The 144,179-nt window shown below is 42.5% G+C and overlaps 3 protein-coding genes and 1 pseudogene across 5 annotated transcripts; 2 read left to right on the top strand and 2 right to left on the bottom strand.

Annotated features, from left to right (window-relative positions):
- Positions 1 to 44,815: 44,815 nt before the first annotated feature.
- Positions 44,816 to 79,787, top strand: si:dkey-9i23.8 (visual pigment-like receptor peropsin). Its single transcript, XM_034224488.1, has 8 exons — positions 44,816 to 44,954; positions 45,864 to 46,003; positions 46,154 to 46,217; positions 46,368 to 46,493; positions 78,350 to 78,488; positions 78,552 to 78,719; positions 79,238 to 79,322; positions 79,450 to 79,787. The coding sequence occupies exons 1-8, from the start codon at positions 44,816 to 44,818 to the stop codon at positions 79,660 to 79,662; spliced, it is 1,074 nt and encodes a 357-aa protein (XP_034080379.1). The 3' UTR covers positions 79,663 to 79,787.
- A 4,902-nt stretch (positions 79,788 to 84,689) lies between these two features.
- Positions 84,690 to 86,646, top strand: LOC117551575 (annotated as a pseudogene).
- A 1,643-nt stretch (positions 86,647 to 88,289) lies between these two features.
- On the bottom strand, positions 88,290 to 95,178 carry saraf (store-operated calcium entry-associated regulatory factor). 3 transcript variants are annotated; one of them, XR_004569812.1, is made up of 7 exons: positions 94,826 to 95,178; positions 93,387 to 93,565; positions 92,241 to 92,433; positions 91,849 to 92,154; positions 90,594 to 90,747; positions 90,379 to 90,501; positions 88,290 to 88,638 (listed from the first exon to the last, which is right to left on the bottom strand). XR_004569812.1 is itself a non-coding variant. In XM_034224468.1 (7 exons), exons 1-7 carry the CDS (start codon positions 94,911 to 94,913, stop codon positions 88,613 to 88,615), a joined length of 1,041 nt encoding a protein of 346 aa, XP_034080359.1. In that variant the 5' UTR covers positions 94,914 to 95,178; the 3' UTR covers positions 88,290 to 88,612. The 3 variants fall into 3 exon arrangements, 2 of the variants coding, with proteins under 2 accessions (XP_034080359.1, XP_034080358.1); XM_034224468.1 differs by having other exon boundaries at positions 90,379 to 90,473; XM_034224467.1 differs by having other exon boundaries at positions 90,379 to 90,476; positions 94,826 to 95,174.
- A 292-nt stretch (positions 95,179 to 95,470) lies between these two features.
- On the bottom strand, positions 95,471 to 118,815 carry galnt7 (UDP-N-acetyl-alpha-D-galactosamine: polypeptide N-acetylgalactosaminyltransferase 7). Its single transcript, XM_034224466.1, is given in 17 exon segments — positions 95,471 to 96,996; positions 97,758 to 97,788; positions 97,985 to 98,113; positions 98,346 to 98,444; positions 98,551 to 98,653; positions 99,652 to 99,767; positions 100,903 to 101,025; positions 102,327 to 102,444; positions 104,109 to 104,291; positions 105,961 to 106,040; positions 106,186 to 106,316; positions 106,982 to 107,148; positions 111,462 to 111,613; positions 111,615 to 111,781; positions 115,891 to 115,982; positions 115,984 to 116,000; positions 118,165 to 118,815. Coding segments are annotated over 17 exon segments (1,938 nt in total). The 5' UTR covers positions 118,288 to 118,815; the 3' UTR covers positions 95,471 to 96,889.
- Between the last annotated feature and the right edge of the window lie 25,364 nt (positions 118,816 to 144,179).

Below are 144,179 nucleotides of genomic sequence, written 5' to 3'. Positions count from 1 at the left end.
TGTAGCCTCATACCCCTCTATTTCAGCCCTGTTACTAAAGGGCTGATTCTGTGTCTGGCCCTTTAAATGTAACGCACTTATTGTAAGTCGCTTTGGATAAAAGCGTCAGCTAAATGCAATGTAATGTAATGTAATGTAACTGAGCTGCTGCTGACCACACCCCTTCGGAGCTGCTGCATGCAAGCAGTGAACTCTGTGAAGAGAAGGCTGTCCACCAGCAGAAACTCAGCTAAACGATGCCGTGATTAAACGCCATATTATGTTCCAAACCACATCAAGGATTATTTCTGAAACAGTATGGAGCTCAAACGGTTTGTCTCTCGAGGGTTTACCACAAGAACAGTACCTTTTTATATTGTGGTGACACATTATTTGTACATAATTCACCGTGTGATTAGTGTGTGTTGCAACCCGGACCCGTTAGTGAGGGTACCGGGGTTTGTTGTCATTCATGCTAGCTTATCATACAGAGCAGCACATGTACTGGTGTTTTGATTAACGGATAATAAAGTGTGGAAGTCCATTCTGAATACACCGCCTCTGACTCCCTTTCATCGGCTCTACAATATCCTGCTTCTTTACACATAATTTCTCTCCAGTATAGCGTTAGCTCTGAGTGTTACTTAGCGATGCTTACGGAAAGGGTACTCCTTTAGGGCAGGGGTGGGGAACTTCCGGGCCGTAGGCTATACGGTCCGCGAGACCATTTGATACGGCCCTCAAGGTAATTTGTAAACACGCAAACAAATTTAAGAAATCTAGACCGCAATATAATGAAACACGCGACTGCCTGTTTTTCCAGACCAAGGAGAGTTTCCATGAACACAACACGAGCGTAACGTGTCATCACGTGGTGTAGTGTTGGCGGAGCGCACCCGAATGCCGCTCCAGCACTTCAAAAATGCAGTACATAAGGAGCTGTACGCATGCCACAGTTTTTGCGTGACTGTGTGTTTAGTTGTAAGCCCAGTGGAATCTGTTCTAGGGCTGTCAGTCGATTACAATATTTAATCGCATGATTGTCCATAGTTAATCGCGATTAATCGCACATTTTTGATCTGTTCTAAATGTACCTTCAAGTTTTTAATACTCTTATCAACATATGAGTGGACAAATATGCTTTATGCTAATGTTTATTATTATTTGAACAATGACAAATATTCTCATGAATATTAAACACAACAACCTCTGAACATTACAAATATTTGCCTCAATTCAACCTGGAACCTCTCTCATACACTGAACAAAAATATAAACGCAACACTTTTGTTTTTGCTCCCATTTTTCATGAGATGAACTCAAAGATCTAAAACATTTTCTATATACACAAAATAACCATTTCTCTCAAATATTGTTCACAAATCTGAAAACATCTGTGATAGTGAGCACTTCTCCTTTGCCGAGATAATCCATCCTACCTCACAGGTGTGGCATATCAAGATGCTGATTAGACAGCATGATTATTGCACAGGTGTGCCTTAGGCTGGCCACAATAAAAGGCCACTCTGAAACGTGCATTTTTGCTTTATTGGGGGGTCTGGGGGGGTCCGAAAACCAGTCAGTATCTGGTGTGAGGGGTAGGGTTAGGGTAATGTTGTGAATCGAGTGGCCCATGGTGGTGGTGAGGTTATGGTATGGGCAGGCGTATGTTATGGACGACGAACACAGGCCACTCGATTCACAACATTACTCTAACCCCAGTGACGTGCGGTGAGGTTCATGGCTGGTGAGGCACTGACTCTTTCAGAGTCAGATTTACAAATATTATATTTTGACCTTAATCGAAATGTTCGGTTATTTTCAAAAGCTTTTTTAATCTGATGCTTTGATTCATTTTAAACAGACTGTTCAACAAAAGGATACCCACAATCTAAATATTGGATTGTTCTTTCTTAGTAAGATCCCATGTTCATTACAATTGTGGTCTTACCTTGACTTGAAGATGAAGTCCATGCTATCCTTCTGGACAACAATCTCCATTACTTTTTTGTAAAAGTCCTCCTTATCTTCCTCTAGTTTCAAAAGTCTAGTTTGTTGTTTGTGTCTACTACCGTCTCTGCGTAGAATAACAGTAGCAACAAGAACCTGTGGGCTCACGTGCGCCCCCTTCAGTGCGGCAGAGGTTATGGCTGCCTCTCCTGATGCTTTTTTCATTGCCGTTGTATGATGAGACCAGCGAGCCTAAATATCATATATACGTGAAATAAGTTATTTAGAGACTATGGATGGCGAGGATAAATGTAATAAAGGGATCTACAAACATTACATCGGTGACCGACAGTGAGATGGTGCAGGCATGCGCTTAGGGCCCGCTTTCCAGCCAGTTTCTGTGGGGTGACGCATTCTGAGCTGAGGCAGAGCTCATCTGTGCCTCACCTCACCACACAGTAACTGGCTTGAGCGCGCTCACAAAATAAGTGCCCGCGCTACATTAGTGCCCGCGCTCCAGCCAGTTACTGTGGGTTTACGAGAGGCAGAGCTCGTCCCTGCCTCACTCCTCATCGCTCCCATGTAGTTGTAGCGGAGCTCGGCCAATTTGCTGATTTTGACTATAAAAAGCGATTGGAATCATACAGAAATCACACTTACAACACAGATCAGTGGAGACATGTTATTATTATTACTATTTAGTTTTTCTTTAGTTGTTTTTCCGTTACATTGGAGTATGACAGGTGAGGCTCTGCCTCCCCTGACTGCACGTCGCTGCCTAACCCTAACCCTAACCCTACCCCTCACACCAGATACTGACTGGTTTTCGGACCCCCCCAGACCCCCCCAATAAAGCAAAAATGCACGTTTCAGAGTGGCCTTTTATTGTGGCCAGCCTAAGGCACACCTGTGCAATAATCATGCTGTCTAATCAGCATCTTGATATGCTACACCTGTGAGGTGGGATGGATTATCTCGGCAAAGGAGAAGTGCTCACTATCACAGATTTTTTCAGATTTGTGAACAATATTTGAGAGAAATGGTTATTTTGTGTATATAGAAAATATTTTAGATCTTTGAGTTCACCTCATGAAAAATGGGAGCAAAAACAAAAGTGTTGCGTTTATATTTTTGTTCAGTGTACAATAATACAATACAAATGGTGTGTGTGTGTGTGTGTGTGTGTGTGTGTGTGTGTGTGTGTGTGTGTGTGTGTGTGTGTGTGTGTGTGTGTGTGTGTGTGTGTGATGGATCGTGGAGCTATGTGCAACTCAAGGCATATGCTCGAATGGGAGCTGCCTGGACGCTGCAATCATGTTGCGCGCACTATCCGTACTGAGTGTGCTGACTTTTCGTGTCCCACTGTCTGGCTTCCTGCATAAAGTCAAGTGCTCGGCGCAGTTGTCGGCGAAATGTCGCTCCTCTGCTTTCATTTAAACAGCTCCTTATATCCGTTAGCGCAGCTAGCTAGCACCAGATGCTAACAGCAACAATACACGTAAGGTCTCTCTCTCTCGCGCCACACATATACACACCCTCCCGGTCCTCCCGATGGCCAGTCGGTGCCTGCCGGTGAGCGTGGAAGTGTGGTCGGCCACAAGCGGGCGGCAGGAGCGGGGCTGTCAGCATCAGCTTGTAGATGGTATTTTAAACTCGATGCGCTCTGAAACTACGGGGCGGCCGAGGAGAAAAAAATACACATGCGTTTAGTGGCGTTAATTTTTTTTTGCGTTATCAACGCGTTGACATCCCTAATCTGTTCATCTGACATACTGATCATACAATAATGCCATTGAAATAATATGCTACATTACAGTACAACTACTTCTGGTTCTTTGTGTGTCACTCAAGCTCGGCTCTGTGTGTGTGGCGAGCGCATTTTGTGTGAGCGAGCGAGAGAGAGAGAGTGGTACCGTACCGGGGATTGTTGTTATTATTAGCATCTGGTTAGCTAGCTATGCTAACGGACAGAGGCGGCCGGCCCATAGGGGCGCCGCCCCCCCTCTTCCCACATGTTTGATTGTCATTAAAAATAAAATGTAAAATATATTAAAAAAAATATTATTTTTATTTTGAATGAACAAGGTAAATATTATATAGTTGGTATGAGTCAAATGTATAATCTAAAATAAAATCTCGTTTAAAATTGTGTTACGATGTCTAAAGTTACTGATAAGTCACATGTTTCCTTCCTGGCCGCAGCGTGTATCCAGTGGCGTTTTTATATGTACAAAAGTGGTGGGGCATAACAAACTTAGATGTCTATAAGCTTCTGCAGAGAGGTTCATGGCTGGTGAGGCACTGGCACTGACTCTTCGGGTTTACAAATATTATATTTTGACCTAAATCAAAATATAATATTATTTTCAAAAGCTTTTTTTGTCTGATGCTTCAATTAATTTTAAACAGACAGTTCAACAAAAGGATACCCAAAAAATGTAATTTTATCATTTAAATATTGAATTGTTCTCTCTTAGTAAGATCCAATTTTCAATAAAATTGCAGTCTTACCTTGACTTGAAGATGAAGTCCATTTGCCTATCCTTCTGGACAAAAATCTCTATTACTTTTTTGTAAAAGTCCTCCTTATCTTCTTGTAGTTTCAAAAGTCTATCATAAATCTAATCTAATCAATAGATTTATTATTCGAAAATTATAAAAGTAGGGTAGACATGTGGATATTATCCGGCTGAACAAAACGTGCATTTATCTAACAGGTTTGTTTCCCACAGATCTTATTTGGAGCTATTTTCTAAAATCCTATGGAGAAATCTCATTGCTTTTTTGTCGAGGGAAGCCATGCGCAGCTTACTTCCGGGTTTTAGGATGCGTCACTGCAGCTCTCTCGTCTCCTCTTCACACACCACACTTTTCGCGGCACACGTACTTACAGCCAATCAGCTCTGAATGATGTGAGATGACGTATGGTGGGGATGGCAGCTCTATGCCCTTATGGTCATTATTTTTTTGCCACACACATTACATAGGACAATACTCTGAGCATGCGCAGTGTAGTTTTTACAGTCACCGTTCGCTTAGACAGTGAGAGGGAGGGGCAGGATCGGGTTTTGTCCCACATGGCTCTAAACAGCTCAATAGGCACACACTGTAGACACTAATTAGAAGAACACAGACTAAAACAGCAATGTACAGACGAATCAGATGATTAAACATGATCTTAAAATATATTTAATATATTTTTAAAATTTTTTATTGCATTTTTTTGTAATCATTATTTTTAATACTTTCTGCTGACACTAGGTGGGGCTGTGCCAGAGCAGCAGCAGCCAACACATTGCTGACTGTTGCTATCTGTAAACAATGCCGGCGAAACATAATTTCAGCCAATCAGCGTCGTCAGATCTGATGCTCAAAGGAGCGGCAATTTCAGCGCCCGATGCAGTCTGTGGCCGTTTCTCAATCGCGAGGATTCTGGCTTCCAAGCCAATATTTCAAGGATGCTACGTCATCGAGTGCCGCCGAAGTACTGTTCCAATCTCCAGCATACTTGGAATTCCACCGAGGCCGCGTCCTTGGTTTGGGGGAAATTTCGAGGCTGCACATGGGTAGACTTCGCATCCTTAAAATCCCCACAATGCTTTGCGCACGGACCAATTTCACAAACCCTTGCGGAGAATGGCTGAACCGACGCAGCACACATTTAAATGTAATTATGTAGTGGCGTAGAACATGTGTTGGTAAATATGTTACTTTGTTACATTTGTTATCACCAAAAATGTGTTCCGTGAAAGTAAAGCAAGTTCATAATTAGATAGACATCGTGAGGTATTTATTTTCGGTACAGTTTATGTTGAAACCGTTAGAGAGAGTGGCACACTTAGCCTGTTCCATTCTTCTTCGTTTTCCGAAGCCGTGGCTTGGAAGCATACTTGCTTCGTTTCTGAAGGAAGTGACTTGGAAGTACGCGACTACCAAGCCAGCATCCTCGAGATTGAGAAACGGCCTGTGATACCTCATTCACACCAACGCAACTCCGGTTCAAGCTCCGTGCTAGAGCTTTTCAGGTTCATAACCGGTTCTTCGGTTTAGCTCCGGCTCTTTTCACACTGCCCAGAGTCCGACTGGTGCTGCGTCACTGCGTCATTGTTTGCGTCATGACGTAACCGTTTGCGTGCCTGCTTCATAAAGCCAAACTGCGCGGAAACCCCTCACTGCTCACACCGACAACAACAACAACAATGGCCGATTGTGCTCCAGCTTCCTCTGTACCTCTTCGGAAGACCAGATTCCCAGCAGGTAGCTGGTCTCTTCAGTGGACCACTGCTGCTTGTTATGTTTCTCCATCGTTGTGTACAAACTGGATACAACGCTGGCTTCTTGTTGTTGTTCAGGAGTTGATCCCGCCCCTGCCCCTGCCCCGCCTCGACGTAAGCGTGACGTATGCGGTGCTTTTGCTCTAGCCGGACAATTTGTTGGTGCTTGAAACGAACCGGATTCCGGAGCTAAGAGGCTGCTCCGCTGCGATGTGAACAGGAAAACCCGGGGCTTTTCAAGCTCCAGCTCCGAACCAGCCCTGAAACACAGTTGGTGTGAATGAGGTATGAGTTGGTTATTGCTAGAAAGGATCCGTCTTGTGTAAAACTCTCGCGAGAGTTTGCGAGTCACGTGGCTGAGTGTTTACGTTTGACAGGCATCCTTTCAGTTGCGATCGTTAACATCAGTGGGCCACAGCAAATGATGGTGAGAAGCTAAACTATCTATTAAGCAACCTTACATTTTTATGCGGACGATACCGTGATGTACTGTGCAGGTCCCTCCATTAAGGAGGCTGGTGTTAAATTACAGGATGTTTTTAACATTATTCAGACTCAGCTCTCTGAACTAAATCTTCTTTTAAATGTTGAGAAAACCAAGGTAATAATCTTTTCTAAAGCTAAAAAGACACCAGAGCCTATTTTAGATATTGTAACTACGCAAGGAATAAAACTTGAAGTGGTTACCTGTTACAAATACCTTGGTATCTGGCTTGATGATTTTCTCACTTTTAAACTTCATGTCAATAACCTGCTTAAAAAGCTGAGGGTTAGGCTAGGTTTCTTCTACAGGAATAAGTCCTGTTTCTCGCTTGAAGCCAGGAAAAGGCTAGTCACTGTGACCTTTTTACCTGTGCTGGACTATGGTGATTTGATGTATATGAATGCACCTGCCAATTACCTGGTCAAGTTAGATGCTGCGTATCACAGTGCACTGAGATTTGTGACAAACTGTAAAGCATTAACCCATCACTGTACCCTGTATGCAAGGGCTGGTTTGCTTTCACTAACTGTACGGAGGCTCAGTCACTGGTACATTTTTATATACAAAGCCATGTTAGGGAAACTTCCATCCTATATCTGCTCCCTGATCTCACGGAAAAGTGTAAGTGGCTACTGCCTGAGATCGAATGCTGTGGTTTTATTAAATGTGCCAACTGCTAGGACTGTCTTAGGGAAGACAGCTTTTAGATGCGCAGCTCCTCTGTCTTGGAATAGTCTGCAAATTAAATGGAAACTGAACAATCTGGTGCCACTAAATGTTTTTAAAGCTCGGTTGGATGCTACTCAATCGGAAGCTGTTGGTACCTGCACATGTGGATAGTTATTGTAAATTGTAATCCCTGTAATGATGCTGTATGATGTCCTTTTGTTGTTCTGTTTATGTTTTTATGTTTCATGTGGAACCTACTTGAGCAGGTCTCCCTTGAAAAAGAGATCAATGATCTCAATGGGATACACCTGGGTAAATAAAGGTTTGAAATGAAATTTAATTATGTCAATTACAGGGAGTGTGATTGTAACTGTGTGTGTGACTAGCTAGATGCAAACAGGTAAACGCTGTCTTTTGTTTCCCATGCTTGCTCTTCAAACAGCCGGGGACAGATACTATGTGCCCGTGATAAACACACACACACACACACACACACACACACACACACACACACACACACACACACACACACACACACACACACACACACACACACACACACACACACACACACACACACACACACACACACACACACACACACACACACACACACACACACACACACACACACACATATATATTATTGTATAGTTGAGTTTTGACAGCATCCATCAAACTAGATTTTTTGCCTTAATGGTATGTTTTCTAATATTTCTGTGTTTCTGAACCACGTCTGTGTCTGCATATAATGTTCGTATTTAGTCTCCTCATTTTGAGTGTTCCCAAAGAACCGGTGTTCTGCAGTATGTGTGGGCCTACTGTACTGTTGCACAGTTTACTGTAGAAACTATGTCCAGGACAAGGTGTTTGGAAGTTTTGGAAGATTCATAGCTAACCACACTGAAGATTATGGAGGTATTGATCAGTCTTTTCATATCTCTAACATCACCAGAAGTCATCATTTAAGGGTTCATTTCTCAAAATTGTCCCTCTGTGGTTTATTCACCATTATAATAGCCCCACCTAAAATAATTTCCACCAGCCGCCACTGCTAACGGATATAAAGAGCTTTTACAACCAGGTGGAAGAGATCCCTCTCCTGTCAGACTGAGAGGCTGATAATCTCATCTCAGTGAGGTAAAGGCACCTTTATATGATCATTATATTTATAAAAAATAAGAGAATAAATGAAAAACAGGTATGAAATACTATATGACAGTAAAAAAATGTTGTTATTAATAATATTTAATATATATTTTTATATTTAATCGCGATTAATCCCATGATGTCCATAGTTCATCGCAAATTAATCGCACATTTTTTATCTGTTCTAAATGTACCTTAGAGGAATATTTTTCAAGTTTTTAATACACTTATCAACATATGAGTGGACAAATATGCTTTATGCAAATGTTTGTTTATTATCATTGGAACAATGACAAATATTCTCCTGAATATTCTCAACACAACAACCTGGAACCTCTCTCTCTCTCACTCTCTCACACTCTCTCCCAACCCTGTGTACTTCTCTGCACTGAGCCAGTTGCTCAAACAGACAAGCCTGTTTACAGTTGTCGGCGAAATGCCGCTCCTCTGTCTTCATAACAGTCAAAGCATGAGACTGAAGTTCCCACTGTGGGTCAGAACAATGCGCTGTGATGTGCAGTCGACACGTTGGATGTAATCTGAATTATCTAACGCAGCCCGTCGTCCTCCAAAATGTTAAGCTGTAGCCCCCCATTTAGCTATCGCTGTTGTTGTCCAGGCGTCTCTCCAGCAAACATTCAAGCGCTCCTGCCGCAAGCGAGCGGCAGGAACGGGGCTGTCAGCATCAGCTGTGTGCTTGGCTTGCTGTTTAAAACACCTTTTTTGTATCCATATCTCTCGCTAGAATCTCCCTCCATCCAACTACAACAACAACGTCAAGCCTTTGGGCTCTGAAACTACGGGGCGGGCCTAGGACAAATACACATGCGTTAATCGCACGTTAAAATAATTTGTTATTTTAACAATTTAAAATGGGAGTGATTTGTAAAATATCCATAAAGAAAAAGAAAATCTGTTTACAGTTCTGTTTCATATGGGTGTTGAGAGATGTATCCATAGATCTCTTAATTTTGCTCTCAAAGTGCACCAGATTGATGCTTTTAAAGGTCCCATGTCATGCTTTTCCAGTTATTACCCGTCCCCTTGTGTGTTATGAAGGTTTTTCTGCATGTAAACAGTGTGCAGAGTCACAAACCCTCAAAGTACACCCTGTAGCGAGTACAACTCTTAACACAGAAAATACGTCATTGTGCATTGTTTACTTCCTGGGTATCGTGACGTAGGAATGGCCAGTAGCCGCGCCCAGAGCTATGACGCGATACGGTCATGCGTTACCCGGAACCAAATGGACCAATCCGTGGAGCCGTTACGTTACGTCCACGGAGCCGTTACGTTAAGCCCCCGCTGATTGGTCCAAATTGATCAATCAACGGACTTCCTCACACACTCACTCAGTGCAGGCAGCTCTGCTGATTTCTCCTCCCTGGCTGCAGGCTGATAACAGACAGTTGGGATCGCGGCGAAATTCTCTCTGCAGACCCATTCTCTCTGCAGACCCGTTCTCTCTGCAGACCCGTTCTCTCTGCAGACCCGTTCTCTCTGCAGACCCGTTCTCTCTGCAGACCCATTCTCTCTGCAGACCCGTTCTCTCTGCAGACCCATTCTCTCTACAGACCCATTCTCTCTACAGACCCATTCTCTCTGCAGACCCATTCTCTCTGCAGACCCATTCTCTCTGCAGACCCATTCTCTCTACAGACCCATTCTCTCTGCAGACCCGTTCTCTCTACAGACCCATTCTCTCTGCAGACCCATTCTCTCTACAGACCCATTCTCTCTACAGACCCATTCTCTCTGCAGACCCATTCTCTCTACAGACCCATTCTCTCTACAGACCCATTCTCTCTGCAGACCCATTCTCTCTACAGACCCATTCTCTCTACAGACCCATTCTCTCTGCAGACCCGTTCTCTCTGCAGACCCGTTCTCTCTGCAGACCCGTTCTCTCTGCAGACCCATTCTCTCTGCAGACCCGTTCTCTCTACAGACCCGTTCTCTCTGCAGACCCGTTCTCTCTGCAGACCCGTTCTCTCTGCAGACCCGTTCTCTCTGCAGACCCGTTCTCTCTGCAGACCCGTTCTCTCTGCAGACCCGTTCTCTCTGCAGACCCGTTTTCTCTGCAGACCCGTTCTCTCTGCAGACCCGTTCTCTCTGCAGACCCGTTCTCTCTGCAGACCCATTCTCTCTGCAGACCCATTCTCTCTGCAGACCCGTTCTCTCTGCAGACCCGTTCTCTCTGCAGACCCATTCTCTCTGCAGACCCGTTCTCTCTGCAGACCCATTCTCTCTGCAGACCCATTCTCTCTGCAGACCCATTCTCTCTGCAGACCCATTCTCTCTGTAGACCCATTCTCTCTGTAGACCCATTCTCTCTACAGACCCATTCTCTCTGTAGACCCATTCTCACAGCGTTTATCAACCTTTTTCTTACTCAATATCAAGCCACACTTATTGTTTTTACTTCGGCTGTGACTTTGTGTGTGCTCAGGATGAGTTTGGCTGTGTTTCGCTGTGTATCGCTAAACAAGGAAATCACACCTCCACGGAGCTCAGCGCGATTCACAACGTCCCGACCAATCAGAGCACACTGTGCTCACAGGGAGGGTGGGGCTGGAGCTATTGGAGCTACAACGAGCCGTTAAAGGCAGAGAGTGAAATTCAGTGAATACACGTAGTTTACAGAGATGCTGTTTGAGGAACCAATGTGAGTTTGGAAAATTGCACAATGTAAATCTATTCTAGTAGACCTCAACAATGGAATTATGATCAGTGGAAATGGCCATGACATGGGACCTTTAACTTCAACATTAAAAATCTTCCCAGGGGAGCATGCCCCCGGACCCCCCTAAAGCATGTTAGGTCCACCCCCCACTTAAATCATGTTCACATGGATAGTATTAGCTTTGTTCGTTATTCTCGCGTCCTGGAGAGAAGCTTTAAAAGTAAGGAGACCAATGGAGTCTCTGAGAAGGTTCAAATGGGTACTTAAAATGGCGCGGTAATGTTACAAGCAGAAGATATTGTCCGGTGAGAGGAAACAGCTGTGTTCTCGGGCTCTCGAGAGCTAAGGAAAGGGCAGAGAAAACACACATCCGCCGTTTAAATATCCTCCTATAGCTCCTCCTTGTATGCCGGTTGGCGCTGTAGGGGGTCCTCCCTCCTCCGATCTTCAATGTTCATTGTTGCGCATAACAGAGGATTCAGACATTGTTCATTCAATATATAACTAAACATGCCTTTCCTCCTCATATTGTCTTTCATGACTTTTCATTTATTGCATTTTAAACGCTGTAATCAATACTTTAAAAATCCTGGAAATACTTCACAGCAGTTATCATTTCCGGTAGTTCCGGATGTTGTCATATGCTACCCACGTCTGTAAACAAAACGTATTAAAATAGACTGTACCTTCATTTAAAATTCAGCAATAATAATATCTCGACGTCTATAGTTGTAGTGTTGAAATCAGTAGGTTTCGGTGTGCAACACTCCGTGTCATTTCGCTACTAAATTCACCTCTATAGGAAAAGGAATATTAGCCACATGCTAAATGCTAACCGGAGATGAAGGATTTTCAGAATAAAAGCTTGACAACAGACATTGTGCGCGAGAACTTCTGGTTTTTCAGTATAAAACAGCATTTAAACTGACGGTATGTTTAAACTAAATTATGCCATAAAACATTGATTTTAAAATAGCAGCAATGGCTTGGTATCAGAACATTTCTTTCTCCCTCCTTTCACAGAAACCGTTCTCATACCACGCTCAGTATTAAAGGTGGGGTAGGTAATTTTGGAGAAACCAGCTCGAGTGCGCTAGAATTTGAAAATACACAACCGGAACAAATCTGCCACTTCCTTACACAGCCCCTCCTCCAACACACACGAACGCGCACATGACCAATGAGGGCACGAGATAAGTTTGTGCACAGATGGAAGGCTGACAGGCAGGTAGGCCATCCAGTTACTTTAGCCGGGCCGGCTAAGACGATTGGTCGTGCTTTTTTACAGTACTACGGCTTCCACAGATGACATTTTGTTATGTATTTTTTGTCAAAGCACTTCAGATATTCATTGCTATCGGGATGTTAAGATCATTCCATGGAATATAACAAAAAGTGTTTCTCCAGCCGGTTTCTCAAACTTACCTACCCCACCTTTAAGGCACTTGTTTTTACAAAGTGTAAAAGAAACAAACCATTTTAGAATAGTACACGATTTATAAAACACGAAATTTACTATGATAGAATAGTATACAATAATAAAGAATACAAATAAACTATCTTGGAATAGTGTAAAGTAAATTGAAATAAAAATAAACTATTTTGGAATAGTGTAAAGTAAATTGAAATGGAAATAAACTATTTTAGCATTTTAGTTTGTTCACTCTTGACTTGATTCCATCATTTAAAGTATCACATCATTTGGACAATCTCATATTTTACATCCATCTCTGTATATGGGGGTGGGTCGTCTTGTTCTGCTAGCATTTGTAACTGTCTCCTCATGAGAAATTGACCCTCCCTCCTTTCATACCATTTAAGGTATGAAAGTAATATGTTCTCTAGAAGAGGCCGTCGTGATCAATCGGTACGTTAGGACATGGAATGCAACATCTAGGCCTCCCCTGGGCCCCCCTATGCTATCCTTGTACACTGTGGAGCCTAAACTCCCCCTGGGACTGGTCTCTTAGCCCTACTGGCTTTCGGGTGTTTCGCCATGTTGATTAACTGCATAAAAAACATCACTGGCTGTGCTAGTGCACAGGTCCCAGCCCAATCCTGTGGCAAGACTGAGTACAAGGTTTTAGTTCCACGATACCACCAAACATCTACTCTGGGATACGGCATTCTAGACTGTCATTTCTGGGAGAAGATTTTGGTCAGTTACAACAGTTGTAGAATTACATCACTTAAAAGTTCCTACTTGGTGGCTTTGGGTGGTCTGTTCTAATGATGTGATAAAGTCCCTAAAATGGTGTGAAAACCGGTGGAATATCAATAACGCATTACACTAATTTATTTTCAATTCTGGTCTACTTAAAGAACTATGCTAACCCCTTTAACAGTGTGTGGAACCTTGGGTGCCCGAGCATGTGATAATTACTCCCTCCTTTAACAAGGACTTTAAAAACATAAGTCATTTCATTAATGGTTTGTAGTTCAATTCAGGAATTTTCACTTATGGCAGATATGTTTCTCCTTTAAATAACATCTCTAAATGTCAGGTCATCACTGATTAAATGGATGAGCATTAGGAGGTGGTGGCACTTGTCTTTTAAAACTCATACTCTGGTGCCCTTGGTGTGCACATCATGCACCATTAAAGTTACATTGTAGTGTGATTACAAAGCCTGTACTTTTTAAAGTAAAATGTTGTATCAGTACTACTACTCTACTTTTACCAAATTATTTTTTTACACAAGTATCTGTACTTCTACTTAAGTAAAGAGTGTGTACTTTTGCCACCTCTGATGGTGTGTGTTGTGCATGAAAGAGGACCATATTGATCATTTTGATAGCGACCTGTTTAGATCTTCATACAGCTGTGTTTTTCATTCTAGAAACCTTTCAGTCAATACATCCTGGACCGTGGAAAGAGACGACTGGTTTGGAAATAGAGGTAATACTATACCATTTGTATCATTTATATTCAACAGAAATGTCAAACCATAACAAAACAACTAAATGCTTTCTGACATGCTAGGGTTTCTCCAGGCAACTGTATGGGAATGACTGTGGCATCTTCATGTTGATGGTAGGCTACATTATTGGTCTGATTGAATTCTCTGTTGTTTTTAAGATAATAACATCAAATAATATATTTTCTATAGTATGCCCTTTACACCATACTAGATGCACCCTATGATTTCACTATTGTAAGTTGATCTGGTCATTCAAAGTAACCTCAAAATCCCATTATGACATTTAATCAGACATACAGTGATAATATATTTCTTTCCTTTTTTAGACTGACATGCCAGCTTTGCGAAAATGGTGGTGTGTCATGCTAATGGAGGTTTCGACCTCGGAAGGTGAGACCACTAAAATGTTGACGTTAGATTAACTTTGAAATGGTTAAAAAACACAATGTTATACCAACAGTACCTGTATATTTGTTTCTTTGTTTAACCCTTTTTATTTGAGTCATGGCAAAATGTTTGCCCACTGGACGGAGACATCTAAAGCCCTCCTGCGAGGTGAGGTGCCTCCAGTGTTCAGAGTGAGGAAGAGGAAGGTGGATGACATCACTGAGGTCAGATTTGCATTGCAATCTATTTCATTTAAGTTGTCTTTGTATCTACTCTCACACTAAAGCTTCAATTTCATTATTTGTTTCACCACTCTGTCTTTACAAATATATGTATTTTGTCAATATTTACTGCATTTATTCTTCCTCGTGGAATCAGTATTTAGGACGATGTTGGAGGACAGTCCTTAAACTAAAGAATATGTTGAAAATATCATACTTTACTAAAAGTATGGTGGTTCCTGGCAATAGTCTCTTGTATTTTGAACATTCAAAGTTTTTTAGTTTTTTAGAAAGAGGAGCAACTTCAGCCTCATCCAGCTGATGTCTCAGTTGGGAAAGATGTGGAGAAAACAATGGAAGTGTACTGTAGGCTTGTTTACTAGTTCTATGCATCATATCCAAGGAGGACGCCCTTTCCTTGGGTTAGTCTGCCAAAAAGCTACTTAATGCTTAATATGTATCAGTGGGCATGATATATTTTCTCTCTCTTTTCCGTAGCCAACATCTAAGATCGTGCAGGACTGCAAGAAGGCAGCGGAATGGGTGGTGGCACAACTAACATTTGTGCACCAGGTGCATTTGCCCGATGCGGTGAGCATGGGGGAAGCACAACTAACAGAGGCTCTCAAGCTTTGGGAGGAAAAACCTGACGAATGTAACGAGGATGAGATGGAGGCAATCTTGGAGCCATTCAAGTTTAGGTTTGAACATATGGAAGACATGTGGACCTTCTTAAACGAGATCAGAGACAAAAGAGGGTATCTGGCATTCTGCGAATGCATTTCTGTTGTTTGAATAAAGGGCAACAGGAAGTTGGAACACTTTGTCAGTTTTTGTGTGTTTTGCTTTGTTTTTCAATGAAGCATTTGATAATTCACCTTGATTATACCATGAACACCACAGAGGAATGTTGGTTTACTTTAAGATAAGCCTTTTATTGTCTCCCGCATCACACCACAAGGGCAATTTAGGAGTCCATCAAGGGGATCTAGCAGAAAAAATAACTACCAAATATGAAAATAATTGAAATTTTAATACACAATGGAATCTAAAATGGATATCATTTCTAGCAAATTGTTTAATATGCAGATTCTTAATCCAATAGTGCAGTAAAGGGAGAAATAAAGTATGTAGGAGTGAAGTGAAACAGTCTATTGTAATAGCAAACAGTAATTAGACTATAGAGCTGTAAGTAACATAATTATACATAACATTTTCAGGCTTATGACATAAATAAGAGGCTAATAATTTTAAGAAAATAAATATGGTTTTAACTAACTTCTACTGCCCTCTTAAGTGGTGTCATGCTGACATAGTTAAAATATGTATCATACAAGTAGACAAATCATCTTGTTATATCAAATACCCACAGCTGTCGGTTAATCATATCATCTGTAGTATATCGTCTTTATTTTTATGTTATTATTCAAAGATAAATAAGGAAGTGTGTGTTATATGGCAGAGAGGTTTCAGCTCCGATTATTACATCAAAGAAGCTTAATGTTTTCTATTATTTTTATTTCAGTATAGCTATGTGGACGGTGTCAAGGTCTAATTTTGACCGAATTAATCAATAGCGGGTGTAACTAAAATACAAGATGTCGTCTTGTATTTTACAAGATATATATATATATATATATTAGGGCTGTCAAGTTAACGCGTTAATAATAATAAATAATTAAAAAAATTAACGCCACTAATTATTTTAACGCGATTAACGCATGTGTATTTTTTTTCCTCGGCTGACCCGTAGTTTCAGAGCGCATCGAGTTTAAAATACCATCTACAAGCTGATGCTGACAGCCCCGCTCCTGCCGCCCGCTTGTGGCAGACCACACTTCCACGCTCACCGGCAGGCACCGACTGGCTATTGGGAGGACCGGGAGGGTGTGTGTATGTGTGGCCCGAGCGAGCGAGAGAGAGACCTTACGTGCATTGTTGTTGTTAGCATCTGGTGCTAGCTAGCTGCGCTAACGGATATAAGGAGCTGTTTAAATGAAAACAGAGGAGCGACATTTCGCCACAACTGCGCCGAGCACTTGACTTTATGCAGGAAGCCAGACAGTGGGACATTGTACGAAAAGTCAGCACACTCAGCACGGATAGTGCGCAACATGTTTGCTGCGTCCAGGCAGCTCCCGTTCGAGCATATGCCTTGAGTTGCACACACACACACACACACACACACACACACACACACACACACACACACACACACACAGGTTGTTGTGTTTAATATTCATGAGAATATTTGTCATTGTTCAAATGATAATAAACATTAGCATAAAGCATATTTGTCCACTCATATGTTGATAAGAGTATTAAAAACTTGAAAAATATTCCTCTAAGGTACATTTAGAACAGATAAAAAATGTGCGATTAATTTGCCAATCGACTGACAGCCTTAATATATATACGATTTTATTTCGTATTTGCGTGCATTTCCTGTTTCGGAACTGTTACTGTACTGATATTAACTACAATACAAGGTGTCCCTATATATATATATATATATATATATATATATATATACTTCTATATATATTTATTTATATATATACATGCGGCGGAGGTTCCAGCTGGGAACCTTCACCCCGCTGCGGGACCCGTGGGACCCCTGTACGGTGCGTCTTGGTCACGCTTCATATCGGCCGGCCCGGGAAGGAAGAGACACGCAGAGTAATAATAATAATAATAATAATGGGTTCCATTTATAAAGCACTTCATATTTGATTTCAAATCCCGAAGTGCTACAAGTAGTGAGCATGAACAGTATAAATAAACATTACACAACACGGTAGAATTAATAAAAAGCAATAAAAAAAAATAAAAGGGTGATAAAAAAGTCTAGGCAAAGGCTCTTTTGAAGAGATGGGTTTTGAGGCCTTTTTTAAAAGCCTCCACGGTCTGTGGTGCTCTCATTTGGTCGGGGAGAGCATTCCACAGACTGGGAGCAGCCGAGCAGAAGGCCCGGTCTCCCATAGTACGGAGTTTAGTCCTGGGGGGTTTGAGGAAGTTGGAGTTGCTGGAGCGGGTGGTCCGCAAGGAGGTATGGGGGGTGAGGAGTTCCTTGAGGTAGGGAGGGGCAGTTCCATGGACACACTGGTGGGTGAGGACGGAGACCTTGAATTCGATCCTCAGTTCCATGGGTAGCCAGTGTAGTGCTTTAAGGATGGGGGTGATGTGATCATATTTGCGCACCCTCATCAGGATCCTAGCAGTGCTGTTCTGTATGTACTGGAGCTTCTGGATGCTTTTGTTAGGGATCTCGATGAGGAGTGCATTGCAGTAGTCCAGCCTGGAGGAGACAAAGGCGTGGACCAGCTTTTCGGCGTCAGACAGAGTGAGTATGGAGCGGAGTTTGGCGATGTTCCTGAGGTGGTAAAAGGAGTTCTTGCACAGCTGTTTAATGTGGGCTTCAAAGGTCAGATGGGCGTCAATTTTAACACCCAGATTGGTGACTATTGAGGAGAGGGTAATGTCCTGGCCGGAGAAGGTGATGGTGGTGATGGTGGATGACCGAACCTGGTGTTGGGTGCCAACTATAATGGCTTCGGTCTTGGAGCTGTTGAGTTTCAGGAAGTTTTGCTTCATCCATGCCTGTATCTCCTCCAGGCAGGCAGTGAGTGTGGGTGAAGGCAGGGCTGCAGAGGAGGTAGGGTTGATCCTGTGGTACAGTTGGGTGTCATCAGCGTAGCAATGAAATGATACTCCATGTCAGCTGATGATAGAGCCAAGGGGGAGCATGTAGAGTGTGAAGAGGGTGGGGCCGAGAACTGATCCTTGAGGGACACCACAGGTGACGTTGTGGGTACCCGACTCTGCCTCGCCCAAGGAGACTTACTCTGTTCTCCCGGTGAGGTATGATCTGAACCAGTCAAGGGGAGAGTCAGAGAGTCCGATGGTGGAGTGCAGACGATGGAGGAGGATGCCGTGATCGACGGTGTCGAAAGCTGCAGTGAGATCGAGGAGGATGAGGAGAGAGGGAGAGCCAGCATCAGCCGTCATCAGCAGGTCGTTGGTGACCCTGACCAGGGCAGTTTCTGTGCTGTGGCCTGAGCGGAAACCAGACTGGAACTTCTCAAATAAGTTGTTGGAGTTTAGGTGGTCCTGGAGCTGAGCAGCAACTAGTTTTTCCAGCACCTTTGATAGAAAAGGAAGGTTGGAAATGGGGGAAGTTCCCCACTCCAACGCAGCACACCCTCCCGGCCATCAGAGTCGAACCTGCAGTTCGGAGGAACCGACCGCCAGAGCACCGGCACTAGGCCGGGCCGGCGCGGAGGCCCTCCGACAGTGGGTCGCGTTTGCCATTCGATCAGTGAGAGGAGAGGAGAAAAATGTAACAAAAAATGGTCAAAATCCGTTAATATATGGATGAGTGGGGGGGGGCTGGACACAGGCCGTGGGGGGACACCCGAGACCGGGCAATGTCCCCGGTAGAACCCGGGTGAAATAGCCAAAAAAAATAAAAATAATAAAACCGAAAATAGGCACTCGTGAGGCGGGCAGAGTCCCCTGTCAACTCCCGTTACATTCCTTCATGGTGTAATTTGAGCGAAAAACTTTTACGAGAACCAGGCTGGGGTTGTCAAAAGGGCTTGACCAAGGCCGACCCAAAGTGCACGGTGGGCAGACTCATCACCTCCGTGATGAGTCTCCATTGTGATTTGAAAAATTCCATCGAACGAGTCCTTCAGTGGGCGGGGAAAAAAACGTGTTAGTCAGAATCGTCACTTCCTGTACTGACAGTGGAGGTGTCCTGAGAGTGCAGCCTGCACCGGAACTGTCCTGAGAGTGGAGGTCTGCAGGCAGGCTCCCATGAAACTGACCTCTATTTAACAAGAAGAAGCTTATTTTCCTTAAAAATATCTTAAAAATGGGAAGAAAATTACAATATGGTTAAACAATACAGCACATAACCGCCAAAACACATTTGCAAACAGCAATATTTCAAAAACTGCCAATACACATTTGCCAGCAGAAATACTTCAAAAATCTGATTGGATTTTTTAGAAAATACAATAATCCTTCCCTTCAATATCCAAGACCTGATTTAGCTTTCTAGTTCCAACTGTGACAAGAAGTATGATTCGTTCTTCACAAGAGATTTATTTTCATGAGTCACAGTCTTTAAGAAAATAGAAGTGTTACACAGTGACTGACATTCTACCAGTTGTAACGTTTTCAGACACCAAACTGTATCTAAAAGTATCTTGGTAACACAAGAAAAGAGAAAAAAGCATTGATGTTAACAAAAACTTGATCGTTCCACTGAAATAGCGTTAAAATAAAAAAATGCCTTTTAAAGAAAATGTATTCAGACAAAGTATTTTATTTTCAAACATGTTTAAGGTTTTGCATACATAAAAAGTGTATCTTACACTTACAGTTCTTTTGTGAGAGAATTACACTCAAATCTGCCGAGTGTCAGTAAAAAGTGTTAAAATCACAAAACTTGCCTTTTAGAGAAACAGTCTTTTAAAAAAAAGACATGATCAAGGGGGCATTAAGATCTTTAAACTATTAATCTTTTTTAAAAAATCTAATCAGACAGTGTACTTCATTTCTAGTTTTGAGGTTTTGCATACCTCAAAGTGTGTCTAAACGTATCTTGGCAAGAGAAAAAAGCCAAAATCTGCCTAGGCCATTAAAAAGAAACCGAATTCTTTACAAAGTACTTCATATTCTGCTAGTTGTTAAGTGTTGCATACATCAAAGTGTGTCTAAAAGTATCTTAGTAACACAGGAAAAGAGAAAAAAAGCCACAATCTGCCTAGTGTCAGTAAATAAGTGTTAAAATCACAAACTTGCCTTTTAGAGTCACAGTCTTTAAGAAAATAAAAGTTTTACACAGTGACTGACATTCTGTATGGGGGTTTCACACCTGAGCGGCTGCAGGGGGGCGTTGAAAAGGGAATGAGTATGTCTGGCTCTCGGGGGGATGGTGTGTTAAGAGTCACAGTCTTAACCTCTTAAGCCCCAAGCCTGTTTTTCAGGTTTCAGGCTCAAAAATTACATGCCCAAAACAAAGGACTATAACTTAACTTCTAAAAGGGTTATATGAATAATTTATTTTATCAAAGCAAGGTCACATCTGTGAGTTGGATGTAGAAGTGTCAGAATCAATAAAGATGTTTCAGTGTCAGAGTAAATCCAGATGGAACATAGTCAAAAAGTGTACATTTTTGTTTCCGCACAAATAAAACCCATTACTTATAGTGAAAACCACCCTTGAATGATGGGTTAGTAGCCTAAAAGCTTTAGGAATCCAAAGTATAACATATAATAAGTACCCTGTATCAAGATTGAGGCAAAACAAGTGAGAATTGACCTTTTTAGAGAGATTTAGCAAAAGAAAGTCCAAGCGGACTAAGGTTTGGGCACATTTGGGTACATTTGGTTCTATCAGTGCCATTTAACCTTTTTCAGGTACCAGACTGTAAAAATCATTGTACAACATTTAATTATCACTATAGGTATTCATTCCATAAAAAAATAAAAAAATAATTGTTAAAAAATAAATAAATAATTAAGTGTGTGTGTGTGTGGTGTGTGTGTGTGTGTGTGTGTGTGTGTGTGTGTGTGTGTGTGTGTGTGTGTGGGAAGTTCCCTCTTTGCATGAGATGCATGTTACTTGCACAATAAAAATGAGGAAACTTAGGAAACATTTGACTCCAACTGGAGCAGATTTATTAAAAAAAATTAGCAACACACTATACAACAAGCATTTTTTGGGTAAAAAAAAAACTTTATACAAACCCTGAATGTTACAGTATTACTCCAGTAAGTCATGCCATGCCCTGTAAAAGTTATTTTTGGTAGTGAAGCACAGAGGGACCTGACACTTCCTGCAGTACACAGGTGTCTTTACCCTTCAGTTGCCAGCATCAGAGCACCTCCTGCAGTACCTCCTGACCTTGGTGGCATCTTCCCCATAATACTCGGGCATCCAGAAGCCATATCCTCATCGCCTTCCTCACTGTGAAAATAAATGTGGAAAAAACAAATAGATTAATTCTCTGGCTTGTACTTTCAAAAATGTAACTCAAATCAGAAATAATTTCTCTACAACAACAGCAGAACATCAATTTTGAGTGTGTGAAATAACATTATATCACTCAAAATGTATACCGTGTAAATTATGTGAGACGGGGTTCATATAATCTGTTCAATATTTAATATTAATATTCTGTCTGTCATATATATGTGTGTATATATATATATATGTGTGTATGTATATATATATGTGTGTATGTATGTATATATATGTATGTATGTATATATATTAGGGCCGGGACTTTAACGCGTTAATTAAGATTAATTAATTACACAAAAATTAACGCGTTAAAAAAATTAATGCATTTTAATCGCACTTATTTTTGCACCGCGGAACGTTTCTCACTGGATGAGTTTGAGGCGTACCGATTATACTGGAGCACCAACTAACGTTCATGACTTCAGACAACAACAAACCACAGTGAACAACAGTGGGAAATGTTGTTTTAAAAAACGGACGGATGGAAGCGTCGATAAGAGCACGGTTGTGTGCAAATTATGCAAAAAGGAATTCGCATATCACCGCAGCACATCAAGCCTCAAGTATCACCTCAATGCAAAACATATAGCAGCTAGCGTGGAAGCTAGCGTGGACGTTAGCCTCTTTTATCGCGTTCACACCAAAAAGAGCAGGTACTAAAATTAGTTCATGAGAACCTTTTTACCCCCACGAAAGTCCCTGCTAGAGAGCAGAGAGCTGCTAGAGAGCAGGGACTTTCGCACGGCTCTCTTGTGAGAAAAGAGCTATATTTCTGATTGGCTGGGCGGATTGCAAACCACGCCCCGTAAAACTCCCAAAAAGTTTTGTGAATTGTATTATCCTCGCATTAGCATTATTAGCATTAGCCCAGCGCAGAAACGCAGAGAGACTAATTTATGGCAACACAAAATAAAACATGGGAGCGGTGGAGATGAGGAGGTGTCCGCGTTCTGGCGATTTACTCGGAAGGCTTCAGTAGAAGCTGCTGGGAGTCCCAGCAGCTTCTACTGAAGCCAGTCCCCAACTCCGGGGACTTCCGGCCGGGGACTTTGGGCGGCAGTATACGCCGTGAAGTGGTTTGCGGCCTGCCAGTAAACCCAATGCAGAAGAAGAAGAAGTGACGTCAGCGGCTTCATTTGCCTAATCCACCCCCAGGTTCAAAGAGTTCTCATTAACTAAATTCTCATGAACCTTTGTGGGAAAAGTACTGCGGTGTGAATGCGCCTAATGGTATACTAAAATCCATGTGAAAAAAATTGCTTCTCACTGTTCTCAGGTCAAATATTTATATGTGATTAAAAATGCGATTAATTTCGATTAATTAATTACAAAGCCTCTAATTAACTAGATTAATTTTTTTAATCGAGTCCCGGCCCTAATATATATATATATATGTATATGTATATATATATGTATATGTATGTATATATATGTATATGTATATATGTATATATATATATATGTATATATATATGTATATATATATATATATATGTATATATATATGCGTGTGTATATATATATATATATTTAGTTATAAGTCACTTTGGATAAAAGCGTCAGCTAAATGAAATGTAATACCGTGTTAAATTCAACATGTCTTGTATTTTTCAACAACAAGAACAAGAAACGGCATCCATCTTCTTTGTTGTTGAGTGTGTGAAAGAACATTATATCACAAGATGGATGCCGTCGTGTTATTGTCACGTGTGTGAAATTACTATAGATGAATACACTCTTACACCAAATAAATAACAAAAAGATAAAAACAGATGAATACTCTTACACCAAATAAATAAGTAATAGATACAAACAGAGAGATTACCTTTCCGGTGACGGAGGTTCATAATCTATCTAGGCAAGGCAGGGCAAGGCAAGGCAAGTTTATTTATATAGCACCTTTCAACACAAGGCAATTCAAGGTGCTTTACAAAAATGAAAGACATTCAGACAAAGGCATTTAAAAACAGTAAAAAGATAATAAAAGAAACATTAAAAAAAAAATACATGAATAAAAAGTTACAGTGCAGTTTAAGATATGAATAGTTCACACAGAAGTTCCACTTTACTGATGAACAGAACGGCTCAGTTTCAATTAAAAGCAGCGACAAAAAGAAAAGTCTTCAGCCTGGATTTAAAAGTAGTCAGAGTTGCAGCGGACCTGCAGGTTTCTGGGAGTTTGTTCCAGATATTTGGAGCATAATAACTGAACGCTGCTTCTCCATGTTTAGTTCTGACTCTGGGGACAGACAGCTGACCAGTCCCCAAAGACCTGAGAGATCTGGATGGTTCATAATTTAGCAGGAGGTCAGAAATGTATTTTGGGCCTAATCTACAGATAAATATTAAGCCTGACAAAGTACTTAACATCTAATATATTGCTTTCCTGCAATGTTAACTATGTTGAACCACTTATTTGAACTGATATTATACACATTAATTATACTCTTATGTATGTAGATAGTATAAGAAATGTGCAGAATTTGACAGTTTAATGGTGGAGGTATACACACATATTGATAGATGTCTTGTAATGCACTGTTGAGGAACCTGTGACCCAAGTTTTTCATTCATTGCATAACTACACCGTAGTTGTGTATATGATATGTCAATAAACCTTAGGAAATCTTGAAATCTTGAAAGGGATGTGCAAAATAGCAATTATATACAGTTTTTAATTAACTATTAGTAGAGAATAACGAGTAATGAATATACTTTATAGAGATCTGCAGATAAATGTTTAGTCTTCTCAAGCACCAACTATCAAATATCTCGCCTAATTGTTGGCACTTGACAATCACCTTCCCTGAATTTTACTCAGGTGTAACTAAAGTCTGATTTAAGGGTTGTTTATATTTCACATCATTAATCAGAATCTGCAAAGTAACTCAAATAAGTGTAGTGGAGTAAAAATACCAGGTTAACCTCTGAATTGTAGTGGAGTAGATTTACAAAGTAACAATGAGCTGTCATTTGGGTATATATTAATGCTGCGCATTATGGACACAAGCGATTTTCACCCATTGAGTAATTACATGTTTTAAATTTGTACACACCAATGTGTTTAATACTGGCAACTTCTAATTGTGGGAAAAACAAAAACGTTCAGTAGAGATGTCCCATAGAACATTTTGCGAAACACAATAGCCAGCGTGTAGTTCTGGGAGGGCGTTCGATTCCAGTTTTGGATAGTCTGGCGTTCAAACAGCTGTTTGACGCTCGTTGTAACCTTGGCGCACTGCCACTCCAACATCCAATCCCAGAGTTTGAAGATTAATCACGGGGACTGTAGTCCTAAACGATAGCTGGGGATTATGGGTAGTGTAGTGTCTTCGGCCATCCTAAACTCAGAAATGTTGACAATCGCAATGATGCTCGAAATGTCCCTTATAGGCCTACGTCTGTTTCCGGTTATTTTTATTTTGAAATTCAGTTCCTGACGGACGCCAAAAAAGCCAGAGATTATGGAATTAAACCAATAAATAAAAGCAAGGATAATTGTGTGTTATTGGTGAGTAAATAACAGTGTGTTATTTTGAAAAGAAAAACAAATTAGAAGGAAAAAAAGATTTTAAAAATACAGATTTCAGTATTCTGAGGCTCTGAGCCCCATTTATTTTCCTCACAGACGGCAACAAAAGTCCGAAATTATACGATTTAAAATAAAAGCAATAATTGTGGCTTGATATTGAGTAAGAACATGTTTTTATGAACCACACAGCTTCCGGTCTTCCACGACCCGACCGGAGAAAAAGACGTGCTGCAGGCACGAAACACATTACCAGTAGAAATACATTGCTTTTAAAATCGTGCTGTGCAACACGAAAAAAAGGGGGAAATCGTGTTGGTGAACACGAATCAATAGATTACAAATCGTGTTGGTGAACACGAAATGCCATGAGACTGGGTTGAACAACAACAATACACGTAAGGTCTCTCTCTCTCTCTCGCCACACATACACACACCCTCCCGGTCCTCCCGATGGCCAGTCGGTGCCTGCCGGTGAGCGTGGAAGTGTGGTCTGCCGCAAGCAGGCAGCAGGAGCGGGGCTGTCAGCATCAGCTTGTAGATGGTATTTTAAACTGCGTTAATCGCGTTAAAATAATTAGTGGCGTTAATTTGACAAAACGATAAAAAAATTTCATCAGATTAATCACAGCTTAAAAATTAATTAATCATGATTAGTCACCATTCGAACTATGTCCAAAATATGCCATTTATTTATGTATATTGTTGTGGGAATGGAAAGATAAATGAAAGAAGTTTATTATTATTACTATGTTTATTATAACATTTTTCTGTGTGTCAAAATGAAAGACAACCCACACACCTATCAATCATCAAACCGTGGGGTCTTGGTCTTAATTCATTACGTGTTGATTTCTATCAACGGGGGAGTACTTCAGGAAAGTCGACAGAGGGGGGGGGGGGGGGGGGGGCGGCGGCGGCTAGTGGAGTACTTCGTGACCACAGAGTGTGAACGTTGTGATCAGCTGTTTTAGCGCAGTTCTCCAGTGAAGGGGGGGGGGGGGAAAGTCTCCCTCCGCAGCCGGTTGGCGTAGTTTTGGCACAATTCCGTTGTACAGACCGACGTTAACAGCAGCCCTGTCTGTGCACACGGAGACCGACTCTGTCGTCCGGTGATCTAACCGCCTTCTGGAAAAGCTTCACAAGTACGTCGGTACGCAAATGCGCTTTGTGACACAAGTGACGGTACGCATTTCAGATTACGCACATAACCTGCGTACCAGTTATGTGCACCCCTGTAGCCTACTACAGCAAAAGTATTCTCCGTCGGTACTTCCTGCAACAACACCACGCCGTTATCAAAGATGTTCTATTGAGAAGACGATCACTACGTGACAAAAGTTTTCAAAACCGTGGCTACTGAAATCAATCTTACTAACTGCTGTCTGTGCAATTTACTCCGCGCGAGTTGGCAGACTTTATTTTGCTTACTTTAACATCATTTTTCATGGTGGGGCTAAGCCATTTCTTGGTATGGGTGTAGCCTACCCCAGCCATACCCTGGTGCTGCCACTGGTGGCACGTATGGGGCGGGCCATTCTGCACATGCGTTAAATGCGTTAAATATTTTACGCAATTAATTCAAAAAATTAATTACCGCCGTTATCGCGATAATTTTGACAGCACTAATATATATATATATGTATATATATATAGGCCTAATACGTAACATGTGTAATCACACACTTAGCGATATAGAACATAAATAATAAAAACGTAGGCCTACGTGGTTTAAAACACTTTTGTGGTCAATGAGTTCACACTGAAACAAGTTCTTCATTGAAAATGTCGCGGGCTATTACATGTAAAGGCCAGTGGCGCCTCCAGAAATGTTTCATAGGGATGGCCAAATGGGGCCACTAAAAATCTTGGGGTGGCCCACCAAAACCAAGAATTTAATTGTTGTAAAAGTATAGACTAGATGAAAACAATGGCAAAGAGAATCACCTACTGATATATTTCTTATTTTTACGTGGGGGTAAAAAGGTTCTCATGAACTAATTTTATTACCGGCTCTTTTTGGTGTGAACGCGATAAAAGAGGCTAACGTCCACGCTAGCTTCCACGCTAGCTGCTATATGTTTTGCATTGAGGTGATACTTGAGGCTTGATGTGCTGCGGTGATATGCAAATTCCTTTTTGCATAATTTGCACACAAACGTGCTCTTATCGACGCTTCCATCCGTCCGTTTTTTAAAACAACATTTCCCACTGTTATTCACTGTGGTTTGTTGTTGTCTGAAGTCATGAACGTTAGTTGGTGCTCCAGTATAATCGGTACGCCTGAAACTCATCCAGTGGGAAACGTTCCGCGGTGCAAAAATAAGTGCGATTAAAATGCGTTTTTTTTAACGCGTTAATTTTTGTGTAATTAATTAATCTTAATTAACGCGTTAAAGTCCCGGCCCTAATATATATATATATATATATATATATTTATAGGCTACTGTAGGCCTATTGGTGCCGGTGCGTTAAGACCACCTCTAGTGTCGGATTTTGGAAAATGGATTTTGAGTTTTCTCATGGCATGGACTTTACTTCCTCTTGACACCGTCGGTTATTTACAAAAAAACACCTACATATACTTGTTATTGTGCTTCTGTCTTTCTGTGTCTTTTCATCTGCTCCGTAAACCCCTATCAAACATCCATGGTAAACTCCCTCAACGGGGCCGCTCGCTCTCTTTTCTTGATCGCCTTCTCTCAGGAGAACACTTCACTGCCCGCTTCATTGTAGGATTTCTGCCATGTCTCTACTTTAATTTGACCTTCTCTGTTATTAAGTTATGGAATACTAAATAAATAAGTAATTAGATACCTTACCGTTACTGTGCTCATAAAGAATGAGAAGAATAAGAATAATGCGTATTGAACTGGTTTCATTAATAATGATAGAAGCCCTATTTTATCAGTATGTCTGCACAGCAGTTACAATGGTCAAACTACATTGAATTGTCCCCATTTTTTCTTTAGTTACTAACATTAGATATTTTAATGAGATATGGACCGCAAAACAAAACATTTCACTGGTTTTCATTTTAAAAAATCAAGTCACCGAATGCAAGTAGTTGCCTTAGCTTATTTTGTTATGAGATGATGATGTGAATTACTGTTCAAATTAGTTAATGTAATAATCGTTTTGGTCTTATATTTTTTCTCGGGGGGGAGGCCCTTTTTCCAGTTTAGAGCAATAGCCCCTCCAAATGTCTGTGCACGTCCCTGCTTCCGGGTGTACAATTCTCCGTTATCCAATGGTAATGGACGCTCACATTGCCTTTAACAGCCGCCGACATAAATGGATGCGGTGCATCCATGAGCGTCAAATACCGCCGCCGATGGGAATACATTGCAATCAGTTGAAAGCTCTTTGCGTCCGTTTATGAAGCTGAAGGAGCCTCGGCGCGTCCCAACTGCACGCCACGGGACCCTGACCAAGCGTCGCTCCTGGATGTTTAGGGAGTGAGAGTGTGTTGACCAACCATGTCATAGTAGCTTTGCAGGAAAGAAGCTAAATATCACTGCAAAAGTGAGGCTAATCTTTTGGGATGAGAAAAAACTGGGCATGGCCCTATTCACAGGGGTCTTTTTACCTTGCACACCAAGATGTCTGAATGAAAATAGATTCTATGGATACCCACAAGTCTTCCCTTATTATGCAGAGATGTCTGCATTATGTGAATCCATTCAGTGTGTCGTATGCAGTACAGTGTTTGAATATTTCTGCATGCTGGGGTCCCTTTACAGTTTGCATGTTTGTCTTTGCTGAGTATATTGACAATAATCTCTCAGCTTTTCCAGACCAGGTGCTGGCCATCACATTTGATTTTATGAAATCATAAAATGTAAAAAAGTGATATGCTGCTGTTGGCATGTTATTAATACATTTAATACAAATACATGTATTTTGTAAGCGCTTTTACAGCTCAAAGTCGTTATTTCTTATTTGTATATGCTAATAGTACCTTATTTATCATACTGTTGTTATCATCACGTCCTACAGGATAATGCTGCAGTAGCAGTAGGAAATAAATCACAGGCACACACATAGCGCTTTAGTTGAGTTAAATGGAGCATGTGAATTTTAATTGTAATCTTTTTGATGACACTTCCATCCAGCTCTCTCCATTAAAAACACCTAGAGACCATTGTTGAAGGCTGTGGACTAACGACTGATCGTATAAGTAAGTGAAACCTTTTCTCTATCAAACAGAAAATAATATCCGATGGAGGTTTAACTGTGTTTGTTTGTGTGTGAACATCAGCGCTGCTATATACGGACCATCTCACTATGTTTTTTGTATTTACATTCAGTGAGTTTCAAACAAAGTGCAGTTTCTGACACAGGGTCCACCAGAGTCTTCCTCTTTGTATTCTGGGTTATCTCATGGTACCATCATCTCTGTATACGTATTTTATATAGTGTAGAGGTGAGGTGTACTCATAGGTAAGAAAATTAGGGATGTATATATATCTGAAATGCCCGTATCGACAGACACATCGATCATACTGATCATACAGGGCTGCGTGGGACAAATAGTTCCCAGAACAGCGTCCTTCAGATGCGATATACAAGAGAGGGTGTTATTCAGTCACAAGATACATGTATACCGGTTCAAAGCAGTATTCTGTGCTTAGTTCAGGTTAGCTAAGGCCCACGTAAGCAATAAACATGACAGTCATATGTCTATTTCCATAGAGGCTGAATCATCATGTTAATCGTGGTCACATAGCTATCATATGCCTAAAACAGTGTGTCCTGACGCTCTTCTAGGTTGACATCTGGTTATGTACACAGCTACGTAGTATGGGGGTTATTCCCTATCTTTATTCAAGAGCGTGGTATTTAAATTTGAGAGCATACTTCATTGATTTCTTTCCCTCAAACCTTGTCCTCGCACCCGCAAGGACACCAGGCCCCCTATTGGTTGAGGGATTTTGACAGGGTGGTTGCACAAAAGATCCGAGCGCACACAGAATAAATCTGAGAGCAGACATTTCACGAGCGCACAGAAACAGCCTGAGTGCGAGGAGAAGGTTTTAAGCTGGAACACAGGAAATCTGTAAGCAGCAATATATCTGAGTGCAAGCGTACAGTTTGAGAAGAAGCAGAGCAAATCTAAGTGCAAGCAGGCACTATTTGAGTGCGAGGACAGGGTTTGAGGGAAAGAAATACATATTCTGAACGTGAAATCAATAAAGTATGCTCTCAAATTTAAAGACCACGCTCTTGAATAAAGATAGGGAATAACCCCCATAACTTTGTTATCATGTGCTACTCTGAGAACATTCAGTATTTTCCCAACAACTTGCCTTCTGAATGTGTTTGAGACCATCAGTTGTGTTGCACAGTGGAATGCCCTATTATGGAGTCAGATTTGGGTCAATATTCTAGCGCGCAAAACAAGCTACTCACGAGCGGAAAATGTGCTTTTACACGCGCATGAAATGACCCTCGCGCGCAGATTAAACCCTCGCGAGCGGCTATGAGATATATGGAAAGCCATTTGCGCCATGATTCACGCGTAGTTTCGCGCAAATTAATGGGGAGGTCCGTTTATTCTCGCGAAACTACGCGCGAATAAACGCGCAAATGGCTTTCCATAGAGACAGCCCTCTTGCTCGTTCGCGGGAGTGTCAGCCTCACTCGCTCGCGGAGTCTATCTACGCGCGCGTGAAAAGTTTCTGGCACTTTGGGGCGGAGCCACTGGACTTTGATTGACAGCTGCAAGGAAGCCCGGAGTTGCCAGGTTTGATAAATGCCTGAACTACCAATCAATCAATCAATCAATGTTTATTTATATAGCCCAATATCACAAATGTTACATTTGTCTCAGTGGACTTTACAGTTTGTACAAAATATCAGTATGACAATACGACACCCTCTGTCCTTAGACCCTCACATCGTACAAGGAAAAACTTCCGAAGAAAACCCACAGTTTAAAGGGAAAAATGGGAGAAACCTCAGGGAGAGCAACAGAGGAGGGATCCCTCTCCCAGGACGGACAGACGTGCAATAGATGCCGTGTGTAAATTGAAAAGATAGTACATTTGCAACATAGGTAGTCCAAATGTTTGGAAATGCATGTGTGTATAATAGGAAGATGAATCCACGAGGATATCCATCCAGGACCTATGATCCAGGACCACAGCCACGACTCAAGATCCAGGGCTCGCGATCCAGGACAGAGGAGCGCAGGATCATCCATGACTCCGGATCCCGGCGTATATAGACACCAAAAAGAAAGACATTTGGGGAAGCTGGGTTAATCGGAACATGAGAGTACACAGGTATAGACAGAGAGAAGGAAGAAGTAAGATGTCCCCCGACAAACTAAGCCTATATCAGCAAAACTAGGGGCTGAATCTAATCAGCCCTAACTATAAGCTTTATCAAAAAGGAAGGTCTTATAGCGCACTCTTAAAAACGGATAGGGTGTCTGCCGCCCGAACACAAACTGGAAGCTGATTCCACAAATGTGGAGCTTGATAAGAAAAGGCTCTGGCTCCCATTGTACTTTTAGAGACTCTAGGAACAAACAACAACCCTGCATTCTTGGAACGCAATGCCCTAGTAGGACAGTAGGGTATAATGAGTTCTTTAAGGTAAGATGGCGCCTGCCCATTAAGGGCTTTGTAGGCGAGAAGAATAATTTTAAATTCTATCCTGTGTTCTATAGGGAGCCAGTGTAAGGCAGCCAGAACAGGAGTAATGTGGTCCCTTTTCCTAACTCTGGTTAGTACACGAGCTGCAGCATTTTGAATCACCTGAAGCGACTTGACTGACTTCTTGGTACACCCTGATATTAAAGAGTTACAATAATCCAAGAGCCGAGGAGTGACAGCTGCAAGATCAGTTGGACGAGATTGAATGGTAAAGTTGTCCATAAAAAACTATTATATTCGTAAAGTGTACAGCTAATATATTAATTTCATATAAAACAATATATTTTTGAGTGGGCTGTATCTGTCGAAAACTGCTAGCTACTGTCTGCTGTACGCACCTCCCTTACGAAAATAACTATATTACTATAGTATACTATAAGAGTTGTATAGTGTCCTATAGTAAGTTTGTAGTGTTCTGTAGTATTTTTCACCAGCTATTGTATTACTATAGTTTTTTCTGTAGTGTTTCAATAGTAATACTATGTATCTAGATCTTTGTAGTATTCCTATATTATTTTAAATAGTATAATATATAGTGTTTCTGTAGTTGTTTTTTAAACACACTATAGAACACTCCTAATAGCATGATATTGTCATAGTGAATGCATATTATTACTATAGTGTTTGTAAAAGTATTACTATAGTGTTTTTGTTGGTGTTTCCGTATTAAGACTATATTATTTTAAATAGTACTACTATAGTATAATATATAGTGTTTCTGAAGTTGTTTTTTGAACACACTATAGAACACTCCTATAGTAATAGTATGATATTGTCATAATGAATGCATATTATTACTATAGTTTTTGAAAAAGTATTGCACTCCTAGAATTATCAATCAATTATAATCAAATTAATTGAGATATAGATATATATATATATATATATATATATATATATATATATATATATATATATATATATATATATTAGCTGTACACTTTACGAATATAATAGTTTTTTATGGACAACTTTACCATTCAATCTCGTCCAACTGATCTGTCACTCCTCGGCTCTTGGTAGTTCAGGCATTTATCAAACCTGGCAACTCCGGGCTTCCTGGCAGCTGTCAATCAAAGTCCAGTGGCTCCGCCCCAAAGTGTCAGAAACTTTTCTCGCGCACGTAGACAGACTCCGCGAGCGAGTGAGGCTGACACTCCCGCGAGCGAGCAAGAGGGCTGTCTCTATGGAAAGCCATTTGCGCTTTTATTCGCGCGTAGTTTCGCGAGAATAAACGGGGGGGGGGCGCTCGCGGGGGTTTAATCTGCACGCGAGGGTAATTTTATGCGTGTGTAAAAGCACATTTTCCGCTCGTGAGTAGGGATGGGTATCGTTTGAAATTTATCGATTCCGATTTCGATTCCGGTTCTGCTTATCGATTCCGGTTCTTATCGATTCCCCGTTTCGATTCCAAAATTGTAAAATAAAGAGGTCAAACGTTTAGATAACAAAAATATATTTATTCTTAAAAGCTTTAACTGAAATTGTTACTAAAAAATATACATGCAATACAAATGTATTGCACAATAGCTGTGCTTTATTTTAACTGAGCTATGCCTGTGGCAAGCTATTAACAGGCATTACACTTTGCCTTTTCTTTTTCTTTTTTAGTGTAGTGGAGCCTCACTTCAGAGTGTTTACCGCGACCTATCTTTGGTGTTATGAAGTGACTGAGCTCGTGAAATGTCTACGGGAGGGCGGGGGAGCATCGCTGCGGGGCAACTGTGGACCTCTGTCGCCTGTCAGCGCAATTGATATTATGCCGTTTAAAAAAAATGAAGGGCGGTGCCGGCCGTCAGCGTACCGAGCCGGCCGTCAACGGCCCGCTGACGACCGGCCGTTCTGTGATTCTCCAGGTCCGCCCTGTATTCCACCGGGTCACCGCAGCACCGCGGTGCAGACGGACCCGCTGGAATACAGGGTCTACCGCGTTTAGGAACCGTTAAGCAGAACCGAAATTGTGTATTTTGTATGGGTACCCGGTACCCGGCATTTTCTTATCGGTTCTCAACTGGAACCGAGTTTCGGTTCCCAACCCTACTCGTGAGTAGCTTGTTTTACGCGCTAGAATATTGACCCAAATCTGACTCCATACTTATTTGATTAATCCTCAAGTGCAGTCACAAAAACCATCGAACGCTATGATGAAACTGGCTCTCTTGAGGACCCCCCCCCCCCCCCCCGGGATAGGAAGACCAAGAGACACCTGCTGCAGAGGATAAATCGACCCAGTCTCACGGCATTTCGTGTTATAGTCACAACATTTAATCTATTGATTCGTGTTCACCAACACGATTTTCCCCTTTTTTTCATGTCACACAGAACAATTAAAAGCAATGCATTTCTATTGGTAGTATGTTTCGTGCCTGCAGCACGTCTTTTTGTCCGTTCGGGTCTTGGAAGACCGGAAGCTGTGTGGTTCATAAAAACATGTTCTTACTCAATATCAAGCCACGATTATTGTTTTTATTTTAAATCGTATAATTTCGGACTTTTGTTTCCGTCTGTGAGGAAAATAAATGGGGCTCAGAGCCTCAGAATACTGAAATCTGTATTTTTTAAAAATCTTTTTTTCTTTCTAATTTGTTATTCTTTTCAAAATAACACACTGTTATTTACTCACCAATAACACACAATTATCCTTGTTTTTATTTATTTGTTTAATTCCATAATCTCGGGCTTTTTTGGCGTCCGTCAGGAACTGAATTTCAAAATAAAAATAACCGGAAACAGACGTAGCATCATTGCGATACACAGCCACTGAACTGATTACCCAACAGCCTCAGCTATGGTTTAAGCTCGCTGATTGGATGTTTTAGCCGCAATGCATGTAGGGATATGGTGTTAATGCCATATGAAATCCGAAAAACATTTCTGAGTTTAGGATGGCCGAAGACACTACACTACCCATAATCCCCAGCTATTGTTTAGGACTACTGTCCCCGTGATTAATCTTCAAGCTCTGGGATTGGATGTTGGAGTGGCAGTGCGCCAAGGTTATGCCAAGCGTCAAACAGCTGTTTGAAATGGAACGAAACCATGCCAGATAAAACTGGAATCGAACGCCCCCCCCAGAACTACACATGCTGGCTATTGTGTTAAACACATTGGTGTTATCAAATGTAAAACATATAATTAATAAATGGGTGAAAATCGCTTGTGTCCATAATGCGCAGCATTAATATATACCCACATGACAGCTCATTGTTACTTTGTAATTCTGCTCCACTAGAATTCAGAGGTTAACTGTTACGCTCTCCGAGAGCTACAGGAGTGAACCCACAATACTGAACACTATGGAGAGAGGAGACAAAGTTTATGAGGCAAAAACCGTTTTCAAGAGACGGAAGAGGGATTGGATAATCCACGAAGTCCAGGGCCAGGGTTTGTCACCAGAGGAGGAGCGGAGGTCCGAAGCCGGGGATCCAGAGCTGGCGAGAGTGAGCAGGCTGGAGCAGGTGTGCGGAGAAGCATGGCGGAACACAGACGAGGAGAGACGGGGATCCAGAGCTGGCGAGAGTAAGCAGGCTGGGGCAGGTGTGCGTGGAAGCACGGAGGAACACAGACGAGGGGTAGGTGGCTGGACGTGGCAGGCAGAGGAGTAGGCAGATGGATACTGAACAGAGAGGACACATGGTAAGGATTACAGGAACACAGAGAGTTTAGGTTTTGCTACAAGCTAGAAATACCGAGTCGAATTACCAGCGTGGTGAAACGACAAACTGGTGAATACTGGATGAAGGAACCGGGTATATATGCAGGTGAAGGTGAGTAGTAATCAGGATGACGAGCAGCAGCTGAGGAGATAGGTTGGCGGGAATCAGAAGTGGGTCAGCCACGCCCAGCCAGGAAGACAGACACACAGACAATAACAAACACAAAGGGGAACAGAAGGAGGGAGAACTGAGGTTACCTACTGTAACCCCAGCTTCTATGAGTAAATGGCGCAGCCCTCTAAGGCTATCGCTATTGGGTAATCCCCCTGCGCCCCCGCGCAGCACTGAAACACTTGTAGTCCACGCATACCCGCAAGGTGGGCCCCACCCTCTGGTTTCCTTCCGGTATAAATAGGAAGGAGGCCCGACAATCTGCTCCCATACAAAATAACTTTTCTTCAGCTATTCGTAGAGCCAGTGGGGCCCCGCACTTAGAGGGCTGCGCCATTTACTCATAGAAGCTGGGTTACAGTAGGTAACCTCAGTTCTATTTCGTATATGGCTTCGCCCTCTAAGGCTATCGCAATTGGGTTAAGGGCGAAGCATGATGTTGTCTGCGCCCCACTGGGTCCACCCGGCACTAGAAGCACAGACACACCTGCTCAATAACACCCCCTGCCTGTTGTGCCATGCGTAATGGCGCATTACCGTCCCTGGAACATAGCAAAACATGCCTATCTTCCCGACGGGGTGAAGGCTGGGAACAATACATACCGGCCGCTGTGAGAAACTAGAGACGAAGGCAGGGGCGGCGGGTGCTGTAGGCTAGGGAAGGCTAAGCCTTCCCAAATATTTGTGTAACTGCATCCTGGTAAAATAAAAATATAATGTCTTTGACATTAGCGCTGCTATGCAGCCACCTGTGCCCTGTACCACGAAGCCAGTTCAACAGACCCTGGATATGCTTGAGTTATCTTCACTAACCCTAACAAACGAGATCTCGCTAAACGGTCCTACGGCGCTGGTTATCAACTCGGTAAATCAAGCCAGGGTTTCTCTCTCCAGCTGAGAACGCGTTCACGTGAAAGGGGCGGGGTTAGCTACATTTGACCAATCACAAACAGGGACAAGTGTACTGACAGCGCAACATCATACTTCATTAATGAAAAGTAAACTAATATTAGACAAATATGAACTTTAAACATCCATGATGACTTAAACATATAATCCAGGATAAGCCACATAGTTGCACCTGCAAGGAGAATACAGAACAACTCGTTAAAAAATAAACTACCGAGTGTTTGAAAGCGTACAACAGTTTTATGATACTGCCCCATCTAAGACACAAGGGGATCTGACTTTATTACATTTGAGTTGAGTGTTTCGTCAACTTAATGTGTTGCTTAAAATAATACGTCTGCATACAGTATGTGACAATGTAACTAAGTGTTGCACGGCCAGATACGGCTCGAGAAGCTGACTCAGATAAGGAAATATTGTGATATCGATGTGAGATCGATAATCTGATTGATGATGTGATGTCAGTGTGATATGAATGATAAGTGCGACACGTCGGCGTCTTCTCTGCATACGGCAGTTCAAACTGCATTTCCTTTTTCCTGTAATATGACTTGATAGATTTAAACTCCGCACACTGAGCTCTGATCGGTCAGCAGGCGGTGCTTTCACTGAGTTGATCTCTTTTCTATAGACGCCGGAGGCGGGCAGTGTAAGATGAAAAAAAAAGTTATTTAGCCTTCCCAAACCTGAGCCTCACGCGCCGCCTATGGACGAAGGTCCCACCTTGCCCAGCTATCATAGAGGGGGAACAGCAGCTCTCTGCGTGTCAGACAGGTAGGAGAGCGCCCAGCTGGATCCCTGACGTCACTCACTCTGACCAGGCACTCCGTACAAAGTGTGTCAGAGGAAAAAGGAACATCCCTCCTATAAGAGGGAAAAAGGGCCGCTCTCCGCGTGCCGAGAGGCAGGAGAGAGGCGCACAGCTGGCTCCCTGACATAACTCACTCCGACAGGACACCCAGTACAGGGTGTGTCAGAGAGGAATGGGAGACATCCCTCAAATAAAAATGAATAAATGAACAGGGGGAAGACCAAGATGCAGCAGTGCAAATATCTTCCACTGACATTCCTCCGTGCAAAGCCGTGGAGGAGGAAATTCCTCTGGTGGAGTGCGCTTTGATATTCCCCGGGGGCTCCACCCCAGAGGAGACATATGCCTGTGACACAGCCTCACACAGCCAGTGTGACAGCCGTTGTGCAGACAGAGGTTGCCCGATCGAGCGCTCTCTATAGTGCACAAACAGGCGCTGAGAACAGCGCCAGTCCGCCGTGCGCGCCACATAGCAAGACAGCGTGCGCACCGGACAGAGGAGATGAGACGTGGCATCTTCCTCCGATTTGTGAGGAGGCGGAAAAAACCCATCAAGGGTGATCACTCTTGACCTAAAAGACCTTGTGATGATCTTTGGCATAAAGGCTGGGTTAGGACGTAGCACAGCCGAACTGCCATCTCCTTGGATCTGGAGGCATGACGGAGCCACAGAGAGAGCGGATAAATCACTCACCCTTTTCGCTGATGTTAGAGCCAAAAGCAGTACTACTTAGGCTGATAACATTTTAAGGGGAACCTGCTCTAAAGGTTAAAATGGGGCTTTGCTTAGTGCTCGTAACACCAAAGCCAAATCCCACTGAGGCGCTAGTGCGCGTGATACCGGTCTGAGTCTTCGTACTCCTCGCAGAAAACGTTTCGTCAGGGGGTGACTGAACAACGTCCCTGCTCCGAAACCCACGTGACAAGATGATATGGCAGCCGCATATACCTTGATTGTGCTGAAAGCCAAATTCCTGTCCAACAACAGCTTGAGGAATGACAGCACGTGAGGCAGGGGGCACGTAATAATAATAATAATAATTCATTTATTTTATATAGGCGCCTTTCAAGGCTCTCAAGGTCGCCGTACAAACACATAAAAAACAAGATACACAATACATAACACCAGCATAAGAGACATAAACAAGACAATGCAGTATATAAATCAATCAAATAACCAAATAAATAAAAACAGAGGATGTTTGATGGATAATGATCAGGGTGGATATGCGAGTGTGAAGAGAGATGTTTTGAGGCGTGATTTGAAAATGGGGAGAGAGTCAGTGTTGCGGATGTCAGGTGGGAGGGAGTTCCAGAGGCGGGGTGCAGAGCGGCTGAAGGCTCTAGATCCCATGGTGGTTAAACGGAAGGGGGGTGCAGTGAGGCTGAGGGAAGCAGAAGATCTGAGTGTGCGGATGGGTGTGTTGATGTGCAGGAGGTCGGAGAGGTACAGAGGAGTGAGGGTATGGATGGCCTTAAAGGCGAGGAGCAGAATCTTAAAAACTATACGGGATTTGACGGGGAGCCAGTGAAGTTGCTGAAGAACAGGAGTGATGTGGTTAATGGAGGGGGTTCTGGTGATGATGCGGGCGGCAGAGTTCTGAAACCAGTTGAAGTCTGTGGATGGATTTGAGAGGGAGACCAAAGAGAAGGGAGTTGCAGTAGTCGATGCGGGAAGTGACCAGGGTGTGAACAAGAATGGCGGTGGTCTTAGGGTTGAGGGACGGGCGGAGGCGGTTGATGTTGCGTAGATGGAAATAGGCAGACCGAGTGATATTACTGATGTGAGATTTTAATGAAAGTGTGCCATCGAGGATGACACCCAGACTCTTAACCTGAGGGGAGGGGGAGACTGAAGAGTTGTCTATAGTAATGGAGAAACTGTCAGGTTTGGTTAGGGTGGATTGTGTGCCAATGAGGAGAACCTCGGTTTTACTGTCGTTAATTTTGAGAAAGTTAGAGGAAAACCAGGATTTGATGTCCTGTAAGCAGTCAGACAGGGAGGATGGAGGGAGGATGGTGGTTGGTTTGGAGGACAAGTAGAGCTGGGTGTCATCCGCGTACCAATGAAAGTGGATGTTGTGTTTACGGAAAATATTGCCAAGAGGAAGTAAATAGATGATAAAAAGAAGAGGCCCCAGGACAGAGCCCTGGGGAACACCGGTCGTGACAGGAAGTGGCTGTGATTTGAAGGTTTTGAGTTGGATGAACTGAGTGCGGCCAGAGAGATATGATTTAAACCAGAAGAGGGGTGTGTCAGTGATCCCGATGGAGGTCAGTCTGTCAATGAGGATGCTGTGGGAAATGGTGTCAAAAGCTGCACTAAGATCAAGGAGGATGAGGATAGTTAATAGTCCGGAGTCAGCTGCCATGAGGAGGTCGTTAGTGATTTTCACCACTGCTGTTTGTGTGCTGTGATGGGGGCGGAAACCAGATTGAAATTATTCGTACAGGTTATTGTCAGACAAGTGGGTATGGATTTGGGATGCAACAGTTTTTTCCAGGATTTTTGAGAGAAATGGTAGGTTAGATATGGGATGGTAGTTATTAAAATTGATGGGGTCTGCACCAGGTTTCTTCAGTATGGGCGTGATGGCGGCTGAATTGAAAAGTGAGGGAACAAGACCAGAGGTGAGGGAGGAGTGTATGATGACAGTTATAAGGGAGGACAATGAAGGTAGACAGGCTTTTACCAGGGGGGTAGGAAGAGGGTCTAACTGACAGGTAGATGGCTTGGATTTACTAATGAGGTCAGATATTACAACAGCAGAGAGAAGTGTGAAACTTGAAAGAGAATGAGAGAGATGGTCGGTGAAAACAGGGAGAGATATACTGCAGGTGGTGTCTGTCCTCGCCTGGGAGACAGCCACGGATGCGCACAGCGTGAGCGCCGTGCTTGCCGCCTTGCCGATCTCCTTCGCCTCCTCTGGTGCCACGTGGTGGATCGCTCCACCAGCGTCACCACCGAATTGGACAGCAATGCGATGTTATTTGCCGCCGCTGACGCCTGAAACGCACACTGGTGCGCCCGGTCAGCCTGGCGGGCGACATACTGGTCCTTGGGGGAGGCCAATGTAGGGTGCCGTCCGGCGATCAAGTTGGCCTGCCTAACCCCAAAGAACGCCGTCAGGCTCGGCTCCAGAGCGGGGGTGGTTGGGAAACCATCCTCCGTGAATCCCTCCACCTTAGTGAAGGGCACAAAGGTGGCCATCGGAGCCCTCAGGGTCCTCAGGTTCGCCGCCGCCCCCTTCTGGTACCTCCTAATGGCAGGGAAGCACGGCCAGACCGGATCACTCCTGCCCGTCTGAACCCGGGAAAAAACTCCGGCCATGTCGTCCAGAGCCACCCTCTCCCGACCTAGGGGAACGGGGAGACCTCTGCAGGCTGCCGCCTTGCCGATGATCTCCGGCAGCTCCAGCATGATGCCACCCAACGCCGGCAGCGCCGTGGCAACGGAGAAGGGGACCGCGTGCTCGGCCGCCACACCCGCACCCCGCTCCGTCTCCCCCGTCCGGGGGGGAGGGGTGAGCCGCATGGTGAGCCATGGAGGGAGACGGGGTAGGAGTCGTCCGACTCCTGCCCAGCACTCGGCTCCAGGGACATGCTGCCGTCCCTGTGCTCCTGGACGGGCCAATTGTCCTCCTCGGCCGCAGCAGCTAGAGCGTCCGCTCTTTGCTTCCTATCGGCTGATGGGAGACGAGCACAATGCGAGCAAGCGACCTGCTGGCTGAGAGCCGCGTCCGCATGCTCTGGCCCCAGGCAGGATTCGCATATTGCGTGCTGGTCATAACTCATGATATATCCCGTTTTACACGAGGGACAATCCCGGACGCAGTTGTTGCTCATGATAATGATGTGCTTCAGTAACTGTGCTGGTTTGCTGAAGAAAAGAGGGAGCAGATTGTGGGGCCCACCTTGCGGGTGGTGAGTGTTTCAGTGCTGCACAGGGGCGCAGGGGGATTACCCAATAGTGATAGCCTTAGAGGGCGAAGCCATATACGAAATAGAACTGCAAATCCTCACATTAACCTGGTATTTTTACTCTACTACATTTATTTGAGTTACTTTGCAGATTCTGATTAATGATGTGAAATATAAACAACCCTTAAAGCAGACTTTAGTTACACCTGAGTCAAATTCAGGGAAAGGTGATTGTCAAGTGCCAACAATCAGGAGAGATATTTGATAGTTGGTGCTTGAGAAGACTAAACATTTATCTGCAATTGACATGAATGGAAACGAGTAATAAAGTATATTCATTACTTGTTATTCTCTATTAATAGTTCATTAAATACTGTATATTAAGGCTATTTTGCACATCCCTTTCAAGATTTCAAGGTTTTCAAAGGTTTATTGACATATCATATACACAACTATGGTCAGGGGCGCCGTAAGGGGGTGAAAAGTTAGGACGATTCTAAGGGCCCGTGACTGACAGGGGCCCCAAACATTTTTAGAACATTAAGAAAAAATGTTTAAGTAACCTTTCATCAATAATTAACATTAATATAACGTTATATTGATAATGTATTCACTAAACTTACGATTCATTTCACTTGAGGCTTTGCAGTCTTGCCATGCTGTCCATTGAAAGCCAGTTAGCTAGAAAGCTGGACTTCAAGGACTTGATCAGTGACTTTGCCTGTAAGAAGGCTAGGCGCTGGGCTCTTGGTGAGTAAGGCTGAGCAATGCCTCGTAATAACTGTTAAAGGGCAAGGCTATGGTAACGGTATTGGATCACTACACACAAGATGCATGATGAGAAAAAGACTGAGAACAGGTGATAGGCTCTGATTTAGCACCACCATCAGGCCTTTTCATTTCCATTTCCGTTTTGTTGTCCGTTTACACTTTAATACCCGCTTATTTTGTAGTTGGTATGTATATTTAATAGAAAATCTGCTGCTTATGTTATTTTTTTTGTTATAGCATTTTATAAATGATAATATAGGTGTTAATGTTCACTTTATTTTATATATTTAAGTTATAGTTATTTTGAATGTTCCATTCAAAAATCAATATCTAAGGATAGAGGGTGTCGTTTTTCGGAGAATTGTACACCCGGAAGTAAGTATTCCCCTTACTGTCGATTGATTTTACAGTGATATCTGCACTACTTATCGACTAAAAAACACCAGATTATCCTTGTTAATTACACAACATTGATTGGTTTAAATTGTGTGCAATGCTTTTGTATTTTTCCCCTTTGATTCGGAGAAACAAATATTTTTTCGGAGTAAAGGATGGAACAAGACACTACACTACCCAGAATCCCCAGCTATCGTTTATCGTTACACTATGTAACTATCGTTACACCATGTGCTCTGTTTGACAAACCCCGTTTTGTTTCACCATTCATTCCAATGGCTGGCGTCTATGTCACGTGATCTTCAAAATTCTCCCTGCAGAAAAAAAAAAACATGGCCGAACTTCGTTTTATTCTCGGTGGAAAATGCCTATTTTAAAGTTAGTTTGGCCATTAAAATGCGTTTTGATGTCATTTGATGCGAGAAATATGAGTTGTTATTTCAGATTATGTGTGCAGTGGATGTACATGATCTTTAGTTTGCTAGTTATTATGAAGATTACTTCAGGAAATTGCGTCCATAGAACGTTTTCATTGTTACCAAGGTGGTTGCTAGGGACGCTGCTATCGATATTATTTCTGTTATGTTGTGTAACTGTTTAATGGTGTTATCTTTATTGCTACCCCCTTCCCCGTCAATGTATAGTGTAAATTAGTTTGTCTGTTTTGCACCTTCTCCTATTAATATCGTTGTACATCCTGCACTAAACTGTTTTATTGTAGAGATCACTTATAGTATCTTCTTGATTTTTTATATTCTATATTTCTATCATTGACCTTCTACTTTCCCCCTTAACAGACTGTATGTGGTTTGTCTTGTGTGTCATGTTTTGCATTTTGTTTATGTATGTCTGTAAGTTGTTGCTATTGTCGGGACCCCCTTGAAAACGAGATGGTGCATCTCAAGGGGTTTATCCCAATGAATAACAATTTCTATATATGAAAGTACAGTATGTACTCTTAATATTGTTTTCATCAAATATAACACATACAAACAATAATTCAATAATGTGCTTTAACCACTAGGCGGTGCACACAAGGCACACACAGCATACTAATAATAACTTTGTATTATGTATGTACAACATCTGAAGATGTGTAGTTTTATCATGTTTTCACATAATTGTACAGCATATTGCTATACTATTTCAGACTCAGTATTTACATTCTTATATTCAAAGAAAATCAGTAATATCTTTAAAACTACAAGTCCTTTTATATTAGCTGTGCACCGTTATGGTGTAAATATAACCTATCTACGAATTAGATCAAATGTAAAAGTCAGCCGAATTAGTGTTGATACTGCAAGGAGACGTATTGTGTGAAGAGAAATTTAAGATGTTGTTTAATTGCTAATATATTTATGATCCACGTCAAGTATTCCGTTTTGGCGACATTTCTTCCAGTTTTTCCAAAGGTCTTCTCATCAGGGCTCTATAAATAAAGAACTACGGCAGACCTGTAATATGTAATGCAGCCGAACCGTGTATTACAATGACGTTATGTGATTACTTTCAAAGAGAAAAGCAAGAACACTCGGAATTAAGTATTATTTTATTTGAAAAAAAAAGTTTTTCGGATTTGATATGGCATGAACACCATATCCCTACATGCATTGCGGCTAAAACATCCAATCAGCGAGCTTAAACCATAGCTGAGGATCTTGGGTAGTCGCTCGAAATGCCTACGTCTGTTTCCGGTTATTTTTATTTTGAAATTCAGTTCCTGACGGACGCCAAAAAAGCCCAAGATTATGGAATTAAACAAATAAATAAAAACAAGGATAATTGTGTGTTATTGGTGAGTAAATAACAGTGTGTTATTTTGAAAAGAATAACAAATTAGAAGGAAAAAAAGATTAAAAAAAATACAGATTTCAGTATTCTGAGGCTCTGAGCCCCATTTATTTTCCTCACAGACGGAAACAAAAGTCCGACATTATACGATTAAAAATAAAAACAATAATCGTGGCTTGATATTGAGTAAGAACATGTTTTTATGAACCACACAGCTTCCGGTCTTCCAAGACCCGAACGGACAAAAAGACGTGCTGCAGGCACGAAACATACTACCAATAGAAATACATTGCTTTTAAAATCGTTCTGTGTGACACGAAAAAAAGGGGGAAATCGTGTTGGTGAACACGAATCAATAGATTAAATGTCGTGACTATAACACGAAATGCCGTGAGACTGGGTTGGATAAATACATCAGAGTTACCAGCCTCCGAAACCGCAAATGAAAGCACCTCAGCCTAGAGCCCACATCAATGACCACAGAGCTCAAGTAGCAGACAAATCTCAGCATCCACTGTTCAGAGGAAACTACGTGAATCAGGCCTTCATGGTCCAATCGCTGCAAAGGTCCACTACTGAGGGTGAACAACAAGAAGAAGAGAATTGTTTGGACCAAGAAACACAAGGAGTGGACATTAGACAGTGGAAATCTGTACTTTGGTTTGATGAGTCCAAATTTGAGATTTTTGGTTCCAACCGCTGTCTTTGTGAGACGCAGAGAAGGTGAGCGGATGGTTTCTGCATGTGTGGTTCCCACCATGAAGCACGGAGGAGGAGGTGTCTGGTGGGGGGTGCTATGCTGGTGACACTGTTGGTGATTTATTCAGAATTCAAGGCACACTTAACCAGCATAGATACCACAGCATTCTGCAGTAGCCAGCAAAATATAAATCATATTTTGGATTTTTGAACATTTTTTTGTTTACTAGATGATTCCATATGTGTTCTTTTATAGTTTTGATGTCTTCAGTATAAATCTACAATGTAGAAAACATTTAAAAAAAAACTTTGAATGAGAAGGTGTGTCCAAACGTGTGACTGGTAGTGTACATTTTCACATTTGTAGGTATTTAGTTTATGCAATGCTTTAGGTTTAGAACCATGAACATTTAAAGCTGCTCCTCCCTTTTTTTTATTATTAGATGCCAAAATTAGTTGAGGTGACTCCAAAATTATTATAATTGATCAAATGCATGCCAATCAACATCCCGAAAAAATTAAAATCACAAACACAGTATTATGGGTGGTATGTTAGGAATTCAACTTTTCTATGAATCACAAATGACAAATGTCCTGAAGAAAACTTGAACATTTTTAAAACAAAACTAGATCTCTGAGACAGACTGCCAAACAGCACAAGAGCAAAACTCAGGCACAGCTTTGACACAGACAGGAGAGGCTGGATCTCCTGCAGGTCAAACAACATATGTAATGAAGGCAGGAAGATGTGTGGGCTCCTTCAGAATCAACTCTGATTTGTCTTCCTGCAGTGAGTGAGGGCTTGAATGGGACTTTGATGACGGAGCAGCCGTGGTTGGAAGCAAAGAGGTGGCTGCTGGTGGCTGTGCTGGGACTGGAGATGACCATGGGAATTGTGGGAAACTGTCTGGTTCTGCTGGTCAAAGTCATGGTAAGGTGTTATAGTAGTTACTTATATTCGTATCACATGTTATTCATGTTAGTTGTGTCTGTGAACTCAGACACAACTAACGGCTGGTTTAAAATGATTCCATGATTTGCTTTTGGAATAACCATTAATATGTCCACTGTCTTGTCACAGTGCAGGGACCAGTTCTCCTGTCGTTACTGGCTTCCCTTCCTCAGTCTCACCTTGTCAGATTTAGGTACACTTTACACTGACACACCAAGTGCTATATGTTGTGCTCTTCAGTCATAATATCAGTTGATTCTAGTATTGAAACACATTAGTCACAATGTTTGATGTAGTAACAGTGCAGTCATCCTTTGTGATAATGAACCACTGTGTTGTGAAGGATGCTCCCTCCTTATCATCTCCGGCTCACTGGTAGCCATCTTGACTGGAGGTCAGAGGTCGCCGTGGTGTGAAGTCGTCAGCCTGCTTAAATTTACCTTCATCACCTCCTCTTTAGGGAGCATAGGTATGTCTCCAAACACGCTAATGTCATCATGAGTAAGATTCTCCATACAATATTACATAAAGGGGTACGTTCAACTTGAGAATAATTATTTGAAGCCTTGGAAGGCATGCACCTTGGCAAATCTCCTGTGATAAATGGCATCCCTCATGAATGTTATTCTCAGTTTTTGTCTGATTTAGGAACATTACGGTTGGAATGTTTTGGGCCAACATCACTTCTAAATTCAGAAATTAAACTCTATGCTAAAGTCATAGCTATGAAAATATGATTCTTGTCAGATAACATGTAAAGACTGTTACATATTCCAAATGCTGGGTGTCATATCCATTCCCAACCCAGTCTCATAAAAAAACGTGTAATATATGGGGCGAAGCCTGCGAGCTAGTTTAGGCAGTCAACTCGAGCACTTATGCTGCATTCATGCCCCTTGCCACTCTACAACCAACCAAACAGAGTCTCCTTAATAAGCCGCTCTATTGAACCTGCCAGATCTCTCTCCATGCATTGCTTGCTGCTGCTACCTCTACGTCGCTGCTGCTTGCCTGCTACTACAAGCCGCCCATCAGATCTTCAAGTTACAGGTGCTGCTGTCGCTGCTGTACGTTGCAATGTCTTCTGCCTTATCCGAAGTCGGGACCGATTCAACATCCTCGGGGGAAGAAGTCGGCATTATCCCCGAAACACAGGCTGGCTCGGAGATATGCTCAGACGCCCCAGAAACGAGCCGCAGCTCTCGCACCCCTCGCACCCCTCGCATCACGCCGAAACGACTGGCCGGATGGCCAGTGCATCGTATCCTCGATGAGCTGTATGGTAATAATATACCAGTCCCGTCTGGCCTCAACCACGAGGATCTTTTTCAATTTCTCCTGGCAAATGAAGGTTCCGGGATTAACCTACAGTCGAACGCCAGTACCGGTAACAACAGCGCTCCTAAAAAGGGGAAAGCTCCTGCCAGTCGTTAATTTGCCCCCAAAAAAGCAGAAACAAGCTGTTTCAGTTAACAACGATTCTGCCATTCTGTCCTCCCTTCTCTAGGCTAAAACAGCGCTTCAGGGCATGAATTCCAGGATACTTTCCCTGGAACAAAGCTCGATTTCCGCTGCCGGTAATGTAAACAACATGGGCCCCTCCTCTGCAGCCCAGGCTATTACTTCCGCGTTCATTCAAGCTACGCCGCTTCCTGACAACGTCACACCCCTGAGGACTCTGGGAACTGCAGTCCCAGCTCTAGCCACGGGTTGTTGCTTCCTGCCCCCCGCAGCAGCAATTCCTGAGACTCTCAGGAATCACATTTTGGCAGGTATATCATACATTCTGCATTTTAAGCATTGTTTCTGCGTTTAAATCACTTTGGGGCAATTATTAAAAGGGTACGTTTTATATTTTAAAAATATAAAACTTTTATAAAATTGTAATCGCGCATAACAGGGTGTATATATATATATATATATATATATATATATATATATATATATATATATATATATACGTGCGTGTATAACTTTATGCTCTCATCGGCAGGCCATGACATCAATCTGGTGAAAATTCTGTTATGTGGATCTGAATCTGTCAAAAGATTTGTGGACTGCGGAGATTTCTCCGTCCTACTCAAAGACAGCGACCCCAGACTATCTAAATCTCTTTCTATGGCAGAATTCATCGTGGCTTTTGGTGTCTTTAGAGACACTATATGCGAAATCTATCCTCAGCGAAGAGAAGAGTTAGATACGTATTTGGCCATCATTGCCGATCTTGCTCTCTCTTATGTCCTTCTCTGCTAAAGCAGCCATGTATATTCAGCGGTACAATCAGAGATTAGATTGGTCTGTTATCGATCTGACTCTCATCAGCAGGCATTTCACGGGCCATAAAACCCTTGCATGCTCCATCTGTGGTTCCTTTTAACACTCAACTTCCCTGTGCCCAAGAACCGCTCAGCAGGAACTTTCCACGGCTAAACCTATGCCCCAGCCTAGGAATCAAATGTTCCATACTGCTAATCACCTACCCAAGAGAGAGGTATTCCCCTCTGGATTTAAGCCTACTATATGCAACAATTTCAATGAGTGTTTGTACGTATCCTAATTGTAAATTCATGCATGTGTGTAGTTGGTGCGGAGACGGCCACCCACGCTCGGTATGCCCCAGAAGACTTCGCCCCGTAAAATCGGGGAAATAACATGAAGCATCCTTCGACTCCAGTGAATGTTCCAGCTCTTTCCAAGGCTCTATCTAATCATCCTAACAGATGTTTTGTCAATTACCTTACCACAAGCTTAGTTCAAGGTTTCCTAGCAGGTCTATGCTGGCTTCCAAAAGTGACCCATGTCTGCAAAAATCTGCAGTCTGCTCCCCATGATTCTTCTGTCAAGAGTATCAATAGCCTAATCCCTAAAGAGCCTTTTTCCCTGTTCTATGCTTCCATTGATAATGCTGTACAGATGATTAAGTCAGCAGGGGTAAAGCAGACATCGTAGACGCCTTCAAAGTCATGCCACTTCACCCCTCTTAATGGAATATATTTGGCGTGAAATGGCGTTCCAAGTTTTACTTCTCAGTAAAGTTGACATTCGGTTGCCGTAGTAGTCCATGTATCTTTGACACCTTGTCAGAAGCGCTATGCTGGATACTCTACAACACCTACAAACTCCCTTTCGTCCTTCATCTTTTAGATGATTTTCTAGTAGTTGACTTTCCCTCGTCCCCACCAGCCTGCAGCATAGTCAAAAACCTTTTCAAAGAGCTAGGCGTACCCCTTTCAGAACAAAAAACCGTAGGCCCTTCCACGCGTTTAGAATTTCTCGGTATCACCCTCGATAGTGTGCTAATGCAAGCTTCACTCCCACAAGACAAGCTGTCCCGCATCAGAGAAGGCATCAAATTATGGTCCGCTGCCGTTAGTATCACAAAAAGAGATATTTTATCCTTATTAGGCCACCTTAACTTTGCAATGCGCATCATCCCACACGGCCGCTCATTTGTTTCACGGCTGCTAGCGCTGGCTTCTTCTGTCCAAAACCTTAAAGACATCATAGTCCTAGATGATGGTTGTCGCTCAGATCTTCGATTCTGGGCCTCTCTGTGCGAAGAGTGGAATGGTATTTCATTCTTTTATAATGACCTTGTGGAGTCTTCAGATTATCTCCAGTTATTCACAGACGCTGCACCTTCCATCGGGTTCGGGGATTATTTTGTAATGAATGGTTCGCAGATGTCTGGCCAATTGAAATTCAGTCCCTTGAAAATACTTCAAAATCGACCGCCCTCTTCGAGCTCTATCCCATTGTTGTCGCTTGCTTGATTTGGGGCACCAGATGGACAAGGAAACAAATTACTGTTTTCTGCGACAACGCAGCTACTGTTGACATCATCAACAAGGGGCGCTCAAAAATACCAATGATCAACAGTCTCATGCGGCGCTTAACCTAAACATGCGTAATTAATAACTTCATCTTGCGAGCTACTCATATTCCCGGGCATGTTAATCGCATAGCTGATGCTCTGTCTCGCTTTAAATTTCAGGAGTTCAAAGCTATGTGTCCCCAAGCGAAGCCCACCACCTCGCCATGCCCTGCGTTCCACCAAATGATTTTGGACTAAGCACATCCAAGCCCCTTGAGGATCTCCTGTATTCTGCCTCCAAATACATGAGACTTGGACTAGCCAAAAGCACAATTAAAGCCTACGATTCAGCTTGGTATTTCTTCTCTTCCTTCTGCATCAACCTTCTTCTGTGTTCTTATCCATTAGATATATCTGTCGTTTGTGCATTTATTGTATTCTCATTCGAATCCCGCAATCTTCAAGTGCAAAGCATAAAAGCAATGCTAGCAGGGATTCAGTTCCACATTAGATGTAAAGACCCAGCATCGGAAAGCATCCTTAGGAACCCTTCCATTCGACTGCCCCTCAACGGCCTCAAGAAGACACGTCCTCCAGGCAATGATAAAAGACTGCCTCTTACTATTTTTCTGGTGCACAAGTTGGTTTCCAAGTTAAGGCAAGGGTGTTTTTCCCGATACATCGATATTATGTTGGATGCAGTCTTGTTAATGGCTTTCTTTGGGTTTCTCAGGTGTGGTGAATATACAACAAGATCTCTCTCCTTTGATCCTCAGTATGATATCACCTTTAATGATTTAACATTGGAAGATCAAATGTACACAATGTTTTTGAAACATTCAAAGTCTGATAGATCTGGTCAAGGAACTCAGATAATCATTGCCAAAACTAATACTGTTTTTTGCCCTCTATCTTCCATGCTCAACTTTCTGCATCATCGCCCTCGGACACATGGGTCGGCACCCCTGTTCATTATCGATGGCTGCAAACCCTTGACGAGATCATGGTTCTCGTCCAAGCTGCGTGATCTCTGTCTAAGCTGTGACCTACCCCCAGGTCACTATTCCCCTCACTCTTTAAGAATCTGCGCTGCCACAACTGCGGCTCTCCTCCTGCCTACCTCAACCCTGAAATCCCTGGGCCGTCGGTCATCTTCTGCATACCAGCGCTACGTCAGGCTTCATAAGAATGAGATCCTTTCAGCTCAAAGAACCATGAGCTCTTGCACTACTCGATAATTGAATAAATGTTAAATGTATTTCCATTGAAATCTGTTATTTGCATACCAGGTGGTTGCTGGGTTAGATTATAGTATATTCCCCTCATAGCTGCATGCTTGGGGGGCTGCCTCAAGACTAGATACAGCAGTCTCGATAGGTAGTATATTCCCCTCAAACCCGCGGTGCTTAAGGGGGGATGGCTTTTCGGCCGTTCCCAGGCCTTCACATAGCAGTCACTAGGTAGTATATTCCCCTCAAAGCCGTGGTGCTTAAGGGGGATGGCTTTTCGGGCTGTTCCCGTGCCTTCACATAGCAGTCACTAGGTAGTATATTCCCCTCAAAGCCGTGGTGCTTAAGGGGGATGGCTTTTCGGGCTGTTCCCTGGCCTTCACATAGCAGTTTCACTAGGTAGCGTATATAGGTAGTATATTCCTCCAGTGTTTCCCACGGAATTTGATTCTATTTGTGGGGGCACCCCCCGGCGGGCACCCCCCCCCCCCCCCTCCCGCGTTGTAAATGAGTGAGCCACACCGGAGTTGAGGATCTGTGGGGTTTATTCTCCCAAAAATATAATTAGCAGATGCCTTATTCCAAAGTGATTTACATTAGATTACATACATTTACATTTAATTACATTCTCCCTGGAGTAACTGAGGGCTAAGTGCCGAGTTCAAATCCTGCCTGGAACACCACCACTACGATGTCTAACAAACAAACAAAATAAAATGTGGCTCGGCTACACAATGCTTCAGATGTTCAGACAATGTGCAAACCTTGCAGCCTACTTGTTGCAAAGTTTGCACCCTTTGTCTTGACATCCGATTTTACGGGGCTTCCTGAACAAATATTATAATGCCCTATCTTATGGGAAGGCCTCAGGACAGGGTCCATTTATGGAGATCTTCAAGCAGGCAGCCAGGTGTTCTCCTTGAAGCTGGTTTCGAAGGTCTGGTTTCACCTGAGGATGAAGCAAAATGGAATACCACAAACTGAACTAATAAAGAAAATGCATAATAATTTGTTGTGCTTTTCAAAGTGATGCTTTTTCTGTTCATCGCCAAGAAATCGCATTCACAGTTGACACTAGAAACGGGGATAACTAGTCCTATCCCCCAAGGAGGCTCTGGCAGGGGTAGAGCTCAGCCCATTCATCAAATTGACCATGCTGTGTGTGGTATAGCCATGGCTTAAATGGAGGCATATTGTTATGGAAATCTAAAAACCCCAATACTGTAGAGTACAAGTCAAAGTGATCAAATCAAATAAATGGTGAATCAGACAGTTGTCTTTCTGGTGATGTTTATTCGATGACTCAAACAAACATCAGATACAATAAAAAAAAAATATATATATATAGACACAGGTCTCACAGAGTATAAAATATGTCTGCGCGAGTGTGCGCAGTTCAATATAGTAGCAAAGCTTATATTGAGGAAAGGGTGGGAAGGTAAGAAATCTGTCTTCACACGGTCACATTGTTATTAGACACCTGGCCTTGAGCTGTAGAAGTTCTCGTGTGACTTTGTGTGAGTCTCAACCCAGTAGCCAAAGCAGCTCTGTGGCCTTGAAGTAGGATAGATAGAGGAAAACAGCACATCTAACCAAATGAGACACATTTGGTTAAAACATATCAGGATATAATAAAATGTCCACTACAATATTCAACCACTCTGGATCAAATCCAGTGCATCTATGCTTGCTGCTTGCTTCACAATTACAGAAATGAGGCACAGAAGAATAGAAATGATGCCTCAGAAATCCGGTTTTCTGACCACCTGACCTGCTTCTATATCTCTCTGTGTTTTCTATCAATCTCACCTGCTGCTTCTGAGCTAGCTGGCTCTGCCACAGCACCCTGACCCTCTCTTGCTGCTACACTAGCACTGGTTGAAGCCTGGAAATATTTCAAACTAATTAATTGGATAGCTAATCACACTGGTCGGACTGTTCAGCTTTCCCGCGTGTGTCCCACCAACGTGTGTTTCTAATACCTCTGTTCCAGGCTGTGTTTGCTCCTCTTCAGGATGAGCCCATTTCTGCCTCTGAAAATATGTTTCTATATTCATCTGGTTTGAGGGAGCAAACATCATTCAGCGTCAGAGTTAAAGAATGAAATGCAGTCGGTAGTTGACTAACGTTAGGAGCGCTATAATGTTACACCTGCAGCTGTACCGCTTGTAATTAGGTTCAACTATAAAAACTTCGAACAAAACGCCAGCGGCACCAACAAAAGGAGCGCACACTGCAAAGTCTGCAATATTAAAATCAAGGATGCTGGTGCAACAACGTCAAATTTCATCAGGCACTTGAAAACTCACCCGGAGAGGTCAGTCACATTAACGCATATGGACGGTTAGCAAACATGTTTAGCTCAGCATCAGCTATGTAATGTTAACTTAGCTTGCTACTAGCTTTGTAACTGAATATTTAAAAAGATGAGTGAATGTTTGCTTGTCACACTTGTTTGCGTTGAGTGGCGTTGACATCCAACTCTTGACATGACATAAAAAAGGTCGGTAACGTTAATCATTACGTTCCGCTGCCACCATCTACTGGCTAACGTTAAACGTAGAAAAATACATAGATACAAATACATCTGTCTGTTTATAGGCAGGTTACAGGTTTATTGTTGACCACGTAACGTTAATGTTACAGGTTTATCAGGTTACCATTACACTGGGTTTGAGTGAGAGGATAGAGGAATATGTTTATTTATAGTAGACTTAAAAGATGTCATTAGAGACCCAGTGTAATTAAACAATACGGTTGCAGAGGTCAAATTTTAACATTTTTGTCCACTGGCCAAATGGCTAGCCTAGTGAATGTTGAAATGTTACCAGCCACTCAATAGATTGCCATTGTTATGTTTGGCTGGTGCGTGCAACATACAGTACCAGCCACTTCCATGATTTACCAGCATTTGGCTGATAAATGGTGTTAATGGTCGATATCTCTTTTGGAACAGGTCATGTTTTAATATCACCAGTTCAGTATATTTCAGATAATATTGCAGCAATAGTTTTTTAGTTGCAAATGGCACAGAACAAATGTTTACTTTTAAGTACTTTTAACACAGTTTCCCTGCGGGGGATTAATAAAGTATTTGTGATACTGATTTCTGATTCTGAAGTGTTTTGCTTATAAGTTGTTTGCATTTAGCTAAAGTGTGATGTTTTTCCTCATATTGCATTGCAATAGCCTGTTTAAAGTGATCATATAACAAACAACTAATCAGTTCTGATACTGTATGCTAATAGATATAGGAGTGATAATAATACAGTAAATGCTTTGAATTTCTTAGATATAGCTCTGCAGTATTCTTAACAGACTGGATAGCAGCAGACAATAGAAGGCTTATTACAACCAGAAGAGACATGAGACTATTATTTTTTAGAGACTTGAGACTTGACTTGGACTCGTGACCAAAGACTTGAGACTTGATCAAGTCTCACCCCACAAAGACTTGAGACTTGACTTGGACTCGTGACCAAAGACTTGAGACTTGACTTGGACTTGCAAAAAAAGACTTGTGAACATCTCTGGCATATACCAACCATTCGTGAAGTGATTCTCTCGCGGCATCTGGTTTCAAACTTCAGAAATGTCTTGCAGAGAGGAGGGGGCGGGGCTCAGGGGCCGTTGAGAGCAAAGAGCACGCAAAGAGGGGCTGAGCGGGTAACTGCGCTCTACAATGAAATATATATTTTATTCAAAAAAAAAATCTTTTTTTATGAATTTTTTTTTTTTTTTTTGGAAAAATAAAAAAATTTACATTATTTTTTTAAGAGATCTATTTGTGGCGGACGATATTTAATTGTGGCGGCCCGCCACAAATACATCAATATATGGGAAACACTGAAATTCCTCTCAAAGCCGCTGTGCTCGGGGAAGAATTGGCTCTGGGCTATTCCTCAGGCATACACATAGCAGTCTCACTTAGTAGTATAGTCCCCTTAAAGCCGCTGTGCTTAAGGGGAATGGCCACATGGCAGCTCGCCAGGCCCTCTACTTATCAGATTTACATCACCAGCGTCAGGCTCGGGCTACGCAGTTTTGGGGGATAGTATCTAATCTCCACGCAGGTTTGGGGGTTAGTTATTTAATCATCACTCATCGTGCTATGTATATCTATGGAGTGATGATGCCCGAGCCTAGTCGCCAAACTCAATTATATGCTGCTTCTAATAAACATGTTAAAGAAACACGTGAGTTGTCTGACTGAAATGGGGCGAAGCCTGCGAGCTAGTTCAGGCAGTCAACTCGAGCACTTGTGCTGCATTCATACATAACGCCCCTTGCCACTCTACAACCAACCAAACAGAGTCTCCTTATAAGCCGCTCTATTTAACCTGCCAGATCTCTCTCCATGCATTGCTTGCTGCTGCTATTGCTGCAGCAACCTCTACGTCGCTGCTGCTTGCTGCCCCACCACCACCCCAGCTTCCACCCCAGCTTCCACCTGTAGGCTCGGGGGTTAGTTATTTAATCATCACTCATCGTGCTATGTATATCTATGGAGTGATGATGCCCGAGCCTAGTCGCCAAACTTAACTATATGCTGCTTCTAATAAACATGTTAAAGAAACATGTGAGTTGTCTGACTGAACTATGTTTGTTTTCCCAAATAACCCTCTCAAAACGTGACAAGCCTACAATATTTGTTCCTATTAATTTCTGAGGACCAGTGTCCATGTCACGTGATTGACAACTTTCCCAACGTGAAAAAAAAAATGGCAGACACCCGACTTATTTTTAGGGGAAATCCAAAATGTTAGCATATTTTGGCCATTAAAATGCTTTTTGATTACATTTTTTGTGAGAAGTGTATATTTTACTTTTAGAATCTACATCCAGTGGATGTGTAGGATCCATAGTTAATAGATATTACAAAGATTATTTGAGGTCTCACCAGGAGAATGTGTATATACTACGTATTTTACCTATAGAGGTTGCTCTGCGCGCCCCCCCCCTGAAATTGTGAGATTGCTACGTCTTTCCCCCTATTCATTTCTATTGACCAGCGTCCATGTCAAGTTATCGTCAACTCTCACAGGGTGAAAACAGTATTTCCGGTCTCTGCGTTTTCATAGTAGCTAAGGTGGTTGCCTTTCCTGTGCCTGTGCCACTTGGCGTCCAAGTGAAGGCTGTTCAGCCACATCTGCATGGGGCGCAACGACAGCGGGCCTAAGGGCCAGTCTGCCCAAGGGCCGGAGGAACTGAATATAAGGCACTATCTTGCCCGGCCCACGTGGAAGTAAGCATCCCTCCAGTCCACGGTTGCGAACCACTCCCCCTGTGCATGTGCTGTGGTCAGCATATGGAATGGGAGCACCTTCAGGAATCTGTTGATTCCTCTGAGGTCCAAGATCAGGCGAAATCCGCCAACTTTCTTGCTCACGAAAAAGTACGCCGAGTAGAATCCCCTGGGCTGAGCAGAGGGTCTACTGCAGGGGTCGGCAACAGGCGGACCGCGGTCCGGATCCGGACCCAGACGCCGACCTATACGGACCCGGAGCTATAATCAATACATTAATAGGGGATTTTTCGGCACCTCCCGCTTTTTTAACGATGATATCGTTGACTTGTGTAATTCGTGGAGAACCGAAGAGTTTTCGTGTTGGGGGTGGGGAGTCCGTCCGTCAGTCCGACGGACGGACAACTTCTCACTTCAAAAAAGAAGAAATCTAGACCGCAAAAATAATTAAACAAGTGAGTACCTGTTTTTCCTGGCCAAGGACAGGTTACTTGAACACAACACGAGCGTAACGTGTCTTCACGTGGTATATGTCTCGTCTGAAAGGAGTGTTGACAGAGAGCACCGGAACGCCGCTCCAGCCCTTCAAATATTGCAGTACCCATAAGGAGCCGTACACATGCCGCAGTGTTTGCGTGGCTGTGTCTTTAGTTGTAAGCACAGCAAACTGTTGTTATTAGCATCTGGTTAGCTAGCTATGCTAACGAATTTAAAGAGCTTTTCTACAACCAGGTGGAAGAGAGCTCTCTCCTGAGAGGCTCAAATAACCTCAGCTCAGTGAGGTTAAGGCACACCTTGATATGATCATTATAGTTATTAATGAGACTAAATGAAAAACAGGTATAAAATACTATATGACAGTAACAAAAAAGTTGTTAAAAACAACAAGAATAGAGTTTAAAAGGGGAGTGATTTGTAAAATATCCAAAAAGAAAAATCTGCTTACAGTTCTGTTTCATATGGGTGTTGAGAGATGTATCCATAGATCTCTTAATGTTGCTCTCAAAGTGTACCAGATTGATGCTTTTAACTTCAATATTTAAAAAAAAATCTTCCCGAGGGAACTTGCCCCCCTAGAGGAGGTTAGGTCCCCCCCCCCCCACTTAAATCATGTTCACATGGATAGGATACTAAATACATTTGCACACATCTTGTGTCCATATCTTTCTGTTTTGGTGGACATGCCACACCGTGCACATGCATGCATGCGTGAGTGATGGTGAGATATCTGGATTGGTTGCTTTTTCCCTGCACAGAATGAAAGAAAGGCCAAATGAATGAGCTGTGAGTTTAGTTTTTTTAAGCAGAGGTTGAGTTCAATAATTTGTACGGCCCTCGGAGGATGTTGTAAAAATTGAAAGGAAAAAGGTTCCCCACCCCTGCTGTAAATAATAATAAAAACCCTTGATTTATAACTTAACATCTCTGTCTCCTATTGATCTGAGTATATTATAAAGAATAGCCAGTTAATTGAAGCATTATAGCACAGGTCTTTGTCAGATGGTATATTACGCTGTTTTTTTCCTGCTTCGAATAGTTCTCTCTTTTTTCACCATACCTGTGTTTGCATCACTGTAACCAATGAGCACCTGCATGTGTATGAGAATGGCCCTGACACCATTTCAGCCCAGATTTACAAACTCCTGGCAGGACAAGCTCCAGCTCAATTCTCGCACTGAATTTTAAAAAAGTGAGTGAGGGACTGCAATATAAGAGGGAAAGAAAGAGAAACTTTAAAACTGTTCAATTGTTATGATGTGTAAAGACTGATATTGTTCTATAATCGTCTGAAACTGTTAAGTCATGATGTGAAACGGTTAACAAAGAAAAAGGGAAACTCAAGCTGCTGCTACACTTTATTTTATTTATCTAAAATTAAGCACTTTAAGAGGCACATATTTTCAAAAGCTATTTTATCTTTTTTCTCGATTTTATTTTTAAATGCAGCCCGAGAGGAACATTACACATATCCACAGTATTTACTGTATATCTGTATAGTTCAATGTTAATAGACAATACATAGTTGTTTTTGAATTGTACTTTCTTTATTTGATTGGCAGTCAGCTGTTGATTACATGCAGACGTTGATAAAGCTGCAGCTACTTCAATATATATCACACTAATTTATGAAGCAAGTTAGACATTTTGAAGTTCCGGACCTTTGCATGGGGACATTTTCTCTAACTGGACCTCGTTGAATTTTAGTTGAATACCCCTGGTCTACTGGCTCGATTGCGTCCATGGTCAAAAGGACGGACAACTCTTTGGCCAGAGCTAGGGCCTCTTCCGGATCGCTGACGACTGTCATTTTGGCCCAGCCGAAGGCTAGGGGCCGGAACTGCGGTTCGTACCCCTGGGTTAAGGTGAAAACCACCCAAGGGCCGGAAGTACAGACAGCCCAGTAACTGAGTCTCGGGGCCTAGACCCCCGGCCTCCGGACCCTAGAAGGCCGGCGGCACGAAAGCCCCCGGGAGGCGGATGAGTGGGCCGCTGGGACCTGCGCAGACCACCACATGAAGACCCGAGAGCTGCTGCCTGGTCCGCTTAGCTTGGGCAGCACGCTCCAGTGCCTACAGGGCAGCTGCCCCAAACAGCTCCCCTGGCTCGACTGGCACACTACGGAGGACATGTCTCCGACAGTGGTGACTGAGCAGGCCAAACCTGGCTACGAGTCTGCACCAATAAGGACATAACTCGTCCCAATTCCCTAGACATTATGGCAAAGGCTTACAGTGATGCATCACTGAGGACCAGCAAAGAAGGCTCTGCCGGAGCCCGCTACAGAGAGGTAGAGACAGCCAGCATCAGATGGGAGAGGGAGTTCCCGTTACGGCCCGTGCGTGCCGCTGTGTCGTAGGCCTTACAGAGCAGCTTGTCTGTGACCCTGCACTGAGGCCGAGTAGGGCTGAACGATTAATCGATTTTAAATCGAAATCGCGATTTTAATTGATGTGATTATCAAATCGCAAAGCTTGCGATTTAAAAAAAAAAAACAATTTTTTTTTTTTTAACAATTTTTTTTTTCTTTCTTGTGTGTCAGTCATCCACACCAATCAGAAGTGCTGTGCTCCACATGTACCAGACATTGTTAACCAATCAGAAGTGGCCCATGAAAGAAGGTGATAGACAGATTGATCCAATCACCTGCCAAGTGCTTTTGAAAGTGCCTGCCCTTTCCAAATGGCTTCCAATGGAGCTTTCCTAGATGCTTTGGTGAAACAAACCATCTGAGTCAGGTTAGTAATGCTCCATCACATGTTTCTATTACAGGGTGAACCTTAAACTGAAGCTTGACTTTAAAGCAACCCAACGGAAGTTTCATGTAAGTTTAGTTTTTTCACTCGTAGCTCGGGCTGCGGGGGTGCTAGAAACGGGAGTACGTTTTAATACGACCTTCCTAGCCGGAGTTATGGCCGCATTTTACAATCAACTTCCGTTGGGTCGCTTAAAAACAAATATCGCAATTCGAATCGCAATCGCAATATTTGTCAGGAAAATCGCAATTCGATTTTTTCCCAAAATCGTGCAGCCCTAAGGCCGAGGGCATCTGGCATCAGGAGCCAGAATCGGGGAGGCGATGGCAGGCTCAATGGATGGCAAGCGACCCAGCCCCACCCTCACCGGATCCTGCATGGCAGCAGAGTGGGAGAGGACGCTGGTGTCTCTCCAGCATGCATGGAGCTCCCTCAGGTACTCCTCTGAAGGAGGAACAGTGGGAGTGAAAAGGGGCAGGGTTATGCCTAAAGAAGGCGCTAGCCTGAGCCGAGTCGGCCTGCGGAACCTGAAGCTGCAAGCGTACCAGGGCCGCATGAATAATGGCCGCCGTGGAGGCGTCCTCCGTGCCCTGCAGAGAGCTCTGAGCAGAGGAGTGGGAAGCCTCCTCGGGGGTGAGCGGGCCCGACCCCCCCCCCTTCATAGAAGAGGTTTAGCCGAAGCCGCTAGCGACATGGCATCCTCAAGCAGAGGTGTGGCAACCGGAGGAAGCTAGTAGCCCCCACACCGGCCCCTGGCTGAAGGGCCAACAGGAGCGACTTAATCTGCTCCATGGCGGCAGCTAACCGATCCACCTTAGAGGACAGCCTGTTTCTAGTCCTCTACCTGGGGGGTGAACCCATAGCCATCACTCCATCAAGTCACCGGGAACGGCCGGACTGAGCTGGAGGAAGTTGTGACGGGGAGAGTTATGACGAGGAGAGTTGTGACGAGGAGAGGTGCCACCTCAGCGACTCTAGCCACTCTGAGCGCCCGAGGCATGAAGCTATGGCTTATGCAGGCGCTTTGCGTGAGACCCTCCCTCAAATGCTCAAGGCAGAGGGGGGCAGCGGTCATGGCCGTCTTCGGGCTCAAGAGAAGCCATACAGGCGCTACATGAATGAGCCAGTCTGTAGGTAGCCAGATGCAGCGTAGCCGGGAGCGAGTGCGAGAACACAGCCTTCCCCAGCTACCTGCTGAACGGAAAGAGTAGAGCAGGGGTCGGCAACCCCTGGCACGCGTGCCAGCATTGTAGTAACTGTGGCCGGTACTTAAAAGTGTCAGCCAAACGGCTGCACACTAGATAATATAATATTGGGAGGATGAAATCCTCTTTAATGGCCACACATGCAGAGCACACAGCACACAGTGAAGATTGTTCTCTGCATCTACTCATCCTAGTGCTAGGAATCTAGTACTTGGAGCAGTAAATACAACGATATAGCGCTACTGCAATCAAAAGCATACATTACCGGGAGCGAGAGCACTGCCCTCACCGGCTGAGTTAAATAATTAAGCTTAACAGTACATGCAAGGTGTTAGCCAAGCGGCTGCTGCTAACAATCAAGCGACCAAGTCAAATCAGATTATGAATGAACAGTATGAAGCTCATCAACATTGAAATATATGTTATTATCAAAATAATATTTAACTGTTATCAAAACGTAGCGCAACTGTAGAAGCTTGCTCTGTTGTCTCACTGAAAGAATCACTTTTACCACGTTTTTTACAGACAATATTGAGAGATAAATAGTAGTAGTTCTCACTATGTGTTAAATATCTTTGCCTTCAATACATTAAATTCGAAAGCTGACAAAAATGATATTACTTGTTAACATCTAAATGTAACTTTTTGCATGGAAAAACCCCTCAACTTCACTGATGTGTAGGTGATCTAGTATTTAGTATTGTTTATTGGAATGCATATCAGTGTATTCAAGTCAATACTTCATTTATTTAAACCAATATCTTTCTTAATTCTTTGTACAGTATGAAAACAAGAGTCTTTGTACCTGAGCTGAAGTTCACTGCTGTGAGGAGTCCAGTTCTGTCTCTCACTCTCTGGTCCAGCCTGTCTGCATCGCCTGGACACCTTAAACAAACAGATATATATGTAAAGTACCATGTGTACAAACAATATAACTGATTCTCTTCTGTTGAACATGTTGGATTGTGTATTGTCCGAGTCAGGGTCCTTTTTATTTTACTGTAACTTTGGAAGTTGTGTTACCAATGCTTACTGTTTATTTGATACCTATTTGGTAATGCAATTAATAAAAACAACAAGGTTTGGGTTTGTTCTTCAGATGACTGTGACGTTAATGTGTAAGCTCAATAATGAACTCCAGCTCAACCAACCATATTGTAATATCTAAGTAATCATCTTGAAATATGACAATAATAATTGTAATATACACACATCTTATTGTGAGGTTGATTTCACATACACTACTTCGACGTTAGCTTGTCTACATACTTGAGCATAGCCAATAACCTTAGCGATGCATACAGTTCCTACCTACATAATAAAATATCTCTAAGTTACAAGGATGACCTTATTTTATAACCTCAAACAGAAGCCGTTTGTTCTACAGTATTATCCCACTTAACGCTTAACACTTGTCTATTTCGTTTTAACCTTTATATATACAGTCTATGATTTTAACTTGGAGGCTACGATTAGCATCGTTAGCACCGATGTAGCTACCACTCGCTTACACGCTAACCCAAGCCTTAACATTCATTACGTAGCTGATTAAAATCATTAACACATAAATAAAGCACTCAAATTTCACTTACCGCAAAACCGCATTCATGCACCGTCTGTTTTAACCGCAGAGCGAGTCACAATAGTCCGATATATAAGCATGAAGAACAAACAACCACGGCCGGCTTCAAGTTATGTTCCCTGGATGAACTGAGCAGGCAGAGTCCCTGTAGCTAGCTTCACGGAGCAGGTAGCAGAGAGACAAGAAGCTAGCAGCAGCAGTCACTTGACAAAGCTGTCACTCAATGTGACCACGCCCTAATTTATGCAGAAACTTTAAGACCTAATATAAATAAAAGGGTCGCATTAGAAAACAATTCACTCACAGATTCATAATCATGAAGGTGGAATCTAACTATATCGATAATAAAAATGTATGGAGCCAGGGGTAGAAACATGTTTTTTTCTGCTGTAAAGTTGGGCATTTTAACATGGGGGTCTATGGAAATTGCTCCTTTCTGCAGCCATCGCCTATCGGCCAATATATGAACTGCAGTGTGTGGCACTTCCGTATTGGCGTCCCGGCTCTACCCCACAGTTTGCCGCTTGGACATTGACGGACGGTCAGGGCCCCTCCCCGTCACTCTATTACGGACAGGGTACCCCTTGAGAGTCAGTTTTCAACATTTGTCCCATAGACCTTCATAGACCTCCCATAGCGTTGATAATAGACGCCATGAGAACGCTCCCCGACGGTCGGTTGTTATTGTCAATATTAATATGATAATTATTTATTTTTTAATAGTCACACTCGATTTCGCCGACTTTCTTGTTGCCCCAACTGGTTGACACCTCTTTTAGCAGAAACAAAGGCTACATTCATGTATTAAATCGATGTTAATCCATGTGTGTGGTTGTGGAATTAATGGACGTGCCGTTGTCCGTTACAAACTCTTCAACTACAACCCTAATTATATTTAAAAACATTTTAGAAGGCCTCACGAAATACTTTAATGCAAATTCAAATTTAAATGTGAAGGGATGTGTGTAATGTGGTGATTTACATTATTCACCTACGGATCTATGGGTTGGGGTATTGTTCCGCACGTACATTTTAGTTAACCGGACTTCTTGTTGATGTGAAATCCGAAAACATTTAAAAAAATAATAATAATACTTTATTCCGAGTTTGCTTGCTTTTCTCTTTGGAGGTCATCACATAACGGCATTGTAATACACGGTTCGGCTGCATTAAATATTACATATCTGCCGTAGTTCTCTATTTATAGAGTCCTGATGAGAAGACTTCTAGACCAGTGGTTCCCAACCAGTGTGCCGCGAGCACTGTCCAAGTGTGCCGCAAAAAAACGTATTTTTATGTTCCAACATTTTTTCTCACTTAATAAAATTCACTTCATATACACTTTATTTTATTACATGTACAATGCAGTTCATAAGCTAATAAAACATATATTGCTCAGATTTAGAAATATTAAACTGCTTAAATTCTCATGATTTACGTCAGCCGTCATTGTTTACGGTGTGCAGAGCAGCTTTTTATCCTGGCGCCAAATAATTACAAGATGGATCGTTACGTAGTGACAATAAATAAAGAAGCACCCCAGCCCTCAACAACACAGGCAGGGATGACAGAACATGATGGAACAGCAGTGCAAAAGAAGTCTAAAAGCAGACAGTACAGCGAAAGCTACCTTCGGTATGGTTTCTCCTGGACTGGGGATGCTGACTGCCCGACGCCAGAATGCCTAATCTGCAGAGAAAAATTATCCAACGAAGGAATGGTGCCAAGTAAACTAGCAAGACACTTTAGCACAAAACATCCTTCTTATAATTCCAAGGACATTGAGTATTTCCAGAGACTGAAATCACAAAATGAGAAGCAGAGTCAACGTATGCTTTCGTCTCTACGTGTCTCTGACAAAGCACAAGAGGCCAGCTATTTGGTTGCTGAGTTAATCGCCAAGGCAAAACAGGCCCACACTATAGCGGAAAACCTCATTCTACCGGCATGTAAGGAAATTGTCAGGGTAATGATAGGGCCAGATGCTACTAAAGAAATCGATAAAATTCCATTATCCAACAATACAATCCAACGTTGCATCGATGACATGTCAGTAGACATAGAAACTGTCCTCACTGAAAAAATACAGAGAAGTGGCAAATTCGCTCTGCAAGTTGATGATTCAACAGACATAAGTGGCCACTGTCAACTCATTGCCAACGTGAGACATGTTGATGGAGAATCCATTGAGGAGAACTTCTTTTTTTGCAAAGAGTTACACACACATGCAACCGGAGAGGAAATGTACAAGACCACAGCTGATTACCTGACAGAACAGGGTCTAAACTGGGGGATGTGCCACAGCATTTGCACCGACGGGGCTGCCTCAATGACGGGGAGGGTGAAAGGCTTTGTAAATAAAGTGAGACAGGTAAATCCCGATGTACAGATAACCCACTGCATGTTACACCGAGAAGCCCTTGTCGCCAAAGCTATGCCACCAGACCTCACTGCAGTATTAGAACAAGCTGTGAAAATAGTGAACTACATCAAGTCCCGTGAAGTCGCGGTTGTTCAGCACATTGTGCAATGAGATGGGGGCTGAGCACCATGGCCTTTTACTGCACACGGAGGTCCGCTGGCTGTCACAGGGCAAGGTGCTGTCCCATGTCTACGAGCTCCGCGACAAACTTGTTGCATTTGCAAATGAGCACGACTTACCCTACAAAGAACACATGGATGATGAATCGTGGTGGGTTAAGCTTGCATATCTGGCAGATATTTTTAGCCACCTCAATGACCTCAACATCAGAATGCAAGGGAAGAATGAGAATATCCTGACAGACAAACTCAATGGTTTCCGATCCAAGTTAAGACTGTGGCAAAATAAAGTCGCCAAGAAAAACATTGAAATGTTTCCGCTGACATCCAGTGACCCAGCGCACAAGACAGCATTTTTTCTACAAGTTGTAGCGAGTGCTGGAGGAGAGGTTTGAGTCATATTTCCCTCCTATGAATGAAGACTTTGATTGGCTCCGGGATCCGTTTAATCCTCTGTCATTAATATCAGCCACAAGTTTAAACAGCAGAGCTCAGGATGAACTCGCAGAGCTATCTATGGACCGCTCCCTGAAACTGAAGCACGGGGAACTACGTCTGGATATATTTTGGCTGCTTGTGGGACACGAGTATCCATCCCTCTCAGAGAGTGCCATCAAGGTGCTTTTACAGTTTCCAACCTCCTACTTGTGCGAGCTGGCGTTTTCCTCACTCGCATATGTCAAAAACAAGACCCGCACCCGGCTGTCAGTGGAGCAGGACCTCCGCGTTGCGCTGTCCACTATCCCCCCACGCATCAAGAGATTCTGCTCACAAAAGCAGGCACAAGTGTCGCACTAGCACCGTGGAACGGTCTGAGAAATGTTTATGTTTGGATGTTAATTTGTGTGCCTTTCTTGTATGATTTATGATTTTGTCAATCAGTATTATCTGGATAGCGAAATGCAGAATGTTTCATATTTGGGATGTGGTTGATGAGTCACATGACCACAGTCAGGTCAGAGGGCATTGTTTCATCCCTCCAATTCTATTAAGTTATTATTTAATCTAAGTGATCATAGGCCTGCCTCTTTTGAAATCCAAATGTAAAATAATAACTGTATTGATATGTATTCGTGTTTTTACACAGGTAGGCCTACTATTTTCAGCCAAAACAAAAGAGCCTACTTAGTAGGCCTGTTTATAATATTTAATTCATCATAGAAATGGTGCTGACATTTTTAGTCTGGTTCTTGTTATTATCGGTGAATACATTATTTGTTCTATAAAATGTTCTATTCAATTAAATACACATTTGAAAACCAATTTATGGTGTATTTATTGTTTTTAGTTTAAGCTCTGAAGTGGTTTTTAAATCTACAAAAAGTTGGAGTGCCTTGGGGTCGAGAAATATTTTCAGGGGTGCCTTGGTAAAAAAAAAGGTTGAGAACCACTGTTCTAGACCAGTTTTTCTCAAACTTGTTCATACCAAGGACCACTTAACCAATAAAAAAACACTCGCGGACCACCTAACTCCAAAAATATCCAAAAACACATCGTTTTTCTAGAACAGATTACAAATCGCCTGCAAATGGTACAAACAAGTGGAAACATGTGTGATGAAGGTGTTGCGCTGGGCTATATCATGCAATCAAAGGTGAAACTTAAGCTCGCTCCATCGTGGAGATATTCCCGCGAGAGTGCGGGAAACTTTTATTTATTTCAAATGTGAAATGTTACCAATATACTCACGGACCACTAGGGGGCGCTCACGGACCACACTTTGAGAAGCACTGTTCTAGACAAACAGGAAGAACTGCCGCCGAAACTGAATATGTGACGTGGATCATAAATATATCAGCAATTAAACAACATCTTCAATTTCTCTTCACAATATAAGTCTCCTTGCAGTATCAATACTAATTCGGCTGACTTTTATATTTGATCCAATCGGTATATTGGTATATTTACACCATAACGGTGCACAGCTGATAGAAAGGGACACCTGGTGGTTAAAGCACGTTATTGAAATGTATTATTTTTATTATTAGATATGAATAGGAGACACAGACAGACAAACTAATAAGGCTTTATTTGAACATTAAAGAATACTTTAGGTTAAGGTCTTATTTTGAATAAGAAAAAAGCTTTGGGGGTATAAATATTAAGCCTGACAAAGTACTAATATATTGCTTTCCTGCAATGTTAACTACTGTATGTTTCAGCACTTATTTTAACTGATATTACACGTATTATACTCTTATAAGATGTATGTAGATAGTATAAGAAATGTGCAGAATAGGACAGTTTAATGGTGGAGGTATACACACATATTGATAGATGTCTTGTAATGCACTGTTGAGGAACCTGCGACCCAAGTTTTTCATCTCTGACCTTGTCAGGTATTGAATATTCAATAAATAAAGAACACAGAATTATTAAATAGAAAACACAGAATTTGTGTGATTATACTAAATGATTTACAAATAAACACCACTGCATATTTACAACTGTTACACATGCTGATGTAACGCAAATGTTTCCAACTTAGGATCAATAAAGTATATCTTATCTTAAGATGATCGATGGCTACTGCCATATTTGCAAAATGTGCCTCTGAACCTTGACAAGTGCATGTTTCAGGCTTATCAATTAATGTAATGTAATGTAATGTTATCAATTAACAACAGGGGTCACAAACATAAGACCAGCTGTTAAATAAAGCTCTTCTGACCTTAGCTGGTATGTGGGTATATATTAATGCTGCCCGTTATGGGCACAAGCAATTTTCACCCATTTATTAATTTTATGTTTTAAATTTGAGTGTTTCCTATCCCCTAAACCTCCAGGGATGTACACAGTTTACTACTGGCCACTTCTTATTATGGGAAATACGAAAACGTCTTTTAAAACTACAATTCCCAGTAGAGGAGTGCCATAGAGCATGTTGCGAAACACACAATAGCCAGCATGTGTAGTTCTGGGGACGGGGTGGGGGAGGGGGGGACGCGGTGGACCCGTTCAAATCCAGTTTTGGACAGTCTGCCGTGGTTCCATCCCATTTCAAAGTGCTGTTCGTCGCTCGCCGTAACCCTCGGCGCACACTCAAACATCCAATCACAGAGATTGAGGACTATCACGGGGTTTGTCAAGCGAAGCGGAGAGAATACTTACTTCCAGATGTAAAATTCTCTAAAGCAACTACTATGAGCTGCTCCGACCCTCGGTCCTGACGGACTCCAACTTGTGTTTATTAATCAAACAAATAAATAAACACAAGGATAATTATGTGTTATTGTTGAGTAAATAACTGTGTGGTTTAGAAAATAATACAACATTAGAAGGAAAAAACGGTGAAACAATACAGATTTCAGTATTCTGAGCAGTGGCATAGCCACCATAGGGCCAGGGTGGCCCTAAGTGAGCTTTGGCTTGGGGGCCCCCCTCACTCTACTGCGTTCTCACTACACACAACCAACTTTTGTCTTATGATGTTAGCATAAGCACACATATTGTATAAATAAGCATGTAAACACCGTGGACCTAACATCCTCTAGGGCAGGGGTCGGCAACAGGCGGACCGCGGTCCGGATCCGGACCCAGACGCCGACCTATACGGACCCGGACCTATAATCAATACATTAATAGGGGATTTCAATTTTGACGGGACGATTCTATTTTAACCGCCACCGACAGGGGGCGAAAGAGACGAGTGAGCGATACAGGGAGAGAAACACAGAAGAAGAGACGAGAGAGAGATACAGGGAGAGAAACACAGAAGAAGAGATGAGAGCGCGGCAGATAGAAGCGGAGAGGAAAGTGTGAAGAGAATAATTAGTGATACAGGGAGAGAAGACGGAGAGGAGAGTGAACAGGCGTGTTAGCGGCAGACAGGGAGAGACACATAATTACACATGGCGCTCTCCAAGAAGAGGAAAGAGGACAGTGTGCACTGGGAGCACAGAACCAGTGTGTCTCATTTGTTCAGAGACCGTGGCGCTCATTAAAAGTGCCAAAACGCCACTATGAGACAAAACACAAAGTGTTTGACCAAACATTCCCTCTCAACTCAGAACTGAGGTCAAATAAGCAGTCTCAGAGCCCAATATGATCAGTCCACCAGGATCAACATTAAAACTAAATATGGTTCCAGGGCAGGCTAACCGAGGCTAACCAATGAGCTAACCGAGGCTAACCAATGAGCACCTGCATGTGTGTATGAGAATGGCCCTGACACCATTTCAGCCCAGATCTAAACTCCTGGCAGGACAAGCTCCAGCTCAATTCTCACACTGAATAAAAAGTGAGTGAGGGTCTGCAATATAAGAGGGAAAGAAAGAGAAACTTTAAAACTGTTCAATCGTTATGATGTGTAAAGACTGATATTGTTCTATAATCGGCTGAAACTGTTAAGTCATGATGTGAAACGGTTAACAAAGAGAAAGGGACACTCAAGCTGCTGCTGCACTTTATTTTATTTATCTAAAATTAAGCACTTTTAAGATGCACACATTTTCAAAAGCTATTATTTATTTTCTCTATTTTATTTTTAAATGCAGCCCGAGAGGAACATTACACATATCCACATATTTACTGTATATCTGTAGAGTTCAATGTTCATTGACAATAAATGTTGTTGTTTTTGAATTGTACTCTCTTTATTTGATTGGCAGTCAGTTGTTGATTACATGCAGACGTTGATAAAGCTACAGCTACTTCAATATATATCACACTAATTCATAAAGCAACTTAGACATTTTAATGTTCCGGACCTTTGCATGGGGACATTTTCTCTAACTGGACCTCGTTGAATTTTAGTTGAATACCCCTGCTGTAGGGGCATCCTCATCTCCGCTAGGGGGGTCAGGGGGCATGCTCCCCCGGGAATATTGAAGTTAAAAGCATCAATCTGGTGCACTTTGAGAGCAAAATTAAGAGATCTATGGATACATCTCTCAACACCCATAGGAAACAGAACTGTAAACAGATTTTATTTGTCTTATATTTTACAAATCACCTTTTAAACTGTATTCTTGTTTTGTTATATAGTATTTCAACAGTTTTTCATTTATTCTCTCTCTGGCTGTCCATCTCATAATGTTCACAAAGACACTAGCTGTCAATAGGAATATCATTCAGAAAAATTATAATTTCATGTAAAAATCTGTCACAAAAAGAGGTTGCACATTTAAATTCAGGTGTTGTTATGGCAACGTCAGTGGCCAAACAGCCACATTACATTATTACATTACATTGCATTTAGCTGACGCTTTTATCCAAAGCGACTTACAATAAGTGCGTTCGACCAACAAAATACAAACTTGAAGAAAACAGAATCATATAAGTACATCAGGTTTCATAGAGCAAAAACATTTCAAGTGCTACTCAACTGGCTTTAGATAAGCCAGTCCTTTATTAGTATAAAAGTGCTTTGTTAATAGTTCTATCGCTCGAAGTGGAGTCGAAAGAGATGAGTTTTCAGTCTGCGCCGGAAGGTGTGTAAGCTATCTGCCGTCCTGATGTCAATGGGGAGCTCATTCCACCATCTTGGAGCCAGGATAGCAAACCCACGTGTTTTTGCTGATGGGAACTTGGGTCCTCCTCGCAGTGAGGGTGCAGCGAGTCGTTTGGTTGATGCAGAGCGGAGTGCACGCGCTGGGGTGTACAGTTTAACCATGTCCTGGATGTACGAAGGGCCAGATCCATTCGCAGCATGGTACGCAAGTACCAGTGTCTTAAAGTGGATTCTAGCAGTTACCGGAAGCCAGTGAAGGGAGCGGAGGAGCGGAGTGGTGTGGGAACATTTAGGAAGGTTGAAGACCAGACGAGCCGCTGCATTCTGGATGAGCTGCAGAGGTCGGATGGCACATGCAGGTAGACCAGCCAGGAGGGAGTTGCAGTAGTCTAGGCGTGAGATGACGAGAGCCTGGACCAGAACCTGAGTCGCTTTCTGAGTCAGCTGGGGACGTATCCTTCTGATGTTGTAAAGCGTGTATCTGCAGCAGCGGGTTATAGCAGCTATGTTTGCAATGAAGGACAGTTTGTTATCTAGGGTCACACCCAGATTCCTGGCAGTCTGAGTCTGGGAAACAACTGAGGTGCCGATGTTGATTGGCATTTACTGCTGCAAATGCGTTCAAACATGCTGTCGGCACGTAAAGCAGTGGCATGCCACCATTTCAACTGACTTTTTCTCAGAAATACTGTCACATAACATCCATATATTTCAGTGCTAGGTTGATGCTTAGCTAACTATGAAACACTTTAACTGACAGGACTCAGGATCAACTGTGTACTGTAAGGTAGCTTCTAGCTTCATGTCGAACAGTAAGTCAACATTTCCCAGAGAGCTTTCTTTGAAATCACCAGGTAACGCTAAAAAACACAACATTTAGATTTAGAAGTGTTTATTAATATATATGGCTAGCTATAGCTACTTGCTAACGGTTTAGCTTGCCCCCGCGATTCAAAATAACGTCAACGTAGCTGTAATTTATGCTTTGCTTACATGTTCGCATAACTTGGAAGTTTACTGACATTTACATACCTTGTTCACTTGGCTCAAGTGGTGGCTCTGGGGTTGTTGTGTGAGCCACCATTTGAGAATTGTCGTCTTTTTTAAGAAAAAATGCTCTTATGTCCATCTTCAAAAACTCTGAGTCCGACTGACAGTTTATTTTACACATTGTCACAGCTCACAGGATAGGTACCTGTCAGCCAATAAGACAGATGTTTATTTCCATTCAACGCTCTGGTTGGTCTGGTGTCTTGCCTCTGTTGCATTCACTGAACACAGGACATTACATTCCTGCCGTCCTCTCTAGTGTCATGATGAGGTTCAGGTAAAGCACGGTGAATGTATTATATGATTGACTCAATAAAATAATACATGACTTTGAGAGTAGGCAATCTAGGCATATTAACTAATTTAATTAAACATACTTATCACGGCGACGGCTAGATTTTGATACAGGAAGTATGGGAGTATTCCAAAGGCTTTGTGAGGGTTCTAACACCCCTGCTTTCTTCAGTCCCTCAACTGCCTTGTCAACACCCCCTTTTGCCTGTGGCTTGATCGGGTATTGTGACCGGCTCACAGGCACAGAGCTGCTGACCTCAAATGTTACTGGTGTGGCTTTTAAGCAGAAACCTACATCATGAGAGTGCGACGCCCACAGGTTAGACGGGAGATCACGCAACATGTCAACTGTATATGCATGGTCAGTTTTTTCCCTACCATGATGTCTATCTACTTCGTGTCTTTCCATGTGGATGCATTCTTGTGTGTAGATTTTAAGACGATACGCTCTGTGTGAGGGAGAGTATGTCAGTGTTACACTGGACAGAGTGGAAAACAGAGAACCTCCCTGCATGAGACACGCGGCAGGTACAGCACGTATCTTAAACAAGATTTCACACATTGTGATGGGCCATCCTTTGACAGTACTGACAACACACAGCATTGTCTCTTTTGTGAACTCAAGTGCATTCACAATGACTTCAACGAGACAAACAAGGCTGGAGAAAACTCTGACAAAGGCACACATCACATACACACACGAAGGAGTTAACAGCGCAGACACCATAGGTAGCGGAGAGCCCCATAGGTGTGAGGAAAGAATCATTCAAGATGTGAAGCTAAGAATAGATCTCAGAGACGAGCCCATCCCACAGGCAGAAAACCTGTTCACAGACGGCTGTTGTTTTAGACACCCCCAAAACGGCCTCCAAGCAGCCTATGCCGTGGTAAAACAAAAACCTGAGGGAAACTTTGAGGAAGTATCAGCTGGGGAAGTAACAGGGAAAGTATCAGCACAGTTGGCAGAAGTAATGGGAGTCATCGCAGCATTAGAGCTATCAAAAGGAAAGGATGTAAACATCTACACTGATTCAGCATATGTCCACGGCGTAATTCACGTGGAAATGCGACAATGGTTGAGAGCAGGATTTGTAACGTCCACAAATACCCCCATCAAACATGAGAAAGAGATCAAAAGGCTTGCAGAAGCAGTAATGTTGCCCAACAAGTTAGCTTTACTTAAGTGTAAAGGTCACAACGCAGAAAACAACTACTTGGCTTGGGGTAACAATGCAGCAGACAAAGCAGCTAAAGAGAAGGCAGGATATACACCATGGTATCAAATGCTTGTCTTAAAATCTGCTGACTTGCTGCCCGCAATAACAGATGAGACGCTTAAAGAAGCTCAAGAAGCGGGGTCTCCTCAAGACAAAAAACTATGGTCAAACCGGGGAGCTACCAACAAAGAGGGGATATGGTACTCCCCAGATGGGAGACCGGTTATACCCCCAGAGTGGATAAGATCCATGCTTAAAGAAGCACACGGCCCAACGCATTGTGGTAAAACTCAGATGAACAGGCACCTGACCCACTGGTGGCACCCATACCTACCAGACATGATAGCAAATCACCTAGAAGAGTGTGTAATTTGCTTAACCCATAACATCAGAGCCACTGTGAAACCACACCAGGGAAAGTTTCCTTTACCTAAGATGGCAGGAGAAGAAATCATCATTGACTACACTGACATGATTGACAAAGTAAGAGGATTCAGATATTTGTTAGTAGTAGTAGATGGATACACAGGTTGGCCAGAAGCTATCCCTTGCAGAAGAGAAGATGCAGACTCAGTGATCAAATTCCTAGTCACGCATTACATTCCATTACATGGATTTCCTAGGAAAGTGAGGTCAGACAATGGCAGCCATTTCAAGAACCATGACCTACGCACAGTAGAAGAGTCCCTAGGACTAAGACACAGTTTTGGAGCAGTTTATCATCCACAGTCTCAGGGAAAAGTGGAAAGGATGAACCAGAACTTAAAACAAAAACTCAGCAAAGCATGTGAAGAGACGGGCATGAAATGGGTAGATGCATTGCCTCTGGCTCTTCTGTCAATCAGGAGCTCCATTAACAAAGGGACAGGTTTCTCTCCATTTGAGCTCACGTATGGTCACCAGTTCCCAGGTCCAGGAGCCCTAAGTGTAGGAAAGGAAGTAGAGGTTCTGAGTTCGAAACCATACTTCCAGCAACTTAAGGGATTAGTGGCAGATTTTTCCACCCAGGTTGCAGAGGCAAAAGGGGGACCCGAGAAACACGAAGCGAACACTGCGGAGTTCGTCTGGCTGAAAGCGATCAGACCCAAGTGGCTGAGACCCAGGTTCTCTGGACCCCATCGGGTGATGCAGAGGACATCTCACGCTGTCCGCTTGGAAGGGAAAGGAGACATCTGGTACCACTGGAATCAGTGCGCAGTGGGGAAACCTCCGGGAAGGACCCTAGACGACATCATCACGGACGTAGTCCGCGCAGAGGAGGAGGAACCAGAGGACAACACTCCTATCTCCGACCCAGAAGTCGCCATAAGCGGGCGGGCTGAAGAGGACGGCGAGGAACGGTCCTGAGGGAACGAGGCAGAGCGGGGTGGATCAACACTTCCAGATGGCGTCTGTCTCCTCCACCGGAGGCTGGCGTGTGAAAGCTGTCATCATCCTCCTCGTGCTGGGCCTGCTGTACCTGTCCAAGGTAGCCCCGCTTGATGAAGCTGTGACCATTCCAACGACAGGTGGCCCAGACTCTGAGGGCAAAATCACACCAACGGGCCAATCAGTGCCTAGCGACAAAGACAGGTTGTTTCCAATCACCACTTGTTAGAGATTAAAAGGGATATCTGATCCGCTTTTCAAATCTCCGCGCGTTCCTATGAAGCTGGTTATAATACAGGAAGAAATCCAGTGCCACCAAGTAAACAATATCTACTTTAATGGTAATATGACAAAATAATACAATCAATACAGTACAAATTCAATACAGTTAATCTTTGGGATCCCGAATTTACCTGCACGTGAGCCAGCCAGAGGAAAGAGGCTGAACACCGCCTGTGTTTCTGTGTTTCTACTCTGTGTCAATGGGAGGAGTTATCAGATCCTCCCATTCGGACATCATTGATTGGCCGCCCCAAATATCACAGACCCCTTAGACCTTAGGCTTCCCCAATCACTGTAGCATGTCTAAACTGAAGGCAACTCAAGACATGCTTTCACCTTCCCCCATCTTCCTTTGTCCTCAAAAACATATGTCCAAACAGGCCCCACATCCAGCTCACAGTTCCACCCAAATTATTCCCTTTTTAAGCTTATCCATAGTTTGCTAACATGAATAAATACAAATATAACTTTACACGGTGTACTGAGATTATTTTTTTTTTTCATCATTTAAAAAAAAAAAAAAGGTTGCTAGGGGGCCCCTAGTGGCTGCGGGGCCCTAAGCGGCCGCTTATGTCGCTTAATGGGTCAGGCCGGCTCCGTTCATTACCAGCAGAACTGTGTGCACACTGCACGGCGCTGCAGCATGTCTGTGAGCGAGAGAGATGCAGCGTGTCTGTGAGGCCCCGCCCCCGCACGCAGATGAGAGAGAGATCTCTTTTAAAATATATTGAAAGTTAGAAACGGAGATGGTTAGATAAAATGTGCAAGATAACGTTTATGTAGCATTTCTTTATTGTCGAAATTATGACATTTATAACGGGATAAAATCAAAGTGAATGGCCTGCTGCTGCTGAATTCAATTCAATTCAATTCAAAACCTTTATTTATCCAGGTAAAATCCCATTGAGATCAATGATCTATTTTTCAAGGGAGACCTGCAGCAGTAGGTTCCACAAGAAGACATAAAAACATAAACAACAAAAGGACATCATACAGCAAAATGTACAGGGATTACAATTTACATATTTAACCACATGTACAGGTACCAACAGCATCTGATTTTGTAGCATCCAACCGAGCTTTAAAAACATGTAGTGGTACTAGCTTGGTAATTTTCCATTCTTTTTGCAGACTGTTCCATGTTAGTGGAGCTGCACATCTGAAAGCTTTCTTCCCTAAGACAGTCCTAGTACTTGGCACATTTAATAAAACCACAGCATGCGATCTCAGGCAATAAGTACTTTCAATTCGCAGAGAGATCAGGGAGCAGATATAAGATGGTAGTTTATCCAACATGGCTTTGTAAATGAAAAAGTACCAGTGACTGAGCCTCCGTACAGTAAGTGATGGCATAACCGCCTTGGTATACAGGGTACAGTGATGCGTAAGTGCTTTACAATTTGTCAAAAATCTCAGTGCACTGTGATACGCAGCATCTAACTTTCTCAGGTAATTGGCATTCATATATAACAAATCACCATAATCCAGCACAGGTCAAAAGGTCACAGTGACTAGCCTTTTCCTGGGGAAAATGCATGGGGCAAGTGACTGGAAAAAGTTTTAAAAGTTATTACATCGTTTCAGATAATAATAATAATGATAATTCATTCTATTTAGGGGCGCCTTTCAAAGCACCCAAGGACACCTTACAATTCATAACATATTCCAAGGAAAGGTTTTAAGACAGTACAAAGAATGCAGTCCGGGTGATGTTTTTGATGTGGGGTGCAGATGAGAGAGCTGTCCAGAATGACACCAAGATGTTGTGTTTGAGTTCTTGATAAGCCATTAAAACAGTAAAATAAGTGTCTCCTGTTCACCAAAACATACCCATCTGTTATGGAAAAAGAAAGTATTCTAAAAGTAATCTGCCACCGGCGGGGATTGTTATTAGCTTCTGATGCGCAGAAGAAAAATCTGGCCCACCCTATTTTTTACAGGCCCACCCTAAAGTACATTTCTGCCTACGCTACTGATTCTGACCCCCTACTCTCCCCATTACTGACGGCAACAAAAGTCCTACATTATTCAATTAAAATAAAGAAGTAAAAACAATAAGTGTGGCTTGATATTGAGTAAGAAACAGGTTGATAAACGCTGTGAGAATGGATCTAAGGACAGCATTTCGCCGCGATCTCAACTCGTCTATTACCAACGTTCAGGGAGCTCTATGCAAGTCAATGGGACGCCCTGCCCGTTGAAAACTGACTCTCAAGGGGTACCCTGTCCGTAATTCCGTGACGGGGAGGGGCCCTGACCGTCCGTCAACATGTGACGGGTTGGGAGTGAGAACGTGTTGGTTAAATATAACCTATATACTGATTGAATCACATATAAAAGTCAGCCGAATTACTATTGATACTGCAAGGAGACGTATTGTGTGAAGAGAAATATAAGATGTTTAATTGCGGATATATTGATATGGGAGTTCTTCCGGTTTGTCCAAAAGTCAGGGCTTAGGGCTTTATAAATAAAGAACTACAGCAGATGTGATATATTTAATGCAGCCGGAATAAAGTATTATTTTATTTTTTAAATGTTTTTCGTATTTCTTATCGCATAAACACCACATCCCAACGTGCATTGCGCCATCGAATCACAGAGCTTCAACGATAGCTGAGGATTATGCGTATTGTAATGTTTTCGGCTATCCAAAACTCAGAAAAAATAAATGTGTCTCAGAAACTAAAGGGAAAAACACAAAAGCATTGTACACAATTTAAAACAATTCATGTTGTGTAATCAACAAGGACAATATGATGTTTGTTAGTTGATGAGTACTGCACATATCACTGTAAAATCATTCAACAGTGAGGGGAATACTTCCGGTTGTAATATGCGTCCCTAGCAACCACCTTAGCTACTATGAAAACGCAGAGACCGGAAATACTGTTTTCACCCTGTGAGAGTTGATGATAACTTGACATGGACGCTGGTCAATAGAAATGAATAGGGGGGAAAACGTAGCAATCTCACAATTTCAGGGGGGGGCGCGCAGAGCAACCTCTATAGGTAAAATACGTAGTATATACACATTCTTCAGGTGAGACCTCAAATAATCTTCGTAATATCTATCAAACTATAGATCCAACACATCCACAGGACGTAGATTCTAAAGTACAATATACACTTCACAAAAAATAAGTCGGGTGTCCGCCATGGTTTTTTTCTCACGCTGGGAAAGTGGACGATCACGTGACATGGACACTGGCCATTAGAAATGAATAGGTAAAAAATATTGTAGCCATGTCACGTTTTGAGAGGGTTATTTGGGAACACAGTACGTTTTTCCCTGTGGACCACCATAGATATTACACGTTTTTTTGTGAGACTGGAATGCCATTCCACATGCTGCATTGTTACAGAATGCTGAAAAAGCTTTTGATAGTGAAACAATATCTTCTAACCACTTAAACTTGGACATGTATTGTTCTCTGCTATGTCCCTTAAAAAACAATTACTGGCTAATCGTTGAAGGTGTCGAAAATGAGAAATTGTTCCTGATGTAATGGATTACGGTGTGTGAGTGTGTGTAAATGTTAATAGCCGTGCAGCGTATGGCAGCCTCTATCTCTGTATGAATGTGTGTGAATGGTGAATCCTGACTATATACTGATCCTTTACTATATCTAAAGTAAATGAATTAAACGTCCAGGTTCTGCCACTTAAAATACTGAAATATCAAATGATTTGGTACCAGTCCTTGCATCACTAAAATTCTTTATTAGTAACTTTTTTATAATATATATTTATTTTGATTCAGTCACTTGATGTTTTTTTTGTATCCCTTAGCTATTCTTTGTGTGCAACGACTGATCGGCATGGCCTCCACAGGAAGTGCTCTCTTTGTTGTCATGGTGACAGCCTGCTTGACTTCTTGGGTGACAGGGCTGGTGTTTGGGAGCGTGCCGGTGGTCTACGCCTGGATCAGGTATGTCGTTTACTCAAAGCTTTCAGGTGGTGCTGCTTCATCTCCATCATGTCTCCTCTGCAGGTACGACCCCGCAGAGATGCTGTGTGCTGTCTTCTGGGAGAACAGCTACTCAGACATGTTGCTCTACATCCTCTGTGCCTTCTCCCTCTGTATCTTCCTCCCCTGCGTCCTCATCTTCTTCTGCTCTCTTCTACTGAGTGCCAGCAGCTGCCACTCCAACTGGAACAGGTGGTGAGAGGAGATTTTTTTTAAACAACACAAGCTGGAAACTGGTCACGTGATATTTTAGTCATGTAAAAATACAGCCATTGATGTGATGGCAGGTCAGGTCAAATCAGAAGTTAAATATGCATGTGCACAGAGCAGACCTCAGCTGAGTCAGTGACTCCATTGGTCAAGTGTTTCAGTCTTACTTCAACCAAAAATGCCAAACGTTGGTTCCTGCTTGATCGCTTGTGAGGATGTGATGCTATTCCTTATCATTTTGGGGGAAGGGTTGGGATGTTTGCCAACATATCTGTACTCGCTGATACCATGACTAAACCACCTGACACAGTCTTTCTCCTTCTTAACTGGGCATCCCTAACTTACCTCTGATACAGAACTACCTGTATCCCGTAGTGCTATGTACTGTGATAGCTACAGAATAAAGCTTGTTCTCTAAGGCTGAGAGAAGTACAAATACAAATAGGATTTCTATATGCAATCCAAGTTCCTGTCTCCATCTTGTTCTCTCTTTATCTCAGTGATGATGCAGTAGACCTGTCTTCAGTCAGTCCTCTGCTGGTGTGCTTCTACATGCTCTGCTACACTCCCTTCTTTGTGTCTGAGGTGAAACACTCACTAGTCACATACAATGAACAACACATGAGGTTCTGTATGCATGTACACACAGATGCTAAAGCAATCGAGTGAACACTCACACTTTGTTTCTTTCTTTGCATCCCCTCTCCTTCAGCTGATCCTGCTGGGCAGGAGAGACCTGTCACCGGCACCTGATTGGTTAAGGACACTGTCCTCAGTGATGTCATACCTGGACTGTGGTCTGAACCCTCTTATTTACTGCTCCCATCAGGACTTTCGGGAGGCAGGCCTAGCCCTGCTGTGGACCAATAGGAAACCGTCGTCAGAGCCTGTCCTCACATCTATCACCAAACGTGTAAATGTGTGAGGGCCTCCACATTGTTCCAGACATTTCAACTATCTAACAATGATGCATCTCAGAAGGATGCATGTTTCAGGTTTCAGGGAAATGAAATGACAATTATTTGTTATCCTTACAATATGTACTATCAAGTCATTTGTCTTTTATACATTTTCTATACATGTTTAAATCAATATGATCCAGTAGAAACCTTTTTCACTCTGAGTTTGTAAAACAAGGCCGTACTCTCCTATATGCTCTTTATATGGATTGTATGAGAAGGGGATCCTTTATTTATCATATCTCCTTTATTATATATAACTTTGGTAATAATATTCCCAACCTTACCCCTCTGTTGCCTACATGTTGAAACATACAGCAGGAGGTGGTAGGCCACTAGCTGTGTAATGTATTCTCTGCTGTCTGCTAACAACCTATCTAATGTATGTTACAGCCAACTCATGATATGGTGTCTGAGTGAAGCTGCTGCTGTGGGGGTCACTGGGGGTCACTGAACAGCATGTGTGCACATTAAACACTGCAACCACAAACCGTTTAACACTTTATTGCAGTCAAAATGTTAATGGTGGATGGTAATTGGTGGATTATATTTTCCATAAAATAAAATATTTGGCATATATTACAAGTCTTTTTAACTTAAATTGATCATTGATAAGTTGTTAATTTTACTTTTATCATTGATTAAACTCAATATAATCAATCTGCCCTTTTCCTCACAACATAAGCAAAATCAAAAGGAATCCAGCATAATACAAAATGATCTGTTCATTGTAAACCAAACGGGTCATGTCATCAGCTAAAGTACATAAAGGGAAAGTTCAAGTTCAAACTGACAGGTGTCTTTGTTCTGCAGGTAAAGAAGTTTCACAGGCCTTAAATGGGGGGTTTGATAACCTAGGGGAGGGGAGTGGTCTGTAGATGATTGACAGTCTCTGGTGATGCAGGTAGGGAGGACATATATTCATATATTCAATCTCATTTGTTCACACCCTACTATATTTTTGTTTACTAATATGACATGTGGGGTACCTCAAGGCTCCATCCTGGGGCCTCTTCTCTTTAACGTCTACATGCTACCACTGGCTCAGATAATGAAGAACAACAAAATAAGTTACCATAGCTATGCAGATGACACACAAATGTACGTAACAATTTCACCAGGAGACTATGCTCCAATTCAAACACTGAGTAAGTGCATTGAACAAATCAATGACTGGATGTGTCAGAACTTTCTCCAATTAAACAAAGATAAAACTGAGGTAATGGTTTTTGGAGCCAAGTCAGAACGTATAAAAGTTAGCGCTGAGCTTCAGTCTGCAATGTTCAAAACAACAGATAAAGCCAGAAATCTAGGTGTAGTCATGGACTCTGACCTGAGTTTCAACAGTCACATTAAAACTGTTACTAAATCAGCCTACTATCACCTAATGAATATATCTAGGATTAAAAGACTAATGTCACAGCAGGATTTGGAAAAACGTGTCCATGCTTTTATCTTCAGTAGACTGGACTACTGTAATGGTGTCTTCACAGGTCTCACTAAAACATCTATTAGAAAGCTGCAGCTGATTCAGAACGCTGCTGCTCGAGTCCTCACTAACACCAGTAGCGTGGCGTGGGGAAAAAATTAGGGGAAGCCAATAATACGTCCTTTCTTTTGGGTCGGGGGTGTGGTGGTCAATGTAATAACGTAACCAGATGAGTGATTACAGCACCCGGTTATTCATATCATTTTACACACATTTGTATCAGATGCAGGACTCACACACGCCTGTTATCTAACCGCCAGGTCCGCACGCACTCTCCAGCCGAAACTCTAATAAGCATTCATTCACAAACTAAATCAGGAGACCTTTAACGTTTTACGTCCGATTCACTCCTTTTTTCCTCACTGTACACAGCTCCAGTTTGGGCATTGGCCTGTCATCAGATTGTATTTGTTGTTGCTGCTGTAGCGGAAGTTTAGTACAATTATTTTTGATGAAATACTCCAAATCTCCACCCTCCATAATTGCACTTGCTTCAGTTGCTTGCTACTTTCTAACGGCGGTGAAAGTGGTGCAGTGACGCTATCTATCTTCTATCGATTAGATTTATGATTATAAAATGATAAAAGTAGGGTAGACATGTGGATATTATCCGACTGAACAAAACTTGCATTTATCTAACAGGTTTGTTTAACACAGACCTTATTTCGAGCTATTTTCCTAAATCCTATGGAGAAATCCCATTGCGTTTTTGTCGAGGGAAGTCGAGCGCAGCTTACTTCCGGATTTTAGGATGCGTCACTGCACCACTAAATTGATGCGATTTGATTGGATTGTGAGGCAAGGGAAGCCAGCCGCCTCTTGCTTCCCTTGGCATGGCCCTGACCAATCACAGGTTGGCATGGGCATCACGTGAGCCTCATCTGATTGGTCAATCCCTCCATTTTTTTTCACCACGGGAAGCCAGATTCGGCTGGCCTCCTCTCGCAACAGTGAGTGCAATCTACTGTTTCACCATAACATCTAGAGGGGCGCTGTTTGTTTCACTCTTTGTAAAATACTCAATGAGAATGGGGGAGAGACAGGCCAGCAGCAACACACAGCAAAGGAGAATTATCGAAACAAAACAAAGTGTTTTTATTTATTTATTTAAAGTATAACTAGCCTACAATCCGAAAAAACAGGGGAAGCCTGGCTTCCCTTGGCCTCCGGGAGAAAACGCCACTGACTAACACTAAGAAAGTGGATCACATCACTCCTTTTCTGAAGTCTTTACACTGGCTTCCTGTGTGTCAAAGAATAGATTTCAAAATACTGCTGCTGGTTTATAAAGCTTTGAATGGTTTAGGCCCAAAATACATTTCTGACCTCCTGCTAAATTATGAACCATCCAGATCTCTCAGGTCTTCAGGGACTAGTCAGCTTTCTGTCCCCAGAATCAGAACTGAACATGGAGAAGCAGCGTTCAGTTATTATGCTCCAAATATCTGGAACAAACTCCCAGAAACCTGCAGGTCCGCTGCAACTCTGACTACTTTTAAATCCAGACTAAAGACTTTTCTTTTTGCCGCTGCTTTTAATTGAACTATTCATATCTTAGACTGCACTGTAACTTTTATCCATGTATTTTTTCTTTTAATGTTTCTTTTATTATCTTTTCTTTTTAATGACTGATTTTAAATGCCATTTTCTTAATGTCTTTCATTTTTTGTGAAGCACTGAAAGGTGCTATATAAATAAACTTGCCTTGCCTTGCCTTACTATTTGTTTTCTAAATTTCATTCAGGCAAGTGTTATTTTGATATGCCTCATCAAAGGCTCTCAACACACATAAGCAATATTACATCATTTATAATTGTTTTTTTAGCTGGCTCAATAGTTGTCAAGTGTAACTTTAGACTTTTGTGGGAAATTATCAAAAAAAAGTACAAGTTATCTGAAAGTCACATGACTATATGAAGGTAGATATTAGCTCCATCTCTATTAAGTTTCAACAACTCATTTGTGATTTTTTTTTCTTCTTTTGAACACCCCTGATTTACAAAGAGGCATCAGCTAGTGAATGTCCATTTTAATGGATCAGGCTCATTTTCTTGCAACAGAATTTAATTGAACCTCAAACTTGAAAGCTCAGAAAAAATGCAGGGCGGAGATGTTGGTCTACTCTCTCTCACCAACCCAGTCTCATGGCATTTCGTGTTCACCAACACGATTTTTAATCTATTGATTCGTGTTCAACAACACGATTTCCCCCTTTTTTTCGTGTTGCACAGCACGATTTTAAAAGCAATGTATTTCTACTGGTAATGTGTTTCGTGCCTGCAGCACGTCTTTTTCTCCGGTCGGGTCGAGGAAGACCGGAAGCTGTGTGGTTCATAAAAACATGTTCTTACTCAATATCAAGCCACAATTATTGCTTTTATTTTAAATCGTATAATTTCGGACTTTTGTTGCCGTCTGTGAGGAAAATAAATGGCTCTGGAGCCTCAGAATACTGAAATCTGTATTTTTAAATCTTTTTTCCTTCTAATTTGTTATTCTTTTCAAAATAACACACTGTTATTTACTCACCAATAACACACAATTATCCTTGCTTTTATTTATTGGTTTAATTCCATAATCTCGGGGTTTTTTGGCGTCCATCAGGAACTGAATTTCAAAATAAAAATAACCGGAAACAGATCCCCCCCAGACCCCCCCAATAAAGCAAAACTGCACGTTTCAGAGTGGCCTTTTATTGTGGCCAGCCTAAGGCACACCTGTGCAATAATCATGCTGTCTAATCAGCATCTTGATATGCCACACCTGTGAGGTGGGATGGATTATCTCGACAAAGGAGAAGTGCTCACTATCACAGATTTTTTCAGATTTGTGAACAATATTTGAGAGAAATGGTTATTTTGTGTATATAGAAAATGTTTTAGATCTTTGAATTCATCTCATGATAAATGGGAGCAAAAACAAAAGTGTTGCGTTTATATTTTTGTTCAGTGTATAAAAAGTGTAGTTTTTCCTTACCACTGTGCATGCTCATGTGGGTCAAAGTTGGGTCTCTGTAAAATGTAAGAGTACAGTCTTGACCTGCTCTATAGGAAAAGTTGCGATTTGGAGCTGCAAACAAATAATTGTAATTGAATTAATATCTGATCATTAATATGACGGACAGTGGTGATGATAAGCAGTACACTGTAACTGACATGGCCCATGTTGACTAGGGAAACCACATATTATCTGTTGTCTCTTGTGGGAGAGGGGAAGCGGATAATTGTATACATGTTTTACTTTATCCGCTGCTACTTTATGGTTTTAAAGTCCTTGAGGTTCATCAAGTTAAGGTACATACCATAATCGCAATCATCTGTGTTCGATCTGGCCCATGACCTTTGTTGCTCGCCATCCCTCTCTCTGTCTCTCCAATACATTTCCTGTTACTCAATACTGTATCATAATCTTTATTGTAATCTTCTCTCAAACTGTCCTTTTGTTTTTTAAGGATCAATCTCAAGATTGGAATTCCTAGAGGCCAAGATCGAAAGGCAAGATAAAATGATAAAAGATCTTGAGGGAGAGTGCAATTTCTTACGCGAGCAAGTCTTGGGGTTGAAGAATAAATCAAGTGAGTGACTCGAGAAGAAACGGCACATTTGTATTCAATTGTTATAGAAGGTGTGAAGCAGGCCCGGTTCCAGAACAAAATGACTCAGGGTGCATCTGAGATTAGAGAGGGTGCAGTTGTAAAGTGCTATTTTTATAGGTGGGGAGTGGACCTAACACCCTCTAGGGGGGTCCTCATCTCCTCTAGGAGGGTCCTCACCTCCTCTAGGGGGGTCCTCACCTCCTCTAGGAGGATCCTCACCTCCTCTAGGGGGGTCTGGGGGCATGCTCCCCTGGGAAGATCTTTTTTTAAATGTTGAAGTTAAAAGCATCAATCTGGTGCACTTTGAGAGCAAAATGAAGAGATCTATGGATCTATGTGCTCTTTGCTCGATTCATGTCCCATGTCCAGTCCCTTTTCACGTAGCCTATAAGAGCATGGCGCCAGTTGTTGTAGCCAGTTGTGGTGAAGGCATCTGACTTACTTGAACCGAAATGTCTACATGCATAGCAGAAGATGCCATCTTTTGTACATGAATATTCCAGCCAATCTCTGTTTTGAAACCATGAGCTGCAAAATGAGCGCCTTACCCCACTGTACAGGCGAGTTGGGTACTTTTTTAAATATACCTGGGCAGGCTCTCTTTTGCCGAGGTCCTTTGGCACTTGCTGGCCGCCGAGGGGTGGCGGCGTTTGGGGCAACGAAGACGGCTGCTCCGCCTCCATGGGCGAGGCGGGCAAAGCCGGCGAGTCGGGCGTTAGTGTCCACGACAGCGGCCGCGAGTAACGTAATGTCCCCATGATCTGAACTGTTATTACCTCTAGTAGATGCAGTGTTACTGCTGGCGATTAGGGCTGGTTGTTTTTAACCATTTTCTGAGTTCCATCACTGACTGCTGTGTAAGCACCTTGCAGATGATGAATGCGCAGCGGCTCAGGTAACGCACACCTGACATAATAACGTTACTTACCGTTTAAATTGACCAAATAAATGCAGCAGACAATGTTATTTAACCACGATTACAATTTATTTTATTTCAACTAAATTCTTCTTATTATTATTATTATTGTTATTATATATGTAATTTTTTTCACTTATCATTTTTTTTTTTTTCACTTTTCAAATGAGGGTGCAATGAACCCTTATGCACCCCCGTAGAACCGGGCCTGGTGTGATGTTATGTATCTCCTCATAACAAGCTGATCAGTGTGTCATCCGTTGAATCTAAGCTCAATCAAAAGTCCCTACTTTGGAAGAGGATGTCAGCATGTACGCAGATGACACTTCCCAAAGTCCTGCAGACCTCAGTGATTCTCAGACAGTGATGTTGTCATCCCAAAAAAGGAGTCCTGCATCTCCAAATGCGGCTGTGCCTGGGCGAGCTCATATGAGAGGTGAACAACTAAATGTCATGAAAAGTAATAATGATAAAGATCAGATAAGCAGATGTTGCCATCCCTAGAGTATGCTTTATAGTTATTTTTAAAGAGAAATGTCAGTTGTTTGGGCCATTCTTAGCGCCATCTGCTGGACAAAATGATTAGTCTGTGTACTCACCCCTCATGTATTTGTTGTATGTGTATTTGTTTGTTCATTTTTTCCAGTCAAAGGGCCAGCGGAGGTTGTCCGTATAAAAAGGTCCTGAAAACCTTCGGACGTGTTCGCACAATGTCTGAAGCCTTCAGGATAAATAATGTGGATCGGGGAACCATAAAAATGACTGCTCCAATTGCAGAGCTCAAGATTGTGGACCCAGACACATTCGAGACGCTCAAGTTTGATCCTGCAATAGACACCCTGCTTTAATTTGCCAAGAAGTGTGCAACAAATGTTACCGTCGATAAAAAGGCCCAAATAAAGGACATGAAAGCCAAAGGCAAGCTTCTTCCCTTGCTGATGAAGTATTAAAGGGCTGGTGTGATCGCTTTAGATAAGGTGTACTGGAAGAGTTGTATATTTAAATGTGAGTTTAGTACCCTCGAGAGCAAGTTCAGCTTTTATATTTACCTATCTATTTTTATTAAAAAAGTACAGGTGTGTTGTGAGTCTTGGAGACACTTTAAATGTTTTGGTATGTGTCGGAACCTCTCTTAAGTGGTTACATTTGAATAAAACAGATATTTAAACGTGTGCCTACTTTGTTCATGTACTGTTGAGGTTAATTTCAGTAGTTGTGTGCTATAATGTATTTACAAAGTGTGAAGAGGAGGCAGCTTTAGAATAGGGAACATGTTCTTAGATAGAAATACCTCATTTTGAGTTGTTTAGACACAATTAACACTTATAGTTTCATGTCTTGTTCCATAAGAATAGATTATATTTGTTAAGTGTTATTATGGGAGAATTACTATTCTTGTGCTACTACTGCCTTATTAGGCCCATATTGAGCAGAGCATATTAAGACCAAAACTCATGTACAACAACTTCCTTACTTGCAACAAATAAGCACTAATTAGAGGGTTATTGAGGAAAAACTCTCAACTAATGGCTTATTACTTGTAGAATATGGTCATGTAGAATAAGGCATTAATAAGTGTTTTATAATGACTAATAAAGAGCCAATATACTGCTAATATGCATGTTAATTAACAACTAGTTGATGGTTAATTTGTGTACCTTAATATAAAGTGTTACCTTACTTTCTTTTCTCATCTTAATACAAATTCATTCACTACTACTTACATCTGATATTTAACTCCTTCAGCCTATTTTCAGCTGCAGAACCCATTCAACTATTACATTATTCAGCTATTTCAGGACATCAAGGCTATACATGTTGTTGTTTATACCTTTTTTAAACCTTTTCTTTTAAATATTCAGCTTTTTCTGCATTTTTTTAGCTAAAAGCAGCTACCATTCAGCTAATAACTTATTCAGCTTTTTCTGCATGTTCAGCTAAATTCAGCCATAAATGTTCACAGTTTACAGCATTCGCACGCATTTTCTGCAGGAAATGCATTTTCTAGTTAGAACTATAGTTCTTCAAATCTTTATTCCCCTTATTTCAGCCAATACTTTGGCACTCCATAACTTCAGCTTACTTTCAGCTACGGAAAATATTAAACCATTCAGCCTGTTCAGGAATCGATGGGAAACCTTCAACTTTTTAAAAATATGTCATACTTTTTGAAATATTCAGCTTTTTAAACAATTTTTTTAACATGGGAGTCAATGGGAAGAGCCTTCAAATCCTCTTTTCCTACACCTTACGCCAAATGCTTCTCCTTCCACATACTTTCAGCTAGACACTTCATTCCAACTTTAAAATGATCACAAGACCTTCAGCTATTCAATTCATATTTAGATTTATTTATTTTTTAACATCAGTGTGGATGGAGCAGCTCGTTAAGTCTAGAGTGCTTTGATCTCAAAACAGAGTGGAGGAGTGCAGTTTGTTTTGGATTAGGTAAGCCAGCTAACTCAAACATGTTGAACTGGATTCGTAGTACAGGCCTCTGGCCTCATCTGTTGACTGTGTGTGTTTGAATGCACAGACAGTCAACAGATGGTTAGAAATCATACTGCAGAGAAAGCCATTTCCTCAACCAAAATACAATTAATAAACAAATACCATTTATTCACACTGGAATATGTCATCTGCATACAAAATTCGAATTGAACCAATTAACAACGGCAACATCATCTTCTGAAAACACATCAAAGTAATGCAAAGCTTTTCCAAACAACACCGAAGCACCCTTCAGAGAAGAAGTAACTCAGACGAGGCTTCTTGTCAGCGGCTGGCGTCCTCCAGCTCCGTATGCTGCTGTTACTGTGTTGGTGGACAAATTCCTCTGTGCATGAAGAAAGGTCTTCTCCTGATGTTCTTGTATTATTCTCAGTGCCATCCATGGTCCGTCCAGCTCCACGGCCTCTATCTTCTCTTGGTTCCTCCAAACCCTGTCAAACAAGACGTTAGTCAGCTGTTCCTACAGCAGCTCTCCACATGCTGGAAACACATTGGAAACATATTGCATTCACCAACGTTTGAAACACACACACATCAGGCATAGGGTTGTGTGATTCACAGCAAAACACCATGGTGACTTTCGCTCTGGCTTTGTTGTGATTGTTATTTGAGTTTTTGGACCCAGCACTGTATAACTCTTCACTGGGTTTGTGTATTCCGTGTAGGTCAACATCTACAGACTACAGTAGGCTCAGGGACCATGCTCTGTTGTATGTTGAGGGAAGCGTGCCTGCTGAGCAGAACAGTTAGTATTTCAGGCAGAAGTCACACTGTTGGTCAATGAGCAGCTGCTGTAAACCATGACTGTTCCTAAATACTATGCTAACAACTATCCAAGTAAAGCATGCAGAAAAGTATGATAAAAGTTACTGATCGTGTGATAGCTCCCAAAGCACAGTGAAACACCTGTTCTTGTAAATATGAGATCTACATCTTAAAGTGGACCTATCATGCTATATTTGAATAATATATTGTAGGGCCATACCTATATAAAACATGTCTGTGAAGTTTTGTTTTCAAAATACCAAACAGACCATGCCTCGTTTCGCTCTATTTGCTCTTTTCCAGCCCTGTTTTTGCAGGGGCTGATTCTGTGACGTAGCTTTAATGCAAATGAGCTGCAGCTGACCACGCCCCCCTGCAGGAGAGGGAGATCAGCTGCTGGGCTCTCAGAAGAGGGGGAGGAAAAGAGATCTCCGTCCTCCGTGTTTTATTATTATATGATTATATAGAGTCGTTATTCATTTGTTTTAAAGCTCAATAAATAACAAAGAAGACCTTTGACCGGCACTTTTCTAATTTTGTCTGGAAGATTTAAACTTTAACGGACATGTTGACCGGCGAAAAAAAAATCTAACTGAAACTCTGCCGCACGGTCCCCTCGTCCCTTTGGAAGAGACAGAGAGGTGGGTGTTTGTCATCTGCTGGTGGACTACCGGAGAGAATTACAGCAGGAGCAAACGCTTGCCAAAACCATGGCAACCATGCGCAGGAAGTCTTCTTCGCTGCTTTTGTGGCAGGGTTACAGCGCCACTTACAGACCTGGCATATGTACTACAGCGTCTCCAGCGCTTTCGAGCGGTCTCTCATTCCCCTGATAGGTGGAGAGTTGGCCATATAGGCGGAGCACCTTGTTTCTGAACAATTCAAATCTGGATCAGTCTGTATCAGATCCGTTGCAGCCCCGTTTTTAGAGATTTGGGTATGGAGGAAAAGAGAGAGGGTTGTGTTTTCTGACACTTGGTGAGTTCCCTGACACCGGGGACACATATTCATGTATAAAAGACGTACAAAAGTGCATTTTGCATGATAGGTCCCCTTTAAGTTACGACATTCAGCAATAATGATTCCAAGATAAGCCCTACATTGTTTCCTTTTAAGGATTACATTTGCTTCATGCTAACATTAGTGTTAAACTGTGTGCAAAGCTAACTTCAGGTTCTCACATTGTTTGGTTCATGGATGATATACCAGTTCATTGTTAACCTTACCTCTTGTTGTGTTACATGCTTTTCTTTTAATATAAAAAAAACAACAACCATCCTGTAACAGCCTTCACAGTTTTAAGTTAAAAAAAAGTGACGCTGACTTTAATCAGCAATAAGTGAGGTTATATCTCTCACAGGCAGAGCCCTCTACTGGACTGTGTGTGTGTGTGTGTGTTTATTTACCTGAAGCAGTGCGTGTCCCAGAGGAAGAGGTGGAGGAGCCTCCAGCAGCAGGACGTCTGTCAGTGTACGATGAGTAGGAGTTGCTGTGGGGCTGACTTCTGAAACACAAACACCCAGAAGGCCCTGAGAGGAGAGGAACAAATCCTCCACTTCCAATTCAGGTCATGCATTCTGTATTTTCAGTCATGTTCCTCTCTCCTCATCTCTGTACTGACCTCTGACTGCCAAACATATATCCCAGCAGCCCTCCTGCTCCCATCCCAGTCCAGAAGCCTCCACCTGTTGTGGGGCGAGCCTGGCCTCCTGGGAACTGTTGTCTGCGAGTGTAGTCGCTGTGGAAACCGTAGCCAGGGTCGGCACCAGCATAGCCTGAAAACAAAACAGGAACAGAGTGAAGGTTTCAGCGGGTGGAATGTGATCGTGCTTCAGACTGCAGCGTGTATTAGGGGTTTCACAACTACCTATATTTACTAGTCGACAAGTTTTTCAAAATAGTAGTCGACTAGTTGTTACGTCATAATAAAGACACACAAAGAGAGGTGTAAAACTGTATTTTGTATTGCAATGCATACAGTTACGTTAAACACTGTAACAAAGCAGCATTTTAATTTGGGTTACATGTTGTGACTCATCATCTGATTAAATTAAAAACAGTAACTGGACTCACCAAATCTACTGCAAAAACTCTGTTAAGAACATAAATCAACGTAAATCCAGTGCGCATTGCGCAACACTTTACTCGCTGTCACTGTCCTCCTCGATAACGATGTCCACCCTTCCAGGTGTCTTGGTTTGCGTTGAGGAAGACCAAAGCATCAACATGTGAGGGAAGGAGGCTTGACCGCTGTCGGGTGACAGTGTTGCCTGCCAGGGAAAACATCCGTTCACTTGGGGTGCTGGTGGCTAGCCAGGTAGCTCCTGGAAAGCTTGGCTAACGGGGGAAGCGGTCTGCGTTGTGTGCCCACCACTCCAGAGGGTTATCCATGATTGTGGGGTATGGGGTGTCTGCTCGCAGTAATCCCGTAGCTCATCCGCGCCACTGTTGACCCGTGTTTTCTTGTTGCTCTCAAAATGAGGTCCAAACAGCTGTTCAAAAGGGGGTGTTAGTGGAACACGCTCGTGAACTTTTAGTGCCGGAGCTAAAACTGAAACTGTAGAGCGCATAATTGCGGCGCATCTGCGCATAAGATGAGGACCCCTGAATGTCAGACGTGTTTTGCTGGAGCATTTTGCAGCACCTCAGCGCCAATGCCGGCATCCTCATCCTCATCTCCCACGTTTGTCTCCATTTTGTTCACGACTAGTTGACTAGGGCCTACAGCGCCAACTAGTGGTAGAGGTAGTCGACTAGTTGGTGAAACCCCTAGCGTGTATCTAGCACAGCGTTTCTTTGAGGAAGGGCTTTCCAGGGAGAAAGTGCAGAGCAACCAGCCCACCTATTGTCACTCTACCCACACTTTGACATATTACCTGAGCTGCCTGTGAAGTCAGGTTTGAATCCTGGGGGCGGGGGTCCTGTGCTGGAGCTGTGGTGATCATCTCTTGGGTAACCAGCCTGTCCTCCAGCCTGTCCTCCGTCCTGCCCCCCCTGGGCCGTGTTCCCACTGAGGAAAAGCTTGTAGACTCCGAAGGCTAAGAGCAGAAGCACAGCAACCCCCAGCAGGCCAGCTGAGTCCTCCCCGCCTGAGGGGGACGCACTCTGCTGGCTCTGCTGTTGACCCTGATGCTTGTTTCCAGAGAAACCGCTGAAGAAACTGGAGGCAAAGCCCCCCAGACCTGAGAAAGACAGAACAGATGTTTAAGAATATTTAGTTATTGTGTGAAGATGAAGCCTCATGAACATCAAGTATCCATCCTCCTACCTCCTTTAGATCCACCATGCGTGCCCCCGCTGCCCTGGGCTGTCCTCCGACCCCCTTCAGTCAGCTCCAGAGTGTACTCCAGCCCACAGGAGCCCCTCAGGATGAGGGCGTCAGCAGGTTGGCTGTAGCCCTCACAGCTCACCTCAATGCGACCAAATCGGTAGGCATTGTCCATATCAGTCTTACACTCCCACTGTGAGGCAAGGCAAGTTTATTTATATAGCACATTTCGACACAAGGCAATTCAAAGTGCTTTACAAAAATGAAAGATATTAAGAAACATATTATGAAATTACATTTAAAAACACTCATTTAAAAGCAAAGATACATGAATTCAAGTGACAGTGCAGTGTGAGATACACACATCTGAAATGTTTAGGTCTGACTCTCAATCATTGCTCACTTTTTAGCAGAAATGGTTTTCTATCACCTCCCTTTCTTGTTTAACTTGTACTTTAGTTATTTCAAGTGTTTCATGCTAAACGAACCCCCTTTGGAACATTATAATCTGACCCCATGGTACCTTTCAGTTTTTGCCGAAACTATTCCTCTTTTATTTTGTTTTCTTTAAATGCACATAGTTAAGTTTACCTTGTCTTTCTAGGCCAACTTGTGGCCCCACACGCAAAGTTATATGATGAGGCCCTCTGTGTCGCGAGCGTCGATGGGGGGGTGCTAGTGGAGCCTCGCAGCGGCAAAACTGTGGCGCCATTAGACTGTAGGTGCGCCGCATTTGCGCTTCAGATGAGGCTCCCTCCGTGAGGTGAGGCCCCATGCAGTCTGCGTGATCGGCCTGTAGGGAGGGGCGGCCCTGTTTCTAGGACTTTTTTGGTATCCTCCGTGAACCAGGGTCATGACACCAAAACGTTTTCGCCAAAACTATTCCTCTCAGTACAGGTGAGGGAAAACATATTTTTCTTTTCTTTTTTCAAAATGCATGAACTCAATTATCAGAAGATGAGTGATTTACTCAGTCAGTCACACCTCCTAGAATAAAAGTGTGAAGTAGCATTTACTTGAACAAACTGGTTCCCCTGCGCAGACACGTGTTGTTTGTTGAGCTACAGCCTGACACTGAATAATTGAGAGTTAAGAAAGTCCCAATATGTCAGTCATTTTTTTCTTTCACACAAACATTATGCTCACCTGTACATCCACCCCATCCCAGCCTTTGTTCTGACACTGGACCACATCTGGGCTGAAGGCCTGGCACCCCGCAGAACCCCCCACACACTGCAGCTGCAGCACGGGGCTGGAGCGCCTCGCCGTGGTGTAGCGGCCCCGGTACAGTGTCAGCGCCTGGACGTCCCGCAGCAGCACGCTGCCTGCAGCGGGCACAGGAGAATAAACCATATATATATATATATATATATATATATATATATATATACACACACATATGCCTATCTGTACATGACACCCAGTAAGTCAAAGAAAAGGTGCTACAGTATGAACTTCTATATTAATACAACAGAAGGCAAAGGTATGCTCCCTTGCTGCAGGAAGTCATCCTCAGTATCATCACAGGTGTGTGTGTGTGTGTGTGTGTGTGTGTGTGTGTGTGTGTGTGTGTGTGTCAGAATACAGACCACTGGGCTTACAGAGGGAAGTTATTTAGATCCTTTACTTGAAAAAAAAGTACAAATACTATGATCTTAACATACTCCAATACAAGTAAAAGTCCTGATTTCTAAATTGTATTGTAGTAAAGTATAAAAGTATTTGCACCAAAATATACTTAAAGTACCAAACGTAAAACTATTCATTCTGCACAATGAGCCATTTCAGAATAATAAAAGGACAGAAATAGTATCAGCTAAATGTACTTCAAGTACCAAAAGTAAAATACTCATTATGCAGAATGGAAGTTTTTTCACAGTATTATATCATTATGGTTATTATATTATTCTGTTTTAATACAACAAGAGATTTTAGAATGGTAGTTTTCTCTGTGCGGACCAAATTTAGATACTTGAAAATACTGCAGCATATCATGTGTTTTACATTTACAAAGAAAATCTCAGTGTTAAATAAATGTAGTGGATCAACAAGTACCTCTCAACTGTAGTGGAGTAGAAGTATTAAAGTAGCTTTAAACGGAAATACTCAAATAAAGTACAAATATCTAAAAAAACTACAATACTTTAGTAAATGTACTCCGTTACTTTCCACCACTGGATTTGTTTGTAGATATTGGAGGGTTAAACATAATGTTAATAGTATTGGTAATATTTCTAATCCATACATGCACTGTGACGCACTATTAAATGAATTTAAATTAACATTAGTGTCACATCACTGACACATATTAATATAAATAAGTCTAAAAACGTCCAATGGGCCATGATCTGGGTTTACTTCGTCCCGGTTTAATGGATGTATGTTTTATTAGTTTTCTACTTTCAGGAAGTGGGGAACTGTTTGCGGAAGTAGCTGTTCTGTCTTGTTTGCCGCTGATGATTATTTGTGCCCGTAGTAACATTACTTTGCTACACTACCCTAACTAACAGGAATGCTGCGCATTACTTTTTGAATGATTAATTCATTAAAATGTTGATGAAACAGAGGAAGGAAGCAGTACCCACCGTCCTCCCAGCTCGAGATGTGTCCCACCAGCAGGCAGTGCAGCAGCCCGGTGACACAGGCCTTCATCCCGCGGGCTGTCCGGACCATGGAGCTGTAGAAGAACCGGCCTGACTCTGATTAAACTCACTGAGCTGCACTACGAGTAACGATCAGCTAACTAGTGCTGTTACGTATTGCGTCGAGGCTTCGGAGCGTGTGTCGAGTAATCCCCGAAGCTTTTTGTGAAGCTTGTATCGTTTTGGGCCAGTGACGTCACCGATGACAAACGAAGCCTCGCTCCCCCTCAATACCACGTGACTGCTTCAGAATGTGCTTTAGATCGGTTGACAGCTAACGACCGCAACTAACCATGGACCTGAGAGCTCAACTTCCGTGTTACGTCATCTGTTGTTGTTTTCGCAACCAATGGGGGACTTGCACGACTGCAGCAGATCATTGCGTCATTCAATAACAGTATGATGTAAATGTGGGAAATAGAATAATAATTCAAAAGTATTCTATTTTAAACGATGGAGCCTTCTGCACTGCGTGATATTACATGAAGTCGAATGATTTGGGTTAGAGAGGACTTTCTACATTAAGCACGACCCCACTCCGCACCAAGGTGCAGTAACGTTTCCTGAAATGACAATAACAGAGATCAGTGGCAGTAGTAAAAATCTGATCTTTTATTTGTTCAATCACCCATTTTTCAGCCCACATTATTACATTTCTGCTATAAGTTAGATATTTACATCATTCAAGGCCCTTCACAAAATGCAATTATGATTGATCTTTACCCAATATATACAAGCTGTTAATAAACTTTTCAATCAATACAAAGAAATGTATTTACATTGTACAAAACATTGCATACATCATCAGCCATTCACCAAACCCTCTTTACCTTGCAAAACAAACCAAAACCCCCACATTATCTTCAACAAGATAATGAACCCCCACCCCATTAAGTGTAATCAATGTATCACTTCTATCATTTCCAACCCAAACCACACATTGTTCCTTTCATTATCAGACAGACAGTTACTAGGTGAAAGACAGCTTGTCAGCAACTGATCTTCTCATCAGGACTGTCAGTAAGGCAGGTCACTGTTCTCAGATGTGTTCTCCTTAGGTTCCTCTTAAGCCTCGCAGTGTCAGTGGACGGTGATGGAAACCAAAATAAGTTATATGCAACCAATACAATTAAGTTTCAGGCATGGCACACTAACAATGGACCTTGAGATGCTTTAGGGAAACAAACACTGTATAGTTTGCTTTATATTCAACTTGTTAATTGAATCCTGCTTATTCGTTCATCAAATGAAGCCGGTTGGAGTACTGTATTAGTTGCAAGCTAGAATGGCCCTTGGAGTGCAAATGTGAAGAACAAGCAAAACGTGTCTTCCATCTCTGGGTTCGGGTTAGGGTTAACCTTCCCTGGAGGAAGGTTGCTGTATTTTCACTGACATGGTGAAATTGCCTATGGGCATTTTTGAAAGAGATGGCTGAACAGGGCCAAGCAGAAGAATAGTTACAGTCCTTACATGTTGATTGTTTAAATACACAAAACAAGCCGAAACGTAAACATTCATGACACCACCCAGCACCACCTGCTGCACTGATGAATCCTCCACCAATAAAAAAGACTCTTTGGTAGGTGAGCTAACAGTTGATTGGAAGGTCTAATAAGAGCATGACTGTTCAATAGTCAGGGTAGATGTTGATTTCTTGAATCAATGTAGTGGTTTAGAAAAGACCTGAGAGCCAAAGACCAAAAGAACAGAAAGAACGAGTGAAAAACCAACAGTATGAAGGACAGAGAGACAGAGCAGGTTTCCAGTTGTACTTCTGCCACCTGGATTGTCTGTGTTATGCATGAGCTTATGGAGCAACAGTTCCAACCAACCGTTTTGGGTTGAAGCTGTTAAAAGTCAAAACTCAGTATCTTTCATTGAGAAGCACTGACACCGACTGGCTCAAATCAAAAACATGATTTCTTCAAAGGACAGTATCTGCTGGCTTTATCTGTAAACGATGAGTACGGATGTGTTTCTCAGTGGTTCTCCTTGTGCCAGTAGTGTTCAGACAGCCACTATGTTATTCATCTCCCATTTCTGAGTGGTTTTACTGTTGTCACAGTCTGATATGAAGACTTTGTGGAGCAGGTCGGAGCGGTCCAGACATTTCCCTGTGAGAAAAAAGATGAAGGTTAAGCTTAGTGTTTGATGGGATTCAGAAGCCACCCTCCCATATGAATCCCTGAAATGAAACCCAATCGGACGAGGGTTTGCACTCCAATATTGATCTGATTAGTGATGCTACACTTGACAACATTTGAGTTAATCTAATCCAAGGCAATGTGACAGTGATGTTGTTTCTGAGGTGGTGGCTCAGAGGCTTGTTTTTAATACTTCACCTGCGATGCTTTGTCCTTCAACAGGTGAAAGGTTCAAACAGATCCAAACCACGATGGTCACTGATAACTAAACCATTTTAAGACTCTTTTACCATTGCCAGGTAACACGCCACATAGCATCGCACTGAGAAGGGATCATAATGAGCAACTCAGGAGCTGCGTTTCCATCATAGCCAATCAGAGATAAAGCGGATGAATGCCTGTGAAAGATTTGTTGAATAGACTAGAACATTAATGATGGAAGTATATGGTGGCCATGTCAATGCTCTTTCACAAGTCCTAATACACATTACATTTAAATAAATGAATGCTTTTGTTCCTGATTTATGACTAGAACAACTTGACACATTGTTGTGAGCTGCACCTGAAATGAACCTGCAGGTTTCAATTGGAGCTGACAAAAATGGTGATGGACCAAGACAAAAGCATCAAAAGCGCTGTGCACTCAATCTCCTTTGAATTGGTGAGGATGATTTATAGTGATGAAAATGAATTGCTGTGTGGAAAATGTATGAGAACTTGAAGATTTGTACCTGTTGGCACATGAGTGAACCGATGGAGATCCTGGAAAGAGAGAGAGGGTGAGTCCTATATTCAACAATTTCGACTTTGTGTGCGTGTGTATTTGTATATGTATGTATGTATGTATGTATGTGTGCATGTGTGTATGTATGAGTGTGTGTGTGTGTGTGTGTGTGTGTGTGTGTGTGTGTGTATGTATGAGTGTGTGTGTGTGTGTGTGTGTGTGTGTGTTTCTCACCTTGAAATACTTCCACTCAGTGTGCTGCTTCTGATCACAGTGTGTGATGATGACAGCTGAGTTATCACTTCCTGTCGTTAGGCATTGGTCATACTGCATCAGCTGGTTGGCTTCGTTGACACGGAACAACTACACAAACACACAGTGAAAGACACAGTAAATGTGTTCCGTTGATCAATGAAAATCAACTATCCTTGTATCCTTTACTGAGGGACAAGGATTCCAGTCGTCTCAACGATACAACATGTTATTCCATGCTCTGCAAACAAGCTATTCATAACAAACCAAATCAAGACCAACTCCAACTGAACAGAGCTACAGGAGACACAGCACATGAGGCAGAGTGTGTGTGTGTGTGTACCTGGTTTCCACCCATTCTGTGGCATGGCCCTATTTCCACATTGCCTCCATTGGTGTGTCCCATACTGTCAATACAGTAACTCGTCTCATAGCCTCGAATCTAGGTACACATGACACAAGGTGATACACATGTGCCATATGACATCCAAGAAAGAAGTGGAAACAGAACAAGCTGCTGGAGTGGGTGCATGTGTGTGGGTGCCTACCTCTCCCCATTCTACATTTTTAGGAGGCAGAGGGTAGTGCATTGGAATGTCATATGCTATTTCCTCCATGAACCACTTGAAGCTCTTGCATCGATGATCCTCCCTGTTCAGCCAACAAAACAGCAAACAATTCATTCACAACCAAAACGTAATGCTTCACTTAGAGATTACATGACATCACATTTAGCTGAGGCTTTTATCCAAAGCGACTTACAATAAGTGCATTCAACCAACAAGATACAAACTTGAAGAAAACAGAATCATATAAGTACATCAGGTTTCATAGAGCCAAACATCTCAAGTGCTACGAGATAATAATATCTTCATTTCATAGCCATTTCTAAAAATAAAGGAAGTTATACATGCATGATGCATTCAGGTCCCTTCCAATGCTTTCACTCTAAAGCATGTCTAGAACTAAATGAAAGGCTTAAGACAGCTAATGAAATGTATAATGCCTGAACTATGCTAAAACTATCAACGCCTGTGTATGTGAACACACATTTGATCTGATAAGGTGCCTATATATTGTGCAATAAAACAACGTTTGGGACATTCTATGTGACGGTTGGGTCTAAAGACTCTATTGCATCAACTTCAGGGTTTGTGCAATAACTGTTTATGAAAACATCAAAGTGTCATCTATCTGGTCCACTCTGAAAAGGAAGATCTTGAGTTGGCTAGGTTCTCTGAACATCTTCCTGCCTCTCAGCTCAGATCCATTATCCAGTAGATTTGACCTATCCAATGTTATGTGTGCTAGGTTGACTACATTTTTGTTTGTCTTTGTCCATTTTGACTCTGATGAAGAAACGGTGGTGTTGAAGCGTTCGTCTGTATGCACACTGAAAGGCTCCTGCTCCAGTCTCCTCTTCTCCTTGGGAAGTTTGCTCTTTATCGACCGTGGGTAGACTTTTCTTTCATTATGATCTCTAGAATATTAACATTTGACTGGCCATTAATCAGATAGTGTACAGGGGCTTTGAGCTGGGAGAATGGGCATTTTTAAGAGTTAATGGAAAGTGTGATAAAGTCAGAAACAGACAACATCTATCAGACATCAATACAAAGTATGCATATTTTGTTGTGTGTATGTTCTACCTGAAGCGTTTCAGCTCACTGATGTCTCCGTAGGCTAGAGTGAGGGTTTCAGGACGGCTGGCGTAGAAGTAGTCCTTATATTCATCCCACCACACCTCCACCACACGAACATAGTTCTGTACACATGGTGTGAAAAATAGTTTTACATTGTGAGCTTTAGTGTAGGTGCCATAATGCTACTTAGCCCAAGTTCATTATAATATTATTATTATTTATTTGTCGAGTACTTCTGGTAATTGTCACATGGGTGTGGTTTGTGTTTATAAGTCACCTGTTTCATGTCGAGTGGGATGACAGAGGGTGAGCTTGTGCAGTCATTTTTTCTGTTGACCGTTTTGTCCATAGTTACTATGTTTTGATTTGGTTTATTAAATATCCTACAACTATCTTGCTTCAGTATGGACTTTCTCTTCGAAAACGCGTCACAGTTTATAGCCAAGCTTAGCCTCTCAGCGACTCAAACTGAACTGGAAATTGAGCCGCCACATTTAGTATAATGCTTATTTATTTGCTGTGCCAAGTAATTCTATTTGATAGCTCTAATTAAACCTTATTTTATACAGCAAGGGAACAGCCGACATGCAGGATCTAAAACTGCACACCTTGGTCCAGATGAATAAACCCTGCATATGCAAAAAGCTAAATGCATGCATTTGTCACAAAAAACTGCAAGAAAATGCCATAATAATAGTTTATTTGGGTTGATATCCAGTTACATCCGTTGTGTTATTTTACTGCAGTCTACAAACATATTTAAAATATGTAGTTATCTAATCATCACTCAATGTTCTTTGTAAATCTGTGGAGTGAAGAGGCCCGAGCCTAGACGCCAAACTCAAACTATATGCTGCTTATAATAAACATATTAAGAACACGTGAGTTGTCTGACTGAAATAAATATAATGTTGATTAGGTACATTTGTGATACATTTGATCATTTAGTTTACCATGTATGATCTTTACCATTTATCCAGTACTGTGAATCTGTCTGGAAAGATACAAGCGCTGTAAACTCATTTACCAATAACCCTATTGATATGTATTGATTGACAGATTGAAGGACAAGTGGTGCCGGTACAGGTAGTGGTCATATGCAAACAGGTAATTAAAGTGCGAGCCTGCATTCATTTTGTGCCCAACTGTGGTAGTTAAGATGAAGCGTGACGCTTACACAGATTTATGAATAAAAAAAAGACAAGTGCATATCTCTTTCTCTGTGTGTACTGAGTTTCAAAGCGTGAGCCACTCTACCTTCAGAGTAGGTGAGGATCCGACATGTGCAGGGGGAGGGTTGCCTTGCCAACCCGGAAGTCTGTAGATATGGCCGACACGAGAGCAGGGTACAAACAGCAGCTTGCCACCACACTGCCAGATCTACAAAAAAAAGACAATATAATTTTAAAAAAAACATCCCCATTAAACCCTGTGTATGCATGTGTATGTATGCGTGTGTGTATGTGTGGGTGTGTATGTATCTTGTATCAGTGTTGTAGTCAAGTCACCAATTCACGAGTCCAAGTCACTCTCGAGTCACCACTCTTCGAGTCCGAGTCCAAGTCCGAGTCACCCAAGGAGTGTCCGAGTCGAGTCCGAGTCATCATTACCTGTGTTCGAGTCCGAGTCCAAGTCACCTAAGAAGAGTCCGAGTCCAAGTCTGAGTCACAAGTCTTCATGTATTAACCTTCGTGGATATATGTGTTGAAATGTAGCTGCTCCTCTACATTGCTTTTATCCTGTCATGTTATACTAATCTGTCTATTGAACTGCTGTGAAGGGAGTTTGGCTACAATTCTTGTAATAGGCGCTATACAAATATAAAGCTTATTACTAATATACATATTATTATATATATGTAAATAAACTATATTTAAAATGAGTTACCTTTTAGAGAAGTGATTATATTTGTATGCCAATATTTTCCTATGGTAAAGTTTTAGTTTTGCACTTTTATTTTGATAGTAATAAGATCGGGACTCTTATTTTGAAGGAACTTTTGCCAGTTAAATCAGTTTACTAATAAAGATTTAGCCCCAGAAAGCACATGGCTACTTAGCATGCAAAATGACGTCATTCTGCATGTTAAGTAGCCATGTGCTTTCATGTTATCGGCTGAATCTGTATTTATTGATTAGATCACGTTACTCTGATGATAGTGTTCAAGACAGCATATGTCTGAACTCGATCCTTAGAGTAATGTGTTACGGAGCCTTCTCTTCAATCTTGTTTCCACATAACAAGCATTTTGCGCTGCTCTTTTCCAATGTGGAAGCAGAATGTGTGAAAGCATACAGCATGATGCGGGGTGTGTCCTAGACATGTTTAGACTGGAACAGCGGGGGCCAGTACGTGAACTCGCCTCACAGGTGCACAAGCCAGGATAGAGGACATCAGACTCCAGAGAAAACTTGCTCGAGTCCGAGTCCAAGTCGGAGTGTCAATGTACAAGTCGAGTCATCATGGGGGGGGAAATTCACGAGTCTATGTATGTATGTGTGTATGTATGTGTGTATGTATGTATGTGTGTATGTATGTATGTGTGTATGTATGTGTGTATGTGTGTATGTATGTATGTGTGTATGTATGTGTGTATGTGTGTATGTATGTGTGTATGTATGTGTGTGTGTATAGTCATTTATCCGCGCTCTGTGTGTATACACGGCTCTATCAATATCTACCTTGTATGATATTTCAAAATTCTCTCCTCCCCATATCTGAAGCCCTGGGTCATACAGACCCAGCTCAAAGAAGAAGTCTCTCTCTATAGCAAAGAGCCCCCCCGCCATGGCTGGAGACCTGCAGGTTCAAAACAGACACACATCCAGAAACAGACAAATAGACATGCTCAAACTGTGCATCTTTCACACTGAACATCAAATAATGAAACCTATTTCTTTATTCTATATCACACTTTAAAATGCTGAATTATCTCTTAACATTGGCATCTACATTGCCTTTAAATAAAGGTCAGCCATTATAATCCAAGTTTTTATCAAATTCAGAGAAAAATCTCCTCACGATCAGCTAGCTGTGTGTTGTGTGCAGAAACAGAATGTGCTGTTCATATACAGCCCTGTACAGTACATGTGAATACAACAAATACAAAACTGTTCCCATGAGAACGGGCGAGAGGAAGGAGCACTGACGGGAGACGGTTTGGGTGCAAAATAATTGCATACTCCACCTTCAAAGCCCAGACTGTCAGTTACTGTATTAATAATAACATCAACATCGAACATAAGATCAGACTGACAAAGAAACAAAGTCTAAGCACAATAAGATATGAGTAGAAGGAAAGTGGAGAGAAAAGACTGACAATGAGACAAGATGAATGAAACATTGGAGGAAAGTGGGGGTGATGGTGCCCCCGTCCGAACCCGATCCACACCAGAAGTTCCCGTGAAGACCAAACAAAATGACAAACTCATCCTGACTCTGCTTCTAAATTCAGGTTTAACAATCTCACTTAAGGCAGGGCTGATGGTGTCATATCCCGTTAAAGTCCCTGTAGTTCAAGTAGACAAAAAGAAAAAAGGTAGATTCACTGACTTGGGCCTAAAAAACGGGAAAATGATTTGCTAAACAGGACCAATGGAAACACATTGGACGAAGAGAAGAAGACGTACGAGAGTCAGTCCCTGTCTGGAGGAAACAAACAGGGCCCACAGTTCACTCCCAATATTAGAAAGATTGAGGCCCACACGCAGACAAGAGACAGGACAGGAGTGAGCTACTCCCCATCAGAGGAGTTGCACACTTTGGGTTTAGTTGGTTAGTTGTAATATGCAGTATGGGTGAACTAAATAATGTGATGTATAAAAGTGTTACATATTTTAAAGATCTGAAGAGTTTGTGTTAAAGGTGGGGTAGGTAAGTTTGAGAAACCGACTCGAGATACACTTTGTGTTATATTCCATGGAATGCTCTTAACATCCCGATAGCAATGAATATCTGAAGTGCTTTGACAAAAAATCCATACAAAATGTATTTCATCTGTGGAAGCCGTGGTACTGTAAAAAGTACATCCAATCCGTTTAGCCGGCCAAACGGATTGGATTGCCGCCCTGTCTGTCAGCCTTCCATCTCGTGCACGCACAAATGTATCTCGTGCCGTCATTGGGCGTGCCCTCATTAGGCGTGCCCTCATTGGGCGTGCATTGCAGCAGTACTTCAATCATGTGCACGTTCATGTGTGTTGGAGGAGGTGCTCTGTAGTCTGAAGGAAGGGGCGGATTATTTTCGGCTGTGTACTTTCAAATGTTAGTGCACTCGAGCCGGTTTATGAAACTTACCTACCCCACCTTTAACTATTAACTGATGGCACCTTTCCACCCTGCATAAATATTTCTGTTTTTCAGGTTCATTTTTGAGTTGGTTTCTGTGTTTTACTGCTCTTGTTCAAATACAATAAACTGAAGATTATTTGTCCAGATGAGTCAGGAGTGGTTGGTTTTCTGTACCTATATGGCTCAGTCCGAGTTTTTCTCAGTTTTTTTTCTTTGTCTCCCAGAGGAACTCTCTTCCAGAGCATGCTCCAATCCCAGGCTCCCCTAGCGAAGCCGTCCTCGTCTCCTCCACCCTGGGGCTCCATGGTGTAACTCTGGCCGTTGATAGAGTCGATCAGAGGCACCGTAGACACCGTTCTGACAGAGTGGGGATGGGGCCATGCATTCAAGACACATGGGGGGAAGAGGTGTAGGGATGGTGTACATGAAGGAAAGAAAAACAGGCAAAGACGCACAGAAGTGCCGGTGGGGTTTCAGAGACCAAGACAGCGTGAGACACAGTGGAGGAGAGGACAGGTGGGACAGAGGGATGGGAGATGGAGACACAAACAGAGAGGGATGAGGGTTAGCATGCTGTGTGTACCGGTAGGGCTGCGTGGTGTGTTTTCTCTTGTCCTTCTCCCTCTGGCTAAGAGGAACTCTCTTCCAGAGCAGGCTCCAATCCCAGGCTCCTCTAGCCAGGCCGTCCTCATCTCCACCCTGCTGTGGCTCCATAGTGTACTCATTACCATCTATATAGTCTATCAGTGGTACTGTGCATACTGTCCTGCACGCACACACGCACGCACGCACGCACACACACACACACATACATACACACACACACACACAGTATAGTAAGCGGAAGTCAACACTTGCTGTGATTAGTGCTGTGTTGTGCAGTGGCTCTGCATAATGATATATGCTCATGATAGATACACAATCAAGAACAAATATTATTTAAAGTATCTGATATTAATCCACAATACCCAGTGTCTGTATTAGGCTGGGATGATGCTTTCAGAGTCCAGTTCTACAGCTGAGAGTGTTGTCTGTGTCATTACAAAACCTGACAGCACAGTGTTTCTGTTCTGCATGCAGCAGCAGCGCTTCAGGCTGGACTCACACATGGGGAAACTTCATGTCCAAGACAAATGCATGAATTCAGGTGCACATCATAGATCACAGAAACTCCCCTAAGATGAGCAGGATGCATATACAGTACACACAACCTGCAGAACTGGTTTCAGCAGATACAATGCTCAACGCTGTAGTGCTGATATTAAAAAGTGAAGCCATGCTTTGTAGCCCTTCTTATGCATAACTATACTCTGCATGAAACAGAATACTGCAGCATCAGCTGAGAGCAGAAGCTATTTAATACATACATAAGAGTATACACAATCTCAAAAACATCTGTGAAATAATAGCAATCCATAAATCTCTATCACTTGGTCAGGACTGAAAATGTATAATGATGACTTTGAATGTGCTGCAGGACAACCCTTTAGATAGGAATAAAGGAAAGAGCACAAACGTGGACTTCTAGCCCACATCCTAATAATACGCCTTGCTAGAAGGCCAATTGCCCTCCAGGGATATAATGAGGTTGAAAGAAGGTTATATTTGATTACAGATATCAAGATTCAACTGGACACCAACACTGATGATGTTATGAGTAAAAGTGGCTTACTGATGATCTTTGTCAAATAAATTCTCGCATAAAATGTATCACAATGTTTTCTGTATGAACCGTACCCTACTGCCTAACAAAAAAAAGGACCAGTAAATAAAAAAATATTATAAATGTTTAAATAAATAAAAAGACGTGCTGAAAATAAATATGATTAAAATAACTGACTGCAATAAGTAATAAAGCAGTCTGTAAACTCTATTGGATAACAGCCAGATAAACAGTTGTGTGTGTGAGTGTGTGTGTGTGTGTGTGTGCGTGTACACACGGCTCTATTCAATTTCTACCTTGTATGATATTTGAAAGGTAGTGTGTGTGTGTGTGTGTGTGTGTGTGTGTGTGTGTGTGTGTTACCTGTCTTTTGAAATAGGAGCAACCAGTGGAGCATACCAGTTGACTCCAACCTCACAATGAGCATCCAGGTAGATCAGTACCTGGAACACAAACATGTCTGTTTTCCTTTGTGTTTAAAAATAATTTCATGTTGTCAGTCTGATCAATGCTACCAACTGTGTTTCAGACTTGGTATAAGTTAGGTTTCAGTAGTTGTGGTAGTAGAAGCCGAAGATCATACCATACCTGTCCTTTAGTGGCCTTCAGTGCTCCTATACTCCTGGCCTGGATCAGTCCTTCTCTCTTCTCATTCCTGAAGAGCTTTACAAGACCGTTCCACTGCTTGATGTAATCAACCAAACGCTCCTTCAGATGCTCTGCACACACACACACACACACACACACACACACACACACACACACACACACACACACACACACACACACACACACACCACACACACACACACACTACACACACACACACACACACCACACACACACACACACACACACACACACACACACACACACAACACACACACACACCACACACACAAACACACACACACACACACACACACACACACACACACACATCACACACACACACACACACACACACACACACACACACACCACACACACACACACACACACACACACACACACACACACACACACACACACACACACACACACACACACACACACACACACACACGACACACACACACACACACACACACACACACACACACACACACCACACACACTTATGAGCAGTGATGTGGAGCCCTGGGCTCAGAGGGAATCATATGTTGCTTTGCTCCATGGGCCAAGAACACACTGTTAATTCCCTTGCCAAACAATGTGACTTCACCATGGTGACAGAGGTTAGTAGTGGGATATTTAGCTTCACATAGGTGCTAAGGGAGGGCTCCTCCTTTCTGTGGTTGATGCTGAATTGTTCAACATATAAATCATATTGTGACCCCCCCACCCCCAATCATTATAGTGTAAGTGAGGAAAGCAAACCCACCTTTGTTGCTGAAGTCATCTATCATGACTATCTCAGCCAGGTATCTACTGGGAGTCCGCTTGATGACACTGTGGATGGTTCTCATCAGTGTAGACCAGCCTTCATTATGGAAGACTATCACCACACTGGAGGTCATCAGTCTGTCATCATAATGCCAGTCCTTACACCTGCAGAGGTGGGACAGAGTGCAGAGGGCAGGTCAGCTACACTTATGTTACACATTTTCTAATTCAACTTCATGTTGTACATACAGAAGTGCACTGTATACATGTGTTTTAGTGTATAAAATGTTGATAAAAACATTGTTTAAAAAAGAAATGAATAGGTTATGGGACCCTGAAAGATTTTTACTGCAAGAGACTTTCCAGATATTTCAATGTTTTTAAGTATTGCTAAGTGTGCTTTATCTATGGCAGGGGAGGGGAACCTCCGGCCTCCGGGCCATATACGGCCCGCGAGATAATTTGGTACGGCCCTCGAGGTAATTTATAAACACACGCAAAAAAGAAAAAAATTAGAGAAATCTAGACCGCAAAAAATTAAACAAGCGAGTGCCTGTTTTTCCTGGCCAAGGTCAGGGTCCTTGAACACAACACGAGCCTAACGTGTCATCACGTGGTATATGTTTCGACTGACAGGGGTGTAGTTCTGACGGAGAGCGCCATAACGCGGCTCTGGCACTTCAGAAATTGCAGTACCCATTAGTGATGGGAATTCCGGCTCTTCTTGGTGAGCCGGATCATTTGGCTTGGCTCGGCTCACCAAGAAGAGCCGGCTCTTTCGGCTCCCAAACGGCTCTTCAGTTTACCACTTATTATACCTTTTATAATTAAATTACATTACATGTCACTTGTTAGACGCTTTTATCCAAAGCGACTCACATACTCAATACTGTGGGCAATCCCCACAGGAGCAATTTGGGGTGAAGTGTCTTGCCCAGGGACACAACGACATGCTGACTGCAGTGGGGTTTGAACCTGTGACCTCCTGATCCGAATACCAACTCACAATCCACTGCACCACACGCCTCCCTTAAATCAAATGTAGCCCTGTTTTGACTAATTATATGTGTACACATATATCACTTAAATTATTCAATACATCCTTTGTACTGAAGTATTCAAAAGTAAAAATTACATGATTAATATAAATGATTTGCTGTGGCCAATTGTTTTCATTGCATTTACAGACCCGTGTAACTCTCTGATACCACCCAATGAATGCATTGACTTGCTTGTAGAACCATGCTACACAAAACAGATAGCAACACCTATAAAAACTATTTAAAAAAAGGGGCTACTGTATCGACCTATATAAAAGTATATAAATATAGTTTTTTTTTCAAAATACCAAACAGATCCTGCATTTTAGCCATGCCTCATTTCGCTCTATTTGCTCTTTCCAGTGCTGTTTTTGCAGGGGCTGATTCTGTGAGCTGCAGCTGACCACGCCCCCCTGCAGGAGAGGGGAGCGTGCTCTGAGATCAGCTGCTGGGCTGTCAGAAGAGGGGGAGAATCTCCGTCCTCCGTGTTTTATTCTTATAGAAGTAAGAAGAGAAGTAACGGGGCAGAAACGCTCCTTTTTACGCAGCGGTCCTGACATAGACATCAAACGGCGACACATATTCAGTGTGCAGTTCCTTTGGCATTAGGGCAGGGATATCTAGATACTTTCCAAGATTTGACATAATGAATTGTGCTACTTTTAAAGCAAGCAACGATGTTTTCAAATCTGTAATCAAAAAGCTCCTCAAAAACACTATTGAAGCAGTTCCTGCCGTTGCTACGTTAGTTCAAACAGTAACAACGGACTACTTTTCTTAGCGGATGCATGTCAATTTAAATCAATACATAAAACTATTTTTTAAATCAATAAAATCATTTTCTAAATCCATAAAAGCTTTTCAATTCATATTGGGAGTCATGTCGTTACTTTGTTGAGAATGTGGCCATGTGTAATAAGCGGGATAATGTGCACATTGCATAATGTGCCTTCATGCCGATCTAGATCCCTCCGCAAAAACAAAACAAAAAACGGCTCGTTCGCAGGCGAGAGCCGGCTCCCGTCGTTCACTTAAAAGAGCCGGCTCTTTGATCCGGCTCGTTCGCGACCGACACATCACTAGTACCCATAAGGAGCCGTACACATGTTGCATTTTCTGCGTGTCTGTGTCTTTAGTTGAAAGCCCAGTGGCGATCTGTTCATCTGTCACACTGATACAGTCAATAGCTTTGTTGTTATTAGCATCTGGCTAGCTCGCTATGCTAACGAATATAAGACGCTTTTTCTACAACCAGTGAGGTAAAGGCACATCTTTATATGATAATTATAGTTATAAAAAAACAAGAGAATAAAGTAAACAGGTATAAAATACTATATGACAGTAAACAAAAGTTGTTATTAATAAACAAGAATACAGTTTGAAAGGAGAGTGATTTGTAAAATATTCATAAAGAAAAATAAATCTGTTTACAGTTCTGTTTCATATGATGTTGAGAGATGTATCCATAGATCTCCTCATGTTGCTCTCAAATTGCACCAGATTGATGCTTTTAACTTCAACATTTAAAAAAAATCTTCCCGGGGGATCATGCCCCCGGACCAGCGACGTGCAGTCAGGGGAGGCAGGGGAGGCAGAGCCTCACCTGTCATACTCCAATGTAACGGAAAAACAACTAAAGAAAAACTAAATAGTAATAATAATAACATGTCTCCACTGATCTGTGTTGTAAATGTGATTTCTGTTTGATTCCAATCGCTTTTTATAGTCAAAATCAGCAAATTGGCCGAGCTCCGCTACAACTACATGGGAGCGATGAGAAGTGAGGCAGGGACGAGCTCTGCCTCTCGTAAGCCCACAGTAACTGGCTGGAGCGCGGGCACTAATGTAGCGCGGGGCACTTATTTTGTGAGCGCGCTCAAGCCAGTTACTGTGTGGTGAGGTGAGGCACAGATGAGATCTGCCTCACCTCAGAATGCGTCACCCCATAGAAACTGGCTGGAAAGCGGGCCCTAAGCGCATGCCCTGCACCATCTCACTGTAGGTCACCAATGTAACTGTTTGTAGATCCCTTTATTACATTTATCCTCGCCATCCATAGTCTCTAAATAACTTATTTCACTGTGTATGATATTTAGGCTCGCTGGTCTCATCATACAACGGCAATGAAAAAAGCACCAGGAGAGGCAGCCATAACCTCTTGCCGCACTGAAGGGGGCGCACGTGAGCCCACAGGTTCTTGTTGCTACTGTTATTCTACGCAGAGACGGTAGACCAAACAACAAGCTAGACTTTTGAAACTAGAGGAAGATAAGGAGGACTTTAAAAAAATGTAATAGAGATTGTTGTCCAGAAGGATAGCATGGACTTCATCTTCAAGTCAAGGTAAGACCATAATTGTAATGAACATGGGATCTTACTAAGAAAGAACAATCCAATATTTAGATGTTGGGTATCCTTTTGTTGAACAGTCTGTTTAAAATGAATCGAAGCATCAGACTAAAAAAGCTTTTGAAAATAACCGAACATTTCGATTAAGGTCAAAATATAATATTTGTAAATCTGACTCTGAAAGAGTCAGTGCCTCACCAGCCATGAACCTCACCGCACGTCACTGCCCCGGACCCCCCTAGAGAAGGTTAGGTCCCCCCCCCACTTAAATCATGTTCACATGGATAGGAAACTAAATACTTTTGCACACATCTTGTGTCCATATCTTTCTGTTTTGGTGGTCACGCCACACCTTGCACGTGCATGCATACATGAGTGATGGTGAGATATCTGGATTAAGAGGTTTGCTTTTTCTTTGCACAGCATGAAATGAATGGGCTGTGATTTTAGTTTTTTTAAGCAGAGGTCAATAATTTGTACGGCCCTCTGAGGATGTTGTAAACATTGAAATGGCCCTTGAGAGGAAAAAGGTTCCCCACCCCTGATCTATGGAGACAGCATTCAGGCAGCCTCTCACTGAGACTCACACCAGGAACTATGCAGTCGTAGTTCAATTTCCTCAAAGTTTAGGATGTGGGTTTGTCGGATTACTGTTTAGTTATTGTCATTTGAAGCTGGACGTGAATATATCTTCTGTGTTAGCAGCAGGTCTAAAACCCTTTATGGAAGCGTAATGCTGTGGGTCTGGAGAATGTTATCAGCAGTATAAGGCATGTGGCCTTGAGTTATGTGCTATTGGAGTGCCCTTGTAGATAATGCATAATGTTTGCTTTCATTTCATTGTTAAAACTTGGAATTTTTGGGCAATTTTGTATGTATTACATGACTTTGGAGATACGATTAAACAGACAGAGATACGATTAAACAGACAGTGGATGTGTGGAAGTGTAGTGGTCCATTAGTAAAAACAATCCATATTAGGATTAGATTGCAAATTGGTGAATTGTTGCCGTTATTGTAATCCAGGGCTAATTACAGTTTGAACAAACACAGTGGCAGACTGTAGTCAGTATGAACAGCTGAACTCACTCTTCATGGCGTATATCACTGATGGTTCGGTCCAGTGAGATCATGTCACTAGCTACCATGTTGAAGCCAAACTCTTTGATGGAAGTCTGGATGGCGTCTTTGTACTCTGGACCCAGGACAAAAGGCTTGGCTCCCTCTCCAGGACCGCCAGGGGACTCCCGGAGGCTCAGGTTCTTTGGGCTCAAAGTTTCCCAGGATACCTTTCTTCAGGACAGGGCTGGTGTAGGTTTGTGTGTGGGGTTTGAATGTCACATACTGCTGCTGGATCACCTGCTTCTGGTTGGGCTGCTGCTCAGCTTCCTGGACATGGTTGGCCCCTTCTGGAGACGGCAACCAGAAACCAAGAGATTACTCAATACCACAACATAAAACTGTACCTCATGTAATTGCCCTCTTTTTCAGAGGGAATGCTACAGTACATAACACATTGTGTTGTATCCACAGTGAGATTTTAGTACATGGTTTCTGCAGGCTCATCAAGACTTGTCTTCCAAGACCTGTCCTGGGGCCTCATTTATAAACGCTGCGTACGCTCAAAAAATGGCGTACGTCAGTTTCTACGCAATGTTTGCGATTTATAAAAAACAAACTTGATGGGAAAATGTGCGGTCCTCCACGCAAACTCTAACCCATGCGTACGCACTAAGCACAACACACGGGAGAGACGAGAAACTGCGACAAACCGTTGGCAGAAAGGAAGAATTGAGAGAAATATGTGGAAATAATACCATAAATAAAATGTTACCTCTCATTTATCATATATGAAGAATTCATTTTCACAAATGTATTAAAGCCAATCTTAAAATGATTAAACAAACGCCCTTGTTTGAGACTCCTCAGTGCACACAAACACATAACTTGGAGAAACAAAAAATACGGAAATGTTATTGATCACCCCTCGATTATGTTCTCGTCGTCAAGAAATGTTTTCTCACAAATGATGCGGTAAGCAGGAGGACAGGAATTACTTTAAACTGACGCCGTTTTGCATTTCTATAGGTTGTATAGATACAAGCATGGTTTTATAGACTATCACGTTTAATCATGTTTTGTGCCGTTCGCCAATAGCCTACTTGATAATCGCTCGTAAAACACAGGAGGTATGGAAACACCATAGGGTAAATTGTACAGCTAATATAACACAACACATTAGTTGTATTTCCTTTAACTGGTGGATTATGGTTATAATACACTGAACAAAAATATAAATGCCAACACTTTTTGTTTTGCTCCATTTTTCATGAGATGAACTCAAAGATCTAAAACATTTTCTATATACACAAAATAACCATTTCTCTCAAATATTGTTCACAAATCTGAAAAAATCTGTGATAGTGAGCACTTCCTCCTTTGCCGAGATAATCCATCACCACCTCACAGGTGTGGCATATCAAGATGCTGATTAGACAGCATGATTATTGCAACAGGTGTGCCTTAGGCTGGCCACAATAAAAGGCCACTCTAAATGTTCAGTTTTATCACACAGCACAATGCCACAGATGTCGCAAGTTTGAGGGAGCGTGCAATTGGCATGCTGACAGCAGGAATGTCCACCAGAGCTGTTGCCCCGTGAATTGAATGTTCATTTCTCTACCATAAGCCGTCTCCAAAGGCGTTTCAGAGAATTTGGCAGTACATCCAACCGGCTCACAACCGCAGACCACGTGTAACCGCACCAGCCCAGGACCTCCACATCCAGCATGTTCACCTCCAAGATCGTCTGAGACCAGCCACCACTCGGACAGCTGCTGCAACAATCGGTTGCATAACCAAAGAATTCTGCACAAACTGTCAGAAACCGTCTCAGGGAAGCTCATCTGCATGCTCGTCGTCCTCATCGGGGTCCTCGACCTGACTCCGATTCGTCGTCGTAAACCGACTTGAGTGGGCAAATGCTCACAATTCGATGGCGTCTGGCACGTTGGAGAGGTGTTTCTCTTCACGGATGAATCCCGGTTTTCACTGTTCAGGGCAAGATGGCAGACAGCGTGTGTGGCGTTGTGTGGGTGAGCGGTTTTCCTGATGTCAATGTTGTGAATCGAGTGACCCATGGTGGTGGTGGGGTTATGGTATGGGCAGGGCGTATGGATGCATACCGGTATCCGGTATTACCGAAATACCGGTTACTGGTGGCTACGGTATACCGTACAGAATTTTTTTTAAATTAATTTTAAAAGTGGAGTCCGTAGCCCGTGATGGCAGGTGTTATTACATTAGATTGCATAAATCGTTTTTCTTCATATTTTATGTGTTTTTCATTGTTTGTTCAATGGTAAAAGGTAAAAGTCCCACAAATGAACCGTGATAGGATTTGTTTTCTCTCACCAGTGAAGGTAAATGTTGATTTTAAAGATGAGATTTGTTTGTTTGTTGCAATGCCGAGATAATAATAATAATTCCTTACATTTATTATAGCATTTTCCAGATGCTCAAAAGCGCTTTACAAATACACATTACACATATTTTTTATACATGCAATGGTCACTGTGGACAATACCCACAGGAGGCAAGTTCAGGTGAAGTGTCTTGCCCAAGGACACAACGGCTTTACAGACGATCTCATGACCTTTATTCAATTATGTATTTGTTCTCTAGTCGAATCTCAGGTTTAACATTAATTATAACGGTGCTATAACGGTCCTGTTTGCATTGACAAGATGTGCTATTCACAGCGCACACCTGATGGCGGGTGTTATAAAAGATATTCCATAATCGGTTTTTCTTCATATTTTTTGTGTATTTTTCATTGTTTGTTCAGTACTAAAAGGTCCAAGAGTCCCACAATTGAATTTAATATTCATTTGACATGTTAACTATATCGTAAAGCGCTGGATCGGCGTATACGACAGCGTGTTCCAGTTCCTGCCAATATCCAGCAAACTTGGCACAGCCATTGAAGAGGAGTGGACCAACATTCCACAGGCCACAATCACAACCTGATCAACTCTATGCGAAGGAGATGTGTTGCACTGCGTGAGGCAAATGGTGGTCACACCAGATACTGACTGGTTTTCGGACCCCCCCAATAAAGCAAAACTGCACGTTTCAGAGTGGCCTTTTATTGTGGCCAGCCTAAGGCACACCTGTGCAATAATCATGCTGTCTAATCAGCATCTTGATATGCCACACCTGTGAGGTGGGATGGATTATCTCGGGCAAAGGAGAAGTGCTCACTATCACAGATTTTTTCAGATTTGTGAACAATATTTGAGAGAAATGGTTATTTTGTGTTTATAGAAAATGTTTTAGATCTTTGAGTTCATCTCGTGAAAAAATGGGAGCAAAAACAAAAGTGTTTGCGTTTATATTTTTGTTCAGTGTAGTTGCTGATTCGACAGCTGGAACACAAAACCACCAAATACAAACAAATAATTCAGATCCAGTCGTCATGACTCCACTCCGGAGGGATTCCCCGATCATTTCTTACAGTTTCTCATCAAGGGGGGGGGGGGGAGGTGTGTGTCCTGTCCCCGGTGCAAACACACTGCCTGAGGAAAGGTTATGTTGTATTTTGTCATTAACTTTTTTCGGACCACTTATTTATTTATTTTGGTGATGATCCGACCTCCATGCTGCTACTCTGGTTCAAACTGCATCCACCAAACAATATGATTTATCTCCACCTCCCCAAAATAACCAAAATCTGACACGGTGTGAGATGTCTTTTTTAGCTGTTCTGTCGTCATTTCCTGCCGATCTTCTTCATGCAGTCAGTCAAAATGAATGAATGAATGGGCGTTTCTTTGACTATTTCTAGGCAAATATGGGCGTTACGTGAAGCCCGCAAAAGCTGCGCCGCATTTCGAGTTGATTGTGATTTATAAAGGGAAACCGGCGTAGGACGTGCCGTACGCAAGTCCTGCGCCGGTACGCAGTCTTTTATGAATCGGAAAAATGTCTGTGCGTATTTATTTGCTTTGTCCTACGGAAGCAACCTTCCCACGCCAATCCTACGCAAGGCTTTATAAATGAGGCCCCAGGGTGATTTGGTACCAACATTACAGATATTTCCTTGAACCAAATCCCTTTGTTGACTTGGTTTGCTTTATTATCAGCTACTAGGGCTTTTGGCTGGTAAATACATGTCTGCGTTGTTTTATCAGTTAAAAACAGCAAATGTTTTTAAAAGTTGAACATTTGTATATCTATCTAGTAGCACCAATCTCCTCCTACCAAAGGATTAAACGTTTTTAATTTCAAAACATCAACATGGGCATGGGAAATATTTGGGGATTTGTATTTTTCTTTCTGAAATAAAAAATGAACTATGGCAGATTAAACCCCAATTAAATGTAATTACAAATATTGCATTACTTTGACACGTTCCATTGGGTTACATTAATTTGATGAAATGAAGTTAAAAATCAGATTCTTATTCTCTTGAATGTAGGAGCTGGGTTTGTTTATTTGTAATGGAACTGGTTCTCACCCTTTTTGAGTCTGATGGAGTTTAGGTCGACCTCCATCCCTTCAACATGAGGCCAGGGCACCACAGCCTTAAACTGATCCGCTAGGTCTCCTTGGGCACACACTGTCATCCTGTATGGGAGGGAAACAACAGAGAATAATAGTGTTGAACATGCAGCCATAAAGAAATGAAGTTCAAAAAATGTAGAGACAACATGATTAATTATGGGCTATGACCAACATAATGGGAGCATGATGCAACACATTTGGCTTAGCACATAACAGCTCGTGTATCATTTGGGAAGAATATTTAGAGCCTGTCACAAGTAATCACTAACAAGGGGGGTGAATGCAGGCTTACATATTTCTCTGTGGGTTTTATTCACTATTTGGTTTAAGCTTTTAAAGCTTCCACATTACTGTATGTTAAAGACATTTTTTTCGACAACCTTAAACAGCTAAATGTTTAGTTAAAGGAAACACTGGGATACGGTTGACACTAGTAGCACTATTGAGCAAGAAGAGGCAGCTTGTTTGTTCACCCTTTCACCCATTCATGCGTCTCCAGAAGAGTAGATTGATTGGGTAGAGACATCGAAATACTGCCACCTTGCAAAGAGTTTTATATAAAAGTAACAATTCTTCCTGACCATGGGGTTCATTATCACAACTTATGAGATCATTGCATACTGCATGGCCTAATGTATTACCAGGGTTTCCCACACAGACTATACTTGGGCGGGCCGCCCAGGTATATTAACGGCCGCCCAAGTATATTTCGCGACCCTTTTTTTTTTTTTTGTATTTTTTTTTTTGTATTCGTCCGTGACCACGACGCCATCTGCGATCGATTAACTTGTGGACAATGATCCCTCGCTCCCTTGCTCTGATCTCGCCTCGTTAAGTGGCCTGCCTCACACAGGGTGACTGGCTGTCTACATGATGTGGCCTGCCAACATGGCCACTGTCATAGAGATCATAAATCAAAGCCCTTGATTGGTCTCTGTGTGTCATTCAAGCTCGGGATAACCTCAGCTCAGGTGAGGTAAAGGACTCTCTGAGTGTTTTAGATAGTTAACTTAGTTTAAGTTCTCAGTGGTCCTCAAACGGTGTGGTCACCATTTATGGAAACACTATTTCCATTTGAGAGGGTAGTGATTGATCTAATGGAGTAGTGAGGTGGGCTGAAGATCGAAGGCTGTGAGTTCAAATCCCGCCAGGAAACACACACTAGTGTGCCCTTGAGTGCCATCTTTACGCAAAATGATTATACAAAATGAAACTTTTCTTTTTTTTTGCGCACCCCCCCCCGCCCGCTGCCACCGACCCGCCCAAGTATATTTCAGATCTGTGGGGAAACACTGATTACTCACATACCAATACTGACGGAAACCACCCACTCTTTTTTACTTTTAAACTCCAAAGGTCCCATCACTGTTAACTATATCCAGCCCAGAACATGATCTTTACTGGGCATTTTGTCAGAAAGAAAAAAAAAAAGCAACAAAAAAAAAAGCAAGAAGTTTATAAATGTTGTTTTCCAATTGTGGATTAAGTTTTGTTAGCTTTCACACAATCTATAGCCTGTATGGCATAGATTGGTGTCCATTAGGCTAATCTTGCACTCACGTCTTAATAAGGTACGTACGGTCCTTGATAACCTCATCATGCTAACATTAGTCTCACGGCATTTCGTGTTATCGTCATACATAAAAGAGCCTAATCTAATTTATCTCGTGAGACAGTTATATCACGTACAGTAGTGGCACTGGCTTGTGCCTCATTAAAAACATATTCCGAACAGCTTTTGGCAGAGGCATATGAACCATGGATGTATAATAAGAACGATATAAACCCATTACTCTAACTTTGAACAGTTCCGCCTAGCGACACATTCATGGTGACATATGCGGATATGGATCCTGGAATGAGCGTGATTCATTTAGGAAAGTAGTGTTAATATGACCATGTGATTAGAGTAGTTGGAATTAAACTAGGGAGGATAGAGCTGTGATGTTGTATTAACATTTACTACATACATATTGAGACGGATTTGGTTATTAGCTAGCAAGAACATATCTCCATGGCAACCAGTGTAAATTAGTAGCTAGCCTAACATCCGAATGAAAGCGTGTTCTACATGTTACAAACACACAATCTGCTATGCCCTCTGTCACTGTCAGTCGTCATCCTTTACAAGACTCTGCATGGTCACTTTTCATTGAAGCTTTGGGTTGGAGCAATGCTAGCACTGAGTGTACACTTAAGGTTAACTGGCTTGCTGTTGTCAACTCACCCGTTTTCCAAAAGGGTTTTCATCGTTGCTTTTCGGCGACATGGAAGACCAGAGCACCACCAAACCAAGGAAGGTCCCAACAACAAGCAGACTCCGTAGAATAAAGCCTACTTTCAGCCTCATGTTGGAGAAACAGCTAAACTAGATTAGATGATGCTGCTGCTAGCAGGGGCTAACCGGCTGGCAGCTATCGACTAGCTTTAGTTCTCTGCTTAGGTTGTAAATTTGAACACGGCTGGCACTACCCTCGACAACATGCCGTGACTTTTCAGCTAAATAATATGTTGCATTCCTCCAGGCGGACTCCTTCCTCTTCTGGTGTAATCCCTGTCTCCTTTCCCTGACACTTCTCTGCTGCTGACAACGGCTCCAGCGATCAGCCCACCGCAGGCTCACTTCTGCCCACCCGCCTGTGGCAGCATATAAATAACGTTAGCAAAATTGTTTCCTGATATATCAATTATTCTCTAATATGTTCAGTATATTTTCTTAACTCCGAATGTAAGATATTCATATGTTGTCCCCCGGCGTTTGTCTCGCCATACACCTCTCAGATATTAAAGCTGACTGGGTGTGGAAAGACAAACAAGAGGTCTTTCAGGTACAACTACAGGTCCGGATCACCAACTGCGGGCTGAGGCTCATTGTTGCAACCGCAACGCACGTCATGCTGTTGTAGTGTTTAAACATTTAGAGATGTAATGATTACCATGGGGGGAAGATAGGGGCACGCAGGATATGGCAATTTGACATATAATGGAATGATGCAAATGAGGGCAATATCACCATAGGCTACGGTGCATTTGAGACTTCCCCATTTCCAAAAAAAAAATTCTGAGATTTTGGCATACACTTCATATGTAGGCTATTAAGTAGGCCTATACGTTATGCTGTTTAGAAATGGATGTTGGTCAAGCCTCCCACACTTTTTATAAATGATTGCAAGTAGTAGCCTACATGCAAACAGCAAAATGTATCCAACCTGTCATGGACAAACTTCAGAGAGTAAATACATTGTAATTATGTAAAGGAGGGGGAGGGGTTCTTTGAAATCAGGTAGAGAGCAAAATTGGGTAATCAGGAGCCAACTACTAAGTTTTAAAACACAATAATGTATTCAGTAGAACATAAAAACGTTACTAAGAAAACTCAAATCAGAGCTGTCTAAAAGATAATCTCAGTAAAATATAGTCTAAAACTACTTTAAAATACAATTAAATTAAATGCAGTTAAAACAATACAAATAATTCAAATGTTAAAAGTATTTTCTCAAAACCAGAGTCTTTCCAGGGCTGCAAAGGTAGTGATGGCAGTTTGACACTGAAGCTTCGAACGGAGCTTCAACCCTTGGACTTCCTATTTCCATAGAAAGCAGTGCTTCGAAGCTTGCTTCAAATCACGTGACATGTGACGTCCGAAGCAGCAAACTGCTTTCAAATCAAGTGACATGTGACGTCCGAACCAGCAATTGCTTCATTTCCTGATTGAATCAACTCATTGGTTCGCCGTCCAATCAGGTGATTAAATGCACTGCCTCGTCTCGATTCTGACTGGTTGAAACTGTTTGAATTTGAGCGTCACTTAGTAAGTGACACTTTATAACCGCTCAAAAAAAATGCACAATTTGGCAATCTGTGGGATTGTCGTCGTAGTTTGCCTTGTTGCTGTTGATTTGTTAGTATTGCGTTAGGAACATTATGGAGCCAGCCAGGAAGAGAGGTCGTTTTTAGATGTGGGATCACTTCAATCTGATTGCTCATGGTAAGGCAAGGCAAGGCAAGTTGATTTATATAGCACTTTTCAACACAAGGCAATTCAAAGTGCTTTACAAAAAATGAAAGACATTAAGAAAAAGGCATTTAAAATCAGTCCTTAAAAAGAAAAGCTAATAAAATAAACATTAAAAGAAAAAATACATGGATAAAAGTTTCAGTGCAGTCTAAGATATGAATAGTTCAATTAAAAGCAGCGACAAAAAGAAAAGTCTTCAGCCTGGATTTAAAAGTAGTCAGAGTTGCAGCGGACCTGCAGGTTTCTGGGAGTTTGTTCCAGATATTTGGAGCATAATAACTGAACGCAGCTTCTCCATGTTTAGTTCTGACTCTGGGGACAGAAAGCTGACCAGTCCCTGAAGACCTGAGAGATCTGGATGGTTCATCATTTAGCAGGAGGTCAGAAATGTATTTTGGGCCTAAACCATTCAGTGCTTTATAAACCAGCAGCAGTATTTTGAAATCTATTCTTTGACACACAGGAAGCCAGTGTAAAGACTTCAGAACTGGAGTGATGTGATCCACTTTCTTAGTGTTAGTGAGGACTCGAGCAGCGGCGTTCTGAATCAGCTGCAGCTTCCTAATAGATTTTTAGTGAGACCTGTGAAGACACCATTGCAGTAGTCGAGTCTACTGAAGATAAAAGCATGGACAAGTTTTTCCAAATCCTGCTGTGACATTAGTCTTTTAATCCTAGATATATTCTTTAGGTGATAGTAGGCTGATTTAGTAACTGTTTTAATGTGACTGTTGAAACTCAGGTCAGAGTCCATGACTACACCTAGATTTCTGGCTTTATCTGTTGTTTTGAACATTGCACACTGAAGCTCAGCGCTAACTTTGATACGTTCTGACTTGGCTCCAAAAACCATTACCTCAGTTTTATCTTTGTTTAATTGGAGAAAGTTCTGACACATCCAGTCATTGATTTGTTCAATGCACTTACTCAGTGTTTGAATTGGAGCATAGTCTCCTGGTGAAATTGTTACGTAAATGTGTGTGTCATCTGCATAGCTATGGTAACTTATTTTGTTGTTTTTCATTATCTGAGCCAGTGGTAGCATGTAGATGTTAAAGAGAAGAGGCCCCAAGATGGAGCCTTGAGGAACCCCACATGTCATATTTGTCAACTCAGATGTGTATTTACCTATAGAAACAAAGTTGTTTCTGTCCTTTAAGTAGGATTCAAACCAATTCAGAACTGTTTCCGAAAGTCCCACCCAGTTCTCCAGTCGGTCTAGTAATATGTTGTGGTCAACAGTGTCAAACGCAGCACTGAGATCTAATAATACTAACACTGAAGTTCTGCCACTATCTGTGTTTAAGTGGATGTCATTAAAGACCTTAACAAGAGCAATCTCAGTGCTGTGGTTTGGACGAAAGCCTGACTGGAACACATCGAAACAGTTATTTAAATGCAAGAAATTACTCAACTGTTGAAAAACAACTTTTTCAATGATTTTACCTAGAAATGGGAGGTTTGATATGGGCCTGTAATTGTTCATTACTGAAGCATCTAGATTATTCTTTTTTAAGAGCGGTTTAATGACTGCAGTTTTCAGGGCCTGTGGAAAAATACCTGAGTGAAGAGATTTGTTTACTATATGAAGTAGATCTGAGGCCATGCAAGGCAACACATCTTTGAGAAATCCTGTTGGAATAATATCAAGGCAGCAGGAGGAGGATTTCAGAAGTTGAATAATGTCCTCTAGGTTTTTATCATTAATCTGATGGAATTGTGTCATGATGTTTGAATTGATGTTAAGTGGACACAGAGACAACACATTTGCTGTTCCTGATGCAGAGGCACTGACTGCTTGTCTGATTTTCTGAATTTTGTCAGTGAAGAAGGCAAAATCATTGCACGCCCTGGTGGATAGAAATTCAGAGGCTACTGACACTGGGGGGGTTAGTTAGTCTGTCGACGGTAGCAAACAAGGCACGTGCGTTGTTTTTGTTTTTGGTAATGATGTCAGAGAAGAACGATTGTCGTGCGTTTTTCAATTCCAAATTATAAAGGCCAAGTCTCTCTTTATAGATTTCAAAGTGAACCTGGAGATTTGTTTTTCGCCACCTACGTTCAGCTTTTCGACATTCTCTTTTTTCTGTTTTCACGCTCATGGCCTTTCTCCATGGAGATATTTTCTTGCCAGACACTTCCTTTACCTTAGTTGGAGCAATGGCATCTATAACATTTTAAATTTTTGAATTAAAATGATCTACTAGCTAATTTACTGAGATGTTAGCAGGGGCAAGTGTGGACAAAAAATTCTGAGTAAACATTTCCCTAGTATTTTCAGTTAAATATCGCTTTGTGGTTACCTCTTTTTGAATATTTTTGTGAACAGAAATAGAGCTCTCAAAGAAAACACAGGAATGGTCAGAGAGTGCAACATCAGTCACCACAACCTTAGAGATATTCAGACCCTTTGAGATAATTAAGTCCAGAGTGTGCCCCTTATTGTGCGTGGGCTCCGTCACATGCTGAGTCAGTCCATAGCTATCAAGAACACAAAACAGTTCTTTAGCCCCTCTGTCCTGGGGGTTGTCAACATGGATGTTAAAATCACCAACAATGACTAGACGGTCAAAGTCAATACACACTATAGACAGCAGTCATCAAAAAAGCTTGCACAGTATTTGGGTGGTCTATAGATATTTAGGAATAGAGCTCGAGAGGAGCATTTCAGCTGAAAGGCCACATATTCAAAAGAATCAAAGTTTCCATACGATGTCTTCCTGCATTGAAGAGAATCATTGAACAGAATAGCAACTCCACCCCCTTTCTTATGCATTCTTTCCTGACTCATAAAACTAAAGTTGGGAGGGGTTGATTCGATAAGAACAGCTGCACCGTTATTTTGTTCAATCCAAGTTTCTGTTAAAAAACATAAAATCGAGATTGTGCTCAGTGATAAAATCATTGATTAAAAATGTTTTCCTGCCAAAGACCTGACATTTAATAAAGCTAGTTTAAGTTTGTTAAACACACTATCAGTCATGTTTTTTGTAACAAGCTGTGGCTGACATGGAATCACTGCTAAATTAGATAAACTCACACAAACGTTTGAGCGCTTCCTGTATCTAAGATGATTCACCGCTCTTAATCTATTACCTATCAACACAGATATCGGCAAAGCTATAGGCAGGCAGGGCCCCGACATCTCCTGGAAAGAGTTGAGAGTGCCATACGCCCTTGAGCCTGGACCCAGCAAATATCAGTTTGCAGCATTTAGTACACACACATCCTTATCAGGCTTCGGAGACTGCAGATGCCCTCTCGAAGGGAGGGGAGGCGGCCGGCGCAGGCACGGTGATGGAGACGTGGGAGATGGTGCGGGGGTAGAGGACATGCTGCCTGGGGAGGAGGTGGTTGACGTAGGCACGGTGATGAAGACGGGGGAGATGGTGCAGGTCTCCGCGGTGATTTTGGTGGGCGTCGTTGAGGAGCGGGGGTAAAGGACATGGTGCCAGCCCTGCGTATCGCCTTAGTTTGGTCTTTGAACTCCAGGAAGGAATCGGTGCCAACCCTCTGTATCTCCTTCATGTGTTCAACGATCCCAAGGAGGGTGGGCGAGGGTGAAAGGGTGAACGGAGTATCCTCAAAGGCATTGACAGGGGGGGGGTTGACGGGCAGTGGAGACTCCGCCATGTGTCTCCCATAATCAGAACATTCCTCAGGCGGGTGCAGTGATAATTCTTCAGGGTTTTCTGCGCGATGTGTTGTGTCTTTCTCCTGTTTTGATTCCTCTTGCCGCTTGTCCTTGGCAGAGGGAACAGATTGATAACGCAGGCAGTTGAATATGTTAGAGATAAACAATTTCACTCCTGACTTGTTCAGGCAAACTCCATTTGCCTTGAAAAGATGTCTGCGGTCCCAGAAAAAGTTAAAATTGTCAATAAAATGAACAGAATGGTCAGTACAGACAGTTGAAAGCCAGGTGTTCAGTGCAAACAATCTGCTGAATCTCTCCACTCCTCTTCTGACTGGTGGTAGAGGGCCACTGATGAACACCTCTGCATTTAGAGAGCTGGCAGTTTCCAACAAACATTTAAAGTCTTCTTTCAGCACTTCTGACTGTTGTTTCACAACATCATTTGTTCCAATGTGCAGTACCACATTATTCACAGTCGGATGTTTCAGCCCCCAATATGCAGGATCTTCTCAGCCAAGTCAGAGACCACATCCTTGGGAAACAGAGTACTTTGGTGTTGTTCTTATTACACAGACCTTTTACATCTCTTACAGCAGAGTCACCCACAATCAGAGTTTCAGGCCCAGTCGTTAGCTTTCCCTCTAGCCTTTTACTTTTGGAGTAGCTATTGGTCCTTACCCTGCTGTGTGAAGAGGACAGGTTATCCAGGTCATCAGATCTCCGGTTCTCGGTCAGCGGAGCGTATCTGTTCTGGATTGGCACACTTGGTGGTTTAGGAGGATTTTTTTGTAGTTCTCCCTTTAGCAGCTGTCCACTGCTGTTTCCTAGTATGAATAGGGGTTGAAGAGGCGCTCTTCCTGGGTGATAACAATGCAGGCCAGCCGGTCGCATCACAGATTGCAGAGCACTGGGCTCTGCCTGTTATCCGTCCTCCCAAATCCCATGGAAATGATTTACTCTTAGGCTTTGCACCCAGAGAGTTCCAGGGAGGACTACCACTTGTAGATTTATTACCCGGTACACAGCCCTCCTGTTCCTTGGAATCCTTGTAGCTGCTAACTAGCTGCGAGTTAGCATACCCTTCTCCATTATTTTGCAACACTGGTAAAGTGGTGTCATTCCCATGACATAGTCCATTCACTTCCACGTTAACTTCCAACCGTTGCATTTTCATTTCCAACACAGCCATCTTCTGTATAAGTTTGTGGAAGTCATCTGTAGAGAACGGAGGCATTTTGCTACCAACTAGCTTAAGCTAAATAGCATGCAGTAGCCTACCAGGCTTTAGCTGTTGCTAGGCCACGCTACTTTAAGACTGAGGTCGTCGTAAAACTGTTGAAATATGGCTGAAACCCTCCGTCTATTTACGAAGATGAACTGTCCCAGTGATAAGTTAATGTCCAGGAGCCGCTGCTCGAAGTTTTCAGAGAATAAGAATAGAAAAATCAGCATAAAAAGTAAGCAGAGGCAGGAGCAAGCAGAAAAGCGTCTGCACTGTAAGAAAGAAAGATTAGACAGTAAGGTAGGTCAACTACAGTATTATAGCTATGGTTTAACTCAAATCTATATTAAGTAGCATTAAAGTACAATTATGTATATGATCAATGTAGCCATTAGGCTATAGCTTTATAGACTGAAATTGCATTTTTATTTACAAATGCCTTTGTCTACAGGTCCAGTGCTTGGTGTGTTCAACTGAACTGAAGTATCATGGGAATACTTCCTCCATGATTAGGCACTTCACTGCCAAACATGGAGCTGCTGTGAACCAGGGGAACATACATGGTATGTATTATATTATTATTAACTAGTAACACTAACACAATATGCTATGACTGTATTCCATGACTCACAAGTCTGCTTCCTTTGAGTGCAATTTCACATAAATCCTTATTTGCTTTTTTTGGTTTTGTTTTTATTCTTTGTCTTTATTTCTTTGTCTTAGTGGACCGGAAGCGAGAGCTGGATGGGGCTCTTGTGAATATGGTGGTGAAAGACTCGAGGCCTTTTTCCATCGTGGATGACTGTGGCTTCAAGGAGCTTGTGGCCTTGCTTGATCCTAGATACACTCTTCCATCCAGACGGGTTCTAAAGGAGATGGTGGTCAAGCGCTATGAGGAGGAGAAGACGAAGGCCAAGGTTGTCATGCAGAGGGTAGAGGCTGTGAGCCTGACTGCTGATATGTGGACCTCCATTAATATGGACGCATATCTAGCAGTGACCTGCCATTATGTGGATGACTCTGCGAAGCTGGCCACAGTGCTTTTGGGAGTGCTGCCTTTCCCTGAAGCTCATACAGCGGTTAACATCACTTCTGCAATGAGGTCTCTCATGGAGGAATGGGGCACTGAAGGCAAAGTGACCTCAATTGTGACGGATGCAGGAGCAAATATAGTTGCCTCTGTCAGAAGTTTAAATCTAAGACATGCACTTTGCTTTGCTCATTCACTAAATTTAGTGGTGAAGAAATCTCTGGATGAAACTCCTGGCCTACAAGACCTACGCACAAGGGCTAGAAAAGTAGTCACGTTCTTTAAAACCAGCACAACAGCAAAAGAGAAGCTCAGAGAAGTTCAGGAGCAGATGAATCGCCCTGTGCTGAAGCTTATTCAGGAAGTGGACACCCGCTGGAACAACACCTACCTAATGCTACAACGCCTTTTCAAAGAGAGGCAGTCAGTGGGGGCAGCTCTTGCGACGCTGAAAACAGATGTGAGACCTCTGTCCTCTGAGGACTATGAAACAGCAGATGCATGCCTGCAATTGCTCTCCCCCTTTTTCCAGGCAACAGTGGAACTCTCCGAGGAGAAGAGAGTCTCAGCATCCAAGATCATCCCAATGACGAAAATGTTAATGCTATACTTGTACGACACAATTGGAAAAACAAGCCACGACACAGCAAAACTACTGGGACAGAACATGGTGTCAAATATGCAAAACAAGTTTGACACCACCGAGAGCCAAACTGCATTGACCCTGTCAACACTGTTGGATCCTAGATTCAAAACTATTGGATTCTACAATCAAGTACAGGCAGCGGCATCAGTTAAACGACTGACAGCATTTTGCACACAACTGAGGAAAAACACACAACCTGACACACCTACAGAAGAACAGCCCTCCACATCAGCTCAACCGGCACCAGCAAGTGTTGACAATCCATCATCCACAGGTAATGTTATAAATAGTTAATTGATAAAATGCAGGACAAAATAAGTATAAGTAAAGAAAAAATACACATTGAAACCTTTCAGTACTGATGATTACAGTCATGTTTGTCTTTCAGGTCTTAACCTTTGGGAAACTCTGGACAGAGATGCTTCTGAAGCGAGGACGGCAAGGAATGCCACAGCAGATGCTACAGTGGAGGTGCAGCGGGACATGACTGATCCACCGCTGGAAAGATCGAAAGACCCACTGGCATACTGGGTGGACCATCAAAATGTGTATCCCAATCTGTTCAAACTGGCGAAACAATTTGTATGCATGCCAGCATCATCGGTTCCATCTGAGCGAGTGTTTTCAAAATGCGGGGAAATTGTAAGCAAGAAAATAAATCGGCTCAATCCAAAAACTGTTGAAAAAATAATGTTCCTGAATAAAAATCTTTGATTGTTCCCCATCCCACATGAACACCCCCTGCCAAAGTTACACAAGCGCACCATAATCTATGCCATATTTTCCCAGAACCCTCTCCTCAATAACACAATACACGCATTCATCCATCTTTATTTGTAAATGATATTCATGATACATACAGTTTATTTATATTTATTTATAGTTCTATATATATATATATACACATATTTATTTATAGTTCTATATATATATACATATATTTATTTATACCTATTTCCGACACAATTGTCCAAGTGGTTCGACTACTTCAAATCATGTGACGGTCGAAACAGCAACTGCTTCATTTCCTGAATGAATAGGCTTGTTCGAGACGCGTTGCGGCTCGCCTCGAAAGTAGACGAGAATAGCCGATCGCAGCCGGGGGAGGTCTCAAAAAGCTCGCCTGAAGTCGGACAGCTCGGAGTCGGCTTCTTCTTCTTCTTCGCCTTCTTTTTCTTCTTCTCTCGGTTTTTTGGCGGATTGCAAACAACTTTAAGGTGCATACCGCCACCTCCGGAGTCGGCTTGACTCTGTTTGCATTTATAAAGAATGCACACATGTGTTTAATTGTTAATGTCAGATATGTACTAAGTAAATACATTTGTTCCTGCTCAAGATTAGATTCAACTTTATTGTTATTGCACATATTACAGGTACTGAGACAACGAAATGCAGTTTAGCTTCTAACCAGGTGCAACAAGCAGTAAAGTGAAAAGTAATGTACACAATCTACAGAATAAAATATAGAATGAATTGAATGATGAATAAACAGTGAGGGGTATGAATACTAGATATACACAGCAGCCTGTGAGCAGTATGAACAGTGTGTATGAATATGCTAAGATATATAAAGTATGAAACGGTAAGCAGTGCAAGTATAGTATAAAATATATAGATATTAATTTCATGATGATAAACATTGTGGAACAATGATGAAAAATGTGAATGGAAATGGCGACGTAAAACTGACACAAAACAACAACAAACTTTTGCCGAGCTAATTGGAGAGTTTCATCAGCAGCACGGGGTAAAACCCACCAATGAGCGCTCAGCTCGAGATACCAGCGAGTCGTTTCCTGGTCGTTTCCCATCAAGCATTTCGCTTCCGCAGCCCGTGGAGAGGAACTGCGCCGTCTTGCCGCCCCTCGCTCTCAAGGCTGCGGGCGTCTTTGTCCCGCGAGATTTCAACGTCTCATGTAGGCGAGCCTCCAGAGCAAGTCGGACAAAATGACTAACCATCATGCAACGCACTAGCAAGACGTTGATCGCAACTGCGCAGGTCTCGCTTGTCTCAAACAAGCCTAGTCAATACTGGTTCACGGTCCATTCACGCATTTCAATGCACGGCCTCGTCTCGATTCTGACAGGTGACAGGTTGAAACAGTTTCAGATTTGAGCGCTTCAACACTTTATAACCGCTCTAAACAATGCGCAATGTGTGGGCTGTTGTCGTAGTTTGCGTTGTTGCTGTTGGTATTGCATTTGAATTGGATCATTATAGAGCAAGCCAGGAAGAAAGAGAGGTCGTTCTGGCTCGTGAAACACTTCGAAATGTGGAGAAGCTGTGAACAAAAAGAAAATTAGTAATATAAAAACACTTCAATGGTCTAAGGCAGGCATCCTCAAACTACGGACTTAGGTCCGGATCCGGACCGAACCACCACTGTCTCTGGACTCTGAGCAAATTATACTTTTCATATGTATTATCTCTCTGTATTATATGTGAGACATCGCCACAACGCATTCGCAACGAGTCAAAATTCTCCGCTATGTCCACTGCAAACAGCGCTCTGCATGTTTGACTGTTCCACTGTGTTCCACCTGTGTGTGTCAACGCTTTGGTCCAATCACATTCAGTAGCAAGTCAGCGTTTCCCCCCCCCACCAACAGTCTGCCAATCAGAGGCACAGGAGGGCGGGTCTTCGCGGAATGAAAATGCGTATGTCGTCTCTTTCAACCTGTCTGAGTCAGCGCGGGAGTTATAATAACAAATAAATAAAGTCAGAGCGAGAGTTTACAGCGCATCTAGTTGCATGTAGCTATACTTAGTTTCAGCTGTAGCCGAGTGTAGCTAGTAAAGCTGGAAAAATGGCATGTTCAAAGATGACCAATAAAAGAAAAGTCGACAGTGAAAACCGGCAATTCAAAGATGAGTGGACTGAAAAATATGCGTTCATCCTCCCTCCAGCGAGCACCAAACCAATGTGCCTAATATGCCAAGAAACGGTAGCTCTTGTGAAGAGTGGCAATTTGAAACAGCATTATGAAACGAAACACGATTATTTTGAAGCGAGAATTCAGCGGTAAGAACCACAAAAATAAATGGGATGAAATCCTCATATCAAGCTGCAAGCAGGATTCTTGTAACATCTATGTCACAACGAGAAAAGGCAACTGAGACCTCACTCAGAGTGGCATGGGTGTTGGCTAAACACAAGAAGCCATTCTCTGATGCAGAAATAATTAAAGAATGCATGACTGAAGTGATTGAGACCTTGTTTGAAGGCAAACAGCTAAAATCAAGCAAATCCCCCTCTCAGATTCCACAGGAACCAGAAGAACGGAAATACTGGCTGGTGATTTGATTCATCAGCTTTGTGATGGAATAAAAAATGCACAGTGCATTTCCTTAGCTGTGGGTGAGTCCACTGACACCACTGACAATGCTCAGTTGCTGGTGTTTGTGCGATTTTATGATGAGGCAAAGGGGGAGTTTGTTGAAGATGTGTTGGGCCTGACAGACCTCAGTGGACACACAAGGGGGCAAGACATTTATAACGCAATCATGGGAATGCTGAATGAAAGAGGGATAGATCTAAAGAAAGTGGTGTCAATTGCTACTGATGGAGCTCCAGCCATGATGGGGAGAGAGAGAGGACTGGTTCAGCGCCTGAAAGATCACCACCCTGACCTGATCTCATACCACTGCATAATCCACCAGTCTGTCCTTTGTGCAAATCTTGGAGAAGTGTACTCTGAAATCATGGCAACAGTGATAAGACTCATACACTTTTTGAGAGCATCATCTTCACTGCAGCATCGCTTGCTGGGCACATTCCTGACAGAGGTCAATGCCACTTTTGATGATTTGCTCCTGCACAACAACATCAGATGGCTGAGCAAAGGCAAGGTCCTGGAGCGTTCTTGGGCCATTAGGAAAGAGCTGCAAGTGTTTCTGTCAGAGCAAAAGAGTGCGAAAGCAAAACAGTTCATGGAATTCATGCAAAATGAAGAGAAGATGGAAGCTGTTGCATTTTTGGCTGATATAACATCTCATCTCAATGACCTAAATCTCAAGCTACAGGGCAAGAACAACACAGTGTGTGAGCTGATGTCAGCAGTGCGTGCTTTCCAGAGGAAACTGGAGGTTTTCAAAAGTGACCTACAGGTAAGCCTTTTTAATATTTTCTACCACACACATTTCCTGGATTCCAATGAACACCTTTTTGATACTTTATCATACCCTTTTAAGCAGTGCTCCTTATATAATTTTCTTATTTGTTTTTGTTTTTTTTGTTATGTTTTCCTACAGGAGGGACTGCTCCACTTCCCCACACTTTTGGAACAGACCAAAGGAGAAAATCGTCCTCAGAATCATGTTGCATTCCTGGAGAAGCTGATAGAAAACTTCAAAATTCGCTTTGATGACTTCAGATTAGGAAAACAAGTCCTACTGTTCATTGAAAACCCATTCCTGGTCAGAAATGTCAGAGAGTTCTCTGCAGAAGCACAACAAATCTTCCCATGGGCCAGTGCTGCTTCTCTGCAAAGTGAGTTGATTGACCTCCAGGAAAACCATGCACTGAAAGAGGCTGACTGTGACACTCCCACCTTCTGGACAAAGATGGTCACTGCAGCTAATTTCCCTCTCCTGCATAAGATGGCACTTCACATTCTCACAATGTTTGGCTCAACCTACAGGTGTGAGTCTGCATTCTCAACAATGAACATGGTGAAGAACAAGTACCGCAGCCGACTCACCAATGAACACTTGCATCAGTGTGTCCGCCTGGCCATCACGCCTTTTGTGCCAAAGTTCAAAGTCTTGGCAACAGACCAAAGGTGCCACTTCTCTCATTAAGCAACAGTGTTTGACACAATATACAATAGTTCTGGACTTATTTCGACTTTGATTCTTGGGATGGTTTGATTCACTTCGAGGCTTTTTGTTTTTGCAACTTCGTGTTCAGAATCTTTTTGCAATTAAAAGTTTGAATGACCGTATTAAACGGACCATTGTCTTATTGAACATTTTCTTTGTGGACCTTTAAGATTTGTATTTGAGTACCCCTGGTCTAAGGAATAGATAGCCCAGTGGATAGAGCCGGCGGCCAGCATGCAGCGATGTCCTCCGCGCAGCTGGTTCAAAGCCCGGAATAGTTAAACTTGTAATCATTGCTTTTCAACTTTAATACTTTAATGACTGATAAAAGGCCCTCTCTGCCCAAGAACATGTCTAGCACTCTCTAGTCTCTGCTCAATAACCCAATACACACAATTATCAATCTTTAATTGCAAATAGAACATGATATTCAGTCTTAGTGTGTGTGTGCATCGAATATGTTTCAAGGCAAAGATACGTTAAACCCACTGCAGCCTTGCACTTCGCCAGGAGAGGTCGCTGTAACTGAAGCTTCGAGAAATGAACCTATTTCCGACACAATTGTCCAAGTGGTTCGATGCTTCATTCAAAGCTTCATTTTGCCATCACTATGCAAAGGTGCTCCCTCGACCCTCTCTTGGACTGCCGTGGTCTCTTAATCCCTTGGTTGCCTCTGCTCCTGCTGCGTTCTGCCTCTGCTGTCTCCTTCAGTTTCGCTCAGTCTCTGCTGCTCTTCTCCTTCCATTTATAGGCAGGGCTGTTGGTGCAAATTGGCTCCAGGTGTGGTCACTCATTGTCATTCAGCATGGCAAGGCCAATCCAAACATTTGAAAAATAAAAGCATGCAGCAGGAAGTTAAAACCAGTTAAAAAGGCAAACACATTTCAGAGTAAAATCACACAATAAAAAAGTATAACACACACACACTTAAAACCATGCAATAATGAATCATTAAAATACATTGCCCTGTGACATCCTCCCACTCTTTAATGTTGCCAGTCCCTGCAACCATTAGTCTCTGTAACGCACCGGTGGTTGACCAAGATTAGTCCGTGTGGAGCGTCGTGGGTCATTTGCTTGTTCTACTTCTGGAGGGAGTACAGCTACTGCAGCAGGTAGGAACCCATAGAACATTGGTTCTGACAGTCTGAGTCTCTGTGGCAGGTTCTTCGACAGGAGAGTGAACATCTGCTGGGGGGGCTGTACACACTTTTAAAGGTTTGTTCACGGCCCCCAGTCTCTGGCTGAACCATATACACCACCCCAGTGTTTCCCACCTGTTCCAAAATCACATAAGGTTTAGAATCCCACCATGTACACAATTTACCTCTTCCCTTTCCGTTCCTGTCACGCACCCACACTCTCTCCCCAGGTAACAGTGGTAAGGCTCTAGCTCTCTTGTCATACTGTTGTTTGTGTTGGGAGGCTGCATTACCCATATTTTGTTTGGCCCAGCTATATGCCAGTGAGAGCCTCTGTTGATGGTCCTTCACCCACCCATTAAGGTCATGCTGAGGTTGTTGATAGGGCACCCCTAATCTTACAGGTAGTCTCAAGTGTCTGCCAAACATCAGGAAAGATGGGGCATAACTGGTTGCAGTATGTGTCGTGTTATTATATGCATGTACCAACTCAGGCAAGTACTCATGCCAGCGGCTTTGCTTCTCAGTCTCAAGGGTGCGGAGCATGTTCAGCAAGGTCTGGTTAAACCGCTCTGCGCTACCGTTCCCTGCAGGGTGATAAACTGTGGTGCGACTTTTGGCAATACCATAGGTCTCGCACAGCTGTTTCATTAGTGCTGACTCGAAATTTGGTCCACGATCTGAATGAAATCTGGCTGGACAACCAAATGGCTGAATTACATGTGTCCACAAAGCTTTAACCGTTGTGTGTGCTGTCTGGTCATGTGTAGGTATGGCCCAAGAGAACTTAGTGAACAGGTCAGTTGCAACAAGGATGTTTTGGTATGTGTCTGTGGGTCTACTGAGGGTCAAAAAATCTAAACCTATGACCTCTAGAGGGTAAGATACAGCAATAGGTTTTAGTGGGGCCTTTGGTTCTACCCTTACCTTTTGCAGACTGTAGGTGACACAACCCTGATGGAACCAACGTACCTCCCCCTCCATGTTTGGCCAGTAGAAGTGCTGACGCATCCTGGGGAGGGTCCTGTCCACACCAGCATGGGCAGCAGCTTTGTGGAATTTCTCCCAGACTTCCTGGTACCTGGAGCTTGGACACACAATCTGGTAGTGTACTTCATGGGTGTGCTGGTCAATCACCTTACGACACAGTTTATTTTCCTTAACTTGCAATTTCTTCCATTGTTGCAATATTTTCTGTGTTTTGCAGGACAAGGCCTGGCGTTCAGGTCTTTTGGGTGCCAGCCGGTTTTCCACATACCTCCTAACTGTCTGGATGTCGGAGTCATTACCTTGTGCCTCTTCCCAGTCACTGCTGGCGAACTCATCCTGTCCTCCAGGTGCTAACTCAATAGCTGCTGTGGTTGCAGCTGGTCTTGTAACACACTCCTCGTCTGGAGCCCTAGAAGACAAGGAGGCAAATGGACATCTTGATAATGCATCTGCATTAGCGTTGCTCTTACCCGAGCGAAACTTTATTTCGTAGTTGAAAGAGGCGAGTTGTGCAACCCAGCACTGTTCTACGGCACCCAGGCTGTGGAGTCTGTAGATGAGCAACAGGGTTATTGTCAGTAAAAACAGTGATTTGCGCCCCAGTTAGGTAGTCCTTGAATTTCTCTGTCACTGCCCACTTCAGGACCAACAGTTCAAGCTTGAATGAGCTGTAGTTGGCATCGTTCCGTTCAGTAGGGTGTAGGCTGCGGCTGATAGGCTATCACTCGCTCTTGCCCCTCTTGCACTTGGGACAGAACTGCTCCTAAGTTGCTGGCATCTGTGCAGACTATAAATGGCAAGGAATAGACTGCATATGCCAAAAGAGGTGCTTGCGTCAGTGCTGTCTTTAATGCATCAAATGCTGTTTGACACTCAGAGGACCACTGTACTTTACGTGTCTGTGATTTCTCATCAGCTGGGATGCCTGTCAGTAGAGAGTTCAAGGGGCGGGCAATTTTAGCAAAACCAGCAACAAAGCATCTGTAATAACCAGCGAGTCCTAAAAAGGCTCTTACTTGCCTTACGGTGGAGGGTACTGGCCAGTCGAGTACAACTGTTATTTTGTAAAAAAACGTCACCTCGTGTTGGAGGAGCTTACATTTCTCCAGCCGTAGTTTCAATCCATACTGCCACAGCCTTTGGAAAGCCTCATCCAAATGCTGCAGGTGAGAGGAGAAATCAGGGGCCTCATTTATAACGCCGTGCATAGGATTCACGTGGGAAGGTTGCTTACGTAGTAGAAATCCAAAAAATAGGTACAGAAATTTTCCGACATTTTCCGATTCACCAAACATTGCGTACCGGCGAGGAAAGTGCGTCCAGCACTTCCTACGCCGGTTTCCCTTTATAAATCACAATCAACTCGAAATGCGGCGCAGCTTTTGCGGGCTTCACGTAACGCCCATATTTGCCTATAAATAGTCAAAGAAACGCCCATTCATTCATTCATTCATTTTTGACTGACTTTATGAAGAAGATCGCAGGAAATGACGACAGAACAGCTAAAAAAGACATCTCACACCGTGTCAGATTTTGGTTATTTTGGGGAGGTTGAGATAAATCATATTGTTTGGTGGATGCAGTTTGAACCAGAGTAGCAGCATGGAGGTCGGATCGTCACCAAAATAAATAAATAAGTGGTCCGAAAAAGGTTCATGACAAAATAAATACACATAGCCTTCCTCAGGCAGTGTGTTTGTACCGGGGACAGGAGACACCCCTTGATGAGAGACTGTAAGAAATGATCGGGGAATCCCTCCGGAGTGGAGTCATAACGACTGGATCTGAATTATGTTTTTGTATTTGGTGGTTTGTGTCCCAGCTGTCGATCAGCTGTGCACAGCGTCTCCACTGCTGCAGCAACTCTATATCCACCAGTTGGAAATACAACTAATGTGTTGTGTTATATTAGCTGTACAATTTACCACATATGGTGTTCTTAGTTTCCATACCTCCTGTGTTTTATGAGCGACTTATCAAGTCTTAGCAAACTGCATAACAAATGATTAAACATGGTAGTGTAGTGCCGAGAGAAAGGGAGTTGGAGGCGGTGCATTGAAGGTGCAAAACTGTCTTTAATGAGCAGCAGAAATGCAGGTGTTGTCGGGTCGCAGCCCGGGACAACAAGAGAAAGAGCCAGGAGGGCACACAACATATAAAGGTAACCACATATATGTCCGTGTGGAAACAATACCCCCAACTCTAGTTCCATGTGTGGATTATGTAACCCAGTGTATTAAAGGTGGTCACCACACAAGCCCCCCCAGAATCCAAACATGGCAAAAAAATCCCCGCGTCCGGGAGGAAGCACCACAGGGGCGGAGGAGGGTGAGGTTGCAGGTGAGGGCCGGGCCATGGAACGGGCCGTCGGAAGGGGGCCGCAGTAGCGGGTAGGGGCCCCAACGAGGGCGAGGGCATCTCCACCGGGGGAGGGCCGGAACGGGCCGTCGTAAGGGGTCCGCAGTAGGCGTCGTAGCGAATTATGTCATCACCCGCCAGTCGGTGAAAACCGGGTCGCTGAGCCGCAACGGGCGTGAATAACCCGGTGGTCCCCAGCAGGAAGGAGCGCTGCCCGGCCGCAGGCGAGGGCACAACGGCGGCGGGCACGAAGTCCTCGGGAGGAAAGAGCCGGGGGGCAGGAGCAGCACCCCCGGGAGGAAAGAGCCGTGGACAGGGGAGAGGCCAGACGGGGGGGGCGTCCGAAGCTGCCGTTGAGGCGAACCGTGAGCCGCGGTAAGAGCAGAGGCCAGGCAGGGTCCCGGAGCGCGCCACCCACGGGCCGATGAAGGCATGGGCGACGTCCGAAACCGCCAAGGCGAAGGAAGAGGCCAGACAGGGTCCCGAAGCGCGCCACCCACGGGCCGACGAAGGCATGGGTGACGTCCGAAACTGTCGAGGCGAGACGGGGTCCAGGAGTGCACCACCCAGGCGCCGAAGGAAACTTGAGTGGCGTCTGGAACCGCCGTTGAGGTGGTGAAAAAGTGAGTGTCCAAACGAGGTCAACCGGCTGGTCGAATCTCCTCTCCGGCACCAGAAAGAAAACAAAAACTCAAAAGGGTCGATAGCCGTTAGCTGTTGCCGTTAGCTGGCAGCCATCGGTAGCTGCTAGCCGTAGTTAGCCAACGTGGTTAGCAGGGTTGCCAACTTTGGGTACCTGGCTGGAGTGAGATTTTGATATCATGGGTTTAATTACACATACGCACAAAATGACTGCTATCGTGTCAGTAGCGGGACCTTAGCATATATACAGGATATATATACAATATATACAAATACACAATATTGGACACAGACTATAAAGGACACACAGTTTCATTCACTAATGAAAGTCAAACACATGTTTGTTTCCACTGTTTTATTGTGTGCCTGTCGCGATAAGCAATTAATTGACTTATCGTACGATAAATAAAAATGAACTCGATAAATTTCCATTTACATGAGGATGTGACTAGCAGTTTGAAAGGATGTACTTTATTATTATATATTATTATGTCAGTGTTCTAAAATGGTCATACAACGGTGCCGACAATAATTTCCGGGAAAATGTATCCAACAAAATTAATTGTCGTGAGAGGCCTATACATGAAGCACGCACACACACACAAACAAATCTACAGACTTACTCTATTTTGGCCTTGAACAATAAGCAGCAGACTTTTACTTTTTTTATAATTTCTACTAGATCTTAGATCTGCGCATGCGCAATACGGGTAGGCAGTTGCGGCACAATAGTATTTTTGTTGGGTAATCTATGGTAGGGCTAACCCATACAGTGGTGGGGCTCAAGTCAGTATTTGTAATTACACACTCCCCTTGACAGTGAAACGCCACGCGTGAGGTTTAGATTATTTCCCTGTCTCAATCCAAATTGAACTGTATGAAATAAAAAGGCACATTTGTCTTGTAGTAATTAAAAAGGGTGACCTGGAGCCAATCCTGCAATTTACCCACAGGTAAAAGAGTTGACATGCTGAAAACCCAACCCCTGCAGGGGGGTCTGGGGGGATTCTCCCCCAGGAGATTTTTTGAAATACTAACATAAAATACACATTCTGGTACTCTCTTGAGAAGAAAAATAAATAAATCTATTACTACCCGACATATTTAAAAAAATGAATGCCATTTTAATTTTGTGTTACTTTGTTCTGAAAGCTGAACCTGCTGCTCCTCACAGAGAGAAGAGGGAAGAGGCTGTGAATTACTTTACATTGTGGATAAGGGTGGATAGCCCCCATTGTTCTGTGTGCCAAAATGAAAGACAGCGAACACACCTATCAATCATCAAACCGTGGGGTCTTATTTCATTACGTGTTGATTTCTATCAACACGTAATGTGTATCGATGTATATAGAGATGTACTATAGCAAAAGTATTCTCCGTCGGGACTTCCTGCAACAACACCACGCCGTTATCTTGATTCTGATTGGCCAGAAGACATTATCAAAGATCAGGGTTCATACACTTTTTAACCAATGATTTTCAATGACTTTTCCATGACCTTTACCTCATTTTCCATGACCAAAAAAAAATGACCACTGAAAATGGTTTATTTGAACATGGAACAGGAAAATAAGGTCTGCATATGAAACATGTAGTGCCTATCTAAAACAAATCAAATAGGCTTACTAGCTTCTACACGCTAAAGCAACTGTAGTCAGGGATGCAAACTCATCAGGTATGAAAAAGGTGACAAGGATCCGAGCCCCTCGACCCCACGGAATATTGGCTTTAACATTAGGAATAACAGATGATTTTAGCAGTCAGAAAAACTAAAGCAGCAGTTAGTAATAACAGAAACGCCAAAGAGTCACATCTAATATAAATATATAAAAGCATTTATTTTAATTGCAGCAGTCAGTTTATAATTTTGGCAGCACTGTTGAGCATTTTGAAAATGTATTTTCATGCCTCTGTGCAAGGCTTAGTCTTTCTATCTGTATAGCCACTGGTGTGAAGTAACTAAGTTCATAAACTCAACAAGTACTATACGTGGGTACAATTTTGAGATACTTGTACTTTATTAAGTATTTCAATGTTTTGCTACTTTGTACTTCTACAGTTCAGAGATAAATGGTGTACTTTTCCTCCACTACATGTATTTAATCCCTTTAGTTACTTCACAGATGTGGATGAATGATGTGAAATATAATCAAGTGTTAAATCACTGTAGTTCCACCTGGAGTAAATCCACCAGCTACCCTGCAGTATACAAAGTCATTCAAACTAGCTGCACCTTTACCAGCTTTGAGAACACTTTCATGATCAATCATTATAAAACACATCATATATATTATTCTGAAATGGACCAATCTGCACAACGACTACTTATACTGTCGCTACTTTCACTATATTTTGGCGAGAATACTTTTCTACTTTTACTTGAGGAACATTTTGAATACTTTTACTGTAACAGAGTATTCCTACACTCTGGTACTTTTACTAAGTACAAGATCTGAGTACTTCTACTTTTACTCAAGAAGAAGATCTGAGTACTTCTACTTTTACTCAAGTACAAGATCTGAGTACTTCTTTCCCTCAAGTACAAGATCTGAGTAGGCTACTTCTACTACAAGATCTGAGTACTTCTACTTTTACTCAAGTTCAAGATCTGAGTACTTCTACTTTTACTCAAGAACAAGACCTAAGTACTTCTACTTTTATTAAGTACAAGATCTGAGTACTTCTACTTTTACTCAAGAACAAGACCTAAGTACTTCTACTTTTATTAAGTACAAGATCTGAGTACTTCTACTAAAGTACAATATCTGAGTACTTCTACTTTTACTCTAGTACAAGATCTGAGTACTTCTACTTTTACTACAAGATCTGAGTACTTCTACTTTTACTCAAGTACACGATCTGAGTACTTCTACTTTTACTCTAGTACAATATCTGAGTACTTCTACTAAAGTACAAGATCTGAGTAGCCTACTTCTACTTTTACTCAAGTACAAGATCTGAGTACTTCTACTTTTACTCAAGTACAAGATCTGAGTACTTCTACTTTTACTCAAGTACAAGATCTGAGTACTTCTACTTTTACTCAAGTACAAGATCCATACTTATACCACCTGTTTATAGCCTATTAAAACAACTATTAGAAAACGAAGGCTAAAGCTAACGTTAGCAGATAGTGACAATGTATGCTAGCTAGCTAGCTCAACGATTCCTTAAATAATATTGCGACAGAAAAACGTTTCAGTTCACATCACGCTCTGCCGCTCTGCTCTGAACACCTGAACGGCCCGTTCTAACAGCTGTTCACCAGCGGTTCAGTCTGTGCCACAGTGACTCCGCACAGTTAACGAACGCATCGTCGATAATGTAGCTGACCCTCATCCCGGAGCAGCAGAGTTCAGCCAACAGCTCGCGACCGCAGATTATTTCGGCGATTAGATACAATCTAAATTATATTTGACGTAACTTTAGTTACATTTCCATGACTTTTCCAAAACTTTGGGAAAAATATTGTTTTCCATAACTTTTCCAGGGCCTGGAATTTGCATTTTGAATTTCCATGACTTTTCCAGGTTTTCAATGACCGTACGAACCCTGAAAGATGTTCTATTGAGAAGACGATCACTACGTGACAAAAGTTTTCAAAACCGTTTCTAGTCTTCGGTATTCTTGTTTTTGGCGTGAGAATAGTTTGGGCAGAGTGAGAGCGTGAGATTGAGAGTGAAAGCGTGTGTCACACGCCAGATGCGTGAGAGTTGGCAACCCTGGGTTAGCTGCTAGTTGTCGTTAGCTAGCGCAGCTGGAACGTGCAGCCGCACGCCCCGAAGAAACCCCACGAGGTAGCAATCGGGTTCATCCCTACCCAGCAGGTCGTGCATCGTCCCCTCTGTAGTCGGAAGGCAGATGCGGGAATGGCAAGCAACATCCCCAGCCATTCGGCGAGGCACGCACCGAGCCTCAGTCCGCGTGCCTGTAGCAGCCACGGTCGACTCCAAAAAATCCCCGGCATTTCAAGAAAGAAACCTGAGTTTCCTTTGCCGTGTTCGGGTCCGTCTCGGAAACTTCCCAAGACGCTGTAAGGGTCACCAGTGTAGTGCCGAGAGAAAGGGAGTCGGAGGCGGTGCATCGAAGGTGCAAAACTGTCTTTAATGAGCAGCAGAAATGCAGGTGTTGTCGGGTCGCAGCCCGGGACAACAAGAGAAAGAGCCAGGAGGGCACACAACATATAAAGGTAACCACATATATGTCCGTGTGGAAACAATACCCCCAACTCTAGTTCCATGTGTGGATTATGTAACCCAGTGTATTAAAGGTGGTCACCACAGTAGTATATAAAACCATGCTCGTACAACCTATAGAAATGCAAAACCGCATAATTTATGAGAAAACATTTCATAACATTAACACAACATATTCGAGGTGGTTTTAAATAACATATCCGTATTTATTTATTTCTCCAAGTTATGTGTTTGTGTGCACTGAGGAGTCTCAAACATGCGTTTGTTAAATCATTTTAAGATTGGCTTTAATCAATGTTTGAAAATGAATTCTTCATATATGATAAATGAGAGGTAACATTTTGTTTATGGTATTATTTCCACATATTTCTCTCCATTCTTCCTTCTGCCAACGCGGTGTCGCAGTTTCTCGTCTCTCCCGTTTTTGTGCTTAGTGCGTAGTGCGTACGCATGGGTTAGAGCAGGCCTATTCAAATGGCGGCCCGCGGGCCAGATGCGGCCCAGAACCAACTCCTGAGTGGCCCAGCCTCCCGTGGCCAAATTCCTACACTAGTACAGACCATGAACGGGAAAATGTGCGGTCCTTCACGCAAACTCTAACCGTTAGAGTTTGCGTGAAGGACCGCACATTTTCCCGTCAAGTTAGTATTTTATAAATCGCAAACATTGCGTAGAAACTGGCGTACGCCATTTTTTGAGCGTATATCCCTTTATAAATGAGGCCCCAGGTGAGTAAATGATAATGTCATCCAAGTACACTAAAAGGGACTCTGCCAACACTTAAACACTGTTGCATCAACCGTTGGAATGTCCAAAGGGCATGCGCTCAAACTCAAACAGGCCCAGTGGGGTGGAAAAAGCAGTTTTCTCCCGGTCTTGGGGATCCATCTCAACCTGCAGTAGCCGCTGGCCAGGTCAAGAGTTGTGAACCACTCCGCTCGGGTCAGGTTAGTGAGAGTCTCTTCAATCCTGCAGAGAGAAGGCATCTTTATGGGTTACAGCATTCAATTTTCTGTAATCAACACAAAATCTCCAACTACCATCTTTTTTCTTTACCAACATTATAGGTGCTGCCCAGGGACTACAGCACTCTAGCATTCCGGCAAGTAGAGTCTTAATTTCCTTGTACATCATAGGAGGAAGGGGTCGGTACCTCTCTCTGACAGGTGCTGCACTGCACTAAAATACATTGCCATGTGACAATTACATAATGATTATAAAATGTACATTTTCAGAAAGCTATAGTCCCTTTATGGCAAACTATTTGTACCATTGTCCACCCTGTCAGAAAGCCTTCCCATGACAGGGTGGACATGGTACAAATAGTTTGCCATAATTTCATTATTATCCAAATACTTTTTCCATTAACTGAAATATATTGTTGAGAAAGAGACTAGCTTTCTGAAAATGTACATTTTATATTATTTATGGAAGGCTTGCTGACAGGGTGGACAATGACAGGGTGGACATTTTTGGGTAATATTTTAGTGGGAATGCTGACACAGCATTCCAACTAAATGTTATTCTACGGACAAAAAGTTTATTATTATTCCGCCGACTTATTTTGGCCCTCTTCTCCTCCCGCATTAAACATCGCAGAAACTCCGTTCAAACATCAAAACGTTCAGCTCGGTCAGGAATCGATGGCTATTACTTTTCTCATTCATAACTTTCATAATTCCAGAGATACATCCCATAATACATCACATTTTTAACATTGAAGTCAATGGAGAAATTCTTCAGACTTCAACAAATCTTCATGCGACTTCAACTGCTAACTGTTCCTTCATACTTTCACTCAGAAACCTCATTCCAACTTTAAAATGTTACACATCTTTCTGACATTATTCTTGTAAAACAACTTTTATATCTGATTCTTACTTTTAGTGATATTAACATTTGTTCAGACCTTGTTTTAGAGGTTTTCTTCACATTTTAACATTAACTAGAGTGCGTGATGTCACAGCTAGAGGGTAAGAAATCTTGAAATGTGCCTTCATATTTCTTTTTAAAACTGCCATAATTCCCAAACCCTACATTCCTGAGACAAAAATGTTCATGACAAACGTAGGAAAACATCTCGTAGCTTGAAAAATGAAACAAAATGCCTCTTGAGGGCATGAAGTGACAACAACGTTCAACATGTCTCCATTAAACCCCATTGTAAATTCAGCCTCATCTTTCCCCACCACAGCAGCCGCACACCTTTAGTTAAACTGCCAAAAAGGCCACATTATGAACCCGAAAGTACACAAAAAGTACACCTCATATGCTCAAGTTCCTTGACATGCTTCACGCTTTGAAATTTCATCGATATCTGTTACGGTTCTTCCACAAAACGTTCACATGTAAGAGGTTTATCTCTCATTCAGAACAATGAAAATGCTCTCCTCTCACTGATCACCATGGAAACCTTTGATCTCTGCACACCTCGTTAGCTCAAATATAAACACCTGTGTCATGGAACACGATGATGTCATCACTCCAACTGACATGCTCAGAGCAGCAGACTTCAGATAATAGTTAATGGTCCTGCCCTCAACAGCTCTACGTCAATTATGGGGTGTCATCATATGCCGTTTCCATGGAAACGCATCCCTCGCCATAAAACACGATGTCGCTGTAACTCCAATGGACACGGTCCGATCGTCCCCCAAACCTCGCTTGTATATCACCGGTCCATGCCTCAACAGCTTTACGCCAAATCTGAGATCTCACCATAGGCTGTTGCCATGAAAACGCATCCCTCGCTATAAAACACAATGTCGCTGTAGCTCCAATGGACACGGTCCGGTCGTCCCACAATCTTCACCTGTATATCACCTCTCCATGCCTCAACAGCTCTACGTCAAATCTGACATCTCACCATATGCCGTTTCCATGGAAACCCCTCGTCATAAAACGGTGGCGGTTTTCTCATAACTTCAGTGAAAATACTCCAGACGGCCTAAAACTTCACAGGTTTGGTAACGATGCAGCCATCAACGCATCTAAGCGTATTATGGGATGTCATCAAATGCCGTTGGCATGGCGACAGATCATTCGCCATCAAGTTAGTTCAAAAGTTTGAAGTTCAAATATTCTGCTGCTTTTTACTTTCTTTTCTTCTCTCATCACACATTCAAGCCCCCAGTGTTCATGTATCATTTCAATCTAAATTATTCACTTTCTTCTTACACATTACATTTCAGCATAGCAATCCAGCGTCAGTTTTTCAGCATAAAGCATTCCCACTAGCAATTTCTTCAGGAATTGCATTCTCTAGTTGCATTTAATGAGCACATGGTGTTCAGTTAGCAACATGATTAAGTTAGCAAGGTGACTGTGTACTGTTTAACAAATATATTTTGAATTTCTGAAAGGTTTTTATATTAATTGACATTTCACCATGACAGAGTGGACATGTTAAGCTTGACAACATCCAACTACACACATAATATGATTACAATTTCGAAATACAAGTTAAAAAACGTACTTTGCAACTAGCCAATGTCTCAGCCTCCATTGAGGAAAAACAAAATGGTGGTAGTGATGTCACT

This window comes from Gymnodraco acuticeps, unplaced genomic scaffold (assembly GCF_902827175.1).
Source record: "Gymnodraco acuticeps unplaced genomic scaffold, fGymAcu1.1, whole genome shotgun sequence".
Taxonomy (NCBI): Eukaryota; Metazoa; Chordata; class Actinopteri; order Perciformes; family Bathydraconidae; genus Gymnodraco; species Gymnodraco acuticeps.
Note: the sequence above shows the minus strand (reverse complement) of the source record. Positions and strands in the feature narration are given on the sequence as shown.

Bases quoted from the DNA above. Each gene is read 5' to 3' on its own strand.
- si:dkey-9i23.8 (XM_034224488.1), top strand. From the start codon at position 44,816: ATGAAAGCACCTCAGCCTAGAGCCCACATCAATGACCACAGAGCTCAA. The intron at 46,004-46,153 runs GTAAGGTGTTAT...GTCTTGTCACAG, and splicing joins TTCTGCTGGTCAAAGTCATG to TGCAGGGACCAGTTCTCCTG. The intron at 46,218-46,367 runs GTACACTTTACA...TGTGTTGTGAAG, and splicing joins TCTCACCTTGTCAGATTTAG to GATGCTCCCTCCTTATCATC.
- saraf (XM_034224467.1), bottom strand. From the start codon at position 94,913: ATGGTCCGGACAGCCCGCGGGATGAAGGCCTGTGTCACCGGGCTGCTG. The intron at 93,566-94,825 runs GTGGGTACTGCT...TGCCCGCTGCAG, and splicing joins CATCTCGAGCTGGGAGGACG to GCAGCGTGCTGCTGCGGGAC. The intron at 88,639-90,378 runs GTAAATAAACAC...CTTGTTTGACAG, and splicing joins TGGGACACGCACTGCTTCAG to GGTTTGGAGGAACCAAGAGA.